At 36.1% G+C, this 125,930-nt stretch overlaps 1 protein-coding gene across 2 annotated transcripts; it reads right to left on the reverse strand.

The window, feature by feature from the left end:
• Positions 1 to 26,190: 26,190 nt before the first annotated feature.
• jag2a (jagged canonical Notch ligand 2a) lies at positions 26,191 to 114,503 on the reverse strand. 2 transcript variants are annotated; one of them, XM_056470259.1, is made up of 26 exons: positions 114,270 to 114,503; positions 113,474 to 113,785; positions 99,683 to 99,743; positions 64,468 to 64,722; positions 62,640 to 62,700; positions 61,277 to 61,407; positions 59,394 to 59,513; positions 59,128 to 59,241; positions 56,822 to 56,935; positions 54,323 to 54,436; positions 53,096 to 53,142; positions 50,547 to 50,720; positions 50,312 to 50,462; positions 50,053 to 50,217; positions 49,642 to 49,755; positions 47,868 to 47,981; positions 47,678 to 47,791; positions 44,597 to 44,713; positions 44,381 to 44,408; positions 44,081 to 44,166; positions 42,355 to 42,468; positions 40,472 to 40,587; positions 39,658 to 39,909; positions 39,417 to 39,548; positions 34,086 to 34,239; positions 26,191 to 31,573 (listed from the first exon to the last, which is right to left on the reverse strand). In XM_056470259.1, the coding sequence occupies exons 1-26, from the start codon at positions 114,330 to 114,332 to the stop codon at positions 31,107 to 31,109; spliced, it is 3,690 nt and encodes a 1,229-aa protein (XP_056326234.1). In that variant the 5' UTR covers positions 114,333 to 114,503; the 3' UTR covers positions 26,191 to 31,106. The 2 variants fall into 2 exon arrangements, with proteins under 2 accessions (XP_056326234.1, XP_056326235.1); XM_056470260.1 differs by lacking the exon at positions 54,323 to 54,436.
• Between the last annotated feature and the right edge of the window lie 11,427 nt (positions 114,504 to 125,930).

The raw sequence follows: 125,930 nt of genomic DNA on the forward strand, positions 1-125,930 counted from the left end.
AAGCTCTTCAGACTCCTGCTAGACCCTCTGTATTAAAGCCCATAAAGGGAAAATTACCAAAGCTTTCTAGTGGCTCTGGAGATTTTGTTCTTCCAGCCGCTCGCTTTCAGCCCCTGCTGCCAGTGAAAAGACCACAAAAGTGTCCCGTGGAACAACCTGAGCAATTTGTCCTGCCAGGGAGTCCTCTTTATGTGGACCATCCCAAACTGCTGAGCTGTTCTCCCACCAATTCTCCACAGTTTGTCCTCTGAGCCCCATTCTTTTCGAAGACACTCAGGGAGAGTTTGTCTTGCCAGGTTGTCCTCTTAATGTGGACCAGCACAAACTTCTGGCTGTTCCTCCATCTCCTCTTCCTGCACCAGATAAGCTGTTCTCCCACAAATTCTCCTCAGTGCCTCCTCTAAGCCTCATTCCTGTGGAGAAAACGGAGCTTGAGTTTCCCCTTTCTGGGTGTCCTCTTCCAGTGCATCCTCCTAAACTGCTGACTGTTCCTCCATGTCCTGTTCTTGCATCAGACAAGCTGTTCTCCTGCCGATTCTCCATAGTGTGTCCCATTCCTCCTTATGCAGGCGCTTCTCTGAGATCAGTGTAGTCTCTCAGTTCAGTTCAGTCTTCAGATTCTGTCCAATCTGCATCTGCTCCAGACCTCATGCTTGTTGATATAGAGGATGAGGAAAGCGAGTTCGCGGAGAACATCCAGACTTTCCTCAAGCCTGTAAGATCCCGACTGATTAGACAGAGTCTTGCCTGGAAGGAGGAGGATGAAGACTAGGAGGAGGTGCTGGATGATGAATTGTGGACAAGTGAAGTATTTGAGTTCCAGGACCTCATTGAAGCTGAAGACTCTGAAGCTGAACATGATATCGCCCCTCTGTTCTGTGTGTCCCCTATTAATGATGCAGAGAACAAGCTCAGTGTGAACATCCTGGAGAAGCCAAAGAACAGAAGAAAAGTACCGTTCATTCTGTTCAACTGGGCAGAGGAGAAAGTAAGGGAAAAGGTGGAGAGGAAACTCAAGAAGGAGAGGGGTAAAAGAGAAAGAGAGCTGCTGCATCACGTTACAGAAATGATTCTAAACTGAAGCACCTGTGGATCAACAAACACAACCACAACTACAGATGGTCCTGATGCTGATCGTCATCCCTCCCCAAAATATCCCACTCACCTTTACCCACTGCACACTCGTGCCTGTAAATCAACACTGTGCAAAGTCCAAAATATCTCTGACTCTTGTCTATTATAAAGCATGGTTCAAAAACCTGTTAAACACAAACATTAATAATTGTATCATTCATTTATTATTTTTCTAGCAGCAGGATGTAAATGATTGATCAGAGTTCACATCAGTAAAACATTTTCACTGATTTTGACATTTACTGTCACCTATTGGCAGTAAAAACTTTTATAGAGAGGAAAATTTCGGTTTAAAAATTACTTTCATATTTTCATATTTATAAATAAACTAATCAATTAATTTAAGTGGTAATATGTGTTGGGTACATTACTTCAAAAGTGTAATTGAGTATTAATTGCCTCATTAAAATGGTATTTATTTTCTAGTGACTATGTTTGAAAAGTATTTTAATTACTCAAATTTAATTTCTCAGTACTACTTTAAATCCCTAGAAATATCTACACAGAAATGAAATTTCTTTATATTTGAGTCAAATATGAATATTTAATTATGTAAGCATTTTAATATCAAACATATTTTTTAGTCAACAAACAAAATTACTTAAAAAAAAATGAAAATTGAAACATGATAGCCTATGCATCAACACATGAAATTTTTGAAGAATGACACCGTGTTTCAAAAGGTATTCTGAATTGTCACTGAATACCTAATTTTCTTCTTTAGTTGAAAAATAGGATTATTCAGTAAAATATATTTATGCAACAACAACAAAACACAACAATTACTCTGCTTCTCTGAGCTGTTTATTTATTTACAGTAGGCCAGTACAATAGCCCCTTTCACACAGCGATACCGAAAAATTACCGGAATGACTTTATCAGGTAAATTCAAAAAAGCACTGTTTGTATTGTGAACAACCTCGATGAAAACATATGGAGGAACACTTTCGTATGTCGAGATGTACATAATCGTGTATGTGCTGGTGCTCACCGGCTGCTTCACGTGCACAATCGTCAAGCAACTGAAGCAGAGCTTGAAGGTAAACAAACAGCGGTTAATGATAAGCATTTTATCGATATTTCTGTACACAGTTGACATTAAGAAGGAAACCAGAAACGTTATCTGACTAACATCTAGCAGCTAAACATGTCTGGAAAAGGTTTTTATTTTCATTAACAGCATGGATGTGAATGCTTCTGAATGTTCTGATGGACTGGAGTAGACGTCTCACGTGATCATAAACGCGCTCTTTCTGGCAATTGCCCTTCTGCGTTCACACAGGGCAGCATTCCGGCAAATTACCAGTAATGTTATAACTTCTCTTCCCGGAAAATTGCCAGAACAAATTTACCGGTATTTTCAAAAAGGGCCCATTGACACATGATACCTCCCGGAAAATTACCGGGAATGTTGTATGTGTGAAAGGGGCTATTGTTGTTACCTAAAAAAGACAAGTATTGCAGTGACACTGAACTTTGTAACAAGTGTTGGGTTAAACATTAGAAAAGTAATGCATACAGTAACTAATTACTTTTTTCTGTAATGCAGTAGCATTACTGATACATTTTAAGTAATATTGTTACCTGGTACATGTTTTGGTACAATTTTTGTCTAAAATTGAATTGTCCTCAGTAAAAAAGAATGCAAGCTATTGGAGGCATAATATTAAGGTTTTGCTATTGGAAGATGCTTATTAAAAAACAAAAAAGGCATACTTTGATGACGCTGTAAAAAGTATCATGGGAGTTATTGGATTATTCAATAAAATTATTCTGTAAAATTATTCCATAAAACATATACAAGTTTTCCAGTGATGGGTTGCAACTGGAAGGGCATCTGCTGCGTAAAACATATGCTGGATAAGTTTTCAGTTCATTCCACTGTGGCGACCCCTGATTAATAAAGGGACTAAGCCAAAAAGAAAATGAATGAATATAGAGTAAAATCACATAACATAGCATTAAAAATGTGTTTTATGTTATGTTGCTTAATTATGAATTAACGTACATAGAAATCTAAAAACTGTCAGCCTATACTCAACTAATGTCCTTGAATGTATACACTAATTTTAAATCGAGATGTGTTTTGGTTGGATTAAGCCAGAATTCAGAGTTAAAGTCTTCAGAAAACCCACCAAAAACACACAAGATATTGTATGAATTGTTATTTTGAAAAACAACTGAGAGATGGATGTATATCTCTCATTCTCGATCTTTTAGAGCCTTTTCCCGTAGAGCTGCATCGTCAACCTTGAGCACAGTGAAGCCATGGCTGAAAAATAAAACTGATCTTTCTATGGACAGAGATGATCATGCAGACATGACATATGCAACCCCAAACTGCAAAAGGTCTGTGTGTTTGTGTCACAGTCTTTTAGTGATGTCCCACCGTCACCTGCCTTTCTAGATTTATCCAGGAGAGTGTTGAATGAAGCATCATCACAGCTGCATTGCAGATGTGCCCTAGATATATATATATATATATATATATATATATATATATATATATATATATATATATATATATATATATATATATATATATATATATATATATATATATATATATTGAGGGCACGAAAGAAGCCTTTTATCATACTGAATGAATTTGAGATGAGAATGCATAGCACTTTAAAAGACTCCAGGTGTTTGTGCTTGGTTCAATCTCAAAGAAAATGATCTAGCAACTGCCAATGTAAAAAAGCTTTATGCTGCCGGTAAGACTTACAGTGGGTGGGAAATGCCAGGAAAGTTGCAACAATACATGGATTATCACAAACATTACATTACACAATTAATTTTTATGTGATTCGATTTGTCAAGATTTGTGATAATGCAGACGTGAGTCATAGAAAAATATAGGTAACACTTACGGAACACATATATAGTCAATGTATGCATAAACACATGATTAAGGATACATTTAATACAGTATTAATTGATCTTTGATTGTGTTTGTTAATGAAAATACAGTTGTTCATTGTTAGTTCAAGTTAACTCAGTGCATTAAATAATGTTAACAAGGACTGTGTTGGATTTTATTAATGCATTAGTACTGTAAATGTAGATCTATGGTTAATAAATTCTGTACACACATTGTTATTCATTAGTTTATGTTAGGAAATACATTAGTCATATTGTAAAGTGTTAGCAAATTTTTTTCTCATACTTTACAAAGCAAATTAGTAGTTCTCTCTGTTGTTAATTGAGAAAAATTCTGTTATCGAAAACATTAGAGAATGCACAATGCAAGACTTCCAGGCCACTAATAATTTCCAATACAATTGCACATAAACCACTGGTTTCCAACCGCCATGGTCTCAAATAGCATACTCAAAGGTGCCCAAGAATGAAAGCATCAGTGCATTTTTAGGATATCAAGTGCTGATTTGAAAACCCCAGATATAAAATTCTCAGAGACATCAATGTCATGTTTTAGAGAGGTTTTAATTTTCGGCTCATTGCCAAACAGTGCATTAGTTTGAAGGAATGATCGCTGCCATGCCTCTTGGCTAAAAGAAGCAAATCAGAAAGCAAAATATTGTTAGCTCCAGATTCATGTTACTCAGCCCACTTGAGTATAATGTTATATATTTGATTGTAAATGATTAGTAAATTACAGATGAGATGGCCAATTGTTGATTGCTAACCAATAAATGCATTATTATATTTGTGTTTACATGAAAAAACAAATTAAAATGCAATGTTTTTTTAAAGTTCACATACAGATAGCATTTTAAAAGCATAGACATTCACACGGAGTACTTTTTACTGGTTGTAAAGTAATTATGTATTCAATATAAATACCTACTTTTTCTGGATGCTATTAGTCAGTGTTTAATTTCTAAATGTATTAGCCATTTTGAACAAATCATGTGAATTAAAGAACGAATCAACCAATGATTCATTCATTAAGACAGGGACTTGCTTTCACTTACATTTACATCTTGTCATTTAGCAGACACTTTTGTCCAAAGGGACTCACAATTGGGTGTTAATGTTGTATTTAATTAACCATCATAGCAAAGGTTTCAGCTCAAAACACATGTAACAAAATATTGATAATTGATAAGATATGATATTGCTATTGGTAATGAAAGAATTGTTTTATTGTTTTTTGTCAGAATTGCACACCACAAATGTGTACTCCAATGTAGGTAGAAACTGTCTGTCTTTTTGTCTGTCCGTTTCTCTTTCCCTTCATCCATATATGGTTTCTGTCATGAGTGGAATCTTGTAACTTTCACTGTAATCAGTTAAATCTTTAATGATACATTTTTTTCAACTCAGCAACGTTCTCCTCCAAATCTCCAACTCCTTGCTCCACTTCATTGACCTTTTCTGTCGTTGCATTTAGGTCTGTGATAAGACCATCCAGTTTTTGATTGACTTCTTGTTTAAAGTTGCTTAGTTCCATTTTCACATCTTCTGCAAGAGAATCTTGGAAGGCGATTAAATCGGTTTTAATATCTATCCGGAAAGCCCTGATGTCCATATATATTGGTGTAATGCTAGCTGACAGGCTATCCCGTCTGTCTCTGATTTTTCATAGTGCTGATTTCTCGTTTTTTTTCAGGTTTCAATAGTTTTTTTTTTCCTAGCATTTTTGTTTTGTACCCCTCCATGTTATGTATGGTTTAGGTTATCATATATGATGTAAAATGGAGGATTAATACCAGTGTGTATAGGAGCGCTCTTTCTATGCTGCTACACATGTCGACGCCATACCGAAAACCCAATGATACTGTACATAATTTTAATAATTTCTTATAAAAAAATGTACTGACTGTTGTAAAGGAGTCATTTAAAAGTATTTCAAGAGTTCCCACTTAGATATGCTTGGCGTATAAAGCATGTTTGGCATGCTGTCCCGGGAGAGAACCCTGAGCTCGGAGATATTTGAGCCCAGGGCTCCCGCCCGGTCGAAAAGCATATCAGGAGATCCGAGATCAGGTAGGTCTCAAGAGCTCCCCCTTTAGAAAAGGGAGGAAAAGGAGGAGATGGGGTGGAAGGGGGGATTCTTCCAAACGAAGATAGAAACAGTAGGGAGAAAATGATCCATTTATAGTAAACGAGGATCACTCTGATTGGATTATTACTGATTACAGATGAGTGGCCAGACGTGCTCAATCATATCACGTGCTCCTCTCGAAATTAGTTTATGAAACTTCACTTAAATCTATCACTCCAGTAAATAATTTCAAGCAAATAAAAATCTTTTAAATGAAATTGAAATCGGTTTGATATTTCTTAGGTTAAAGTACAATAATTGATAAATATATTTACCCAATCATGATCCTTATTTTTCTACTTTCATCATAAATACGTTTTTGATGAAACATTACACTTTGTGTACCAGCGTCTTAAGGTAAAGTTCCTCTTACAGTGCTTTATAAACAAAAACACACTTGTTTTTTTCCTCATACACTGTCTGCTTGTATGGAAACTATTTATAAAATCGTTTTTTTGTTTTGATTGTGTCAGAATATACGGAGTCACTTTTCAAATTACACGCATTGGTGTAAAATATTTGCCTAATTTGTGTGTTTGTGTGCGTGTGTGTGTGTGTTATAGTACTATGTTGATCTATTATGTTGATTGCGCTCAGTTTCTTGCTGAGTAACTGGACCTACCAACTCTCTTTGCACCCTCTGGGGACAATGAGTAGTTTGGGTTTTAGTGGGGTTAGTTTATGACCTTGACAGTGGCCAAAGATGTTCTCACCTCCAATCTGTGCTGTAAATAAATTGTCAACAACCCCCAAAATATCAAAAACTTTTAATAGCATCCTCATCTTCTCAGTAAGTGCACATATTGCATGCAATGTTTACGTGATCCTTTTTTTTAAGCTAGCTTAATGTTGATTGGATGACAAAATGTACCGTAACACGTAAGAGACACAAATGAGGAGTGGCAACTTTCAGATGCAACCAGTATTGTGTCACTACATTAATGTCACTAGTGATGACTTTAATGGGTCAGTTCCCTTTGAACTGATCTGTGTCCTCTAAGGGTCCAGTCTCAGGTGACACATTCTGCAGTTACAAGTAATAATGCATGCAGCAGTGTGTGTTTATCTGTGCGTCGGATGGTTTATTTTAGGACTGGCTCCATTACCAAGGCTGGGAAAAGTCTGCGTCTCATTGAGGGAGACAGTAGTCTGCCACACCCATTAAAAGACACACACATGCTTACACACATACACACACACAATCCCAGGCTACACCCCACAGCCTAGGGCCAGTTCCCAGACTCTTCCAGTGTATTTCCATCATACAGAAGCTGGTTAATGACAGACCCTAATAAAGACATGACTGACTGAAGACTCACAATAAATCAATAAACCACTATAATGCTCTCATCTGAGATACACAATCACACGCATCACACACACTTTCATGACTCCTGGAGAAAACTTTTGGATATGTGATGACATTGTTGAAGGGGATCCAGTATCGGTGGACTGTCTGTGTGTGGGTGCTTTTGTGTTACTTCACACTGAAAAAAAAATATATTAGACTTACAAAATTGTTATAATTTTTAATAACAAACAAATAAAATTTAGTAATATTTAACTGATTTGTTTGTTTAAATTCAGCCCATATAAATTGTTTACAACCAGTTACCTCAAAAATGTTTATTTTATTTTAAGGAACAATTCTTCCTGTCAATAAATCATTAACTATGACTTGTAGCTAAATAAACTCATAATTTGCTGTTTATTGATAGTTTTAAGGTAGTTAAAACTAGTTTAAACTGGGTTTACTAGGTAGTAGATTAGGTAGTAGATTTACTAGGTTACTAGGTAGTAGATTAGGGATGTAGAATAAGATAATGTAGAATATGTACTATATAAGTACTAATAATACTAATAGCCATGCCCATTTGCTAAAATATACGTAATCTGACAATTTAACTGGTGCATTTTCAGATTTCAATTAAATAATACATGGGCAAACTATTTTTTTTCTTAATGACATGCACAGATGAATTGGTCACCACAAAACTAGCAATGCGAGCAAACAAAATCATATGGCAAGTTCTTATTATATATATATATATATATATATATATATATATATATATATATATGTATAAATATATGTGTATATATATAAGATTTTTTTCAACACATTTCTAAACATAATAGTTTTAATAAGTCATTTCTAATAACTGATTTATTTTATCTTTGGCATGATGACAGTAAATAATATTTGACTAGATATTTTTCAAGACACTTTTATACAGCTTAAAGTGACATTTAAAGGCTTAACTAGTTTTATTAGGTTAACTAGGCAGGTTAGGGTAATTAGGCAAATTATTGTATAATGATGGTTTGTTTTGTAGACTACCAAAACAAAAATAAGTTAAAGGGGCTAATAATTTTGACTTTAAAATGGTGTTTAAAAAAAATTAAAACTGCTTTTATTCTAGCTGAAATAAAAACAAATAAGACTTTCTCCAGAAGAAAAAATATTATCAGACATACTGTGAAAATTTCCTTGCTCTGTTAAACATCATTTGGGAAATATTTTAAAAAGAAGAAAAAAATCAAAGGGGGGCTAATAATTGTGACTTCAACTGTATATATATTTTTATTGTTTTAGCATGAGAGAATAAACAATAACATAAACAGAACAAAAAAGTACAAAGGCCATTTCACAATACACAGACAGTCAGACACAATACAGTATCATTCAGAAAGCATAAGAGACAAAAAAAATTTAATTAAACATAGAAAATAAATAATTTACTGAGAAATGTACACAACACGTCATATGCCAAACCAAATCCCACCTATACTGAGTTACAAGTCAGCATTACTGATATAAAACATAATTGGATTCCAGATTTAAAAAAATATGTTTAGGTTGTTTGCCATCCCTTATCACAATTCTTCCATGGGCAGCACATAACTTAAGCTCCTAATCCAGGGTTCAAAGACAGGCACGTAATCTGACTTCCAATTTTGTAAAATAATTTTCTTTGCCAATATCATACACAAAGTTACTGCCGTGATATATATGTATCTCCTGTTTCTGAGATGTCTCCAAAAATGCCCAATTTTGGCTCTGGTGACAGATCAATCCTGTATACTTCAGATATAAAATTAAAAACGTTCTGCCAAAATGAACTAATTTTATGGCATGAGCAGAATGAGTGAGTCAATGTACTTTCAGAGTTTTTACATTTATTGCACAATAAGGAACAGCCAATCTCTTAATAATTTTCAGATAATAAGCCACTAGTTAATAGTGAGAATTGGTACTTAAACTTAAATGTTACCAATATGCGTAATTAGCTTGTATTTGACATGTTTATTAGCTTTCATTACAATTCATGTTATTTCTAACTTATTTTTTTATTGCAATATTAATTTTAATAATTTCTTATATTTCTAATCTTTTAATTTATAAAAAACATTACCTATTCTATGATGAAAATAGCGATGTGCAGTTATTTACTATAACAAAACCAAATGGGAAATTTGATGGGATGAGAAAATGTGGGGAATTTCATATGCAGGCTTTTCTAATCACGATGGCTAACATGTACAGACACATACAATCACACATACTCTTTATTCTGAGAACAATATTTCACATTTTGTTGCCAAATAGTTATTGGGCACCTCTTTGATTTGTTTCCCATGTAAAATTTCTACAGTTTCTCCCAAAGGTGTTTAGGCAAAGTGAGTGGGAGGAGCACTTCACATCTGGAGAACCAAGCTGTCAGTGAAACTTTAGTCACTTAAATGTGAAATTGATAGTACTCGATGCATGTTTTGCAAGATTTCTCTTTCAGTTTTGTTGGATTGTACAGCTTTTAATGTTTGTAGAAAACTATTTCATAAAGTGAACTTGCTTGAAGGGTTATTCAGTAAAGTTTTGCCAGAAAAAGTCCATGAATTTTTACAATTTGTTAATGTAAAAAAATCTTGTGTACTATAACTCGTCTTAGTTTGTCTCCTTGTTTTTATTGCATTTGTTGTACTTGTATTTTGTTAATTTTCTGCCATGGAAATAGTCAAATTTATGGAATCTTTGTAAGTTTCATACATAATGTTTAATGCAGAAGTTTATTTTTCTATAATGGCAGGTATTGTAAGTTTCCACCATCATTTCAGTGATTTAGTGAGGTTAGTGAGTTTCCTTTGAAGAAACACACACATGCACATGTTCAGTGATCAGGAGCAGAACAGCTGAGGAATGACGGGACTCATCTGAGAGCAACAGCTGCAACATAACTATTGCCAGAGACATGAGAGAACAGATACAGTATATAGCCAGATACGCTCTACACTTGCAGATCACACTGTAAGGTTATAGATCTGCAATGTGCATTGAGCGGACACTTATTTCCTAATTCCTTTTCTTCATTTCACATATCGAAGGAGTGCAATATTTCAAGGATTGATGATGAGGTTACTCTGCACATACTATCTTGTTTCAGTTTTACACGCTGAAAAGTAAAGGTGCTTTTTGGCATTAATGGTTTCCATTAAATATTCCAGAAAATATTCTATAGTAGAATAAAATGAAAATAAAAAAGGGTTCAAGATGTTAGTACCCAAGTCCCCAATAAAATCCCCAAGAAATCAGAACTTGCCATATGATTTTGTTTGGTTGCATTGCTAGTTTTGTGGTGACCAATTCATCTGTGCATGTCATTAAGAAAAAAAATAGTTTGCCCATGTATTATTTAATTGAAATCTGAAAATGCACCAGTTAAATTGTCAGAATACGTATATTTTAGCAAATGGGCATGGCTAACATAATTAATCATGCTGCTCCAATGGTCAGTTTTGACAGAATCACAAATGGCAAGAAAGAGGAGTTATACATGAAATAGGGTCATATTTTGGTTGTAAGGGTCTCCAACAACAGTCTAATATGCATGCAAGTTCAAAAAACATTTTCATGGTCTTATAATCTGCATTTATTTTTACCTAATAATCCCAGCGACTCCCATATGAATCGTTCAGCGATTCATTTGTTTCCAAACCCCTCCTTAGCGCGAAGCTAATCTGCGCTGATTGGACCAAAGACAACCAGTTGCGATTGGCCGACTGCGCAAGACCGAGTGAAATGCCCAGCGCGGCTTATCCACAATATCGAAGTAGTCAGAGTGCAGAGTGTATGTTTGAGCATATCAGCCAAGACTCCTGTTTTTCCGGGAGTCTCCTGTATTTCAGACCCATCTCCAGCCACCCACCCATTTGTTATTTATCCCGGAAAACTCCTGTGATTTCAACCACCCCCCGGTCCTCAGCATTTTGGTGAGGTCGATGGAACCCAACTGGGGTCGCCAACATTGGTATAGGATCCGATCACAGCGGCCGCCCGAAACAGGCTTCATAGTAGTTACTAACACCATAGTACACAGTACCCGGTTCTCACCAGTGTTATCAGGGCCAGCGCGTTCATAGAGGCGACCTAGCTGGTGAGGGCGGTGTTAGCGAACCCCCCGGTCCTCACTTTCATCCATGACACCCACCCGTTCCCTCCCGGTCCTCACTTTCATCCGCGAACCGGTCACTTTCTTTTTCACTTTCGGGTTGATGGCGGCGTGATCGCCGTTCGCCTAGAGCGCCAGTTCAGCTTGCTTCAGCCCTGAGTGTTATTCAGACACCTCACCCCGAACCTAACCCCCCTGGTCTCCTGGATTTTCAGGGACAGATGTTGGCAGGTATGTGTGTGGAGTTAAACACCAGCATATTGCTCTATTCTTAACCATGACACATATTCAGTATTAATCCACACAGTGGCAAACGCTGAACTATTTTGAAACTTGACCGCCGCACGTGTGTAAGAAAAGCTGACGATGGCCATAGCAACAACAAACGGCAGTGGAACGCGAGCTCACAAACGCATTTAAATCCGTAAACAACGTGGCATGCGTCACGTTTTCAACGTGGCATTAGACGCAATATGAGAATATAAAGAGTTAACCTGATACAGTACAAGCGGTTACAAGTAACAAAACACAATTAAATACTTGTACACTTTTACATAATTTGGCAACCATTTTAATCGCACTTACTTACACTTGTGAAATGGAGGAAGAAATCGATCCACTGATCCCCTGATCCATGTACTGTCAGTCCCTTACATCAAGTCATTTCTGATCCTTCCTTTAACAAACGGCCGATAAATTCTCCGTTGTAAGCGTGTAGATTCCAGAAGCACTCAAACAGCTCAAGGCTGGGTTATAATGCAGGGACCGCATGTTTAAATTTTCCCGGGTTTGCACGTGCAACAACTGGGCGAGGCTTAAGTTTCATATCCACGTCAAGCCAACGTGGACCTTATTATCAAGACGATTAATTTGAAGTATTGGAGTCGACTCTTTTATAAATTGATCAATAGTTTTAAACACTGTCCACTTTCAGATTTAAGCCTTAGCTGGATATTTCACTTCACTTAGAGCTGTGTTACACACTACATAGAAGGTCATTCTCAAAAACCCATAATAGGGGCTCTTTAATATTAATTTTCTCTACAAACTGCGTCACAATACAAAAAAAATAACGGGGACTTCAACACTTTTTAATTTAAAGACCAATGACTGGTCTTTATTCACTGGTTTTTCACTGTTCACTGGCATATGAGAGTACCTGCATGTTATTAGGATACTGGCTGTTTATTAGTACTTATATAGGCTGCACGGTGGCGCAGTGGGTAGCACGAACAGTAGAAGGTCGCTGGTTTGAGCCTCGGCTGGGTCAGTTGATGTTTCTGTGTGGAGTTTGCATGTTCTCCCCGTGTCAGACCCTTAGACCCTTAGGACAAATTGAATGTACAGAATTCTTAGACCAGACATGCGCTATAGGTGAATTGAGTAAGCTAAGTTGTCCATAGTGTATGTGAGTAAATGAGTGTGCATGGATGTTTCCCAAAGGTGGGTTATAGCTGGAAGGGCATCCGCTGCGTAAAACATATGCTGGATTAGTTGGCAGTTCATTCCGCTGTAGCGACCCCAGATTAATAAAGGGACTAAGCTGAAAAGAAATTTAATTAATTAATTAATTAGTACTTGTTTATAACATACATATTCAGCATAGTCTTACTTTACATAATATTTTGCTAAATTAATTAATGAAAATTTTGACCTTTATTTTGCTTATCAAAATGTTGCACAAATTTCCCAAGAAGTTTTTTTAAGTCTTCATTTGAGTAACAATGTAAGCATTGTCAAAAGATCCCCATCAGTAATATGCATGTGCATAAATTTTTAAAAGTTCTTTTGAAACAACACCAAAACATCTTTTTTCCCCACCTTTTGGAATCTTAATTATTAAAAGTGTGCCATGGATGCTTTGTGTGCATTATGATGTAGGTGCGTATGTCAGTATGAAGCCACACTTAAAGTGACCAGGCTTTCAGTTTCGATTATGAATCAATCATTTGTTACATCTCTTTTGGCAAATTCAGCTTACATGTGAAAAGCTCATATCTGAGAATCCCTCACCAATGCATTTTCAATGATTCACACATCACATTAAAGGACAGTAGCCTGAAGCATTCACTAGTTCAATGCTTCTCACAAAGGCAGCTGAGATGCAATAGAGTTTCTCAAACTATAGTTTCTGATGCTGAACTTGCAGCCCACACAAAGATACAGTACAAGGAGACGTTACAATGCATCCATCATTATCCATAAATATGTCTAACTTGCTTATAGACACAAAGACCAAAGGAAGGAGAACACGCAATCTTAACATTTGCTGTAACACAATACTTGTATTTGAAAAAGTGCACACACTCATGGTTTGTTTATGTAAAGGAGTAATGATTCATTGATAGGTTGACGGTGGCAGCTGCCTGTATGACGACTGACAGCTGCGTTGAAGAAGACAGCTGAATGATCGCTCAGACACATGCATGTGCTCAAGTCACACACACACACACGCACACACTGCTTTTTACTGTGTTTGGATTACAAAAACAATAAACATGCACCTTATCATACATAGTAGGCTATTTGACACACAGGGCTATTTGTCACATGTTTTTTTCTTGCAGTGGTTTTACATGTTGATTTAAAAAAAATCTTAGATGAATTGATATTTATTAATACATTAAAACAGTTTAGTCTTGGTTCTAAACTTAGTTTTAGTTCAAATGTGCTAAATGATTATTATAAATAATAATTAATTTATTAAATAAAATGCATATAGAACAAAACCATTGGTAACACTTTAGTTTAGGTCCCAGTTCACGGTATAAACAAACTATTACTACTAGTTTAATAAACAACTGATTAGCTGTTTATTAATAGTTAGTAAGGTAGAAGTTGGGTTTAGATTTTGGGTAGGATTAGGGATGCAGAATGAGATCTTAATTTATAACTACTAATGAACAGTTAATATCCCAATAATAGGCAGGTAATAAACCAGTAGTTAATAGTGTGAATTGTGGCCTAAACCAAAGTGTTACCAAACCCTTTTTTTAACAACCAATGGTATTTTAAAGAAGATACTGTTCTAGAAATAAAAAAAAAATCAGTCTGGTTATCTGTAAACACAATAAAACTATAATACGTGTTTAGGCATGGAATGACTTTTGGTATTATTATATGAAATGTTAAAATTACTGCAAGTGTTTGTGTTTATGAAATACTTTAGTAAACACTTGTAAGTGCTTAATTTGCAGTTATGCTGAAGTAGAATGTGGTTACATTGTGTGAAGGTGTGCAGACAGTGGTGTATGGTTTTTAATTTACTAAACAATATATATATATATATATATATATATATATATATATATATATATATATATATATATATATATATAGAAGCCAGTCTCTACATGCATATCTTGTGCATTGTATCTGTTAAAATTAATAGAACATAACATGAATTGATTTTTGTCACTGATGTCTTGCTGTGCAGACCTAAATTGTTTACTTTGTAAAGTGTATTCTGAAGGTAGACTCTAGCTTAAAGGCTGTATTGTGTTCTCAGGACAAGGGCATGTTCCAAAAATATGACCAACCTTGAGCTTTAACCAGCACATCATCATCATCTGTGAGTAACTTCTACACCTGGTCTTGAATCAAACCGATTCAGACACAGCCATCTGATAGAGTGTAGATAGAGCGGTATGCTTAACAATCCGTTATGAGCCGAGCTTCAATTAAGAGCTGTTCTTGGATCAGTTTTTCCCATTATGTAGCTAATCTTCTCCATTACATATAGCAACTGTGCAGACCTCATTTAAGAAGTGACCTTTGATGGAAATGACCTGTGTTTGCACTAGAGTGAGAGATAAGCGGAGATAAGCAGGCCAGAGATTTTTTTGGGATATTTCAACACAACCTCACGGCAATTCGTAACTTTTTGATTTAGTGGCTAATTCGTACAATTTAGTACGATTTGCTCATCCCCCAATGACGGTTGGGTTTAGGGGTGGGGTTAGGTGCCACGCCTCCTTTTTAAAATCGTACAGTTTCGTATGACTGAACTCGTACGAATTCGTACGAATTAGCCACTAAACTGACAAAACGCAAAATACTTACGTTTTCTCATAAGATCAGGCTGGAAATTTGTTTCTTTCGTCTCTGTGCAATCCACTCAAATATGCCATTAACGTATATTAAGTGTTTGTAGTTGTTGTTCAGTTCTCTCGGTTTCCAGTTCAGCTGGTATGAAAGAAAATACTAGTCCTGGTTTGCTTAAATGTGACCATGGACCACATTTTTTGAAAATTTGAGATTTATACCTCAGCTTCATCTCACTTACAAAAATTATTACTACTGCTTGTATTACTACTGCTACCTACAGTTTTTAAAATGAGCTGAAACAACACAATTCTTGTCATTTCTCTTGCTAATTTATTTGTTTTATGTTAAGTGCACTTAAATTGGTAAACTATTGAGTTAACTTAAGCATTTTGTGTTGGGACAACATGAAGGAATTGTGTTGTATTAAGAGAGGGAAATGTTTACAATAAAAGTTATCTTAGATGTTTAAAGTTAATAGAAAGACTTGTTAGAGTTTAATCTTCACTTTAGTTTGAAGAGTTTCATGTAATGCTTTGAGTTTTCAGATTACCACCTTGCAGAAGTGAGCAATAACTGTCCTAAAATTAGTTCTGAGATCAGTCTCAATCAACTGTACTTATGTAAATATGCTTAAACTCATGAAATATGCTTAACTGTAAATGATTCTAACTGTAACTCATGAAATCAGCTTAAAATGGCTAATTTAGTTTATTTAGGATAATTTCAAATAAAACTAAGAGACTTTGAAATGTACGACACATAATAGACATACATGATATTATCAGACCTTTAAATTTAAGTTAAATAAAAATACAAATGTATTTAAACTTTTTTATTTGATAACATCATGTTGGACCAACTCAATTGCATTTAGTTGTGTAAATAGTTTTTTTTAGTTGGTGATAAACTAGTTTATTGGATGGAAATCCTGCCCTCAATTAAATTGAGTTCATCTGCGTTATTTTTTGAGTGCTGGATGCTGAATAAATGAGCTTCCTATTGATGTATACTTCATCAGGAGATTTGACAGAACTATCTGAATATGGAGTCTGAGGGTCCCAAAAAAAGTTAAATAGTGAGAAAATTCCCTTTAAATTTAAATGAAGTGCTCAGCAGTATACACCTTACTAATCAGGTTTTTGTCATATGTTCAGGAAAATTACAAAAAATCTTCATGGAACATTATTGTACTGAACATTCGATTAATGTTTTTTTCCCATAAACAAATATGTATTATTTTGACCCATACTATGTATTTTTGACTATTGCCAACATAAGACATAAGGTTTGTGGTCCAGTGTCACAAATATTAATAAATTACTGCACACTGACGAGGGAAAACCTTGACATTTACAGAGTTTGTGATGAATGGTGATGAGGTTGTTTCTTCATGCAAAACACATTTGAGAATTGAAGTGAAGTTTTCTGGCTGGTCTCTCATCCGCAATCAGTAATAATCCAATCAGATTGATCCAAGCCTACTATAAATAGACCGATTTCACTCTACTGCCTTATCTTCATTTTGGAAGAATCCCCCCTTTCACCCTATCTCCTCCCTTTCCTCCCTTACCAGGGGGAGCTCTCGAGGCCTACCTGATCTCTGACCCTCTTACATGCTAAAAGATCCGGCTCTCTCCCGGGACAGCATGCCAAACCTGCTAATAGCGTCAAGCAATTCTAAGTGTAAACTCTTGATTCATCTGCTTTATTTTAGAGGTTTAGTGAAGTCGGTCACTTTAGACCCTTAGGACAAACTGAATATACAGAATTCTTAGACATGACAAGGGTTGTAAGACCAAACCTAAACATACAAAACAAAGCTGTGTTTTAAGATGAATGTGCAAATTGTATGCGTGTACTGAGGTCTTGTGAGGAACTTTTGAAATGTGAAAGAGTCAAAACAGCATCAGGAATTCCTCTATCACACCGAAACAAAGATATGCTATAAAGCAGTGGTCTCAAATTCAATTCCTAGGGCCCAGGCTCTGCATAGTTTAGCTCCAACCACCTCCAACTTACATCTGGTTAATAGTCTCAGGTGACACCTTGGTTAGTTGGATTAGCTGCGTTTGATTAGGGTTGAAGCAAAACTGTGCAGCGCTGCAGTCTTCCAGGAATTGAGTTTGAGACCTATGGGATAAAGAGATGCTTTTCTGATGCATGTATAGTACAATGATGGGAAACATCACAAAGCAGAAAAAAGTATGCATGACATCTTGTGACAGTTTGTTTGTTTAGATGCTTTTGGTTTGTGTTGCATACACATTTCAGTTTTTTACAGTGGTCTTAGTCCTGTTGTTTGGTGCACACCTGTGTGTGGATGGCAGGGCTTACACTTCAACTAAATCCCACTAGAAGAGCAATGCCAGAGTTTAGGATAATCAAGTGCGAACACACCTTTAATCTGTTTGTGTTGGAACTACTTTAATAACATTTTTGCCATTAGCTGAAACTAGGCTGGGGATTTCTAGTTTCTATTTGCTTTGCATGGGATTTAATAGGAAGTGTAAATGCTTATCTTGTGTTATTTTGAGCAAGACTGCTGTTTAATATCCAATTATGATGGGATTTAGTTTCCTTTCTGTTATTTCTACTTAAGCCAGTGTAATTTGATGTTTAAATGATGAGTAATTATTTGGCATAAACTGAATTTGGGGTATAAAATAAAGAATCTGACACCAGATTTAGTTTAACTTACAGTTTGATTATTTATATATGCAAATATTCCACATATGTCAAAAATATGCATATATTTGCACATTATTGTCAGTTTTAGTTCCTTCACTTGTAAAGCAGAAACCTGAGAATAGGAATTGTCTCAAAATTGTGCTACAATAGTGTTTTACTATGGAGCATTCAGCATAAAGATTGAGACATGATGCCACATGAATGCCTGTATTGCCATTCTCCTAGAAAGAGAGATGGGACTAGCCAGGTATGTGTGTGCGCATGAGTGTCGAATAGCTGTTTGTTTACCTTGCTTTTCTTTTCTGCATTACGCTAAAATGGATCCACCCTAAAATGGAGGAAAAAGAAAGTATAGAAAGGAAAGAATAGTTTAGCTTGTATTTATTATCTGGGATAACACTGGACATGAGATCGTAATCTCATCAGAGGAGCAGTGAACGTAACACCCTCTGTGTCAGGGCCTGGAATAACACAGGTCCTTTCTTGTCCCAACATCAAATGAAAATCACTCCAGCAGCTTTTTCTCCCAAATGGAGATTTAATTCTGGGTGTGGCGTGGGTTGTATGTGTGTGCATGTTCAAAATGTGATCCGTGCTGCTACATGATTTTTGTAGGCATAGATCAACTGAACACACACATGCTCAGATGCGTTTGTAGGATTTTAACTTATGACTCAAACAGTGTTTTGTGTGATTTGATTTACATTTGTTGTTAAGTTTGAACAGAATTTAACATATCTCTATATTTGGAGGATTAAATCTCCATATTTAAAGAAACTCTCCATTTTAGATATAAACCAGCCACTTCATTTGGTACACCTTACTAGTACCAGGTTAGACCCTCTTTTGCCTTGAGTACTGACTTTACCTTCTTGAATCTATGCCATGAAGGATTCTGAAAATATACCTAAGAGATTTTGGTCCATATTGACATGATAGCATCACGCAGTTGTGCAGATTTGTCAGCTGCACATCCATGATGCGAATCTCCCATTCCACCACATCCCAAAGTTGCTCTATTGGATTGAGATCTGATGACTGTGGAGGCCATTTGAGTACAGTGAATTCATTGTTATGTTCAAGAAACCAGTCTGAGATGATTCACAGTTTATGACATGGTGTGTTATCCTGCTGGAAGTAGCCATCAGAAGATAGGAACACTGTGGTCATAAAGAGATGGACATTATCAGTAACAATACTCGGGTAGGCTGAAGCGTTGCTCAATGTTCAATTGCTACTAATGGGCCCAAAGTGTGCCAAGAAAATATCTCCCACACCATTAAACCACCACCAGCAGCCTGAACCATTGATACAAGGGAGGATGGATCCATGCTTTCATGTTGTTGATGCCAAATTCTGACCCTACAAACAAAAATGGAGACTCATCAGAACAGGCAACGTTTTTCCAATCTTCTATTGTCCAATTTTGGTGAGCCTGTGCAAATTGTATCTTCAGTTTCCTGTTCTTAGCTTACAGGAGTGGCATCCGATTTGGTCTTCTGCTGCTGTAGCCCATTCGCCTCAAGGTTAGACATGTTGTGCGTTCAGAGATGCTCTTCTGCATACCTTGGTTTTAACGAGTTGTTATTTAAGTTACTGTTGTCTTTCTATCAGCTGGAACCAGTCTGGCCATTCTCCTCTAAACTCTGGCATCAAAAAGTCATTTGTGCCCACAGAACTACCACTTACTGGATATCTTCTCTTTTTCGGACCATTCTGTGTAGATCAGCAGTTTCTTAAATACTTAGACCAGCCCATCTGGCACTAACAACCATGCTACGTTCATAGTCACCTAAATCACCTTTCTTCCCCATTCTGATGCTCAGTTTGAACTACAGTAGATCGTCTTGACCATGTCTATATGCCTAAAGGCATTAAATTGCTGCCATGTGATTGGCTGATTAGAAATTTGCATTAACAAGCAGTTGGACAGGTGTATCTAATACAGTGGCCGGTCAGTGTAAATTTTAAAGTTAAACTTCGATGTTTACCATACACTTTTAGCTTAGCATGAATCATTGAATGGAATTAGACCATTACCATCTCACAAAAAAAATCAGAAGAGTTTCAATAATTTATTGATTAAAGATTGACTCTTCTGTAGTCACATTTTGGACAGACTGCAAATGAAAAGTTGCAGTTTTCTAGGCTGATATGGCTAGGAACTATATTCTTGATCAAATTGAATTTCTGAGCCAGATGCTAATGGTCTAATCCAATTCATTGATTTATGCTAAACTAAGCTAAAAGTGCTCCCACAGACCACTGATCGACTGTATGGGTTAAAATGGTAAAACTCAACTGTTTAACTAAAGGGCACTTATAAAATTTCCAAAAAAGAGGAGTGTTACTGTAAGTATATACAGTATTCGAGTCTGTGACTTTGAAACATGATGAACTGCTGATATATGCTCAAAACGTCAGTAGTGCCTTCTAATAGTGGAGAAGTTTTGATCTAGACCTGCACACCTCTTCATTTATGGCACAAGTGGCGGGCAGATCAAAACATGTCCAAGAATGCAGAGCAGGAATTTAATGATTAATCAGGGTAATAATGCGATCACTGTCCATTCATTTACTCACACCTTAAATGGCCAAAAGCTTGTGCTTGTTGTTGTTGTTGCTGTTTTTGCTTGAGGTGTGCTATTTAATACATATGAAGTAATTCATTATGTAGTTTTAAACCACAGTAAGTAGTAGTGAAAGTTTGAGGATGAGAGGAGTTTCGATTGGCAGCTGCTGTAGTTTTCTGCCAGCACTAGCTGAATGAAGTTCAGTTCAGTCGAGAGTAAGAGGAATTCTGGGATGTGTTCAATGCCAGCATGTCGTCCTAAGCCTGCAGTGGGTCTGCTGCAGCTGTTACCACAAACAATTAAGGTATTGAAGCAAGCAAAATACAGGCTCATCCTCAGTCTTCTGCCATGCATGTTTTTCATTTCATTATTCCATACACTAGTCTGCCTTTAAAAGAAGTTGAAATTTTCAACAATCTAAAAGGGATAGTTCATCCAAAAATGAAAATATACTCATTATTTATGGTGACTATTTATCTTTTACTTCTTATAAGCCTGTTCCAGTTTCTTTATTCAGCTGAAAAGGAAAGATATTTTGAAGAAAGCTGAAACCCTGTAGCCATTTACTTTGATATTGATATTGAAAAACAAATACCATGGAAGTCAATGCTTACAGATTTTCTGTATCTCTCAAAATATATTTTATGTTTAACCAGCATGATAGCACGAGGAAACGTAACTATTTTACAATTTATCAGTTTAGTGGCTTTCAGTCGTTTAGTGGGGTTCAGTCGTACGAAAATTATAAAAAGGAGGTGTGGCATTCAACCCCTCCCCTAAACCCAACCATCATTGGAGGATGAGGAAATTGAATGAGATTGTACGAATTCATACGAATTAGTAACTGAATTAAAAAGTTATGAATTGCCGTGAGATTTTGTTGGCTTAACAGAAGAAATAATCTCAAACAGGTTTGGAACAAGTGAAGTGAGAGTGAACAATGAAAATATTTTTGAAAACAGCTATCATTTTAGCACAAATACTGATAAAAGTACACTGCCTGATTGGTTGCTTTAATTTCCAAAGATTTGCATTGAATTTATGTGAAATCTTACACTAAAAAAATCAAAACATTTTTCACTTGTTCAAATTACTTATTTAAAATGAGCTGAAACAACATTGTTCTTGTGGATTTTTTTGGGACAACTTAATTGTTTTGTGTTCAGTCCACTTAATTTAGCTAAAATATTTACGTTAACTGAATCGATTTGAGTTGGGACAACAATCAAGGGATTGTGTGGAACCCAGCACTTAGGCCAAACAAGTATGCTTGTTGATTTTTTAACATATCAAGTGTTTAAATTTTTATTTCATTTGTTGTCCGCTATAAAAATTAAATAAGATATATTTTCTCATTTTTTCGGGGCTTTGATTCTAAGTATTTACAACCCATATTAGATCTACAGAATCTTATCAAATGTTGTCCAAACCACAAAGAATTTTATATTGAACTGAACATTGCTGCAATGTTAAGGGCTCCCAACTTGCACTGCAGCATAAATACACAATGTGGTTTGTATTGGAATATGCTGTTTTATGACTTAAATAGTTTTTCTTATTGTGAGTTATTTGTTGTGACGTGAATAAAAATCTCTAGTATAGCGAGATTTTGAGCAATGTATAAACTAGACATATTTAGGACAATTATTAAGACCAGAGTTCTGAGATCAACAAAAAAATCCTTAATATGTACTTTCAACTAGAGTGCACAGAACTTATAAGCAAGGTAATATTTACAGCTTTGTTTCCTCTTTAGATATTTTCTCTGTTCATCATTCTCGATCTGCTTAAAAAACAGGAATGTGAGGTGTACTTCAGGTTTCAGGTACTGAGGTCTGAGCTGCCAGATGCCTGTTGGCTGCTTCCTCTGTTGGCAGAACAAATGTGTTCGCTAAATTCTTTTCTTTATGTCTGTGCATGCAGCTTGAATTGTGAACCTGATACAACTGCTGACTCAGCAATAAGAAATACAGCTTATCACAGCTAAAAAAGCTTGAACACTCCAACACGCATTAAAAAACATCCAGGTAAACCTACTTGTCTTGACATCAAAGTTCAGATACACTAACTGTATGTCCCTTTGTACAGTAAACCTACCAGCACCTGCTCTCTCAATGAAGTATATGTTACAGTACGCTGAGAAAAACACAGTCCTAAAATAGACACCTTTCCACTACCACAGACGTGCCAGAGAGAGAGAGAGAGACACAGGACAAAGTCATTTAAGCTCAGAGTTCAGACCAAGGGCATCAGGCCACCTAACAGGACCTGAGGGTGTAAAACCACAGACAGTGTTTGTCACAGGATGATCTCTTTGTTAAGCAAATCCTTTCTTTTCTACACAGGAAATAGAATAGGAAAATGATTAGAGCTACATTTTGTTTTGTTCTGATTGGCTGTTGAATGGATTGATTGTATCTGTTTGTGGTGTGTAATATGTTATCACTCAATTGAATGGGTGTTATCAGTGGTTATCAGCTGATAGATATGGGCCAGTAAGGGCCTATTAGTAGGCTCAGAAAGCTGTAATCATCCATCCACATGGTTAATCAGCTATAGATCATATACGACTGCGGCTGGAAGTTAAGGAAAATTATACATATTTTTTATTAAATTTCCCATATATTGTATTTTATTAATGTCTACCCCAACCCTAAACCCAACCATCACAGTAATGCAAAAACAGATCTGAATCTGGAGTCTTCTCTATTAGTATAGCTTATTAACCTTGTGGATGGATGATTGCAGCCTTATGAGCCTACTAGTAGGCACAGAAGACACCTACTGGCCCATATCTATTAGCTGATATACACTGATAATGCTCATTCAATCGAATGATAACATAACAATCATCTTGTGTTGTAAAGTTCAGACTTTAGTACCTATACCAGTTTAAGTGATGTGTCTTTAATGTTAAAGCAATTCTTCCATGTGTCTGAGCTAAATGTATGTGAGCTAAGTGGTATGTCTGAACTATAATATTCATAAAGTAATAAGCATAAAATAACCTTGTAATAACCACTGCAACAGGCATAATATGTTTAAAGCAAATGTAATACACATACTGTGCTTGATAAAATTATTCGGTTTTATATGGTTGGGGTTAAAGCTAAATTCAGAGAGATCCTCCAAGAGTGGGGTGGAAGAGCCTTGATGTAGATGACTATGTAAATTGCTCAAAGTGTGTTGGTGTCACAACAAATTGGGTGCCCCTCACTGAAAAATTATTGGATTTACAATAATAAAAAAAAAGTAGTAGTTGCAAATGGGCTGAATTTAAACAAACAAATTGAAATTGGTAATGTTCAACTTTTAAACAGCTTATTTGTTTACATTCAGCCCATTTAAATGGTTTGCATCCACTTACCTTTAAAAAAAATCTGAAATTCAATTAATAATTTTTTAGCGCTAATTAATTAAGTCTACAATAGGACCCCGGGTAATCCTATTGATTCACTGAAGTTTTAATAGGTATGTGTTGCGCCTGATTACAGTTGATGTGAGATCACGTTCTTATTCATAGAATTTAAAAAGCATTATAATGACCATAATTCTACTGTGGATCACACAAGTCATCAGTTTTAAGCTAAAAATAATCAATAGTTAAATATGTTTACTACTCTGAAGCAAACATACAGTAAAGGCTATATAACATTTAAATAAACTAAACAAATAGCTGAAAAATGTATTATTTCACTGTCACTTTAATACTAATGTGTTTTAGAACATCTTTGTTAGATATCTGTCTGAAAAAATATTTAAAATAAATGGATTAAATATCTGTGTGTACACATATACAGTGAAGCCCGAAATTATTCCTACCCCTGGCAAATTCGGACTTTTTCTGAATATTCAACCAGCAAGTGTTTTTCCTGGAAATGTCACAGGCTTCTCCCAAAAGATAATAAGACAATGTACAAGTGGCAACATTGAGGAAAAAATAATTTCTTTAAGTAAAAATATTTCTTTGTCAAAATAACTTTCAGAATTTGCCAGGGATATGAATAATTTCAGGCTTGACTGTATGTGTCTAAGGTTATTAATGAAGAAATAAAATGGTTGGAGAAAGTGAACTAGATTAATAATGATCAATTAAAAAGGGTTTATGCATAAATGACGGGGTGCTATAACATTTAACGTTTTTTAAATTTGTTTTTACAGAGGATTTAGCTTGCTATAACCACAAACTAATACAGCTTTGATTAGCCACACAACAAGACAACACAATAATACCTATTTATCAGTCATTTAATAGCTTCTTGGAAACAAAGGTGCGCAAGCTGTCACTAGGGTGGTACCTTTTCAAAAGGGAGACATTTTTATTTAAAGGGTTCATTTGTACCTCAAACATATATATTAGTATCTAAAAAAATTAAGAGGAACACTTTTGTACTTTTAAGGTAGTAATATGTACCCTTGAGGTATTAATATTAACCTTTTAGGTACAAATTTGTACCTTTTGAAAAGGTACCACCCGGTGACAGCTCACATACCTTTATTTCTGAGAGTATGATCACTCAGCAGGGTTGCATGGCTTGATTTGTTATCACACCAGCATCATTACAAAGTAGCAGGACTTCTACTATATATTCTACTTTTTTCCCCATTACTATCTCAACATTTTCTGACGGCTATTCCAACACATCTCAAGCATTTTTGATTGAAATTTAAAATGCGATGACAAACATCTTAACTCTCCCTGAAGGTCCAGGGGTCTCCTGCATACTGATAACAGCTCTGTGGACTCATGCACACAAAATTGTAAAAACATAAATTTTCCCTTCTGACAATGTAAATGTCTTGCTTTCACTTTTGATTAACAGTAATTTAACATATCCTTGTATACTCTAGACCTCTGAACAGAAGTGTCCTGTTTACTGGTTGTCTGAATCATGACTCATAATGCTACACCTTTGCTTTACCAAAATCTTTGAAGCCTTCTTTACACCCTCATCTGCCAAAGACATCCGGTAATCCGAAGTGAATGTTCCTGAAAAGAAATGGAGGAATTTTTGATGTGGGAGTGTCTTTTTGTCTTGAGAGCGAGGATGAGTTGGAGCAGGTTAATCTTTAAGAGAGATGATACACATCGTTACTCTGACTGAGTCAAAACAAAACTCTTGTTATCGGCCTCTTCAAATTAGAGGATTCTTCTTTTGACTCTGTGGGATTTCACCGTCACGCATGATGTGAGCAGCCGACAGATGCTGAGCTGTATTTTCAGTGTTAAACAAAGTGTTAAACAGTGTTAAACAAAGACACCACATAGGAAATAAATGTGTAAACTTCATAGGTACAAAAAAAGTCTTTAATAAATACTTGTTGGGAAAATCAAATAGATAACAAATGAGATGCCAGATTCAGTATGAGCATCAGTGCATGTAGGATGAATCACAGACAGTAATTTGATGGACTTTTCAGGTTGAGGGGAGTGTTTCTGTTCATTTATATTGCAACTTTATTTAAGGAGTGGCCTTTTTCAGAATGTCACGTTTTTCCATATTTTCCATATCAATTATTTCTATATTGAGCAGTAATATTTTCTGTCCTCTAAAAGACACCAAATAATAAACAACAGTGATATTCAAAAAACAATATATTGTTCCCTTCATTCAGCCACAGCAACATGCACTGATACATTTTCCTGACTTTCCAAAATAAAACTAATTTGACCCCAAATATATTTGACAGAACTGCTCATGAATCAAGAAACAAACAAACAAAAAAATAGTGTTCTTATAGTGTTCTTTTGTAAAATAGCATCATACTAGGGCTGGGCGAAAAATGCTATCTCAATAATTATTTTCCATATTGAACGATAACAATATATTTTTCAATATGAGTTGTTAATGCTTACAGTTTTAAAACAGTACCCTAACAATGACTGAAGCCACAAAATTGAGAGGGTCCATTAAATGGCATAACATATTTTCGGTCAATAAATTTTCAGTGGCTGAAATTTTGTATGAACACACTATTAGATTCCCATTGTTGCACATTTCTGTAATTGGCTCGAAGATCAATATAGAGTAAAAAAAATCCAGAGCTTATCAAGGTTATTGACACAAATTTTATTACGATAATCGATATAATATCGTTTATCGGCCCAACCCCACTAATATAATACCATTTTAAAACATCAAATCCAATAACTCAATACTCCTATAGAACTTGAGTGCTTTCATGAAAAGACTCTGGTCTGTTTTGGTTGATTTTGAATTTATAGAATAATACCAAGCGGTGATGTTATGAAAACATTAAAAATAAAACATTTTCTGAATGTCTGACTGTCTATTAATTACACTGTAAAAATGCTGGGCTCCACACAATGGATTTGTGTTGGGACAACGTGAAGATATATTTTTTACATGTTTAAGTGGATTTAACTTAAATCAATTAAGTTGTCCCCCAAAAAACCTTAGTAATTGTGTTGTTTCAGCTCATTTTAAATAAGTAGTTTGAACAAACGGCAAACATATTTGTTTGAGTGTAGATCATGATTGACATTGGCTTGAAAATGCAGGTGTTAAACTTTAAACACACAACATATATTCTGTCATAATCTTTCAGCCTTTCTCCATTGTAATGTAGACCTTCAGAGGAAGGCACCGTTTGATCAGTGGCAAAACATTTGTTGTTTGTCTTTTACCTTCAGCATGGTCAACCCCTAGTCAACATTCATTAGTAAAGTCAACAGCACAGATCATCTATTTTATCATGAAGTCAGATCATCTAATGTTTGAGCATTTCTTACAGAGTCCCCACAAATAGACTACCTGTGGCCATTTTACATATTTATATATAAAACATTTTCTGAACATAAATAAAAGGAATGACACTGTTTAAAAAAAGAGCGACTGAAAGAGAGAATAAGCAGTGATTCTAAGAATGACAATGGTAAAATGCTGTCACATAACTTACTAAACTCAAATATACACAGCTATGTCTTTTCATTATTTACATATGTACATATGCATATTTTTTATCATTTTAAAGAATTATCTGTCAGTGATCGAAGAAGTATTATCATTGTCCTCTATTGTGTGGCCAAAAACAACACAATGATGCATTTAGTGATTCTTTACATTATAACTGTTGTATTTATATGGCTGTCACAGAAAAGAAAAGTAAAGTCTGACTTCTAAAGAGCTTTTTGAGTTAGTGAATCAGTCAGAATACTCTTGCTGTTTGGACTATGAGTACCAATTCCCAAAGAAGGTGAAAGTGAAAGTAAACCTTGTATCCTAACAGTCTAAAGAAGAGAGTTCACCCAAAAATAACAATTCTTTCATAATTTACTCAACGTCATTGCAGCTATCAGTTGGCTGCTAAGAGCTTGTGCCAGTTCAAACCTTTTTTTTTTTGTTCAAAACTAGTCAGTATTCACTGAAGGCTGAAAAATGACCAATGAACATACATATGGAACCTGATGCAGTTACTTTCGGAGTTGTTATTGCATTTGCATTTGTAGAAGTTTATCTTTCAGATATTAAATAGTTAAATGAATCATGTGGTGTGGTTTTGCTACTGTTTGAGATCGATAATTTACTGTTATTTGCAAAAATATGTACAAATATATATATATTTTTTTACTCCAGATGACAGTATGCTCAAACACTGTTGAATCATCCTTGTCTTTTGTCTGCATTTTTTCTCTCCAAAAGTTCTGTGCAATAAGAGTAACTTTATACTCATTTAAAACAAGAGTATGCACATCTACTGAAATCAGGTAGCCGTGTACAGTACGCACATGCTATCCTGGTGATGAATTTTGAGTGAAACTATATGAAGCCCGTATGTATGCGTAAAGCAAAGTATTTGTGCTTTTGTTGCCCATTTTAGTTACCATTTAGTAAGTCTTTGGAGTTAAACAAATTGTTTGGACCAATTTTATGTAACTCTTTCAATGTGGTGCTTTTAGAAGCTTGAACAAGAGTGACTATCCACACTCATAAAACTTTTGTGTCACACAGATGGAATAAAGTCATGTAGGTTTGGAATGACATGAGGTTGAGTAAATGCTGACAGAATTTTTTCTCTAAGTAGATGAACCAGCCCTCTAATACCCCTTTTCCATCAACATGAACCAGGTGCTAGTTTGGAGCCAGTGCCATTGCTGGTTCATCTGGCAAGCCGACTAAGAACTGCTTTGCTTTTCCACAGGCTAGAGAGCCACCGTAGATCCAAGTCTGACATCAGTGCATATGTTCGTCCATCTTTTCCAGCAACACAAATGTGGAAGTGCCAAATACAATCGCAGCTTCAGTGTTTCGTTGCTATTAATTGGTGTTGGTGAGATGAAGTCTTCTGAAGCATTGAAGTTCACAAAAGAGTTCATTTCTTGAGGATTTTGTTTGCTTACAATACCACCTGATGGCCAAATAGACTAAAACAAGCCATTACTGAAGACCTGATGTGATACACTGTAGTTTGCGCCAGTTAAGTCTTAAATAACAATACAGAAATATCTATTTCCACATAGATAAATCTATTTATATGTATATAATGTATGTTGTCTTGTGCTACAAAACTATTCTATAACATTACTGTATAATAAATTTATTGGCTTGAAATAAGCGAGACCTATTTCTGTAAATAAAGTGCATCTGGGGAGGGGTGGTGGGTGTTGGCAATAGTATTATTCTAAAACTGGTGAACAGCTGGGTGTAACTCATGGGATGTGCTTGAGTAACTCAGTAGAGGATGTCGCACCCAATGGTCGCATCGATATTTGAACAGATTTCGGAATCGGTCGAGCAAAAACGCTGCTTCAGACATCATCAATGACGTCATTGTTCTAAACTGGTACAAGCCTCGATATACAATTCACTGAAAGCTTTCAAGATTCCTCGACACACACTCCAAAGCTTCGGCAAAAAGAATAATATCGCTACTATTAATTTAAAATACTTTGCGAATCTGTGGCATCCATTTCATACAGAGTAATCCAACATGTTCATGTAGCATGTCGTAGTTCGTATAGACAGTGATTACGAGCTCTAATAACATGTTCATGCAGCCTTCCGTAATTTGAATAGGCAGAGATTAGAAGTAATAACGTGTTCAGCATTACGTTTAATAGCTATTTTAAATAAGGCGCTCAAAACATTGTTCATCTCATTGGTCACGGGAAGGGCGTAGATTCGCTCTTGACACTAGTGGGGACATACATCCCTGGAGTGCATGCATTGAACAGTACAAATTCTGTTTTGCGCTTTTAAAAACATGATTAAAGTACTTAATAATATAAAATAAACACTTAATAATACAAATAACAATCACGTCCCATGCTACAAATGTCCATTTACATGATTTTACTGCAGTCTGGCTTTGAAGGGGTATGAATGTAGAGAAATTTAGACACAATTTACTGTTTTATCCCGATTATTGTTTTTCATAATGGAGGCCAAAATCAAAACTGAATTTTAATTAATTGCACCGCCTTGATTAATAGTATTACGGTGAACTAGTAGCGAACTTGTCTTCGTACACGCGTAGGTTAAGAGTTGACGGAGCATTACTTTATTTTGAAGTCGATTAAACTATTGGTAGGGACATTTCAGTAATTGGTGGGGACACGCCCCCTCTGTCCATGCCAATTCTACACCCTTGGGTCATGGTAACCCCACCCTTCTTTCCTCTATCCCAGCATTGTTTAATGCTACTTTTCCTGGTCCAGAGCTGAAGCTTTGAGTGTTGATTTGGAGCTACAGGCTCTGGCTATGAACCACCACTGGGCCTGCATCGGTGGAAAAGGGGTATCTATAGCATTATGCCAACAACAATAAAACCCAACATCATCATGAGAAATGTATATAAAATGTTTAAGCGCTGCTGCAAATGTTCAGTGAGGCACTTGTGTATATTATACCTCTGGAAGATTGAACAGCACCTAACACTTGATTTTGGGCAGGTCTGGACATAATCAAAAACACTTTAAAGCTGCCTATCGCTGATTCCTCCTCAGCCCCCAAGGGTCAAAGGCCTCGCCACAGTTCACAGACATAATCTCTAAGTTCAGCCTTGAGTTACCTTCTTTTTAAGGAAAGTGAGTGCAAGTGTAAACAAAAGAAAATGATTTTAAAAACAGTTCTTTGTGAGACGAATCCATTTTGGTGATGGAAAAAAAACAGTCGCACAAGCCCAGGCCATTCGGATTAGACAGCAAAAAAATACTTGTACAATTCTCCAGTTTTTCTGGCTCTTTCATACGTAATGATCTTTTGTGTGCTCGCTCAAGCTCTCATTCACATTGTTCTTGCAGCGGTTGTCTTTATCGCTGTAGTGTGTCCTGTGTTGCTGATTTTGGGCTGAAGTGTGAATCACGTACACTGCGTCCCCTTTAGAGTATGCGAGGGATGAGCACTTATGCAGAACCAGCCCTCTGTTGCTCTCCTCTTCTCCCTCTTCCTCCTCTTCCTCTCGCTCGGCTCCATCTCCAACCCGATCCAGAGGGTAAAGCAGGTTCTTGTTCTCCTGCAGCGGGTCTGTGTTGTCTTTGTGAGCCGTGCGAGCACTCAGTAGTGTCCCGCGCTGGTTGTTAATGCTCTCCTCCATCTGAGTGTCCTCTCTTTGTCTGGCTTCCCTCCGTCTCCGGAACCACCACACGCACACGATGATACACGAGATCCACAATACCACAAACAGCACACACAGCAATGGGATTAGGTAACCTGTCAGACAAACAACAACAAGTTAAATAGATTTGATTATTTTAATGTAGAAATAATGCATAAATTATAATTATACTATTATTCTAAGGTGTGCAGTTATTTTCAGCTAAAGTAGTTCCGAGCAGGTTTTGACCGCATTACCGCTCCATATGACTACGCTCAATGATTTCAATGATGACCTTCAAAAGTCAAAAATCGAATTAAAAACAAACAGACAAAAGGCTCTAGATGAGCTCTGTAAGAAACAAGTACACAAATACAAAAAAATGCCTTTCTTACCTTGTGTTTTTTCTTGTTTCTAGTCCAAATTTCAAAAATATCTTAAATCAAGAAGGATTTTATAGACAAGCAAAAATTATTGTCTTGTTTTCAGAAATAATCAGACAAAATTAAGTGAGTTTGTCCTTAAAACAAGCAAAAGAATCCACTAATGGGGTAGGAATAAACTGTAAAAAGTAATTTGTTAGGTTTACTTAATTGAATTAAGTAATCATAACTTTATCGCATTAAGTATTATTTACTTATGTAGAAAAAGTAATTCCTATACTGACTCATATTTACTTAGGTCAATTAATTCATCTTAACTTTATATCAAGTCTTATTTACTAATGTTCATTCATTCATTCATTTTCTTTTCGGCTTAGTCCCTTTATTCACCAGGGGTCGCCACTGCAGAATGAACCACCAACTTATACAGCATATGTTTTTTTTTACGCAACGGATGCCCTTCCAGCTGCAACCCAACACTGGAAAACACTCATACACTCTTGCATTCACACTACGGCCAATTTAGCTTATTCATATTCTATACTGCATGTCTTTGGACTTGTGGGGGAAACATGAGCACCCAGAGAAAATCCACGTGAACACGAGGAGAACATGCAAACTCTACACAGAAATGCCAACTGACCCAGCCAGGGCTCGAACCAGCAACCTTCTTGCTGTGAGGCGATTGTGCTACCCACTGCCACCGTGGTGCCATGTAGTGAACTCATCAAAGGTTAATGAGCAGCCACAGATTGAACTGCAAAGGCAGCGATCACGTCTGGTGTTAAAAATTATATTGTTTGTAGAGTTTGATAACCTAGCCTACTGTTAATTCATGTTCATTTGTTATAAACAGCATAGGCTGTATCCAGTCAAAACTCAAAGTGAAACTGAAACGTTGCCTACATATTGACATATTGAAGGATTTTGTCCTTTGCAACAAAAAAAAGTTTAAAAAGAGCATTAATCTTGTTGCATTTGGTTTTGTTAATGTATTAACTATTTATGTGAAATATAGCTATTTCATGTGGGCCTATGTATTCTATTCTTTTTAAATATGTAATTTTATGCATATTCGCTGGTTCGAGCCTTGGCTGGCTCAGTTGGCATTTCTGTATGGAGTTTGCATGTTCTCCCCGTGTTCGCGTGGGTTTCCACCGGGTGCTCCATTTTCCCCCACAGTCCCCCACTAGGCATGCGCTAGGTGAATTGGGTAAGCCAAATTATCCGTAATGTATGTGTGTGAATGAGTGTGTATGGATGTTTCCCAGTGATGGGTTGCAGCTGGAAGGGCATCTGCTGCATAAAACATATGCTGGATAAGTTGGCAGTTCATTCGGCTATGGCGATCCCTGATTAAGGGACTAAGCCAAAAAGAAAATTAATGAATGAATTAATAAAATATCTCAGACAAAAATGAACACAACTGAGGGAAATCAGCTTTGTGAAAATCCATATGCTTGTGAAATGCCATGACAATGCATACAGTAATTAAGGCTAGACATTCTCTTAATCTGCCCTGTAGTAGAATCACTTTGTTGAGCCTAATAAATCTCAGCAATATCACCCTAGAATGTGGCCATGGGATATTTTATCAGTCATTCCTGTGTTGGCAACGTGGAATTTTCAGCAATTATTTCTTCACTCTTCAGTGTCACATCCTTCAGAATGAATTCTGCTGAATTGGTGCTCAAGAAACAACATCAATGTTGAAAAATGCTGGGCTGATTAATTGTTTTTTGTTAAAACCATAATATTTAATAGTTTTTTTTTCAGTGTTCTTCAGTGAAAAGAATGCTTCAACAGCATTCAATTAGAATAGAAATCCTTTGTAACCTTGTAAAAGATTTTTGTCAATTTTAATTAATTTAATGCTTGCTTGCTTGTTTGCTTGCGTACACTAAAAAATCTATTGGATTTACTAAATATTTTTAAGGTAAGTGGTTGCAAACAATTTATTTGGGTTGAATTTAAACAAACAAATTAAGTTGAACATTACTACATTTAATTTGTTTGTTTAAAGTCAGCCCATATAAATTGTTTGCAACCACTTACCTTAAAAAATGTTTTTGGTAAATCCAATGAATATGTTTTTTTGTGTATTTAAAGAAAACAAACTATACTGACCCCGATATGTTAAACTCTAACATTAGAAAATGCATTAGTATTGAGAAATGATATTGGACAGTTATTTGTATTATTATCTGTGGGTTGTTTAAAAGAGAGATACACAGATCTCACTCACCGACTTGGGGGTGTGGGTCCTGGGTGTCCACTCTGACCTCTCTTACAGCCAACAGTAACGTGCTATTGTGAGGTTTAGACAGGACATCAATGATGGAGCGGACAACATCATGAATCTGAGTGCGTCCATCAACAAAGTTGTTTTGCTCAAAAGACTGAAAGCAAAAGAGAAAATAAAAACAAACTAAAAATGTGCAGACTCAACTCTCTCTGCTTTTAGTCCTGATGTTTTACTTAGATGGACTAATTCTAAACACAATGAATACAAGACAACAATGGACTAAAACAAAAACATATTTTGCTCAGGGTTTAAAAAAAATGTTGGTAACACTTTATTTTGATGGTCCACTTGAGTATCAGTAGACTGTTTACTTAATATATTGATACTGCTCCTTCAACAGACATTTAACTGACTACAAGAAAATTTGCAAGTACATGTTAACTTACACTAACCCTAACCCTAACTCCAGCTTCCTGGCTCAATAAAAGATTGTCTCTTTAACTGGTGTTTTCCCATGATTTATTTGAGTGCAACATTCACACAAGTCTCTGAAAAACTTGAATCCACCGACACCGTACGAGCATTGTATACAAAAGAAAAACAAAACCAACTGTAAGCAAACCGTGAAACAAACATGAACGGCGTATACAAATAAACAGACATCACTTCAATTCAGTATACAAAACAAACTCAATATAAGAAACACATTAAACATAGTACCTTGTTCTCCAATCAAACCTGAACCTTTAGGCTGTTTCAGACCGCTCAGCTGGGATGCCATGATCATGTGCGAGATCATGTAGATACAATGTAACTTAAATTCAACAAACAGACCATCCAAATAAAGTGTGTCCAAAGTTTTTTAAAGTGTGCGCCAAAAGCTAGTGTTGTATTAATGTATTTCCAAAATGCTTGAAAACCCCCCATCAACCATGGCTTCCATAGAAAATCCGATTGTGACATGCAGGAAAAGTTTAACCACAAATAAAACACATTTGATTTAATAGCATGCAGTGAAAAAGTCCCTGTTCTGTTGACAAAAAAGCAAAAGCAAAAAGGGAAAATCTAATTTGACCCTTGAATTAAAGTTTATGAGGGAGTAATATTATTTATTCCCCCAATTTCATAAGAAAGCAAACTAAAATTGAAACTGAAGAAAAAGTACGCACGTCCTGATTTGCCAAGTATGACGCAATCCTGGATTAACATCTATCATTTTTGTTAAAAAATGTAATTCATACCTATTCCCTACCCCTAAACCCAACCATAACTGAATAAAAGTTGGATAGCAATCATGTAGAAGTGCATAAACCTAACTGTAAGCCTAAACTTAACATAAACGATAAACGTATCTCTTAATTCTGATTGGCTGATTGGAATGTTGCTCCAGGATCAAGATCAATTTTAATCCAGGAACATGTCCTACTTGGTGAAATCAGGTTAGGGAAAAAATTACAGTCAGAGAAACGAGAAAGAGGAATGACGAATGGTGGAGAAATTTGAATGACACTAGATGAAAGATGCCATAAAATAGTGGAAAGGAATTTAAAGTGAGGAAGGAAGCAAAAAAAAGAAGAAAATGAAAGAAATGAAAGAAGTGAGACCTGACTGGGCAAGCTGTTCACCTTTCCCTTAAATTTCATGACTAGGCACATGTAATTTGCATGTGGTAATAGTCAGAGTATAACCATGCTAGATTCCACAGGGGATGTCCCAATGCTGAGCTTATAACATCAGCACAAAGCCTTAAGAGAGCTCGCCCCATAAAAGGTTACCGCAGCTTTTCCGGAAAACACTCAAAGTTACAACATAAATCTTGACAGCATTACAACATCACAGAAATGGTGGAGCTAAGATTGTGGCCATTAAGGGCTTAAAGTTTCCTTTCCCCAAGAGTCTGCATTACTGAGAGAGAAAGATGAGATAGGTATGTTAAAGGTGAAAAACTTGATTCTGGATCTGTTAAAACATTGGAAGGGAGAAAAGAAATGAGGGAATCACATTTAACAAGCACCCTTTGGAAGCCGGATTACTGATATAAAGTGTCTTTTTTTGAAGGAGTGTAAACTGGAAAAAAAAAAAAACAACCAAACGTGTTAAAGCAGAGACGAGACAACAAGAAAGAAATAAACCCTCCACAGTGAAGGAAAACAGATGTGACGGTTTCAGGAAAAGCGTGTTGTTGGATGAAAAATTGCGTATTTTGATACACTGTTTTTATTCATGCCTTCAAGTCATGTCAGAGCGACTGCTTTTACAAGATGCGTGCACATAAATGTCACCACAGTTGTGTTTTGCAGCAAGAGACTTGGGGTTTACTTTGAGGCCATTTTGAAGGCATGTCCATTAATCACAGATGTTTGATCATAAAAGCTTCCGCTGTAAATTTATACTACTGTTAAATGCATTTTGTGTACTTCTAACTACTTAGCACTGCAGTCAAGCTTGCATCGTGCCATTAATTTAGACACGTCCTATTCTGTAGTAAAACATTAGTGAAGTGCGACAACATAGTGCATGTTTGCCCCCAATTGTATTAGGGCTGTATGTTAAATGGTTATGGATGCTAATTCAAACAGTAATGCAATTTCATGTCTATTTATCATTTGAGAAGTATGATCATAAGTGCACTGTAAAAAAAAAAAGTTGACTCCTTTCAAAATGTTAAGCCAACTTGCTGCAGAGCTTTTTTGAGTTGACTCAACCCAGCAAGCTTTTTTGTTTTTAAAAGATGTCTAATAGATGTCTAATAGACATCTAAACAAAGTCGTCTTGGCTAAAACAAGGCTAAATTTGGGCTGTCAGTGAAAATGTAATAGACGTCTAAGAATTGGCCAAATGAATGACTACACATATAAAGTCTGTCTAATCTGTTTATTGAGTAAACTCAAAAATGTTCTGAAGTTGGTTTCCTTAAAGTTTTTAAGTTGAGTCAACTTTTTTATTTACAGTGTGGTGTGCTGCCACTGACAGAGATAGTAGCTGTCATTTATAGAGATAAAACAGCTTCAAGTCCACATGAACTGGAAGCTGCAACTGTTTTTATTTTTCGTATTGTGATGCAGTTCCTAGAGAAACGGAATATTAAACAACAGTGTGCGGGGCTTGTTTTTTCAGCTGCGAGCTGAATGGATGTAGTAAAGTTAGCATTTCATTCAGAAAGATCGGGAAAAGGGTTTTAGAAGAGTTATTACAACCTAACAGACAACTTCTCCTCACCATATTTGTTTGGGTGTCAAAACTGACAGTTGGGGGGCATGGTTAAGTGTGTTAGCACCTAAAATTAGCACCTCAAAATCACATAATCTGAGAATTTAACTGAAAAAGAAGTGCATTTTCAGATTTTAATTTTAGATTTCAAGAGCAAACTATTTTTGTTCTTAATGACAGATGATGTTCACCACAAAACTGGCAATGTGAGCTAACAAAATCATATGGTTAGTTCTGATTTCATTTGTACTTTAAGGTAGTTTTTCAGCCACACAGTGTCCTTATTTTTAGTGTTATAATTAGTCAAATTTTCATAGAAATACTATGATTACAGTATGTAATTAGAATATAAACACTCATGTCTGTATTTATATCTAAAAAGTGTATGGCCCTTTAAAAGTAACTTTGCTCTTTAAATAAAGATTGTATCAGTTACATCTATACACCAATAGGTGGCGACAATTAAATTCAAATGTATTTGTTATTGAATTGTTCATGACGTTTGTGTTTGTCAAAAAAAATGCTTGGTTTATTTATTAAAGGTGCAGTAGATGATCTGCCTCAATGCCAACTGGTAAGCATAATAACTTTCAAATACAATCCCTCCCCTGTCGTCCAAAGCAACGCCTCCTGAAATTGTGAGCGTGCACATTAAAGATGACAAAGACCCACTAGATCATGTCATTCGCCAGTTAGAAAACTTAACAGTACTTTATAATACTACAGTTCTAAATGAAAAACTGTATTATATCTAGCACGTTTTCAGTTGTGTAGCAAGCAAAACTTGTCATAATGTCTCACTGTCTCACGCTTTTTGTCCTAAAGGGACTACTGTATGCTTAGTGGTTGGCCGGTGGGGTGCAGGAATTACATTTATTACTAAGCCATACTTGCATGCTATTTCAGACCGAATATTCAAAGTAGCATGGTAAACAAAATAGGGAGCGTGTCAAAAATGAACCAATGTGAATATAAAAACAACTTCACCTCAGTAAAGCAGGCTAGGCGGAATAACGCTATTCACTGATGTTTTGTTGTTAAACTAAATAAAAATCTACATTGTCAATGCTGTAAAAGGTCCCTTATGAAACTGAAAATAGTCACATCAATCATTCGCCGGAAGATTTCAGTGGCTGAACAACACTTCTGTCCATACAACACATTCGTAACAACAAAATCTACATAAGCTTTGCGTGACTAAAATTGTTTTAGAACATTACCTGTCCAAATGAAATACTTCAGCCATGGTGTCGTCCTTCCTCCAGCGTGCAAAACTAACTCAAAATAAAACTAACTGATTCAGGATTTTAAAAAGTTTTGATAGACCATTTGTTTTTATAGCTGTTACTTTGGTCCATGTGACCGCGGCCCGCGTGAACGCACATCGGCGGATCTGCGTGAAAGAGTGCGCCATTGTACAAATGTAACATTAACAGACAGTTTGAGCTACTTATCAGAATTATGGGAGATGTCAGCCAGACAATATTTAATTGGATGAACATTTTTTAGTTTTATGCCTTACCCAGAATATAAAAATACAAATAAATAAATTTAGATCATTTACTTTAACCATCACTATTGGAATGTAAAGAGACTTTTAACCAGCACAACAAAAAATGTTTCTGAAGATAATCACCTACTGCATCTTTAATGAAAGAAGTGTTTGTAATTCTTTATAGTTCAATTAATCGTTCTTCCAGATCGATTTATTTCAATAATTCATTCAAATGAATAAAATCACATTTAAAAGAATGCAGCAATTATTGTTTTTTTTTTTTTATACATCTTGTAAAACCTCTTGACCTCAGAACCTCTAGTAAATTTTATCGATTTGTTTAGCTGTCTAAGAGTATAAAAAATATATACTGTTCTACAGTATATTTAGGGAAAAAAACTCCAACTCTATAATGAATCTCGAAAAAGTTAGTATTTGTTTACACATGGAAAAAAAGGATACTAAAAATAAAAAATAAAGTGAAAATTTTTTTCAAAATACTTCAATTGTTTCATGTAAAGATGTATTGCTTTTTTCATAGCAGCTTCAAGATTAACCATGAGCACCAGACACATATTTTGTTACCAAATATTGCGGCAATTTCATATGGTTAATGAAGAAATTACCATAGCAACCTCCACAGCATTGTGGCCTGAAGGTGATTGGTCACAAAGAAGGAAAAGGGCGTGGTCTTTGGCCAGGGTTCGCGTGATTGGCAGATAAGTCAGCTCTGCGCAGACTCCTTCAGCAGTAGTGCCCTGTCAAACAAATCCAGTGTTTTGATCGGATATCAGGTGGATCTGAGATAAAAGCAATGTGTTTTATCTCTTTTAAATGCATAAAACAAATGAAATGAAAACCTCTTACCTGTGGTACACTCTCAGAGTCAAATACAAGTGTGACACGGGCACAGTTGACATCTAGGTAGCCGTTGTTGGGCAGACAGCGAGTGCTGATAGGTTGTAGACGCGTTGTGGAGCACATTCCCAGCTGATCACAGGGTGGACGAAGACAAGAGAGGAAATGATGCTCGATGCACTCCTGACCTGGTGGACACAGGGGGCGCTGTGGCACACCAGAATCTGACTGCAACAAGCAGGACTGATGGCCACAATGGACCTGCGGTCACATTAAATAAAAAATTCATAAAGACGTTTTTTTACCTTTAAATATTTGCCACTAAACTGTAAAAATATCCATTAGTTAACAGTTTATGTATTTTTTTTCTATTTAAATATGATTATTAATCACAATATGGGACATTAATCTCTGCTTTGCACTTTAGATTTTAAAAATTCGACTTTTTAAATTGAAATTGTGGTAGTTTAAAACAATATATTGTATAAGAAATACAATTGAAACAGTATGTATAGAAATAAGTCTTTTAAATAACATTAAAGGTACTGGCAGTTTATTACCAGGTTTTTGTACTGTAATTTACAACAGACCCACACAATATATTACTTTAAACTATTAAAATGTAGATAAAAGTCACTATTTTCAGCATCAAAAGCTGCTGGAGAAAAGATAAAGGCCCATAATGCAATTCAAAAGCATAATTTAACCAAAAATAAATCACAAAATACAGAAAACCTTTAATTTACATATGTTTTTTACAGAGTACTTGTGACTGCAGGTGCTCAGTTGGTAGAGTATTCGAATCTGAGATTGCATGACTCACTTTAGTGCACTTGATGTTTCCATTCATGCACTGACAGCTGTTGCATCCATCCTCCCAGCGTCCACCATGATGAACCTGCAATCCTGAGCGATCACATGCCTTTCCAACACCGATAACTTAAAGGAGAAGAACAGAGATCAGATTATGAAAGTTAACCTACCATTTAAAGGCATGTGGTACGATTTTGATGAATCCTTTATTCAACAATTAAAGTAAGTTTCTCCCTTTTCCTCACTATTCTATAGTATTTTTCCTAACAATGGCCGAAATGTTCTAATAGACTCTTTTCACAAGACAGTGATGACGCATTTCAGTGGTCATAACCATCTTAAATCCTTGAAAGGTTTTTAAATTTTTATTTGCAAAAAAAGTATGTACAATTATAAAGCTATACTTTGTATTATATCATCTTCGCATCGAAATACAAAAAACTATTTAACACTTATATGAGATGTTTCTAATGCAGCACCTATGGGTGGGACAGTAAATGTGACATTGCCCTTTCAATCAGTTTCACTCAATTTGTTTTCTGTTTTTGAAAGTCGTAAATTCGCTTGTTAAGTGGTGACGTATGAAACACTGTTTCCGGGTCCAAGCCGCTACTCATTTGAATTGAGAAAATATTAATTTATGAACTTTTTAGTCATATTACACATTAAAGTGAATTTTATATAAAATCATGGTGTACACATCAATCTCTGGACTTGCTGCATCACAGACATCAATATTTTAACAACGTATAATAAATGAATACATTTCTGGAAAAGTACTAAACAGTTTCAAGACACCTCTCATATGGAGAATAAAGTCATGCATTGCTCAGGTGTGAGTTTTTTCACAGACTTCAACAGAGTGTAAAAATCTTGATGGTTCGGAGGGTTTTGTCTATCAAATCTGATTTTTATTTTGTATTTTCCATTGGATTTAAGTCAGGTGATTGGCTGGGCCATTCTACAGCTTGATTTCAGCTGCTGTTTGGGTTTTCACTGCCTTTCTACAGCTCCCTTTCTTCATGTGGTCAATACTTTTTCCCTGTGTCATTTTATTTTATAGCTTCATTTGTAATCTAATTACATTTGTTTTCTTGTTTTCTTTGCATATATGGATTTCTTTGGTTGTAACCAACATCTGGTGAAAATTTCAAGTCAACAGCACCTTTAAAAGTGTTATGTTTTCTGTAAAAAATGGTGACGTGTTGAATACTTATTTCCCCCACTTTATATATATAATTTCTGAATTATGTAAAAAAGTTTTTTTTAAAAACTTCCATAATTGAAGAAATATTTCACAAAATTACTATTTTAAAATGCAAATGTAAAAATTGCTTAGAAAAAATGCATCACAACAATATGCCATTATTTCAGTAAAAAAAACCTTTACATATTATTTATACATATTATTGCTAAAACCAATTTTCTTTTGTTGAGCATAAAAGAAGAAAATAAATGCTGATAGCTGGCACCCATTGACTTCAATAGTAATAGTTTTTCCAACTATGTAAGTTGATTGGTGCCAGCAATCAGCATTCTTCAGAATTGCTTGTTTTGTGTTCAACACGGTTTAAAACCACATGAGGGAGAGTAAATTACCCAAAAAAATAGGTATTTTGGGTGAACTTTCCCTTTCATCTGCATTTTAATGTGGGAGGAACAATGAAATATTAAGCTGAATGTATTAATCCGCATTCAAGTTTAACACATATTTTTCTGTTTGGAGTCCCTGCATTACAAAACCCTGCTGATTGCTTCTGAAAAGGCAATTTAGTCCGGTTTAGTTTGGTTTTGATAAGGTGTGTTCACACAACATGAGTAGACTGCAAAGACATTCAACACTTCATTTCTCATAATGCAAACTAAAAGGGGGGTCTGTCAGTGGGAACTCACAGTCCTGGCAGCGAGGTCCAGCTCGTCCCATGGGGCACAGACAGCGATATCCATTAATCTCATCTACACATGTGGCTCCATAAGAACAAGGAGACGACTGACATTCATCTATGTCTGAGATTGAGGAGGAAGACACAACAGAGTGAGTGTGTGTGTGTGAGCAAGAGACAGTTAAAACAGCAATAGATCTTTCCTTCTACTGTACATTGCGACATGGCATGCATCGTATGAGTGAAAAATATCACCAAAAAAGGAGAAAAAATGTATAGGGCAGGGACTTTTAGTTTATCATTGATCTATTGGTTTGGATTCTTATCTGTATGTAAGTCTGCAGTTGATTTTTTTTTTTTAAGAAAAAGGATTTACGTCAACTTGTAGAAGTCCAGCGTATGTAAAACAGACATGAAAATCATATTAAAATCTGTATTTTACTTTTAAAGAAGTTTCAATTAAAAAATTAATCAAAAACCTACATTTATTATGTCACCTATCCAAGTATTAGGTTTTAGGAACAACAGATAATAACTTGACTTCTAGTTGATCATTTGGTATCAGAAGTGGCTTATATGAAAGGCAAAGTCCTCTAGATTACGCTTATTTTACCCAAATAAAAATATGATCATGCCTTGATTTTTAGATCCTAGTGGACTGCATCCATACATCTCTGTAATGACTCAAATAACTTTTTTGATTCATCTTCAATGCCTCCTCCTCCATCTTACCCCAGACATGCTCAATAATGTTCATGTCTGGTAACTGGGCTGGCCAATCCTGGAGCACCTTGACCTTCTTTGCTTTCAGGAACTTTGAAGTGGAGGCTGAAGTATGAGAAGGAGCGCTATCCTGCTGAAGAATTTGCCCTCTCCTGTGGTCTTAAATGTAATGGGCAGCACAAATGTCTTGATACCTCATTCTGTCGATGTTGCCATCCACTCTGCAGATCTCTCGCATGCCCCCATACTGAATGTAACTCCAAACCATAATTGTTCCTTTATCAAACTTGACTGATTTCTTTGAGAATCTTGGGTCCATGCGGGTTCCAATAGGTCTTCTGCAGTATTTGTGATGATTGGGATGCAGTTAAACAGATGATTCATCAGAAAAATCTACTTTCTGACACTTTTTTTTTCCAAATGATCAACTAGAAGTTTTTATTTTTTGCTCTTACAAGATAAGACACGACTTTTGTCAGGGAGTGTATCAGATTTATCATTTCATTCTTTGTCCCTCTTGTTGTGCAAAATCGAATTACAAAAGCAATGTCTGTGTTCAAAAAAGTTTTTGAAGATTCCATCTATATATTAATTAAAACAAATATTTTATGTTAAAGTTCATGTAAGATAAAAAATGGCAATGTTTACTTTGCTAGCGCACATTTTTGTTTATTAGGTGAACAATTGATCAGTGCTAATCAAGTAAATGTTTTGTAATTTTCAAAGTCTAACCATGTGCTTCAGCGTTTGGATTGGCGGTACTTCTCTGTTGATGTCAGTTTGACACTTCAGCTGCAATTTTCTTAACCACACCCCTTTTACCATTAGTTTGCTATGAGGGAATGATGCGCAAAAAGAAAGCTCCACCCCTACTAAATATTCCATTTCATTTGAAAGTACATTAACATACTGAAATGAAAAGCAACTTCCGGTCCACACATACACATACTTCCACACATACTTCCTGTATCATTAAGTCATGTTTACAGACATGTGGAAATTAATTTACTTACTGATGCGACAGTCAGGACCTGCAAACCCAGGCGCGCATTCACAGCGAAACCAGTTGACCCCATCCACACACTGTCCTCCGTTATAACTACAGAGAGAGAGAGAGAGGGACAGAGAGATGGTCTCTAAATAATACACACTCCATCTCAACTGCTACACTCACATTTACTAGATGTAAACATTTAAATTCAGATTCTTCCAACTTTTATGAGTGACAAGTCCAATTGTTGTAGTGTTTGATGTTTTGTTTGATTCTCTATTCTGTGCTTTTCTTCACTTATTTTATCTTTTGCATCACTCACCATGGATGAGGGTTGCAGTCGTCAACATCTGAAAACAGAATCAAAACAGATCTCATGAAGGCAGAACTACCAGAGGATATATCAGAACTAGACCTGTCAGGGCAAATCACAGCCTGCCAGCACACCTGAAGCCCTATCGCATGCATACATACACGTGGGAGTAATGCACATTCGCACATTTTTGAGAGGAAAACAGAAAAGTGGGCGTGGTCTTACTTTGAGCACAAGTAGGCCCCTCCCATCCATCCTTACAGATGCATTTGAAGACGCTGCCTGAGCCGATACAAGTGCCCCCATTTAGACACGGGCCAGACTCACATGAGCTGTTCATGGCTAGACAGAGGGAGACGGAGGTAGTGAGTAAGATGCGTAGTAAACAGACTGGCAGTTTTTATTGTTTATTAGCTGAAAAAAGTTCTGAAAGTAATTCAAACAATGTCATTCATCTGAACCAATTTCATTGTAGATGTGGTGTGGATTTAAATTTAGAGCTGTATCCTCATTGGTGTGCTTCAAGTGTTCAATTAGCTCTAAATGGAGCTTTTTTTTTTGTTTATTTTCCACTTGGTCTAACATGAACAAATACTAGGGTAATTTATAGTAAATACTACAGTATATCTGAACCATATCATAATAAAGTGGACTATACTGTGTATATTATAATATCTGTGTATAGTATACTTTAGTACTAACTGGTGAACTGATAAATTGTTATAAATACTGTAGTATAATTACATTTTTTACTGTTTATTGTACAGGCCTGTAGCCAAGGGGTTCAAAAAACCCCACCCCTCACTTACGAAGGAAATTGTTCTATTCTTAATCTCGTGCCAACACAAATTGTAAAAATAAGCTATCGCATCCTCTGTTGGCTTTCGTGACTTCAGCTAATTAGTTTTGATCAATGCAAACAATTATTTTTCATGAGTCCAACATTCAGCTGTGCAAGAAAACACACAATCTGACGTACAGTAAGAGAAGTCATCTTTCACTATTGACCTACTGTATTGTTTTTAAATAGAGAAAACATTTATTAAACAAAGTAACTTTTATTCTAAATTTTGGACCTCATTCATTCATTCATTTTCTTTTTGGCTTAGTCCCCTTATTAATCTGGGGTCGCCACAGCAGAATGAACCGCTAACTTATCCAGCACATGTTTTACACAGCGGATGCCCTTCCAGCCACAACCCATCTCTGGGAAACATCCATTCACACTCACTCACATACTATGGACAATTTAGCCTTCCCAATTCACTTGTACCACATGTCTTTGGACTGTGGGGGAAACCGGAGCACCTGGAGGAAACCCACGCGAAGGCAGGGAGAACATGCAAACTCTACACAGAAACACCTCGAACCAGCGACCCTCTTGCTGTGAGGCGACAGCACTACCTACTGTGCCACTGCCTATTTTAGACCTTATTCGTGAAATAAAAAAAAAACGATCAATAAAAAGGTAAGAAGCTCTAAAACAGCCTGAATTAAAATAATATTTATTACAAATTTGGCTAATGTTGTCATCGATAAATATTCAAATGTACTGATTTCTTCACAGAAATATCGTGAAGCTCTACAGTATTATTATTGTTTTAATTTTTTATTACTCAAATAAACTCTGACTGAAAATTCTGACTGAGGAACATTGAATGTGCTGGCCAGTTTGTTATTTGCCTAATAAAATGGCTACAGTTTTTAATTAAAAACTTTAACAGGTTCCTATTTATTTCTCATGATGTAATATGATGTAATAAATTTGTATTTTAAAAATAAGCATTTATTCATATTTCTTTTTTCTAAATATTTAGGAAATGTTTTTGGTACATCACAAAGTGTGGTTATGTTGACCACCCGGCAAGCGAATCCAGCTAAAAGTAGTGCTTAAATTGTCACTAAAATGCAGGATTAAAATTTTATAATTAAATAGAAAATAAGGCAAATAACTCCAAAAAGCAGGCTGGCTATGGGCCTGTTGTAGTATAATTTACTCTATAGTTGTAGAAAACTACAGTACTGGGTAGGTTGTTTATATCACTATAGATGTTGTGTTACCATAACCACTATAGAATTACCACAACAGATTCATTCAAGTACTTTAGTATGGTTCAAAACCCCTTAGTATTTACTACAAATTATGGTAACACTTTAGTTTAGGTCACAATTCATGCTAAACTACTGGTTTATTACCTGCCTATTATTAAGATATTAACTGTTCATTAGTAGTTATAAAGTATAATCGTATTCTGCATGCCTAATCCTACCCGAAACCTAAAACCAACTTCTACCTTACTAACTGTTAATAATTAGTAGTTTTATAAGCTTGTAGTGGTGTGTTAATGGTTACTTAATACTGTGAATTTTGACCTAAAGTGTTACCCAAATGACTATATTTTTTTTATATGGGGTATTATCATATGTCTTCAGTGATTCAACCACATGTTGTCAGCCGAGATGCATTACGGTTTCAGCCTAATGCTAGAATGCAACTTTTAAAAACACCTGCTTTTGACGTTCATTGAAACTCTTCCTAATGATGTCATAAAACTCCACATCCCTTTTGTAGAAGAGCTCAGTGTAACATACAGAATGAGAACTACTGAATAAACAAACCAACGTGACTTATACGCAGGAATGTCAGCTACAGTTTTGATTGTTATCTGCATTCTGCTATGTATATCTTGTTTTGGTGCACTTTCTGACAGCGTGTCCCTTAAATGATTACATAACACACAGAGTCTTTTGTAGCTGTTGGAACGCATTTAACGTCAAGCAAGTTTACACTGAAAGCAATCTGATCCAATGCATTTTTAACTACATTCTGTAAGTGTTTGAAAGACATTGTTTGTTGACTAAGACTGTTTGTAGACAGCAATCAAACCTTCTAGACCCTGTTTACGTTGAATTTAAGATCATCCATTATAGACTGAGGTTTTAAAACTTCAGTACCATCCCCACGGTGTTTAACTAGCACCATGAACTGAAGATTAGGAGGACACCCAAGTGTATTACTCTTACAGAGATTGTGATGTTGTTTGAAATTGCTTTTAATTGTTTAAAATAAACTTGCTGAATGATATTAAAGTGATGTTTACACCATTTCTGCATTTTGAAATGATGGCAACAGCTGGAGGTGTGTAGTCCACAGCATGTTACTGCAATGTTTATAGTGCTGGTCCTATACTTCCGGGTTTCTTCCCACCGCAGCCTCGCTTTGGTTCTTTAAAATGGCGGCCGTGTGAAATAAGCTTATTGGACTAATGAAAACACATATAAGCAGGGCCTTCATTTCCATCTCACCTGTGTTGCAGGTACTGCCACCCCAACCAGAGGGACACAAACATCGGAACGATTCTCCACGATCGTGGCACGTTCCTCCATTAGCACACGTACTGGAATCACACTGATTTTCCCCTGTAACAACAAATCCATGTTGATTGCATGCAGCCATAGTACAGCTAAATGCATGAACATGAAAACATTCACTTACGTGAGTTACAGGTCTTTCCTTTCCAATTATCAGTGCAGCGGCAGTAGAAATCATTCAGCAGGTCAATACAGTGACCTCCATTTAGACACGGATCACTGCTACATTCATTCACCTCTGAAGAGAACATTATAGTCACAATTGTAAAAGATTATTCATCACCATTAGTGGTTTATTGCTCTAAATTAGGCTGGAGTAAGTTTAGAAAGGTTGGCAAATTTAAAATTTAAAAACTAGTCAAATTCATCACATATACAGTACTTTACTGTGGTTGATCCAATTTTTTTTTTATTTTTTGGAAATCTATGCCAAACTCTATTTATTTGATCAAGAATAAAATTAATAATAATAATATAGATTTAAAATTCTAAGCTGAATTAGTTACCAATATTCCAGTTTTCAGTGTCATGTGATCTCAAAAATCATTTTAATGTATGAAAATTCAGAGAAGTCCTATTGACTTAACATTGGACCAAACTTTATGACCTCATAACTTTGTTAAGTTTGGGATCATTTAACTCAGACTCAATCTGCCAATCACTGATGACCTTTCAACTTACTAGCCACACCCTAGCAACCACTTACGGCACCTTAGCAACTGTCTCATAGACTTCCATTGTAAAAAAAACTGCCGTTGATTTTATACTGGACATACTAATAATAAACTATACTACAATTCATACTAGCAATAAACTAATCCATACTAGAAGCATACTAACGACATACTAACATACTGATCATACTAGAAACATACTAGCAACATGCTAATTCATAACAAATTCATGCTATCAACATGCTAATTTATACTAGAAACATGCTAGCGACATGCTAATTCATACTAGAACCATGTTAATTTGTGTTAGCAACTGCCTAGCAACCACTCAGAACACCTTAGCAACGGCCTAGCAATGCCTTAGCAACCACCTAGAACACCCTAGCAATAGCCTAGCAACACCTTAGTGACAACTCAGAACACCCTCGCAACACCTTAGCAACTGCCTAGCAACACCTTAACATCCACCTAGCAACCAATCAGAACACCTTAGCAACCACTCAGAGCCCCATAGCAACCACTTAGCAACACCTTAGCAACCACTCAGAACACCTTAGCAACGGCCTAGCAACATCTTAGCAACCACCTAGCAATGCCTTAGCAACCACTCAGAACACCCTAGCAACCGCCAAGCAACACCTTATCAACCACTTAGAACATCTAAGCAATGCCTTAGCAACCACTCAGAATAACCTAGCAATGTCTTAGCAACCGCTCAGTGGTTGACCTAGCAGCCACTCAAAATACCATAGCAACCATCTAGCAACACCTTAGCAACTACCTGGAACACCCTAGCAGCCGCCAAGCAACTACTCAGAACACCTTAGCAACTGCCTAGCAACGCCTTAACATACAGTCAAAACGCCCTAGTAACCACTCAGAACACTCTAGCAACTGCCTAGCAACACCTTAGCTATGCCTCAACACCCTAGCACCCTTCAAACTTCTTAAAAACTACTTCAATTCTTTAAACTTTTAAATCTACTTCAAACGTTCAGACTAGACTTTCTCAAGCCATCATAAAGTTTGTCTAGAAACTTTACTTTTCTAGTTATTTATTATAATAATTACAATCATTTTTAATGAATCCAAACTTTTGAACAACAGTAAACAAATGCTCATCTAAATCAATAAATACATTCCTCTCTCTCATGAAGCTAAAGGGTTTAGAACTCCACAACTGTAATAAACCAACAGTTAATAGTTTAGAGCTGAATATTTTACCCAGCTCACAGAGTTGCCCATCAAATCCATCAGGACAGACACAGCGGAAAGAGTCAATGTCATCAATGCACGTTCCTCCACTGTGACAAGGAGACGATTCGCAGTCGTTTATATCTGAGAGAGAAAGCAGAAAACAAGTGTGTATTAACTGATATGTGTGTGTACAAAATGCTTGTGTTTCAACTTAACCTGTCAAGTCTGCCTGAAATCAAAATTTACAATGTTTATTTTCCAACTCACACTGTTATTCTTAAGGCGAATAATTAAACAGTGCAAGTTAATCCACTGAAAAAAAATAAATAAATTGGTCATCTTCAATCAAAGCCTGACCGTTTGCTGAAATTTCTCAGAAACTTCCAGTTCACACAGACTTTATCAATGCTGTATGCGAATGTGTACAATATCACTCACTCTCATGACAGTACGTCCCAGAGAATCCGGGTTGGCAGGCGCAGGTGAAGTTTCCTCCAGACTGGCTGATGCAGCGGCCGTGAGGACCACACACATTTGATAAGATGTACCTCACCGCCATCTCTGTGCCATTGGTTGTAATAGCAGTAGTACAGCTGTCGATCACTAACGAGGAAAAGAGAACACCACCGAAAATAATTGATGTTATTTTTGGGTGCAAAATGTTACATGCAAAGGGCATATATAGGAAGTAGCCTACCATGGCACGTGCTGGTCTTGCAGTGGTCTCGTAGCTGACTACATGTCTTCCCCTCGTATTCATCAGCACAGGCGCAGTAAAAGTCTCCCTGTAAAGAGTGGCACTGCGCTTTTTTTTGACATGGGTTTGGTTTGCACAGATCCACCTGCACCTACAGGGAATGTCAGAGAATGATTGTAAATGAGGGGTTGAAAAGAAAAAGTTCATTATGTACCTGTGTAATTACTGACTTTACCTCACAGTTGTTTCCGGTGTATCCATACAGGCACTCGCACTCATAGCCTGTGGCTAGCGAATGGCACCGTCCACCATTTTGGCATGGGGAGCTGGCACACCTGCTCTGCTGCACTTCACAGTGTCTTCCCATGAAGCCCGGCTGGCACTGGCACACATAACCATGACGACCATCCTAATAACAACACACAAAGGTGGAGATGATTCGCAGGTGTGCAGGGCAGAGGTAAACTTGTAAAGTATATAAAGAAAAAGTTATGATCTACTCTGATAATAAATGATATTTTATGGCATTTCCTTAAAGGGTTAGTTCACCCAAAAATGAAAATTAATTTATTCTCCCTCACGTGGCTTTAAACCTTTTTTTAAAAACTCCAAAGAGTTTTTTCCTTTGGTTTTGAGGAATTTGGGTTGCTGGTACACATCAACCTCCATAGTAAGCATGGGCTGGTATAAGATTCTGACGGTATGATAACCCTGGATAAAAATATTAAAGTTTCACGGTATTGTGATTTACTGCTCTAAAATATATATATTTTAAATGTCTTTTAAATATCCCTTTGAACACAATATATTTTATTTTAAGAAACGTTTAAAATATTTTGTAACATTAAACATGCCAGGCTAAATAATTAAATAATTCAAATAATCAATAAATCATTGACTTCTGCTGTATTCATTTGGTTCAAAAACACCAATTTCTTTACAAACGGCATTTTTTTTTAATATCTTTTCAGCTGGAGATACTGTTGTCCTAAAAAACAGAAGAAAATCGTACATATACTGTACCTTAATGGCCCATTCACACAGAGCATCAACACCAATGCCTCCCATTCACTTTGAATGGGTGACGTCAAGCGTTGCCAAACTGAATTGTGGATCCGTCCACGCTGCTTCAGTGGCTTTGCTCGCTGCAGAAGTTGGGAAAAATTCCCCAGCTCAGACAGTAGCGGACTTGTTTTATTGCCTGACGCTGCTATGATAATCACGTCAGCCCCAACTTCAGACACGCCCTCTGTCAAGCGTTGACACTGAAGCCCTATGTGAATGGGGCGTAAGAACCGCATAAAAGAAAAATGTTGGCGGTTTTAAAACCTTGACTTTTCCAAACTTTGTTTTTATACCTTAAAAACAGTTATCGTCCCATGCCTACTCCATAGTATGGAAAAAAAATCAGCATTTTAGAAAATACCTTTTACATTCAACAGAGAAAAGACATTCAAATATGTTTGAATAAGTGAATGGCTAGTAAATGATGACAGCGTTTTTCTTTTTTTTTTTTTTCTTCTATTTGCTTTAAAGGATAGTTCCAACAAGAGAGTATATATTTCTATATATACACTAAGGGTCTCACCAAACATTATTTTAAAAAATTATCTGAAAATTCAGGTTATATTTGGATTAAGGCTATAATTTAGTAAAACTTATGGGAATGTTACTTTTTATGTTTTCTGAAAGTTCTGAAACTAGTGGTAACACATCGGTGGATTTGCCCTTCAGTGTTTGGACTTTCAGCAGTGAAAATTAACCCACACTGAACTGAACTGAACTATGAAAACTGGACTGGCACAGTTTCAATTTACTAGAACTTCTGTTAAGCTGCTTTGACACAAACTACATTGTAAAGCGCTATAGAAATGAAGATGAATTGAATTAAATTAAAAATGTTATGAACATTCAACAGAAACATAGAAATTTCTTTAGGAAATGGAGTCTAAATAACATTTTAGGCTTAGCATTAATAAACACGAGGCAAGTTTGGACAAATATTAATGTTGCAGAAAGTATATTTGACAGAACTAAGCTACCCTTAATCCCTTTAAGAAGTGCTACACCTGATTGAAGTACTCTGTCACTGCCATCCTAAAAATAAAGTAGAATTTTTTATAGTAGTACAGGATGTAAACATGAACATAAAATCTTTGTAAATGATTCAAACCAGGCCCTGTTTCCACCTGATGTTAACATGAATTCCCAGTGATTCAATCAAAAGTGGTCAAGTGAGTTGCATTACCATTTCCACCTGATTTTTTAACATGCATCCCACGAGCAATGGTGTTCACATTATTCCAAGCTCTACATTACATATGCAGAAGTACTCACTGTGTCTATAGGATGAATGAACCCATGTTACACAGCTTATGAACGAGTGTGAAAGCTAACAATTAAAAAAAAAAATTATCAGTTTGTTTTGAGCACAAAAAATACACACATACTTTTGGGTTTTGCAGTACTCAGTTGGTTTGTGTTCTTTTCATTTATCGGGTTTTACTGTGCTCAAATTGCTCAAATGGATAAAGTTCACAGTACTCATTAGGATTAGTTTTTGAACTGTATTGGTTTCTTGCAATCAGTTTCCTCAAATGGTTTGATTTACCTTAACTTATTGAGTTTTACAGTGTAGAAGTAGTTGAAAATAGACTAACTCAAGGTTTACACCTGTATTTAGTGTCATCTAGTTATAATTGGATTAACACCAAGATAAATAAATACAAGGTTTAAACAGGGCTTCAGTGTCAAAAAGACAATTCAAATAAAACACATGCCCACCTGACAGGTTCCTCCATTCTGACACTGACCATAACAGCTGTTGATATCTGTAAAATAAACATCAGTGCAATCAACATTGCGGATCCAGTACATAAAAGAAAAGAAGAAACCAAAGAGATCAAAATGACTCAAGGCTGTTAGACATGAAAGTACAAGCATAATAACAGAAGACATGCACAGTTTTGAAAAAACTTGTTATTAGAGACAAAGCAATACAGAATAACTGACAATTGTTAATATACCGTCACTCCTTTTAGCGTTTTAAAGGACATAGTTTTATTTTCTGTTGAAGACTGTGTTAGTAGCCTTTTCCATAAAATGATAATTATTTGAAGTCATACAACAACTCTGTTTGATGAACAAACCAAAATCTAATATGCTATTTACTGAAATCTGGCCATCTGCTTGGTGCATTGGTGTGTTTCAAAGAAAAATGTCTAATTTGTGAACAAATAATCTCATGTCCAATTTTTTTCAATTAATTGTTTCCCTGCAGGCACAGGACGTCAACACAACGTCATATTGATGTTGTACCCCAATGTACCCCAACATTGTGGGGACATTGGATTTTGTTTGAAAATGAAAATCGGGTTGACGTCAGAACGCAACGTCTGGCCGACATCAATGTCCAACGTCCAACTTAAAATCAACCAAATATCAACATCTAATCAAGTTACACCTGGACGTTGTGTGGACATTACCACTATGACATCTATCAGACATAGAATTTTGGTCACTTTCCAACACAACCTATAACCAACCGAATATCAACGTAATTTGACGTTGTTATTGGACGTCAAAAATAACGTTGTCCTTAGACGCTGGCTAAACATTGAATTTTGGTCAACTGACGTCATGACGTAAATCTAACCAAATATTAACGTCTTATGATGTTGTGTGCCTGCTGGGTTGATCCAATTCACCAATTTATTCACAAACCTTACTGACAGACAACATTATAGGTGAAGATCAGCAAATACTGTATTGGTCACACAAAGCTATTGTTTGGTGAATCAGAAAGCTTCTTAGACGGCTTTGAACCAACATTAGGATAAGCAAATGATGGCAGAATTGTAATTTTTGAAGCTCTGATTCATGTAAAAAAAAAGCAAAGCAGCTTTGATCAGCATTAGAGCAGAAGAAGAAGAAGAACAAAAGTCTGCTGCTTTGCAGGGAAAGAAGGGAGAATTATAAGCGATATAAACTTGACAGAGTTTGTATACTGACTGATATTACAGTTCGGTCCCGCCCAGCCCGGGTAGCAGTTGCAATGATATCCACCAATTAGATTTTTACAAGCATAAGCGTTTAGACAAGCCCTCCTCGTACACTCATTCACATCTGTGTGAAAGAGAACAGGAGCATGAGGGGAGCTAAAGACAGCATTATAGAAGATTAAGCCCCGTCACCAAGTGCAAAATCACACCAAGCCACATAATGTAAACAAACTCAGATTCCCATGATGCACAGTGGGATATAAGTTTCAGCAATTTCACACATCTGAAATATGAGCAGATGCTCATGAAAAATTAATTATTTAATTTTTTTTACTTATTATTTAAGATTTTTTTCTTTAAAAAAAATAATAAAAACCAATATTTAAAAAAAAATTTAGTCCTGGAAAAGAAATTAAATATTTTTTTGCAATAAAGTTCAATTTGCTAAGTCATGACTAGTTATGGGCTGGTATAAGATTCTGACGATATGATAATCTTGGTTACAAATATCACGGTTTCACAGTTTCACGGTATTGTGATTTACTACTCTAAAATATATGCTCTTTTTAAATGTTGGGGTAAAAAATAAAAACATTTTCCCCTTTGATCACAATATATTTTATTTTAAGAACCATTAATAATATTTTGGAGCAGTAAACATGTCAGGCTAAATAATTTAAATGAATCATTGACTTCTGCTGTCTTCATTTGGTTTCTTTACAATTTAAAATGGCATCTTTGAATATATTTTCTGCTAGAGATACTATTGTCCTAAAGAATAAACAAACAAAAAACGTAAATAAAAATTCGTACATATACCTTAGGATCGATATAGCAGAATATTTTGGTGGTTTTAATACCTTGAATTTTCCAAACCGCGATATATACCTTGAAAACAGTTTTCGTCCCATACCTAGTCATGACAAGCTCTAAGATATTTTATTTGAGAAGAAACAGTGAATAAATAATTGGTAAAATCCTTAATCTTTATTCAGAACATTCCAAACAACTGTATAAGTCATGCGGTCTATGAATACTCTTTGTGGGAATTTGGCCTTTGAGCCAAAAATATTGAGAAACACTTCTCTTAAACAAGGGTTCACGAAAAAAAAAATTTCTGAAACCTTTAACATTAGCTGAAACCTTTATTCCTAAAATATTTACTTTACACATACAATTTTATAAAGTTAAAATTCATTTAATGACACATAATTGAATGACATTCACAAATTCACTGACACTGAATATAACAATTGATTATTTTTTCAGTTTTAGATGTGATTATAAAAAAATGAATGTAAAATATGCTGTGTTAACTTGTTCTTTTAGAGAAGGATTTCTCAGAATGGGTTTTGTAAGGGAGGTGCTGGGGGTTTATGAGTTTATTAAAAGCTTATATTTAAGTTGAATGTAATATTGGAATAAATAAACGGAGATACACAATAGTTGGGTGTCACGGTGGCGCAATGCACTGCTTGTTCACACGAACACGGGGAGAACATGCAAACGCCACACAGAAATGCCAACTGACCCAGCCGAGGCTCAAACCAGTGACCTTCTTGCTGTGAGGCGGATGTGCTACCCACTGCGCCACCGTGACGCCCAACTATTGTGTATCTCCGTTTATTTTTCCAATATTACATTCAACTTAAATATAAGCTTTTAATAAACTCATAAACCCCCAGCTCCTCCCTTACAAACCCCATTCTGAGAAATCCTGCTCTAAAAGAACAAGTTAACACAGGCAAAAACATGTAAAAAACTAGTCTATAAAGTAAACAAAAAAGTATTGCATGGCGCTGTGGCTATGCAGGACTAATGCTGTTCCCTGGATGAAATCAAACTCCCTCTTTAATCCAGCACAGGTAACCCTGCCGCTCCACACCTGAGACTAAAAAGCTACCTGAGAAACTCAAGCGGCCTCCTATAACCAGACACCATGTCTACAATAACACACTGTGCTTGTTTACAGGTTATAAAGCATTTCCTGCTGTGTCCTTCCACCACACCCCTCTTCAGCTTCATTCTCTACCCCACGATCAGTCTAATGTAGTCCCGCAAAAAGATAAATTTAGTCCCTGTCTTGGTGGTTGCCAGGCCTGTCGATATATTTAGCTTCACTTAAATCACCTAGGTCCAGTTACAGATAATATTCAGCATGGCCTCTAACAAAATTCCATATCACACACATACAGTACATACCCGCAAACTCAGGTTAAATAAACATACAAGCGCACACTGCCAACATATATACATAGTTACAGGCATTTCACACACTCATGCACCTGCAAAAAAACAGACAGAGGTACACGCTCGCATTGTAACAAACACTCAACTGAGAGTCATTCATGGTGTAAAATCGACATTCATTTACATTAAGCAAGCACTATGGAGTGAACTGCTGATGAGCCATGTGGCCCCATATTTAAACATGGTACGTTCGGTTTTCAGTCGATTTGACAATTAAATCAATCATATGAACATGGTAAACAAAAACAACAGGACTCACCTATCTGACAAGTCTTGCCAGTCCACTGTGGGAGGCATAAACATTCAAAGCCATTCTCCAGATCAATGCACGTCCCTCCATAAGAGCACGGGTTTGACGCACACTCATCTTTGTCTGAAAAATGTGCACCAAAAAAAAAAGAACATAAATATGGATAATAAGTGTGTAAAAGTTTAGATTGCAGACGTTGTGATGTTGAAACCTGGAAGATTAAATGGGGCTGATTTATTTTTACCTTATCATGTTCTCAGACATGTTAGACTCATTTGTTCTTTTATAAATGTTAAATAAAATTTCTTGGATGTTTTGCTCTTCAAAGGGATAGATCCAACCCAGACTCATTCTGATTACGTACTCCTATATACATTTCTGGAGAGAGCAAAATACGTCCCAGGAGCTACGTTTTTTGCAGTTTTTGTTTTTGCAAATCCACCAGAGGCCTCTGTGTATGCTTTTTCAGATCTCAAATTTCTGTTGTGAGTGCCATTTGCACCTGCCCATCTCATATAAATCCACCAGAGGCTGCTGTCAACTGATTAATTGACTGACTGACTGACCGATCAACTGACCCACCCTCCTCTTTCCCTAAACCCAACCAACCCGCCCACCCTTCTCTAAATCCAAGCGACAGTTTTAAAAAGCAATCCAGAAAAAGCCCTCGCGGCAACCTGATTTTTACCATGTTTTTAGATTTTACCACATTCTCACCCTGTTTTTTACTTGTTTATTTAATTTTTTAGCTTCTGTTTTCATCATACCTGCTTTCTGGAACCGTTATTCACTGGACTCGAACCTCGTTGTCGCGGTCAACTCCGCTCTGCATCTAGAGTCCGCTGACGTACATGTCGAGCTACTGGACAAACTGGTAACAGTGGAAAAGCCATCCATACAGAGGTAAGCAATCTGCTGTTAAGCTGGAAAGGAACGGCGTCATACCGTCCCTTAGCGTTCATTTTAAAGATGAAATGCAGCTATACATAGCTCTGGCTACATAATTCACAATCTCCAGAAATGTATATAGGACTACGTTTTCAGAATGAGCCCATGTTGGATAGATCACCTAATAAAAAAAGAAAATTGCCATAATTTACTCACTCTTCACTTGTCCCAAACTGTTTGAGTTTCTTCTTCTGTTGAACACAAAATAAGATATTTTGACAGAATCTGAAAACTTGTAACTTGACTTCTATGTATTGTTTTCCTACAATGAAAGCCACTGGGTACAGGTTTTCTTCAAAAAATATCTGCTTTTGTGTTGAAGAGAAAAAAGGAAACTCATAAACGTTTGGAACCACTTGAGATTGAGTACTAGTGTTCTAGTGAGTGAATTAAAAATTTGGGCGAACTATCCCTTGAACATGATTTAAAAACACCTATACAGAAAACACACATTTTGGAGTTAGTTGTGTATAATTAAAAAAACAAACAAGTTGCTAATAAATAGCAAGTAAAGTATATGTATAAAAAAAGCATCCTAAGGATTATTACGTTTGTTTGTTCACATACTTTATTTCAATGGTTTCCAGACTGGATGTTGCGAGACAATAAGGGTGATTTCCAAAAATATCATAAATGTTTATTAAAGTATTACAATTATCATAATTGATCCATAACCTGCAGAAGATAAAAATAGTTTGTAATAGTTACATAAAAACAACATGCAAATAAAAAGCCATCAGCCTTTGTATTTTTTTTTCCATTGGATTGTGACCCCTGGGGGTATTACGCTAGATTAATGACACAGCAATGGTGTTAGTTGCAGTAGATTGATTTTATGGCTCAATGTTAAGTTTGACACCTTTATGGCACTCATGTACATTAAAATGAAGGGCACGACTGAACATAGAGGACCATCTCCAAGTCTCCAAAGATCGTCTCCAAAATTAAACCAAGAATAGTCTTGTGATGTAAACATTACCCACCATTCACATTAAGTGAGGTTAATATTATATTAAACAAATATAAGGTTGTTAGACTGTTGCACTATTTTTGTGTTGTCAATAAGCTTGTTTATATAGTTCCTACTGGTGTGTGTGCACTGTTGTGTGCAATGTTTGTATGTTTATAACCACCTCCGAGGATAGTGGGGGTCGCAAGTCACTGGCATTGTTATTTTGGGTGTCGCAAGATGAAAAGTTTGGGAACCCCTGCTTTATTTTACTCTTAGAAAAACACTACTACTCCAAAAAATATACAGTATAGGAACATCCAAGAACTAGGATTATGAATTAATCTTCCAGGTTAAATGTCAATGCTGTAACACTCTACAGTCTGCTTCGTGAAGAGTAATGTGAGTGACTTCTGACCTTTAGCACAAGTTGGGCCGTCCCACCCTGGGGGACACTGGCATTCAAATCCTGATGCCAGCTCATGACACGTCCCACCATTTGCACAAGGGTTTGACATGCACGCATGCTTGGCTGTACGATACAAACACACACATATTTGGTATACAGTAAAAACAAATATGCTGTAAATGTGCAAGTAAAAAAAAATCCAAGTTGGAATATAAATTCATTTAAAATCATTTATAAAAGATTTATATAACAACAGTATCAGAAAACTTTCTTACGGATATGACAGTTTTCACCAGAATAGCCCTCAGGGCACAAGCAGAAATATTCATCCGGCTCTGTATTCAAACACGTGCCTCCATTTACACATGGACTGTGTGTGCCACAGTAATTCAGATCTGTGGAGAAACAAAACATGATCTTTCTTTTGCAGCAGGAAAGAATATAGCAGAACAAGTCCATTCAGAGCAGAAAAATGTGCGTGGATGTCAGTGAATGTCTGAAGTGAGAGGGAACAGACCTCAGCTGCATTCATTTACTATCTTAGCTAAACATTTTTTTAGTTAAGTGAGACGTTTCAGGTCACCAGCAATCTCACATACAAGTTTTTTATTTATTTATTTTTTTGTGAAATGTGGCATATGGTTATTTTAAAATACCATTCAAAAGTTTAGGGTCTAGTCAAATAGTAATATTGTCGTCCCAATTGTAATATTTGTTGGGGTCTAGTAAAATAGTAACAATGCTGTCACACTGTCTAACTGACTAACTGTCTGAGCTGGACCCAAATTGAAATATTCAATTCAATTCACCTTTATCTGTATAGCGCTTTTACAATGTAGATTGTGTCGAAGCAGCTTCACAGAGAAGATCAAAGTAAATTAAAACTGTGTCAGTCCAGTTTTCAGTAATTAAGTTCAGTTCAGTTTAGCTCAGTTCAGTGTGGTTTAATAAAATGTAACACTTAAATACACAAGAAGCAAAAACTGAACTGAATTCAGCATACTAAACAAGTCATTTAAGAAAAAGCCAAGACAAAGAACAAAGAAAACACTGGCACATACTGTCTTTACTAAGTACGCTACTAAATTCTAATCTGAACCTCACAAACACTATAAACATATGTTCTATCTACTGTATATAGTATTAATTTATAGAGTAACATGAATGGAATTTAGATGTACTACATCCACCATGTTGTCATTATCACATGACCTTCCTCCAATCACTTCACTTCCATTCATAAATCTTTTCCCTTGGCCTCCCTAAGGGACAGTAAATTGTCCATTAGATGTTTACTTTAGGATTTCTGTGGAAGTAGTAGGTCATCCAGGTACATCTCCCCTACAGTTTTCAAATACTATCAGTTTTTGTGTACTATTTAACTCACAAAATTTATTTCATATACTACAGTATATAGTATAGGGAAATATGTGATTTAGGACACTCTGCATGAAAGAAGACCTCGGACACACTATCCAAATCAGGATGATTAATCAACAAGAAAACCTCAAACGGACTACAAAACAGACAGGAGACTGGAAAAACAAAACTCAATTGTCAATGTCACAATGCTTTTTTCTTATAATCAATGTTGAAAATAGAGCTTCTTCATATTTTTGTGAAATTATCTATTTTTCAGGATTATTTAATAAATATAAAGGTCAAACTATTTGAGATAGAAATCCTCTCTAACATTATAAATATATTAAACTTCAATTTTAGTTAGTTTATTTCATCCTTGCTGTATAAATCTATCAATCTACAGAAACACTTTATTTTGATGGTCCAATTGATTATTAGTAGACTGTCTGCTTAATATCTGTTGACACTGCTCCTTCAACAGACTTTTAACTGACTACAAGAAACTTTGCAAGTACATGTCAACCTTCACTAACCCTAACCCAAACTCTAACCCTAACCCCATGATCTAATGAGAATTAGTTGGCATGTAGATGCAACGTAACTTTAATTCAACGAACGTACCATCAAAATAAAGTGTGGCCTAATCTACTTATCATCCCCCAGTCTTTTGAATGGCAATGCCTTTTATTTTATTCATAAGTGCAGATTCTATATAGATTTTTAATATTTGTTTGTATTTTTTTATTTACATTAAGCCACTTAATTACCTCTGGAGTTGCTTAAAAATATTACCTACCTTTGTCACACAGAAGTCCACCCCAATTTTTCTCACAGGTGCATGTCCAGGGTTTCACACAGGTCCCATGTTTACAACCTGGATACGGCAAACACTCATCACATAATGGGCCCTGCCATCCGTACTTACACCTGTAATACAAACAGAGCATAAGCAAGTGTGTGAGTGTTTATACAAAAGCTTCCATGAGCTAAATCTATCCCTATGTACAGTTGAAGTCAGAATTATTAGCCCCCCTTTGATTTTTTTCTTCTTTTTAAAATATTTGCCAAATGATGTTTAACAGAGCAAGGAAAATTTCACAGTATGTCTGATAATATTTTTTCTTCTGGAGAAAGTCTTATTTGTTTTATTTCGGCTAACATTTTGAATTTTTTAAAAAGCATTTTAAGGTCAAAATTATTAGCCCCTTAAGGAATACTTTTTTCCATAGTCTACAGAACAAACCATCATTATACAATAACTTGCCTAATTACCCTAACCTGCCTAGTTAACCTAATTAACCTAGTTAAGCCTTTAAATGTCACTTTAAGCTGTATAGAAGTGTCTTGAACACTATCTAATAAAATATTATGTACTGTCATCATGGCAAAGATAAAATAAATCAGTTATTAGAAATGAGTTATTAAAACTATATGTTTAGAACTGTGTTGAAAAAATCTGCTCTCCGTTTAACAGAAATTTGGGTAAAAAGTAAACAGCTAATAATTCATGGGGGCTAATATTTCTGACTTCAACTGTATCTATATATGTATCTGTCTGTCCATCTATCAACACAAACTGCTTTTCTGTGCTTCTGGTAGTGTCTCACATTGCACGTGTTCCCTACACCGGTAACTCTAATGGATACAAGAGTGTAAACTTATTTCCAGTAGCAGACACAGGTCGTGACCTCTGTCTGTTTCCTAATCTTTAACTGCAAAGAATTCCAGTCAGACAGCTGGTCAAAGGTCATTTCCACCTCGCATAATTTAAAAGATGGCTGAATTACAGCAAAGGAAAAGAATCATCACTCAACAAAACTAGACAGCTTATTGAACTTGCTAACGCGAAAAAGATAACAGTAGCCTGGATTCTTTGAAATCTTTAATGCATTGATTTTCTCTGTAGTATGTAATAAACCTTGAATTGTATTCTGAATATATAGCCAACCATTCATGAGAGCAGTGAAGCTAATATTATTATATTATCCTTCAGTTGTTTGCTCAGCTCATTCAGGACTATTTAAAGCTGATGTGCATGCCGTCAAATGTGTGTGATGTGTGTGTGGAACAATTTTACTCCAACGAACAGACTCATTCATCTCTTCAGGATGCATAACCTGAGATTAAAGAGAGAGAGAGAGAGATCAGCTAACACTTACACACAGTCTCCTGGTGTTTCACAGCTTCCATGAAGCTCACTGCAGCCTTGCTTACAGATAGCTGAAAGACATGAATGAAATATGAATGAGCTTTATTACATTCTGATGCTCTCATTCATTTAGACCTGGTGATTTAGACGGTGATCATTGTATTGACATGACAGAGCTGTTGTGTTGTAGGTTACACTGGACATTTAGCTATCAAAAATGTATTAAAAATTGAATGTACTAATTGTAAAAGGAAAACAATTTTCATATTAGTATTTTTGCTAGTATCAATGAGTTCCTATTGTAGTTTTCATTATAGTTTTAATTAATTTTATTGTTGTTTTCTGTTTCATTTGAACTACTTTTGGGTGTCTTTGTCATTTGTATTCTAGTTATATTAGCTAAACTTATTATATATTGTTCAATTAACTTTTCTCAATTAAATTTTTATTTTATTTCGATGACTATAGTTTCAGTTTACTATAATAACCCTGCCAACCTGGTTTCACCAAGTAGGACATGTTCCTGGATTAACATCTATGTTGATCCTGGAACAACATTCCAATCAGCCAATCAGAATTAGGAGATATGTTTACTGTGGCTTACAGTTTATGCACTTCTACATGATTGTTATGCAACTATTTTTCCACTCTGATTTTGGGAATAATTTACAATTATGGTTAGGTTTAGGGGTGGGTAATAGATATGAATTACATTTTCAAAGAACAAATATGTTCCAGGATCAACATAGATGTTAACCCAGGATCATGTCCTACTTGGCAAAATCATGATGTGCAGAACAAACTGGTGCATTCTAATGAATCAGTTGTTGGCTTCTCAAAATGAACTTTTGTCCATAAATTGCAACAACACACCTTTGTTCACCATCCCTCCCCACAGTGACAACAACACTCGTTGCATTTATTTGCATAACATAAATTTTAAAGTCAGGAATGAAACAGAAACTGCATTCTAATTCAAAGATCCAATCCAAATGAACAACAAGAACGGAAATAAAATGTAGAACGAGACCTGATTTTGTCCATCAGGAATTGATTGAATTGTGACGGATCTTGCTGAAAAATCTCATATAAAATCAAAATAAATACAAAGAGTTTATACTAAAAAACCCCCCACCAAAATATTAGCTACTAGCATCTGCCCAGTTTAATGACTGAATAATCTTGATTGATTTATGAGCCAAGCCTAAACAACAAGCCTAAAGACGTTTATAATAAGAGGGCTTGGCAACACTTGAAGAGCGCACTCTAAGATGCAAACCAAACACGACGCCTCTGTCATTCATGATTTACTTTATATTGCAAAGCATAACATACGCTTTGTGTGGTAATACTAAATTGGTAAAGAATTGTGGAGCCCAAATGTTACTACAGTTAAAACACAGTCAATTGTGTACTTTTGAGTGTGAGCTGTGTTCCATATACATCCTGGCCAATGATTGAGTAGATACACTTGTATTTTAAAAACATTTGCCACTCCTAAAATTTGCAGTGTACATGGCCAAGATGTCATTGTGAATGGGAAGTTTGTATCACCGCATTAAGATTACGAGGTTACTTGTATAATGATGTACACAGATGTCTAGCTGAATACATCAAACAACCAACCATTTCTGTCACTGCTTTCAAAAGAATTAAAAAGGTGCTTGATTACTAAATATTTTTATTTTTAATTACTTTCAGACTTTTTATGGACGGCCTAACCGTGTTGCCTTCAATATTATAGTGAGATGTTAGTTTAAATGATTATTCACAATATATTGTATATAGATACATGTACTAGTGTTAATATGCATGAGCTCATGGACACACTCACACACCTTGCTTGCAGTCTTGCCCTGTCCATCCCTCCATGCACTGCTGATTGCCAGACTGATCACACGTGTAATGACCAAAGTAATCGTCTCGGGGCCGACACTGTTTGTTGCATTTGTTGCCGTAATAATGCCGGTCGCAGCGCACACGAACACTGTACTGGATGCTGGCTGTTCGGCCTTTGTGCTGAATGACCTGTCGCTTTTCACCAGGGTTTATCTCTCCACGATTCACACTCCTCTCGATCAACTGATCATCACCTGTGAAAAACACAAATGCATTGGTTATTATATTATTGTATGTGCATTAGTTGTTCACAAGCTGTCTTCCTGCTTCAGATGAGACACTATAGGCTTAAAACAGCCTTTTTGTGCAGCTGTCAGTTTTTGACATTTGGGCATTTTTGCAGTCCATGCACACTGAAAAAGGTGCCTCAGCTGATATTTTTGCGAACCATTAAATGCGTTGCTCCAGATACATTTCATTGCATGTTTCAGGGTGTACTCACACTAAGTACAGTTGCCTTGAACCGTGCCGAAGCACACTTTTCCCTCCTCCACTCTCCCCATATAGCCTGCATTCACACTGCATTTTCTGCGTTTGGAGCCCGAGCATGCTTAAGTCATCGATTATGCGACTGTTCAGTTTAACAGGAAGAAAAGCGTTCTCGCTCAGCACAGTGAACATTCCTTTAGTTTTATCATTTTGTTTTATTGTTAGTAGTTTGGGATGCAGTGACACGCAGTTAAATATTTTGTTGAACAGATCCACAACTTTTGACACTCATAAATTATCATAAAAGTCCTCGTGCTGCAGGTATTCTGAGGTTTGCTGCATCTTTAATAAACTATGAGAGTTCACGTTCATTGAAAAGTAAGAATAGTTAACAATCCACATGAAACAGTTCCTTAAAAGTGACGTCGCGTCTTCAGTTTCGGGCTAAGCCGCGCTTTGCAATGACACTACAAGCATACCGCTCCAAAGGCCAGCCGAACCGTGCTCTGGCACATCACTTCCAACCGGGCCAGGGCCAGCAAACTGAACCATGGCCCTATTTGGAGCACTCACACTTGTCAAATGAACCAGGAAAAGCGCCCGGGCATGGTCAAATCAAATCAAATCACTTGTATTGTCACATCATCAGCAGCACATGTGCTGTGATGAGTGAAAAGCTTAGGTGCTGGCTCCAGACAGTGCAAAATACAGACAGGGCAAATACGTTTGGATAGTCTAGTGTGAGTGCACCCTCAGATGACAAATACACTAGAGGGTGACGTCTAGATTTTTGCACATCTGGAATTCATTATTCAGGGTTAATTGTTTTATACGGTTACATACAGTATATGGTTTATTTGTTTACTTGCCACGTCACTTCAGTTTTTGCTCTTGTGCTCTGATTTGTTGCTGAATAACCAGTCAGTCAGAGTGTTCTCTTTAACAATGCTGAATCAGGCCAACAAACTCTGATGTAAACCTGACAAGAGGCGACATGTGGGACACACAAAACCAACTTGCCAGACAGATGCTGATTGCAGACTTGGCGTGCCCGGTCTTAAACACAACCAATAGTGTTTTTAAAGGCAAACACAAGAGAAAACATAATTTAACAAAAGATTGTTTTAGTGAAGGTTTGATTTTTGCATTATACAAGATGCTGGTGTCAGGATCAAAGGAATCTTCAAATTGTAAATTGGAAGCTTGGAGATTAGATCTTAAGGAGGATATTTCTACAGAGGACTGGATGAAGACATGCGAAGAAGCTCAATCACTAACAATGAACACTCGTCTGAAACTGTTATAATAGAAGTGGTTGATGAGGATTTACATAACTCCAGTTTTATTGCATTCATATAATGAGAATATTCCAGATACTTGCTTGAAATGCAGGCACCTTAAGGGAACGCTGTATCACTGTATATGGGAATGTAAAGGAATACAGAACTTCTGGAAAGGTGTGAAAGAAATGATAGAAAAGATTCTTGAGGTTAATATACCAATGTCTCTTTTCATTTTTTATTTCATTTATATCCCATGGAGATCAAGTTAAAAAAGATGGAGCATATATTTATGAATATATGTATTCTAGAAGTGAAACAGCTTATTCCGTTAAATTGGAAAAGTATATGTGCACCAAATATAGACCGTTGGATGAAAGAGATGGTAACAAACATGTCAATGGAAAAAAAACGTATATATTAAGAAAGTTTGGGGACCTTTTATGTTGTTTTTAAAAGGTGGTGGAGTTGGAAATGTTTTATTAGAAGATTAGTAAAAGAGGTGATATTGTATTCTGATGTAAAATACAGAGAAGCCTTTTGTTTTGTTTGTTCATTTGTTTGCTTGTTGGTTTATGTTATATCTGGCACACGGAAATGTGTATGTACATGTTAAAATATAATAAAAAGGAATTGGGAATAAAAATGAAAACATAAGTTTGCCATGTGAAACTGTACTTCACCTTAGTTAAACCATAGAGCTCTGCATCACAAGTACAACACTATGCAAAGTGAGCTACTGAGCAAAATGACCACGACAGAAAATTCGTCAACAGTCTGAAGCAGGTTTTCAGTCAGGATGTCTCTGTACATTGCTGCAGTCATCTTTCCCTCTATCCTGACTATTCCTCCAGTTCCTGCTGCTGAAAAACATGGTATTATCCTGGTGATAAGCGGTGCCTGGTTTTCTCTAAACGTAACGCCTGGCATTCACTCCAAACAGATCAATTTTAGTCTCATCAGACCAGAGAATTTAGTTTCTTAAGGTCTGAGAGTGCTTCAGATGCCTTTTGGCAAATTCCAGGCGGAGAGTGGCTTCTGTCTGGCCACTCTACCATACAGGCCTGATTGGTGGATTGCTGCACAGATGGTTGCCCTTCTGTAAGGTTCTCCTCTCTCCACAGAAGAATGCTGAAGTTCAGACAGAGTGACCATCTAATGATCACCTCCCTGACTAAGGCCCTTCTCCCCCGATGACTCAGCTTAGATGGCCAGCCAGCTTTAGGAAGAGTTCTCGTGGTTCCAAACATCTTCCACTTATGGCTGATGGAGGCCACTGTGCTCAGTGGAACTTTTAGAGCAGCAGAATTTTTTCTGTAACCTTGTCCAGTTTTGTGCCACGACACAATCCTGTCTCGGTGGTCTACAGACAATTCCTTTGTCTTCATGCTTGGTTTGTGCTTTAACATGCACTGTCAACCCTCAGACCATATATAGAGAGGTGTATGCCTTTTTAAATCATGTCCAATAAACTGAACTTACCACAGGTGAACTCCAATTAAGCTGCTGGAACATCTCAAGAACGATCAGTGGAAACAGAATGTACCTGAGCTCAATTTAGAGCTTCACGGCAAAAGCTGTGAATACTTATGTACATGTGATTTTTCAGGTTTTTTATCTTTATTTAAAAATCTTTTTTTTCACATTGTCATTATGGGGTATTATGTGTAGAATTTTGAGGAAATTAATTAATTTAATCCATTTTGGAATAAGGCTGTAACATAAAAAGTGAAGCGCTATGAATACTTTCCGGATGCACTGTATGGTGTTGTACAAAGAATGAAAATAATCATTTATTTGTCAATTATATATCCCTGTAAAATCCCTGTGTTCGCGTGGGTTTCCTCCGGGAGCTCCGGTTTTCCCCAAAAGTCCAAAGATATGCGCTATAGATGAATTGGGTAGGCTAAATTGTCCGTAGTGTACTGTATGTGTGTAAACAAGAGTCTATGGGTGTTTCCCAGTGATGGGTTGCAGCTGTAAGGGCTTCCACTGGGTACATTCCACTGTGGTGACCCCTGATTAATAAAGGGACTAACTCAAAAAGAAAATGAATGAATGAATATCACTCTAAATATCATTAGTATGAAAAGGAAGAGAAGTCATTTTTGTCATACTGCCTCATAGTGTTCATTTACCCAAGAAACTGCAGTCAAACATATGTTGAAGTATATTTCACAAAAATGAAGGCTGAAGCACATATTTCCAATGAGCCTGTTGTGCCTTTTTTATGCTTTTTCAGTCTAAAGAAAACATCCCAAATACACTTTTATGTGTTTCTTTTGTCGCACTGTATTCAATTTGTGTCTGTATATTTAATTTAAAATAGTGTTTTTTAACTATTATATCAAAATTAGATTTTCTCCTGCACTGAGCCTTAAATCTCAATGTCAGCAGCACATGCTTACACCAAACTTCACAATTTTAATCATATCTGTATTCTGAGGGGCTTTGCCAAGGGGTAGTTCCATCTATAATTTCCCTGATTTCATAATCAGTTGCATATTTAAACATTAAAACTTAAGAATGTAATACAAAGAAAGTCGCAAATCTTAATGTAATCAGTCAACTATAGTGACAAGTATTTGTTTTTTATTTGTTTACTCTATATTCACCGGCTTGGACTACTGGTGACTTGGAACACACAAACACACACACACACACACACACACACACACACACACACACACACACACACATACACACACACACACACACACACACACACACACACACACACACACACACACACACACACACACACACACACACACACACACACACACACACACGTCTCAGACTGCTTGGGAGCCAGTGAGGAAATAATACAATCAGGAACAGACCAGGAAGTTTCCCCAAGAAAACACACACACACCCAAAGTCCCTCTCGAGAAGCATAGAGAAACACTGTGACCTTGTGAACAAGCACGGTCACAATGTAGGGGAGAGGGAAAGTCTGTACTGTATGTGTGAGTGTGAGAGAAAACAGCATCTTTAAGAGCGAGAACACAACATCAACAATGATTCCAATCTAATCTGCAGCGCTCATGACGGTGGGTGTTGGCTTGAGATTCTCACATTGCAGCACTTTCCATTCCAAGCCAGAAATTCACACCTGATTAAATTAGCAAAATCATCATCTGGGGATTTGATGGAGATCCAGATAAAACCAAATTAGGGATCCCATGACCATCACACATCCAATCTCTTACCTGAGACTCATTTGCATATTACGTTACATAGTATGGCAGATCAGTTTTCGTAAACATTTGTTTATTTAGACTCTTTTATCCGCTTCTAAGTGTGACGTCACGCGAAGAGGCTTCTGGGTCCAAGCACTATTTTAAACTGATCTAATCCCAAACAAAGCAAAGGACATTCATTTTAAAATTCTACACAAAATATACCTGGCCAATACTGTTATGAAGCGGACAGGAGACAGAGGTAAGGAAACGTTAGGGTGTTTATTAAATGACAACAAGGAGCACATGAAGGATAGCCAGGAGGATCAGGAATGATGTTGGGGTCTTTTCCTCCGTGGCTGGGTAACAGGAATACACGAGGATGGACAGCACACACCAGATACAGCTGACAGAGGATGACACAGACTTGGAAGGACTGGAAGACAGGACGATTCGGGAGGACCAGGAAGACTAGGAGGAATACAAAGAGAACAGGTAAGTAAATCGTTTGTTTTAGCTGAGGATGACTACGCTGAGTGGTCGCTCAGTTGTCCGCTTTCGTCGAGACGAGCCCGGACAATGAGCGACTGGAGTGCTGTGCTTTTATCTGGTGCTCGTGAATGTGATGCAGCTGTGTGCTCATTAGAAGTCAGGTGATGGTGATCTTCGTGAGTGGGGATCGTGAGAGCCTGACCAATCCGTGACAGTACCCCCCTCCCCAGGGCCCGCTCCTGAGGGCCGACACCTCCGACGCCGTGGTGGTCTCCCTCTGCCTCTAGGCGCTGGGAACTCAGGGTGGCTCTCATGAAACTCCACCATGAGACTAGGATCGAGAATATCAGCTCTGGGAACCCATGTCCTTTCTTCGGGGCCGTACCCTTCCCAGTCCACCAGGTACTCCAACTGGCCACCACGACGTCGGGAACGCAAGATCTCCTTCACTGCGTAGACGGCTCCTTCTTCTAGGAGCAGTGGAGGAGGGGGTTCCTCTTCGTGGTCAGGCTCTGTGGAGGGAAGAACAGGATCGTGATAGGGTTTCAGGAGTGATACGTGGAATGTAGGGTGAATACGGTAGTGAGAGGGTAATTGTAGTTTGTAGGTGACGGGGTTAACCTGTTCCACGATGGTGAAGGGACCAACAAATCGGGGACTTAACTTGCGAGAGGGCAGTCGCATGCGTATGTCCCGGGTGGATAGCCACACCTTTTGTCCGGGTGTGTATCTGGGTTCTTCAGACCTTCTTCTATCGGCGGTTACCTTGCTTCGACGGACTGCCCTCTGCAGATGTTGATGAGCCTCGTCCCAGACTCTCTCGCTCTCCCGGAACCAGTGATCCACTGCGGGGACATCAGATGGTTCGCCATCCCAGGGAAAGAGCGGTGGTTGGAAGCCCAGGACGCACTGGAATGGCGTGAGTCCGGTGGAGGGTTGCCGCAGTGAATTTTGGGCATATTCTGCCCAGCCCAAATACTGGCTCCAGGAGCTCTGGTGACCACTGCAGAAGGTCCTCAGGAACCGTCCCACCTCCTGAATCTTCCTCTCTGTCTGCCCGTTGGTTTGGGGATGATATCCAGAAGAGAGGCTGACGGCCACACCTAGGAGCTTGAAGAAGGCTTTCCATAGACGTGAGATGAACTGTGGACCTCTGTCCGACACAATATCTTCTGGAATACCAAATGACCTGAAGACTTGATTAAAGATATTGTCGGCTGTTTCAAAGGCTGTGGGAAGACCTTTCAGAGGGATTAGTTTGACAAACTTTGAGAATCTATCTACGATGACTAGAATACAGGTATTACCTTCTGACGAAGGGAGGTCAGTGATAAAGTCCACTCCTAGGTGTGACCAGGGACGGTTCGGAATCGGCAAGGGATGGAGCTTTCCAGCGGGTAGATGACGTGGGCTCTTGGATTGGGCACAGTCCTTACAGCCCTGAACATATTGCCTCACATCCCTTGCCATGTTTGGCCACCAGAATCGTTGGGATACTAGCGAGAGAGTATTGTTGATCCCTGGATGTCCAGTGCCTAGCGAGGTATGTAAGGAGTGGATCAGATCTACCCGGTGTTCAGGTGGTATGAACTGCCGATGAGGAGGGCATCCCGGCGGAGCAGGGGCTTCCGGAGTGGCAACGACTGGAGGAGCGTTCCAGGTGATCGGACAAATGGAGATGTGTTCGGGAAGAATCTTCGTTGGGAGTTCTTCATGATCGTGATGCTCGTGTAAACGAGAGAGAGCGTCTGCTCTTAGATTCTTGGGTCCTGGACGATAGGAAATGGAGAAATCAAAACGTGAGAAGAAAAGTGACCATCTGGCTTGACGTGGACATAGTCTCTTGGCCTCTTTGATATATTGGAGGTTTTTGTGATCTGTGATCACCTGGAACGGATGTTTGGCTCCCTCCAACCAGTGACGCCACTCCTCCAAGGCTAGCTTGATTGCTAGAAGCTCCCTGTCTCCTATGCTGTAATTCTGCTCCGCCGGGCTCAACTTCCGAGAGAAATAGGCACAGGGATGCAGTCGGGGCGGTGTATCATGATGTTGGGATAATACTGCCCCGACGCCGGTGGTGGATGCGTCCACTTCCACCACGAAAGGAAGATTTGGGTCAGGATGAGTCAGGAGTGGGGCCCTTGTGAACTCCTTCTTAAGAAGGCGGAAGGCTGCGGCTGCTTCTTTGGTCCACTCCAGTCCTTTGGGTTTACCCTTGAGGAGATTAGTGAGAGGTGATGTAATCCTGCTGTAGTCCTTGATAAACCGTCTATAAAAGTTAGCAAACCCAAGAAACCTCTGGAGCTCCTTAATGGAAGTGGGTTCTGACCAGGATAGAACAGCCTCAATTTTCTTCCCATCCATACGTATACCGGTTTGGTCAATGATGTATCCCAAGAAATGAATCGACTTCTGGTGGAATGAGCATTTCTCCGCTTTGAGGTAGAGGTGATGTTCTCTCAATGTGTGTAGGACCTCCGCAACGTGTTGGCGATGTTCGGCCTCACTCCGGGAGTAAATGAGGATGTCATCTATGTACACTATTACAAAGTGGTGAAGAAACTCCCGGAGGACTTCATGAATGAAGTTTTGGAATACGGAGGGGGCGTTGACCAGACCGTAAGGCATGACCTCATATTCATAGTGGCCAGTAGGGGTCACGAATGCTGTCTTCCATTGGTCCCCCTCACGTATTCTTATCAGATTATACGCGCTGCGGAGGTCCAATTTAGTGAAGACTTTAGCTTCTCGGAGCTGTTCCAAAGCGGCTGGTACCAGAGGAAGGGGATATCGGTATTTTACTGTACCGTTATTTAGGACCCTGTAGTCGATGCATGGACGCAGCCCTCCGTCCTTCTTGGCCACAAAGAAGAAGCTTGAGGCGGCTGGTGATTTTGAGTGACGTATGTACCCCTGACTCAGAGCCTCCCTTATGTAATCTTCCATTGCCTGATTCTCTGGAAGCGAGAGCGGGTAGATCCTACCTCTTGGCAACTGGGCATCTGGAACTAGGTCGATCGCGCAGTCCCATGGCCGATGCGGCGGTAGCTGGGAAGCTCTCTTGGGGCAGAAGACATCATGAAAGGAGCTGTACTCCTTAGGAATGTGGATAGACTGCTTCTCAGGAGGACTCTCGACCGATGTTGTAAACAAAGAAATGGGGTTCCGACCTTGAAGAGGGAGATTTGGAAAACAGGTAGGTGTACATCCAGATCCCCATTTCTTTATCTCTCCTGTGCCCCAAGAGATGATGGGATCGTGCTTCACCAGCCACGGGCGCCCTAGAATGATGTCCATATTTGCACCCTCCAGAACCAGAAATTGAATCCTCTCTTGATGTAACAACCCCACTTGAAGAAGGATGTCTTCGCATTGTCGATGGATACGGGTCGAAGATCGAGTGCACTGGGTTATCGGTTGTATCTGGTATATATGCGAGGACGCCTCAGTACGTAGGTGGAGTTGACGACAGAGGGATTGGGAGATGAAGTTCCCTGCTGACCCGGAGTCGATGAGGGCTGTGACAAGGAGAGAAATAGAGGCAGTAGTTATTTGTACGGTGGTAGTAAGTGGTTTACATTGTTCAATATTCGTACTGAATACACTCACTGAAGTCCGAATGGGACGAAGGGGACACTCCATACGGGTGTGTCCACTGACACCGCAGTATAGACACAGACCCCGGGTCAGCCTCCTCTGTCGTTCCGCTGATGTCAGTCTTCCAGACTCTATTATCATGGGTTCTGGTTCTGGAGAGGCTGTTGACTCAGGCGATTGGAGGAGTGCAGACGAGGGGGTGATGGTGTCCTGTTGATAGGAACGGAGACGATCGGAACATCGGAGAGAATGTTGGATGAATCTCTCCAGACCCATAGTATCATCTAATGTGGCCAGCTGGATTCGGAGAGTGGGTTCCAAGCCGAGCCGGTACGTGGTCAACAACGATCTCTCATTCCATCCACTTGCAGCTGCTAGAGTGCGAAACCGGAGAGCATATTCCTGTGTAGATAGAGTACCTTGCTTTAGATGATACAGCTGCTCTCCAGCGGCTACTTCCCCATCAGAACGTCCAAACACCTCTTTGAAATACTCCGTGAAGGTAGTGATGGAATTCATGACCGGCCCGGCTTGGTTCCAGATCGTCTCAGCCCATTTAAGTGCAGGTCCAGAGAGTAGTGATACGATGTAGGCGATCTTTGACTTATCTGTGGGATATAGAGAAGGTTGCATTTCGAATATGAGGGAACATTGTAACAGAAAACCATTGCACTCCCCCGCTCCGCCTGAGTAGGGCGCTGGTCGGGCCATGGGACTGGAAGGAAGGGCCGAAGAAGAAACTGTGGAGGCGGAAGTGCTCGGTGCTGGTGGTGCGTTGGAAAGTGGAGCTGGTGGCTGTAGAATCCGCTTCAACTGGTCCACCAGCTCTTGAAAGTGATCGGGGGTGCTCATGTTGTCGTCGTTATAGGTCCGGGCTTCTGTTATGAAGCGGACAGGAGACAGAGGTAAGGAAACGTTAGGGTGTTTATTAAATGACAACAAGGAGCACATGAAGGATAGCCAGGAGGATCAGGAATGATGTTGGGGTCTTTTCCTCCGTGGCTGGGTAACAGGAATACACGAGGATGGACAGCACACACCAGATACAGCTGACAGAGGATGACACAGACTCGGAAGGACTGGAAGACAGGACGATTCGGGAGGACCAGGAAGACTAGGAGGAATACAAAGAGAACAGGTAAGTAAATCGTTTGTTTTAGCTGAGGATGACTACGCTGAGTGGTCGCTCAGTTGTCCGCTTTCGTCGAGACGAGCCCGGACAATGAGCGACTGGAGTGCTGTGCTTTTATCTGGTGCTCGTGAATGTGATGCAGCTGTGTGCTCATTAGAAGTCAGGTGATGGTGATCTTCGTGAGTGGGGATCGTGAGAGCCTGACCAATCCGTGACAAATACATTTATCTCAAAACTTTTTTTTTTTAAATGTAAAATCTAACAAATGTTTTGGTTGGATTTACAGAATTACTGAAATAAATCTCAATCAATGAAACAACTCTTCAACTTGGAAGATATTATTTGTTATTATTGTAACCACAAAAATAAGAATGAAGAATTTATATATATATATATTATATTATATGCTAAATTCTTTATCCATAAACAAAAATTTCTTAAATCCTCTCCATCATTTGCTCATTTCTTAATTGAAATTAATTCCTTACTTAAAGCTATTTGTTTATCTAACAACAAAAATTTCTGAACGTTAATAGAAACTTATGAAAATATTATGCTTCCAGTAAGTCTTGGTGGAATCCAGTAAATCTTTGATGCTTTCTGTGTTTTTTTTTATTTAATTTTGTACTTCTCCTTTTTTCATTTTTTTCTTTCTATTTCTCATTTATTGTTCTTATCACTTTATAATTGTATGTACTTGTATTACAGTCTCTTACAGATTACTTCCTGTAATCTGGCTAATAATTCTGCCTTCAACTATATATATATATATATATATATATATATATATATATATATATATATATATATATATATATGTATATATATGTATGGATATGTATATCCATGCCTAATATCCATAAATGAATAATTGTATAAAAATTGCTAAAATATTGGTATCTGTGATGTCCAGAGGCTGTTGTGTACACCATGATTTTATATAAAACTGGAGGGAAGAGGGAAAAAAAGATGATAAACATATAAACAACGGTTAAACTGCAAATATTAAGTTTGGATCTGTTTGCTCTATATATGTCAGCACTGGGGGCCAAATAAGATCAAATTTTTGACAGCAACCTTTGGTGGAGTACCAAATCTTCTCCATTGTAAAATGATTGATGTTTCTTTGTTTAGCATAATAATAATACTTTTTTATTTTTAATTAATGTATTATTATTATTATTATTATTATTATTATTATTATTATTATTATTATTATTATTATTATTATTATTATTATTATTATTATTATTATTTTTGTTATCATATACAGATGCTAATGGTAATGTTAATGTTAAACCACAGAGCTTTTATTTTGCACACCCTCTGGGAAACTTTTTAAAATGTGTTTGAATTTTTTTTAATTCTCATTAATCGTTACAAAAACTATAAAAGTGTTTGCTTCATTATGAAATACGCATCAGATAAACAGATTGCTTATTTATATGTATAATTATAATGCAGTCTTTAGAATTGAATAATCACACTAAACTCTATACATTCCCAGAAAATATTTGAAATAGCCAGATAAACCTGTTGGATATCAAATCTGAGGAAGTCTGAGAGATCCAGCAATGTCATTCCTGACAGGTCGTTGTGTTTGACCGCTGGCCAAGGTGCTCCATAAATCGTCCTTCCCCACAGCCCACATCACCCCTCGCCCCATCTCAGTCCACTTGCTCTCTTCCTTAAATGGACACACCATTCCAGAAGTGGAACAAAAGCTTTGACATACTTTCCTACTTTCTGACTAAAAAAAGGAATTTGACGCCTTCTTTTTCATATCAAATGTGCCATCCCCCCTTTTTGCTCTCGTCTCTTCCCCCTCTCTCACTCTCCCTCCTCCCCATGCACTTATGAATATAAAAAAACCAAGTACTCATCTCCTAATTCATCTACAGCAATTAGTTATAAAAATACACACCAATCACTCCCTCTCTATAAGCTGAGGCAGACACTTAGAGGGTGTTACTGGGTAGAGTCACTGTGTGTGTGTGTGTGTGTGTAAGAGAGAGAGATTCTGGCTTATCTTCATCTCAAGAACACACTCACACATGAATAACAGCTCTAACTATCATACAGGTAAAAAGATGAACTGAACTGCGATCAGTCATGTTAATCCTCAAACATCACTAGGACTTCAGTTCTCTTTAACTCATAACCAGGGGTGTGAAATACTTGTGTAATTCTACTTGATTACTGTACTTAAGTATTATTTTGGGGGATGTGTACTTTACACAATTACAGTTCAAACTGACTACTTGTGCATTAACTTGAGTGCATTTCTGAAGAAGAAAATCTACTTTTTGTTGCTCCTTACAATTTTAACCTAAAAAAAATACTATTTACACTTACAAATTTTATCTTACGCACATTAAATATGGTAAACAAGTAATCAGTTGTCTCACTATTGTTTCAGATTATTATACAGCTATTGAAAAAAAATCAAAGAGATGACTTTTCAGTTTTTTTTTCCTACTTTGTTTTTCTGGATTCATATTCGTGTTTGAGTAAAATGTAGATGGTGCGACGGTACGGTGTGATCCTGGATTAACATCTATGTTGATCCTAGAACATCATTTCGGTTTTGAAAATATACTCCATACCTATTCCCTACTCCTAAACCCAACCATAACTGTACACAATTCCCAAAGTCAGATGGGAATAATAGTTGGATAACAATCATGTAGTGCATAAAGCTAACCATAAGCCTAAACTTAACATAAACAGTAAACGTATCCCTTAATTCTGATTGGCTGATTGGAATGTTGTTACAGGATCAATAGATGTTTATCCAGGATCATGTCCTACCTAGTGAAATCAGGTTGGCGACACAATACCAATGTTTTAAATTTAGAAGAGTTTAAAAAAAATCAATATTTAGTCTAATAACCAACTTTCAATTCCATAAAACTTTGCCTTAAACTTTTGTGTTTTCTCCACTTTCGATTGTTGGTGTTGTTTAAACTATCAGGTTTTGTAAACTTAAAGTTTTAAATTATTAGGACTAGTCAACTGAACATACCAACATCATTCTGAAAACGTAGCCCTATATACGTGTTTGGAGATTGCGAATTATATAGCCAGAGCTATGTATGGCTGCATTTTATCTTTAAAACTTCCTTTTCCTGCTTACCAGCTGACCACTTACCTCCATGTGGACGGATTTTCCACTGTGACTAGTTTGTCCGGTAGCTCGACATGTATGTCGGCAGACTTGAGACGCAGAGGGCAGTTGACCGCGACAACGGGGTTCGAGTCTGGTAAAGAACGGTTCCAGAAAGCGGGTGAGACAAGAACAGAAGCCAAAAAATTAAATAAACAATTAAATAACGGTGAGAATGTGGTAAAATCTGAAAACGTGGTAAAAATCAGGCTGCCATAAGGGCTTTTTTTTCTGGATTGCTTTTGAAAGTACTGCGGTTGGGTATAGGGAAAGGGGTGGGTGGGGGGATTCCTTGGTTCGTCAGTGGGTAAGTCAATGATTCGACAGCGGCCTTTGGTGGATTCACGTGAGAACAGCAGGCACGAATGGAACTCGCGAGATATATTTGAGATCTGAAAAAGCGTACACAGTGGCCTGAGGCAGATTCGCAAAAACAAAAACTGCAAAAAAATCCTCCTGGGACGTATTTGGTGATCTCCAGAAATGTATATAGGGGTACATAATCAGAATGAGCCTGGGTTGGAACATACAATTGGAAGTTTAACTAAAAATTTGTTCAACTTACTATATTATGTTGATTAACATGCACACAAATTAGTACAACTAACTGACCTTTAAGTTGAGTGAACTCAAAAATGTCCTGAAGCTGGCTGCCTTAACATTTTAAGTTTTACAGTGTGCTCATAACAGCAGCTTTAGATAAAGAAAGGCAGATGATGGCTGCTGTTAGGTTTAAAAACAAAAGCATTATCTTACTTAGTTTCTGTTTCTTTCCTATTATTTTCTTTCTGTCCTATTCACATCTCTCCATCAGTCTGTCTCCAGTTTGCTCTGTTTCACTGCCTCCATTACAATGGGTGCGATTCGACCCCCATCGCCGCAATGATAACAGATCACAAACAATAGACCAAAGAGTCGAACAAGGCCAGATTTTCCTTCTCTCTCTCCAACCTTTTCTTAATGTACCCCACCTTTCTTAACGTCCACTTCCCTTTTGCATTTTTTCCACTTTATTACCAGCTAACGATCTGCCAGCCAGCGCTACAGTACAAGCGAAACACAATAATGTCGCTTTCTCTGCCCCTCGACGATACATGAACAATGCAGCTGACCTGCTGGCCAGAACGACTGTTTAGAGTCCAAACGCAGAGCCGGACTTCCTGAAAGGGAAACAACCTCGCGGGACCCTTTACTCCAAAAGCCCCTGCCGCTACCTGATGCCCTAAATACTGCAAAAGCGGCTTCTTTACATCTAAAGCCAAATTTTTTTATTATTACTTTAAGACCTGATTTATACCTGTGAGCTAATTCTGGAAGACACCCTTGAAGATAACGCCTGTAAAAGATGAAGGCAGATCTGACACCATGATGATGAATTGATCTCCTGCTGACAGGAGATAAGTGTATGGGTGTCAAGGATACACTCATGGACAGATATAAACAGAAACCAGCTGCTTTGATGAGGATTTCTATTTTTTTTTAAATATGTAAATGAAGAGTTCAGGTGCAAAAGCTTTAAATAGCATATGAGAGATTCACCTAAAAAAACCTTGCAGTCTCCCATGTCTGTGTTTAGTTATTTCACTTTAAATACAGCAAAAATAAAAAATGATTAGTGTATCATCTACACTAATACGTTTTGGTTTTAAAATGGCGCTTTAGAATGAAAACGATCTGTGTCCACACTGGCGTTTCACCCAGCATTTCTAAACAACTCTCCATCCACACTATACCACTGAAAACGTAGATCATGTGACCAAACACACACTCTGGCATGCAATGCAGAGATGAGAGCTGTGCTCATCGCATGATTCATTAAGGATCTACTCCTGCATTTAATCTCACTATATTTGTTAAATGTGTTATTATATTCATCTTGTCTCTATCTAACGACATATTCCCCGACTTTGGTCTGTTGAATCTATTACTTGTTCTCAGGTAACGCGTTTTGGCTGAGCGCAAAGATAAGTTAATATATTAATGTAACCACGTACACTGATTCTGCACATTGGACTGATTGCTTGCCTTTATTTCCTATAATGAATAAACTTGTTGTACATTATACTTTTATAATGGCCATCATTGATTATTAAAACTGATACTTAGCAAAAGAGAGGATATGTTTCGTATTTTCAATGAAAATGAAAGGAGGCAGTTATCTTATAGGCTCCGTTTTGTTATAAATATGCATACAGTGAAGATGATGCTCATACAAATAAGTAGCTACACGACGCCTCAACATTTTTGTTGTCTGTTAAGTTGTTAATTTCAAAATGAAAATATGTAGTTTCTCATGTCATGTTTTCATTTTATTGTTCTGAAAGTGAAACAACGTAGCCAGGGTGAAGTGAATGAGGTTATACAGTACACTGATCCCTTTGAAGATTTATCTGACTTGTCCTCATGAGTTTGTTTTCCATATCAAACTTGCTGTCTGAACTTCTGAACAAGGAAAGAATGCAAAACTTTGTTTAGGCTACTTAATATTGAGGAAAAAGCCCCGAAAGTCTGCAGCCATGCCTCCGTTTTCAGATGTCGCCATCGAAAAATGAAAACGGCCTCTTCAGTATTTTCAAAAAGCTCCATTTTCGGCGCTCAAACATGTCCATTTAAGAAGAAAATTTCAAACAGCACACACAGGCTTTTGTATCTAATAACAATATTAGCATGCATTTTGTGTATTTAATAACTGAAAATATTACAAATATATGAAAAATGATTCATATATTATACAGTGTTATTGCATACACGGTAAAAAATATTTGTAGTTTCAATTTTAAAACACTAATGTTAAATGCAAAAAAAAATGTTAAATGATTATTGGAAATTTGGCAGTAAAATTATCTTAAAAGCATTGATTTTAGAAGTGAAAAGTACAAGTAATCTTATAATTTACAGTGAAAACCTGAGAACTGAACCTGCAAACTGAATACCCATCCTTTTTGCTCAAACAGATTTGCTTCTTACTACATTTATCACTTATGTACATTCGTGTTTTATCATCTATTGTTTAATGAATATTTAAGCAAAAAATTTTAAAACTACACATACACTGAAAAAACGTGATTAGTGGATTTGACTTTAAATAAGTGAGCAAACACACTGCCTTAAAATGAATTGGTATTGAAATATGTGCATAAATATGAAAAATTATGTAATTAAAAATGTCAACTTAATTATTCCAAGTTATAACAGGTTTACTCACTTTTTAAGGAAAAGTCAACATGTCAGATTTAAGGCAATGGGTTAAACCCCTTTTTTCAAGTAAAGTAACTAACTGCTTTTTGCAATATAGTAAAAATGCTAATCCACTTGCAAATAGTAAAACAAACCCCTTCAAGGAATAACAACCCAGTAAACATTATTTCAACTCATCTGCTAGCAAACAGTAATTCACTGGCTCAAAACCTCCTGCCTTTTTATCAGTTGACACGTCAGCATCTTCTCATCTGAGTGATCATTTATAATAAAAAAGCATGCAAACTTGCTCATGGTCCATCTGTATAAGATTTGTCTTCATTTGAAACAAATGAACACCTTGCACAGAGTCAAATGACAACTGCCGGACAGAGTTGCCTATCGCACCATATCATGGTCTTGTTAGTGCTGTGTGTATTTGTGAGAGAGCATACATCCCTTTGCGTTAAGATTAACTGGCAGTGGTGTATTTGTTTGTTTGTTTTCTTTTACATGTGTGTGTGAAGAATAGTAGCATTGCAGAAGCTCAGACAATAATTAGCTCACAGACATGTGTGGAAAATTACGAGCAGCTCCAGTAATTAATGTCTTAACAAGGCAATGACCTCATGCTCTTTGTTTAGACCCAAACTCTCTCAAGGGACTTTAAACAAGACACGCTAAGTATAAACAGCCTTCATTTGCATGCTAAAACAACCTTGATGTCCCATTAAGGGCACTAGCACACTAACAAACAGCCACTGATATTCATGCACAAATAAACATAAACTACAACTCCCTGACATTTTGCATCAGATCTGCACATTTGAAAAGGTTAAAGCGGTGCTTGGAAAAATAGGACGTAAGAAACATGTGCACACGTTTGTTTCTACTACTTATGAGTATAATTCATGTTTAAAAATAAAAATAGACTGAATGATAATTAATGGAGGGTTTAATGGAGTAGGATTTGGTCTGTATGATGACATTTGCTCTTTTTAGCATTTCTCTGTACTGCTTTGGACACTGTAAAAGGTGATTTGACCCATTGCGCTAAAAGTGACACGTTGACTTTATTTTTTTAAAACGGAGTAAACATATTATCACTTAACGCCTCATAGCAAGAACGTCGCTGGTTCGAGTCCCGGCTGGACCAGTTGGCATTTCTGTGTGGAGTTTGCATGTTCTCCCCGTGGGTTTCCTCCTGATTTCCCCCACAGTCCAAATACGTATGCTAGGTGAATTGGATGAACCAAATTGGTCATGTGTGTGTGAATGTGAGAGTGTATGGGTGTCTCCTAGTTCTGGGTTGCAGCTTGAAGTGCATCAGCTGTGTAAAACATATGCCGGAATAGTTGGTGGTTCATTCTGCTGTGATGAACTCTGATAAAAAGGAACTAAGCTGAAGGAAAATGAAATGTATTATTTTAACTTAGTACTGATAATCTAACTTAAATGTTACTTTTTAAACTTACTCACTCAAGCTTACTCACTTTTTTAAAGTAAAGTCAATTAATTGCTTTTTAGTGAAGTTTATTTATAAACTAATTTCGAGAGGATCACGTGCTTATGATTGCTAGCGGCTGGATCCGCATTATCCAATTCTCAATGCACCAATCAGAAGACTCCTAAGCTACTACAAATACCCTGGGTTACGTACCACTGCTATCTTCGTTTTGAAGAATCCCCCCATCCACCCCTACTCCTCCTTCTTCCTAGATGGGTGACACGGTGGCCCAGTGCTTAGCACTGTTGCCTCACAGCAAGAATGTCTCTGGTTCCAGGCTTTACCAAACCAGCATACATTTCTGTGTGGAGTTTGCATTTCTCCCTGAGCTCATGTGGGTTTTCCCCCGGGTTCCCCGGTTTCCTCCCACCGTCCAAAAAACATGCAACACAATTGACTAATCCAAACCGGCACTATAGACATGCTCCTAGTAAATGGTTATCTCTCAAGAGCAATCACTGGCTGTTTACTAGTTATTACAGCACAGGAGTTCTCGAGATCTACCTGAGCTCAAACTCGTCGCCTTGCAACGGGAGGAAGCCCCGAGCTTGAGGATCTTATGAGCTCAGGGCTCTCTCCCGGGACAGCATCCAAAACAAGCTTATAATTAATCATCAGCTAAGTGTGATCTCTTGAAAACCTGTTGAACTCTTGAAATTTCCTTAAACTGATTTCCACCTCACCAGTTTTTACTCAAAAGCACATAAAATAGGTTTACTTTCAAACACTTTGTTTGTGTAAGCCTTATATTGTGTTTCTTTCCTGTGTTTAGTTTCAGTTTCCTGTTTCTATGGTAACTCACTGGTTAACTGATTATGTTCAACTGTGCCTGGTTTGGTTTTTCATTTATGGCAAAGAGCTTGAAATGACCAAGAGGCGACACTCAATAGAACATTTTATTGCAACAGCAGTGCCAAGCAACAGCCCTGCGATTCCACCACTTTGGAGTGAAAGCGATCGGCCATCCATTGGATCTCATTGCTGTCACGATGGCAAGCAGCTGCTTTGTTTTTTATTTATTTATTTAAAAAGCACCTTAAAGCTGAGATGCAACCTGAAAGACGACAATACAACACTTACTATGACAATCATCAGCACTTTTAATAGTTTATTTTACAGACTTTTAATATGCTGTTGTTCTATTGGAATTTTTTATTCCAAAATGGCTGCTACGTGAGACTAGTGGCATCTAGTGGCTGTTTCCCAAACAACAACAGAGTGTTGCCTCTTGGTGATTCTATGCTCTTTGTTTATGGTTTTAAATCCTTAGTTTGTTGTTCTGTTGGTTCTGAGTTGTGTAAAGCTATTGTGTGATTCTCGTTTTCTGAATAACAATTTGGAAATTAAGGCAATCTTCTACAGTTAATCTCTTTGTTTGAGTGCATTGTGGCACTCACTGTGTTTCGACAAGTAAAAAAAATTCATACGCCCTTAACTAATTAATTCCTTTAAAATAATCATGCTGACCACAAACATTTGAATGCTATATATTTGTTTCTTTAAGTAATTATTTTTCAAATGCATTAAGCATGTTATAGGGTTTATAGTGTTCATTGCTTCTAAATCATCAGCCAACACGAAGAACATGAATTCCTTCATTAATGGTACATCCTGACAGATTCATGCTGTTTTTTTGGAGCAATGGACAACCACAGGAGTAGAGGAGGAAAACAGGACACATCTGTGTTAGTCAATACACACACATCAACATTTGCACCATGTGTTATATGTCCAGCACACTGTGTTTCCATACACGTGTGTGGAACTACACTACATTCTGAACAAGAAAGTACAAACAATGAGTCACAGATTTGCTCCTACAACTGTACAATCAGCAAATCCCAAAAGAAATCTGATTTTATTCACCAATTCACCAAAGATTGGTTGCATTAAAAAAAATTGGCCTTGTCAAAATGCAAAAGTTACTGATACCATAACATACACTGCACTTTTGAGAGATTTTCTATATATGAAAATAATCACACAGTCTACCTTTAGACACCATACAACCTTTAAACAAGTATTGTACTCATTTTGTTTTAATAACATAAGTCAAACTAACCTGAATACTTAAACTTCAGCAGATCAGGGAGGATCTGTAAAGAATATGATGAATGATCGTTTCTGCAGAATTGTTTCTGCTGAAATCTGTGAGAGAGGAATATGGGGCGGCTTATGTCAAGAAATTTGATTGATGACAGCCACGCCCCTTTTAGGCGGGACTTCCGGTTTAAGCCCCGCCCCTTTTTAATATACATTTAATAATTCCGGTAATTAGATTCTTATCAGTTTAATTAAAATAATAATTCCGGTAAATAGATTCTTATCAGTTTAATTAAATTAATAATTCCGGTAATTAAATTATAATTCCGGTAATTAAATTATAATTCCGGTAATTAAACAATAATTCCGGTAATTATATTCTTATCAGTTTAATTAAATTATTATTAATTCCTGTAATTAAATCTTAATTGTAATATTAATTATAAAAATAGATATTATAATATTATTAATTAGATTGTAATCAAATGAAATAAAATATATCAACCGTTATTAAAACCATATTTTAATTATTGTACTACATTATATTATATTTTAAATATTGTACTACATTATATTATATTTTAATTATTGTACTACATTATATTATATTTTAATTATTGTAATACATTATATTTTAATTATTGCAATAAAGTATTATAATTATATACTATTATACACTATTATATTATACTAATATATTTTATTATATTTTAATATAATTAATAAACTATTAGTATCTCCCACCTGGTCTTGCCTGCGCTCTGGTACGGGTGTGGGCCTGGCTCTGACTGTGTGTCTGTCTTGGTAATTTGAAGACAGTTGAAGACTGCTTGTGAAAGATAGAAGACATATCTGATGACTGTTACAATGCAATCGCTATATGCTACTATGTGATAAGAGAACGTAATGGTTGCGCTTGTTTAATAAACGCGAACATCCGCTTACATGGCTATCAGTCAGTGTGGCTCTAACCGGCTGTTTAGGCATGGGTGTGTCTGTGTGTGTGTGTGAGCGATGATAAGGTAAACTTATCCTTTAGACAGCATCCCGTCAACTATTTGTGAAAGATATATATATCAGAAATGGAACATGTATCTGATTGATATGTTGATAGGTGATTAGAAAGTGTGCTGATATTGCATATCTATATATTCACATGCAGCCAACTGTGTGCATGTGTGTGTGTGTGTGTGTGTGTGTGTGTGTGTATGCCTGGGTCTGGTTGTGTCTGCTTGAATTCACGACACAGTATTTAATGAATCAGCCTTTATTATTGCTCATTAATAGGTTATGTTGTTTTCACATTATTACTACATTAAACTAATACATATTTTAAGACAGACAAAAGACTATCAGTCATATCGTTTTAATGTATCTTTTATCGAAACTATCTAATTAAAATATATTTACAATATTAATCCAGCAAATAACAAATCTTAATATGTATTGACGACAAAAAGACCTTGTAAAACTATTTATCTAAAAATGTAATGTTATAAACTGCTGGTTGAAAAACACTGATGTAAATTCCAGTTGTCTTTGTGATTAATGAAAAGTTTTATTATGAAAAACATTTTAAGCTGATTTTTTTTCTTTTGACTAACACATTTCCAATATATTTACATGCATGTTCTGTATTTTATGGCACACATTGTTGTATAATTAATCTAAAAACGTAATGTTTTGCACACTGGTCATCACTGGTGTAGATTTGAAAATAAATGATTTAAAATAAAAGATTTACTAAAAGGTCTTATCAGTCTTTAGACAGTATTGTTATTTCAGTTTCAAAAGGTAAATAACATGTATTACTCATAGTAATTGTACTGCTCACAATTGAAGCCAGGCAACTTAGTTACGGAATTTTAGATTCAAACTGATTTGAATTCCTTGAAAATACTTGATAATATAAAGAGAAATATAGTGATTATTCCGAATATAAAACAAAAATGTAAACAAAAATGATTTCCAGTTTATCTAAAACAGTACAGCTCTATCCCTTAGTTAACTTTACTTAATGTTATACAGTAAAATGTATTAGTTTATCTACTGGATCCACCATTTATGTTCACATAACAGTGTTAAATCAAGTAAGCCTACACATTTGTCAAAATAAGTCAAGTTTAAAGGTAGTTCTTATAAGTAGACAGAGCAAATGATGCTTTTCTTTTACCATTAGATTTAGATGAATCAAGATTATTGATACTACACACATTTTGTAGTGAGTCTATATGTTTCTTTAAATTGAAGGTTTTTTCATTGACATACACATTGTCAAATTAACAATCTAAAATCAAACAATGTTTTTTCACTCTGAATATAAAACGTTATCACACATAAAAGTGATGTTTAAAATACTATTCATTAAACTTAACGCATGACTAGAGTTTTGTTTTTACAAGCCAGAAACATTGAACTAAATCAAGCTTTTGATTTTGCACTCTGTTGCACTTTTTCAACACAAAAGGTAAGCTTTTTATGCATCTGCTAAAAATCTGTAATTTTGAGCCACTGTTAGAGTTTGTATGTTACAAAGCATACATGTTTTTAAAACTGTCAGTTCTCAAAAGTTACTTATTGTTGTTCCCTTTCTTCTGGAGTTTTTAAGAACAACATTGCAGGGGCTTCGTCAAACATAAAGATACATTTCATGCATTAGATTTATACTGACACACAAGACTTTGTAAAATTTAAGAGAGAAAATCACTAAGAAAAAGATTAAAACAAGAATAGTTTCATTTGGGGGGAAAAAAGTGATAATATGAAATACATTGGTTACACCAATATGGTCTAATGGTTAGAATTTCTGGGTTTTATGATATGGGAATATTTTTAAACTCTAATTTGTCCCAAGTAACATTAATAACAACACTTAGCCACAGTTATTTGTATCGTAGTTGAATGCTACACGCTATACTGTCAACAAAGCACATTAATATCAAAGAGTAAATACATTTTATTTTAAGAATACTTTGCAGTAAACTTTAATGAATGAATACGTTTATTTTATCGACCTTCTGATGCATAATGTTTTTGAAACATTTAATTATGTTTTACGACCAATGTCATCTGACCAAATTATTTGACCTAATTCAATCTTCTGTTGCACTTTTTAACACAAAATGTCTTTGCAAACTTTTTGCATATGTGATAAAACTCTCAAAGCATCTGTTATGATGCATACAGTAAAAGACACAATAACCATTTCTACTGTCAATGATATTTTGTTGTCTAATTCTTCACAATATGTTTTCCCAAGAACTATGAATCTACAAAACTAAATTGAATACTTGCCAGTAAATCTGCATTAATATCTTTTTGCGACAGTGTCTAAGGTACAGTGTATTAGAACTGTATTCTTTTCAACTGTCGTAAAAGTTTGAGTTGTAAATGTTTTGGTTATAAACCAGAGACAACCAACAATATTATGTATACCTTTTGTTCATACAGTTTTTCAAATGAATGAGAAATTATGAAATTGTACGTCAGTACTTCTAGATTTAAAACTAAATTGGGTGACAGTTTTTAGTTTGTCTTTCTAAACTGACTACAAAACCGTTACACGTTAGAACTGTGTGTTATTAGGGGTGTCTTAAACATCAACCAACTTTAATAAATGATCTACAGTTTATACCTTTATGCTTTAAACAAGTAACCACTCTTTGACACACTATGCAACTTTTTAATTTCCTAGATATTTAAATTTGGCATAAATACAGGTCTTAAATCAATTTCGACAATGTTTCTATGATTTGTTTCATGCCATCATGTTTTGCATCTTAGCTCATTTTCTAACTTTTTTACAGTAAAGGCATAGACACTTTTCAGAACAAGCAATAGGTAATTTAAACCGCTAGACTTTGAATGCACCAAATAACACATGGCCACTCTTGCAAGTTTACTTTAAGTTATAATTTTTGTATGTAAACCTGATCCTGTGTATGTAAACCACCTATGACTAGGTGGGGTAATAAAATGCCAAGCAGGTTATTCTTTTCTTTATAAATGCTTGTAGAATTTAAAATCTACTTAGTTACATTAAAACATTTTACTTGTTTAACACAAAATCATAAGTTTACTTAAGCTGATAAACTTTTTATTTCGAGCAAATATACACTGAAATAGAGTAGTGCATAATGAACAAACATGGATTGCATAATCATAAAGACAAATCAACTAAAAAATATATATATATGTTTATACAGTCATACATTGAAGAAAAACAGGGAACACCAGAACACTGTAACGACATTACTGAATATCTAACCAGCAAAGAAATTCTACTAAAAGCATTCTGTCGTGTTCAAGAATGTGGTTGGTCAAAACTTCTACAATCTCAGCAATATTGGCTATTTTGTTTTGTGAAAGCAGTGACACACAAATATCTGTTATATATGTAGACATGCATAGAACCTGCGTTACTCCCATCTCATCACTCCATCCAGTCAGCACCTCAAGAATTTTTGTAATGGTTGCACAGACAGCATCATTGCTACGAACACACAGGTGAGTCAATTGATTTATCGTATCGGCCCATGAGTTTAAGGCACCTCTCACAACGTCCATTTCTCTCTTGAGATTTTTCACACGTTTGCCATCTCCTGTACAATCATGATTAGAATCACACGCATCATTGATGATCCTCTCCAGAAGAAAGACCATACGGTCCCTATAATGCTGTTTAAACATGTCGTCCACAATAGACCTCATTTGACAATCAAAAGCAGGGTCGCACTTGCACTCAGGCCTTTCATGCGCATCAGGGTCAGCATTTTGAGAACAATAGCAATCCGCCATCTTTGCAAGGGGCTGTCAGAAGAAATCAGAAAATAATTTTTTAGAAAACTTTTTTGTTTAATCACAATACAAAGTTTGTACCATAATCTGTGTAGAACATATGCAGTAGTACCTTAAGGATGCTGCTGGTGTCCTTAAGCAGCAATAGTTCAGTCCTAATAGCTTAGTGCAAACAAGACCAAAGGTAGTCCTCAAAGTTAGTACATTTTTATGTCTTTAATCTTCTTTTTACTCCTGATCAATGGGTTCTTGTAGAAAGTTCTGGGGTCGGTGACTGTGCCCAAAAGCATTACTCCTTGGTAGCTAGAAGTAATAATGGGCGGTTTATCTACACATTCAATCAGGTCCGCCTTCACTCACTAGGGCGGTACTATGAACATCTGCCATGGTGTCATAAAAGTCATGAATAAACATTTAGTTAACATATTTTATTTAAGACGTAGGCGTGATGATGTAGGGATACCTATTTTGATTAAACAAAATAAAAAAATACAGGGTCATACCGTAAATATATTCACAATGAAATATTTTAGAGAACTAATATTATAGAATTTTATATTTCATGGAGGTTTTAGGCTGACAAAATATAATGCTTAGCTGAAGACATTTCAAAACTGGTTGCCATACAAATGGACAATCAAATAAATTTGAATGTTTTTACGCAAATATGTACACGCTTTTCAACATTATTCTGCAGTCTGAATTGTTCATTATAGTTGTTTATTTGGTTTCCTATTAGGGCTCAAAGCAGTCACATATTTAATTGAAAATTTGCTTATTTCATGATAGTGTTCTTTTTTTAAAGAATTAAGAATTGAGAAGAAATACGCTTACATCTACACATACATATTCATTTTGGAATTAAAATGTAACGATACAAGACACGCTATTTATTTTAAGGGAAATATACTTGTAAGAAAATACAATAACATTTATGAAATGACCCATATTACATAACTTATTGCAATGCCTTTGAGGTAAAGACAGAGAGAGTTTAAGAGCCGTTATCCATAATTGGTTATTAGATTAAAGTTTTTTTAAAAAGTCGAGTTTGGTTAAAAATCTACGCCTACTTAAATTGGATCTGTTAAAACATAAAGAAGTTAAAGTTATGCAGTATACGTTCTGGTGACATATAAACATTCACTTTAGCATCACTATAGTATAGATAATCTACGAGTACCAACATTCACCAATTTGATACAAACTGTACCAAAACTGTTTCATATGTTTGTTGCTGAGTAGCAATAAGTATTTTTGTTTTATTTCTATGTTATGTGATTCTAAATCTATTTTCAGACCTATCATTTTAGTGATATACTTATAATAAAGTTGAAAAAACAAGATAATAAATTTAGTTAGACATCATGTGCTTGACATTTTAGTAAATAGTTAAAGCTACTGATTGTGCTAATTGAATATTTAGCATTTTGAAAGGTAAATATGTGTCAGGGTATGTAAAGTTGTCGCCTCTGGCTTGTTTGGTTGTGATTGGTGGAATGTTTCCACAAACTGAAATATTAAAGTGTTTTTATTCACTATTCTGCAACTTTGATGCAATCTACACTGTAAAAGAAATATACTAAAGTACATATCATGCTGTTTTGTAAAAGCACACAGACATGTCGCCAAAAAACTGCACCTCATGGGACAAACCTTTTGTATTGCTGAAAATCTGTAATATTTTAATGTGTTGGTCAGGATGTAAGCATACAGCTTACAAATAACTGACTATTTGTACTATGTACAGTGATGTGACACACGTTTCAAGTGTAATAGATGAGTATATAGCAGAAAACAACTAGTCTCATATGTCATGTTGGTGTTCAGAGGTTTAAAAAGTACTCAAAAATGCTACTCAAGTGAAAGATTAAACATGGTGGTGAAAATTGTACACATATAAGGGTATAATCGTTTGGACAATACATATTTGAATAAAAAAATTGTGCTAGATTTAAATAGTACTTGTGTAATAGTAAAAGTAACAGCAATAATGAATTTATAGATTATTGTTTAAACTTTAAAATCTCTCACCACACAGCATGAATGGATGACATACAATGCTTTATCATGCTTTAGAACCGTCTATGATTAATTGTATTTAACTATCAAACTACAGGCACTAAATATAAATTATTCATCATGCTTAAAGTTTTAAAACCTTTGAATTAACTTGTGCAGATGTTGAATTGTTAGAGGCAAGCCTTTTGTGGGATCAAAAGCAAAAAAGTCAATATGTCCATGTTTACTACTGTCACACTTGAAAATATACTTTTACAATATACTCTATGCTTAAAAGAACACAGTAAACATGGACATATTGACTTTTTTGCTTTTGATCCCACAAAAGGCTTGCCTCTAACAATTCAACATCTGCACAAGTTAATTCAAAGGTTTTAAAACTTTAAGCATGATGAATAATTTATATTTAGTGCCTGTAGTTTGATAGTTAAATACAATTAATCATAGACGGTTCTAAAGCATGATAAAGCATTGTATGTCATCCATTCATGCTGTGTGGTGAGAGATTTTAAAGTTTAAACAATAATCTATAAATTCATTATTGCTGTTACTTTTACTATTACACAAGTACTATTTAAATCTAGCACAATTTTTTTATTCAAATATGTATTGTCCAAACGATTATACCCTTATATGTGTACAATTTTCACCACCATGTTTAATCTTTCACTTGAGTAGCATTTTTGAGTACTTTTTAAACCTCTGAACACCAACATGACATATGAGACTAGTTGTTTTCTGCTATATACTCATCTATTACACTTGAAACGTGTGTCACATCACTGTACATAGTACAAATAGTCAGTTATTTGTAAGCTGTATGCTTACATCCTGACCAACACATTAAAATATTACAGATTTTCAGCAATACAAAAGGTTTGTCCCATGAGGTGCAGTTTTTTGGCGACATGTCTGTGTGCTTTTACAAAACAGCATGATATGTACTTTAGTATATTTCTTTTACAGTGTAGATTGCATCAAAGTTGCAGAATAGTGAATAAAAACACTTTAATATTTCAGTTTGTGGAAACATTCCACCAATCACAACCAAACAAGCCAGAGGCGACAACTTTACATACCCTGACACATATTTACCTTTCAAAATGCTAAATATTCAATTAGCACAATCAGTAGCTTTAACTATTTACTAAAATGTCAAGCACATGATGTCTAACTAAATTTATTATCTTGTTTTTTCAACTTTATTATAAGTATATCACTAAAATGATAGGTCTGAAAATAGATTTAGAATCACATAACATAGAAATAAAACAAAAATACTTATTGCTACTCAGCAACAAACATATGAAACAGTTTTGGTACAGTTTGTATCAAATTGGTGAATGTTGGTACTCGTAGATTATCTATACTATAGTGATGCTAAAGTGAATGTTTATATGTCACCAGAACGTATACTGCATAACTTTAACTTCTTTATGTTTTAACAGATCCAATTTAAGTAGGCGTAGATTTTTAACCAAACTCGACTTTTTAAAAAAACTTTAATCTAATAACCAATTATGGATAACGGCTCTTAAACTCTCTCTGTCTTTACCTCAAAGGCATTGCAATAAGTTATGTAATATGGGTCATTTCATAAATGTTATTGTATTTTCTTACAAGTATATTTCCCTTAAAATAAATAGCGTGTCTTGTATCGTTACATTTTTAATTCCAAAATGAATATGTATGTGTAGATGTAAGCGTATTTCTTCTCAATTCTTAATTCTTTAAAAAAAGAACACTATCATGAAATAAGCAAATTTTCAATTAAATATGTGACTGCTTTGAGCCCTAATAGGAAACCAAATAAACAACTATAATGAACAATTCAGACTGCAGAATAATGTTGAAAAGCGTGTACATATTTGCGTAAAAACATTCAAATTTATTTGATTGTCCATTTGTATGGCAACCAGTTTTGAAATGTCTTCAGCTAAGCATTATATTTTGTCAGCCTAAAACCTCCATGAAATATAAAATTCTATAATATTAGTTCTCTAAAATATTTCATTGTGAATATATTTACGGTATGACCCTGTATTTTTTTATTTTGTTTAATCAAAATAGGTATCCCTACATCATCACGCCTACGTCTTAAATAAAATATGTTAACTAAATGTTTATTCATGACTTTTATGACACCATGGCAGATGTTCATAGTACCGCCCTAGTGAGTGAAGGCGGACCTGATTGAATGTGTAGATAAACCGCCCATTATTACTTCTAGCTACCAAGGAGTAATGCTTTTGGGCACAGTCACCGACCCCAGAACTTTCTACAAGAACCCATTGATCAGGAGTAAAAAGAAGATTAAAGACATAAAAATGTACTAACTTTGAGGACTACCTTTGGTCTTGTTTGCACTAAGCTATTAGGACTGAACTATTGCTGCTTAAGGACACCAGCAGCATCCTTAAGGTACTACTGCATATGTTCTACACAGATTATGGTACAAACTTTGTATTGTGATTAAACAAAAAAGTTTTCTAAAAAATTATTTTCTGATTTCTTCTGACAGCCCCTTGCAAAGATGGCGGATTGCTATTGTTCTCAAAATGCTGACCCTGATGCGCATGAAAGGCCTGAGTGCAAGTGCGACCCTGCTTTTGATTGTCAAATGAGGTCTATTGTGGACGACATGTTTAAACAGCATTATAGGGACCGTATGGTCTTTCTTCTGGAGAGGATCATCAATGATGCGTGTGATTCTAATCATGATTGTACAGGAGATGGCAAACGTGTGAAAAATCTCAAGAGAGAAATGGACGTTGTGAGAGGTGCCTTAAACTCATGGGCCGATACGATAAATCAATTGACTCACCTGTGTGTTCGTAGCAATGATGCTGTCTGTGCAACCATTACAAAAATTCTTGAGGTGCTGACTGGATGGAGTGATGAGATGGGAGTAACGCAGGTTCTATGCATGTCTACATATATAACAGATATTTGTGTGTCACTGCTTTCACAAAACAAAATAGCCAATATTGCTGAGATTGTAGAAGTTTTGACCAACCACATTCTTGAACACGACAGAATGCTTTTAGTAGAATTTCTTTGCTGGTTAGATATTCAGTAATGTCGTTACAGTGTTCTGGTGTTCCCTGTTTTTCTTCAATGTATGACTGTATAAACATATATATATATTTTTTAGTTGATTTGTCTTTATGATTATGCAATCCATGTTTGTTCATTATGCACTACTCTATTTCAGTGTATATTTGCTCGAAATAAAAAGTTTATCAGCTTAAGTAAACTTATGATTTTGTGTTAAACAAGTAAAATGTTTTAATGTAACTAAGTAGATTTTAAATTCTACAAGCATTTATAAAGAAAAGAATAACCTGCTTGGCATTTTATTACCCCACCTAGTCATAGGTGGTTTACATACACAGGATCAGGTTTACATACAAAAATTATAACTTAAAGTAAACTTGCAAGAGTGGCCATGTGTTATTTGGTGCATTCAAAGTCTAGCGGTTTAAATTACCTATTGCTTGTTCTGAAAAGTGTCTATGCCTTTACTGTAAAAAAGTTAGAAAATGAGCTAAGATGCAAAACATGATGGCATGAAACAAATCATAGAAACATTGTCGAAATTGATTTAAGACCTGTATTTATGCCAAATTTAAATATCTAGGAAATTAAAAAGTTGCATAGTGTGTCAAAGAGTGGTTACTTGTTTAAAGCATAAAGGTATAAACTGTAGATCATTTATTAAAGTTGGTTGATGTTTAAGACACCCCTAATAACACACAGTTCTAACGTGTAACGGTTTTGTAGTCAGTTTAGAAAGACAAACTAAAAACTGTCACCCAATTTAGTTTTAAATCTAGAAGTACTGACGTACAATTTCATAATTTCTCATTCATTTGAAAAACTGTATGAACAAAAGGTATACATAATATTGTTGGTTGTCTCTGGTTTATAACCAAAACATTTACAACTCAAACTTTTACGACAGTTGAAAAGAATACAGTTCTAATACACTGTACCTTAGACACTGTCGCAAAAAGATATTAATGCAGATTTACTGGCAAGTATTCAATTTAGTTTTGTAGATTCATAGTTCTTGGGAAAACATATTGTGAAGAATTAGACAACAAAATATCATTGACAGTAGAAATGGTTATTGTGTCTTTTACTGTATGCATCATAACAGATGCTTTGAGAGTTTTATCACATATGCAAAAAGTTTGCAAAGACATTTTGTGTTAAAAAGTGCAACAGAAGATTGAATTAGGTCAAATAATTTGGTCAGATGACATTGGTCGTAAAACATAATTAAATGTTTCAAAAACATTATGCATCAGAAGGTCGATAAAATAAACGTATTCATTCATTAAAGTTTACTGCAAAGTATTCTTAAAATAAAATGTATTTACTCTTTGATATTAATGTGCTTTGTTGACAGTATAGCGTGTAGCATTCAACTACGATACAAATAACTGTGGCTAAGTGTTGTTATTAATGTTACTTGGGACAAATTAGAGTTTAAAAATATTCCCATATCATAAAACCCAGAAATTCTAACCATTAGACCATATTGGTGTAACCAATGTATTTCATATTATCACTTTTTTCCCCCCAAATGAAACTATTCTTGTTTTAATCTTTTTCTTAGTGATTTTCTCTCTTAAATTTTACAAAGTCTTGTGTGTCAGTATAAATCTAATGCATGAAATGTATCTTTATGTTTGACGAAGCCCCTGCAATGTTGTTCTTAAAAACTCCAGAAGAAAGGGAACAACAATAAGTAACTTTTGAGAACTGACAGTTTTAAAAACATGTATGCTTTGTAACATACAAACTCTAACAGTGGCTCAAAATTACAGATTTTTAGCAGATGCATAAAAAGCTTACCTTTTGTGTTGAAAAAGTGCAACAGAGTGCAAAATCAAAAGCTTGATTTAGTTCAATGTTTCTGGCTTGTAAAAACAAAACTCTAGTCATGCGTTAAGTTTAATGAATAGTATTTTAAACATCACTTTTATGTGTGATAACGTTTTATATTCAGAGTGAAAAAACATTGTTTGATTTTAGATTGTTAATTTGACAATGTGTATGTCAATGAAAAAACCTTCAATTTAAAGAAACATATAGACTCACTACAAAATGTGTGTAGTATCAATAATCTTGATTCATCTAAATCTAATGGTAAAAGAAAAGCATCATTTGCTCTGTCTACTTATAAGAACTACCTTTAAACTTGACTTATTTTGACAAATGTGTAGGCTTACTTGATTTAACACTGTTATGTGAACATAAATGGTGGATCCAGTAGATAAACTAATACATTTTACTGTATAACATTAAGTAAAGTTAACTAAGGGATAGAGCTGTACTGTTTTAGATAAACTGGAAATCATTTTTGTTTACATTTTTGTTTTATATTCGGAATAATCACTATATTTCTCTTTATATTATCAAGTATTTTCAAGGAATTCAAATCAGTTTGAATCTAAAATTCCGTAACTAAGTTGCCTGGCTTCAATTGTGAGCAGTACAATTACTATGAGTAATACATGTTATTTACCTTTTGAAACTGAAATAACAATACTGTCTAAAGACTGATAAGACCTTTTAGTAAATCTTTTATTTTAAATCATTTATTTTCAAATCTACACCAGTGATGACCAGTGTGCAAAACATTACGTTTTTAGATTAATTATACAACAATGTGTGCCATAAAATACAGAACATGCATGTAAATATATTGGAAATGTGTTAGTCAAAAGAAAAAAAATCAGCTTAAAATGTTTTTCATAATAAAACTTTTCATTAATCACAAAGACAACTGGAATTTACATCAGTGTTTTTCAACCAGCAGTTTATAACATTACATTTTTAGATAAATAGTTTTACAAGGTCTTTTTGTCGTCAATACATATTAAGATTTGTTATTTGCTGGATTAATATTGTAAATATATTTTAATTAGATAGTTTCGATAAAAGATACATTAAAACGATATGACTGATAGTCTTTTGTCTGTCTTAAAATATGTATTAGTTTAATGTAGTAATAATGTGAAAACAACATAACCTATTAATGAGCAATAATAAAGGCTGATTCATTAAATACTGTGTCGTGAATTCAAGCAGACACAACCAGACCCAGGCATACACACACACACACACACACACACACACACACACATGCACACAGTTGGCTGCATGTGAATATATAGATATGCAATATCAGCACACTTTCTAATCACCTATCAACATATCAATCAGATACATGTTCCATTTCTGATATATATATCTTTCACAAATAGTTGACGGGATGCTGTCTAAAGGATAAGTTTACCTTATCATCGCTCACACACACACACAGACACACCCATGCCTAAACAGCCGGTTAGAGCCACACTGACTGATAGCCATGTAAGCGGATGTTCGCGTTTATTAAACAAGCGCAACCATTACGTTCTCTTATCACATAGTAGCATATAGCGATTGCATTGTAACAGTCATCAGATATGTCTTCTATCTTTCACAAGCAGTCTTCAACTGTCTTCAAATTACCAAGACAGACACACAGTCAGAGCCAGGCCCACACCCGTACCAGAGCGCAGGCAAGACCAGGTGGGAGATACTAATAGTTTATTAATTATATTAAAATATAATAAAATATATTAGTATAATATAATAGTGTATAATAGTATATAATTATAATACTTTATTGCAATAATTAAAATATAATGTATTACAATAATTAAAATATAATATAATGTAGTACAATATTTAAAATATAATATAATGTAGTACAATAATTAAAATATGGTTTTAATAACGGTTGATATATTTTATTTCATTTGATTACAATCTAATTAATAATATTATAATATCTATTTTTATAATTAATATTACAATTAAGATTTAATTACAGGAATTAATAATAATTTAATTAAACTGATAAGAATATAATTACCGGAATTATTGTTTAATTACCGGAATTATAATTTAATTACCGGAATTATAATTTAATTACCGGAATTATTAATTTAATTAAACTGATAAGAATCTATTTACCGGAATTATTATTTTAATTAAACTGATAAGAATCTAATTACCGGAATTATTAAATGTATATTAAAAAGGGGCGGGGCTTAAACCGGAAGTCCCGCCTAAAAGGGGCGTGGCTGTCATCAATCAAATTTCTTGACATAAGCCGCCCCATATTCCTCTCTCTTCTGTGCATGCAAAATCTTCAACCCTGTGTGGTTGAAAGACATGTCAGATCACAGACATCCACCTCTGATCAACTGTTCTGTCAATCTGTTTGGTTTATACTTAAAAAACAGCAACTGTCTGTGTAAAAATCTATGTAAAAATCTGTCTGACTTACAAAGAATTTTAAGGGCATGTTCACCCAAAAAATGTACATTTGCTGTTATATTCCTTACAGTCTGATCATTTAAGATGTAGATGTTGGTTGTTGGTGCTTTGTAAAATTTGCTTTGTAAAATTGCTACTGCCTCTTTGAGATACAAAAAACAACAGGAGAGGCAAACAACTATTAAATTTTTTTTGGCTTGTATGTTTTATATCTGGAAATATTGATCTTAACCATCCAAAATAGTTGTATAAAGCACTTCAGAGTGAAACAGACTACAAAACAGGCTACATTAGTGCATCAACACTGTCTTGAGTAAATATATGAAGAGTTCAGATGCAAAAACCTGTAAATGCCGTGTGAAATATTCATCTAAAATTTATCAGGCTCCTGTGTGTGTGTTCAGTAATATCACTTTTATGCCAAAGAATAAGTCCTTTTCCTGGCCTTTAAAGTGAAATATTTCAACATAAATAAAGGAGGCTGAAAAAAAAATTCATTTTCGATGGAAATTTCAGACGTCATTTAGAAGTTTTTGCATTTGAATTCTTCACATCTATATGATACAAATATCCAAATACAGAGTAAGCCAGCATAAATCGAACTACTGTATCTGTAAACAGATGTGAAATTGCACAAGAGATCTTACAGAAATCTACAGGCCAATGCATCTGTTTGTGTGTGTGCGCTCATTCTTTCACCAAATTTCCCAACAAGTATAGCAATAACAGTCATTCTGATCTTGTGTGTACATTTTGGTCCCTTTAAGAAAAATAAATCATAAAGAATGAAGCATTTTGAAAATGTAAAACTGATGAATAATTTATGTGAAGGTTGGGTTTTTTTAGGCAAAGGGTTGGTTTAGGGTTAAGAGGAAAGAACAGACACGATGTACAGTATAAAAATCCACGGGAAGTCCCTGTAAAACATGAAAACCCAACATGTGTGTGTAGATGAATGTATGTCAAGATGTTGGGAAGTCATTACTTACTACTCTCTGTAATTGTTTGGTTGTCCCAGTCCCAAGCCTCCACGATGAGAGTATACGCTCTCTAGGACAAAGAGAGATAGATGTTGTTAAATAATATACAGACATTTGCAGTACATCTCCTCAGTTGACAATATGAACAATCTCTGCTGCTTATAAAAGTTACAAATTTAAAATCCCTTTAAAAGTGCATGTCCTTAAAGAACAAAATAAATCATGATATAAATAACATGAAGTTTAATTTCCCAGTTTTGATGTCCTCATCGAGATAGTGTGTGATGTGTGTCTTTTTAACAGGATGCAAGTCATAACAGCAATGTGAATAACCTGGTTCCCACGGTCTGGTGACTGATTAGCTCAGTTATAAACCAGATGAAAGATGAGATGGGGCAAGGATGTTTGTATGAGCATGTATCAGGTCACTGCCGCAGTCAACAATTCATAAATGATTGTGTGATGTTTATGCATGCGCGCTTTTATTTTCTGAAACACATGCTTCAATGGTGTTCTTTAGTTCATTCAATTCGTGGGAAAATATTCAGCGGACTTAAGTCAATGGCAGAATGACTTCAAAAGGTCCCTGAAGCAGCAGCTTTTTTAACTGAGGTGAGCTCATCAGATGGGAGGGTCGTGTTCTTTCTCAAATGAGGGGTAAAGAGTTCTTCCCTTTAATCTGAACCTGAGTGCTTTTAGGATTACAGGAATTGAACATTTTTGGAAATATCTGAAACATTAGAAGACTGAATAGAGTGTAATAAGCTTCTGTGTAGTTTAAAGTTTTTTTCTTTAGTTCAAAAGTGTAGTTGAAGGGTAGTTCATTTACTCACTCTAAAGTTGTTCCAAACCTTAAATTTAGCCTTTTGTCGAACACAGAGAACTAAGCTTTTTTATATATGTGGTTAAACAAAGCAATTTATCAAGCATAAAGCAAAAATTCCTACAGGTTTACAACTTCATGAGAGTAAGGGTGCTTTCACATTTGTGGTTCGGTTCAATTGGTCGGACCAATGCAACAAATGATACATTGTAGCATTTTTCTACTGTTTTTGAGTCCTTTTCACACCACACCGATTGCTTTGGTCCAAACCAGTTGAAGAGAACCAAAATGCAGTCCTGTGAAAAAATCCACCACTCATTGGCCAGATGTTATTGTACATATTTACTAAACTGCCTTTCGACTGGTCAGAATTAACGTGCGGGAAAATGCCAATAGAACTCCCGCAGGTAAACAAACCAGAAGACACAAAATGTTGCTTTTACTGATTGTATCCCTTGTTATAGTATACTATATAGTTTGTATACATCACTTTAGACAAATTAAACATTTCAAGAATGTATAGTTCCTCTTCTCAAGGAGGTCTCGGTACACGTTTTTGGTCCGCTTTTGGTGCACACTCGAGTGTGATTGATTGATTGAAGAGGGAAAACTAACTTTAGTGCGATTCAACCGAACTAAATAAGGCTGGTGTGAAAACACTCTTAATGACAAGATTTTCAATTTGGGATAGTTCACCCAACAATAAAAATGAACTCAATATTTACCCACTGACAAGTTGTTCCAATACTGTAAGAATTTCTTTCTAATGTTGATCATAGTAGCAGATATTTGGAAAAACGCTGGTAGGCAAAGAGTTGATGGTCTCCAATGACTCTTATACAATGGAAACAAATGGAGACCATCATCAACATTTCCCAAAGTTAATTCCTTTTGTGTTTAGCAGAAGAAAGAAACACTTACAGGTTTGGATCAAGTGGGATATTAGAAACCAATGAAATTTTTTAAATGCTTTATAATCTGAACAACATTCACTTCCAGTGCTGACACAACAAATGCAAGGAAAAAGCTTGTTATTAAGCTTCACAAAGAGCCACTGTGCATAAAGGTGGATGTTTTTGGAGAGGTGTTTTAGCAGGTTTCAGTTTTTATTTTTTGGTTTGGGCAGAGATCAGGTTTACTGCAGCAGCACGGCATGAGAAACATGCCCATGGATCTGTGTGCTGACACTCACGCATCTTTTCTCTGGAAGCATGAATCAGCACGCTAACATCAGTGAAGCCAAACCGCTCAAACTTGTAGATGCTTGCTGTAAATGGTAGGAAAGAAAGACTCTTGATGAGGCATGGCTTCAAACCTTTCACTAAACCTCAAGCAAATTTCAAATATCTCAACAATAAAAAGGGGGAATTATTTATTGGCATTACATTGACATTTATTTTTTTATATTAAGCAAGTTGGCCTCAAAATACACAGTCTTTAAAATAAAGTTTCCAAAATGGGGTTTTCACATTTTGGTTTCCTTAAAAAACCTTTTAGAGAATTGCTTTTAGGATAAAATAACAAACATTTTTTGTAGTGTAAAAACATTTGAACAATCTAAAGAACTTTTTTAAAGGACACTTTGTGCAATGTAAAGGATCTGTGTAGGTTAAAGGTTCTTCATGAAACCACTTATCCCAATAATGAAACTTTATTTTTAATAGTGCAAATTTTGCTCTGTTCTGCTGATCCACGCCTGTGTGCATTTGTATGAATGGGCCATGAGACAATATACGACAACATCAGAACATTTTGAATGGTGCACAAGTTATTCTTGAAAACTGTGAAAAACAAACAGAAACTACTGAGCCAGATCTTCTGCGTCATTTGCTGAAAATAAAGAGTGATATTTGTTTTACCAAAATATTCCAAAGTTAGCCTGGAGCATCTTTGCAATCATCACATTCTGCTGAAAACTTCAAACAGACGCCAATCTCCAAGACAGTATTGATTAATTGATCATAGCTTTTAATAATTCATTCTCATCTGTCAGGAATAAGTGAAATAAAATGCTAACGTTCAAAGGTCTGTGGTTTGTAGAACTTGTTTTTGTTTTGAAGTAACATTTATTAACTTGAAATTACATTATAACTTTCTTTTGAGGTTTAAGTGTCATTGCTGATCAGCTTGTTGATGTTGAAATGTTACAAAGTTAAATAAAGTGTGTACAGTACAGGCCTGTAGTCAGCCTGGTGAAAGCGGTGGTTCTTTCTTTCTCAAAAGAGGCATTATTGCAGTTATAATTTTCTATTTAATTATGAGGATTGAATACTGCATTTAATGACATTTTAAGCACTTTTTTAGCTGGATTAGCTTGTTGGATGGTCAATTTTTGATGTACCAAAAATATTTACTAAAGATTTATAATAAAGAAGTATGAAAAAAGCAACAACTTATTTTTAAAATACAAAAGTAAAGTTATTACATCATAAATCATTAGAAAATATGTCACCTGTTGTCATTTATTAGACAAATAACAAACTGGCCAGCACATCCAGTTTCCTCAGTCACAATTTGGCCGTTTGAATATAAAAACCAACTAAAACATAATAATAATAATGTTGAGCTTCACAATTTTTTTCTAACCTCTTCACTTCATGAACAACATCAACCACCTAACTACTATTAAAATGAACTTTAATATGGGCCGCTTTTGGTGCTTCAGACCTTTTCAATGGTCAATTTTTTCTTTCATAAATAAGGTCCAAGATTTAGAATAACAGCTGTATTTAACAACAGTAAGTCAGTAGCAAAAGTTGACTTCATTCACGTCATATTCTGCGTGGTCTTAGAACTTTTGATAGATTATTTGCACAATTTATGATGACATAGCAGTCAAAACAGGACAGTGTCAATTCTTGACCAATGGCAAATTCTGTACCTTCGTCAGTAGGGGGTAGGTCTTTCAAACTACCTGAACCCCTCCCTGGCTACAGGCCTGCAGTATTATCATTTATTAATTCTCTCCCCATCCATGACAGATTTTCAGTTATTAATGACATATCACTTAACTACCATTAACTGTTCAAGGCATAGTTTAAATCTTATATATTATAATTTTCTATTACACATCTTTAGCAATTGTACAGATTATCCAGATCCAAAATCATGCAAAGAAAAAACAAGCCATAAAAGCAGTGGTAGTGTAAGCTTGTATAAGCTGTGTGGGTAAATATCATTCCCCTGATCACAAAAGTAGCTTCAAAGCATGGTTTTTAAGCACACACTGTAAAATAAATACATGGTTGCTTTACATTTTTAAAATGAATCAAATAAACTGACTTAAAACTTTCAAACAGCTTGTATACTTTAATAAATAAAGTTAGACGCGTGATTAACTTATAATTGACAAAGGTTGTCATACCATATTTTTTTTGCTATCCTTGCATTTTCTGATATTCACACAGCAAATTAACAAACAATTTTTTAAATGTATTGCAAATGATCAACTATTTTAGTGCTGGCTTGCAACTTAACACTATATATATATAAATACTGTTGCAATGTTTATATTACAAAGCCAATAAAATGTGTCATTACTTTGAGAATGATAACAAAATTAGATATTTAACATGTTTTTTTGGTTCAAGTTAACATAATAATGCAATTTTGTTTACAACATTTCTTCACAAACATTTTGTTGGACATGAAACAATAATTGGCAGATCTCCTGTAGTTCTGCTACGGAACCCCTAAGGGAAACTTGTGCTTTATAACATCCAGAATAAACCCCATTAAAAGTGTCACAATGCTGAGAACTCACTAATGAAAGGTTTTTGCAGCGTTAGTCTGCAGCACGAACATATTGATGTAAACACCTGGTCAGTGGCGTAAGACACAGTTACTAATCTCCAAAGACAGCCATCAGACACCAACCAGCGGTCCAGGGAGGAGCAGAAGCGGGGAAGATTTTATCTTTCCTTAGTTAGAGAGAAATAAGACACCTGCATGCAAATACACATGCCAGCAGATACACAAGAACACACACACATGAATAAGTTACACCTCCTAAGTGACACAGAGCACCAGCACCACAGTTTTTACACCTTTAAGACCAGTGAAAATAATGTATTTTATCATATATTATCCATCTATGGGGGTCTTGAAGGATTCAGGTCAAATCTAAATCAATGCACAGTACGACAAACACACGCAGGAACTGTTTCACCTAAAAGCTGAGTGTGATATGTGCAGACTGGTAACACACCTGTGTTCTGAAGTCACTTCATTCCTCGTGTGCTTGGATTTCCGTGGCACAGAACTAACAACGCATTACCATTGTGTGCAATTTTTCAACAAAAGATGTGGCGTTTTGAATGTGTGTGTTTTGTTATGCTAAAAAACAACTAGCTTAATTGGCTGCTTGAGGGTTATAGCTTTAGACTGATGTATAGTTTGTAAAGATTACTCGTGTTCTATTTGGTGTTACCTATTCATAAACACTGACTTGTGGAAAAAACGTGCCCCATTGCGTCTACGTCTTGCATGGCGCTGGCTAAGAAAAGCAAACTATGAGATCCTGTGCATTTGATTTTATCACATTTAAGGTGGTTTTTTTACTGTAAATGCTCTGTAATTAATATTTAAGGAGGAAAAACATACTAATTCTTTTTGTCAAGTGCCTACATGATCAGAAATTAAGATTTCATTGAGGCTAATATATATGAGAGACAACTCCAGAACAACAACAACAACCTATTACTCTCTTACTATAAAACTTTTAGAAAGTAATATAAATTATTGTAAAATAATAATTGGTACATTGGATACATAATCTGATGCAGTCTTTTCAAATAGAAAAGATTAGGTATACAGTTTGCTGTAATACTGAAAAATGTGACACTACTTGGCAACCCTTCCTCACCATTTTATTTAATTTAAAAAATAATAATAATAATAATAAATAATAATAATAATAAAAAAACTATAGCTGACATATTTTGCCTACCCCTGGCTTAGTTATAAATGGAGAGCACTGAGAAAATATGCATGTTTATGTTTTTTTTCTTTCATTTTTAATAAAAAAAATTATTATTAATTTTTAATATTATTTTGTACTTATATATTTTTCTATTTTTTCTGTATGGCCTATATCAGTTACTTTTATCTATGATGTTATTTTATTTATCCTTTTATTATGATTATTATATATGTTTTTATTTGTGTTTTTCCCTAAGTATTGTTTTTGATGCACGAATATAGAATTGTATTGCTTAATTCAGAGTGAAACAAAAGTGAACTAATGGTTTTGTGCTGATAGATTGGAACAGTTGACGTCTTGTGATTATTTGTATTTAATACTAATATGCTTTTATGACTAATATGCATTAATAAAAGAGAGTTAAACTAAAATAATAATTAGTAACACTTTACAATAAGGTTCCATTAGTTAATGATAGTTAATCTTTTTACTAACATAAACAAATAACGAACAATACATTACAGTATTTATTAATCTTAATGTTCTTTAATGAAAGTAAAGTATTGTTTAATGAATTGTAAAGCGTTACCTAATAAATTTTAGTCATATTATAAAAACTAATACATAAACTGACTGGCACCACACCTGTGAAGTTGGGTTCTGTCATTCTGTCCCTTTATAAACATGGTCTCTCTCTCGCTGCTTGATCAGCGTTAAATGAGTCAAATCTACCTGTAGGCACCAATGTTTTGTTGTATTGTGAATGAAGACCTCAATACACTTAAAGTGAAATCAAAGAAGGACCGCTGTGACATCATTTCAAACAAAATCAGGCCAAAATGCAGTTCATTTAAAGTTCGTTGCTTGCCAAGGTGAACTTTGCGTAAAAGTTTGCTTCAGCTGGTCAATGTTGTTTACATAATAGGTAGGTGCACTCTGGGGCTTTGCCTTCTCTGACTTGTATATGTAATGATTTTATAATGGGGTTTATGTCATTTGGGGCTTTACAGTGTGTAAGAAAGAAAATTAGTTGGAATGACATTAAAGGTATTGCTCACAAAAAAATTATCACATCATTTATTCTCCCTTAAGTGGTTAAAAAGTTTACTTCTTCTGTTGAATGCAAAAGAAGATCTTTTGCAGAATGCTGTTTGCTGTGAACATTTTTTTACAATGAAAGTCAATGTGTCCAAGTATTTTTAAATCATCTTTTGTGTTTAACAGACTAAAGAAATTCAAATAGGTTTTGACCAAGCGAAGGGTGAGTAAATGATGAAAGAATTTTTATTTTAGGGTGAAACATCTTAATCTGTTTAAATAACAAAACCAACAATGTCTATTCTTATAGTGTTTTATAAAGTTACTTGCATGAAAAAAGAGACATAAACTGTAGTAAGATAAGGCAAACTGGAACATGTTTGCATTAACAGGTGTGACAGTCAAATATCTGCCATTATCAGTTCTGTAACCAGCTGACATTATCAACCAGATGAGGAACATAAAGCAGGTTTGCATCAAACACCTGTGATCTAACGCTCAGCCAACCGCTCACTAAAAACACCAGAGAGAAGCACTCGTGAAACAAGAGACCTCATCCAAGATTTAAAGTAAGCAGGAAAGGGTGAAAGGAGGACAAGAAGGATCTGAAAATAAATAAAGAAATAAATAGAAAAAGTAGTGGAGATCAAAAAATTTAACTAGCTTGTAACCAATGGTTAGGCAGTGGGACCACGCCCCATTTTACCTCCTTAACCAATCAGCTACTCCCTTAAACTTATTTAAGGCAGACCAGTCTCTGGGCATCATCATAGGACGGCAGATTAACCTACCTACAGTACCTGTTCACTATTTATCCTTTTACATCCCACTGTTCCCTTACCACCCCATTTCATCCCTACAATAAAGTCTAGCTCAAAGTGTGGCGTGGTCCATGCTGGTGAAAGTTTGCTGTTTAGTCATGAATTCCCTCTTAAGTGCTTAAGCTGTAAGGAATAAAAAAAAAATCTGATTTGTTTGTCATTTGCATCCCTTTCATATTCTAGAAAAATGCATCTTGGCAGGTCCTCATTTAAATGATTTAATATAGAAACAAAAATGACAGAGGAAAGATATAGTGATTTCAATGGATAGTTCACTCAAAAATGGCAATCTGTCATGCTTTACTTGTTTCAAACTTTTAGGAGTTGAATAAAGAAGAAGATATTATGAAGAAAGCTGTAAACATTTAACTTTTGGCTTCCAAAGTATTTGTTTTTCCTACTATGGAAGTAAATGGTTGCATATTATCAGCTCTCTTCAAAATAACTTCTTTTGTGTTCAACAAATTAGTGAGTTAATGTTTGTTTTTGGGTGAACTATCCCTTTAAGTAGCAGTAACCCGAATCTAAAAAATCACTCACTGATTTTTATAGAATGTATAAAAATATATTTTCTTGTCTGTATATTCAGGGTTTACATAATTCCTTATCGTGAAACAAAACATGAACTTGTGGAGCTTTTCCTTGGAAGACTTTTGTGTGTGTCACTGTGTGTGTGTGTGTGTGTGTGTGTGTGTGTGTGTGTGTGTGTGTGTGTGTGTGTGTGTGTGTGTGTGTGTGTGTGCGTGTGCGTGTGCGTGTGCGTGTGTGTGTGTGTGTGTGTGTGTGCTCAGTGGGATGACATTTTTTTATCCAAAAACAAAGGATGGTATGCTGGAAGAGAATCAAAGATCTCACAGCTGTAAGACGTCAGACACAGCAGGACTTATAAGGCTCATAAACATCACCTTCCGTAAACTGCGTCCCTCCCCTGGCACACTCAGTTTGATAAGAAACTATGCACAATGCCAAATACACAATAAGTGCCTTGGCAGATTTCTGATCAGCTAATGTTGATTCAAATTATACTGCTGCAACTGTATGAAATAATCTACCATCAATCTAGTCCTTTTGCTGAAATATTTGTGAAGAATTAGAGGTAGACATGCTGCAGAGAACATTTTGGGAGGATCATTCCCATTAGCAAATGTTTGTTTTTTGCGGTTTGCCAGTTCCAAAAATAACTATTAAACATCACAGCAGGAGGATTTCCTTCCTACTATGGGCTGTCTTCACCAGTATTAACACGAGACTGCAAATCTTTCTTCTTCAGACTTCAACAGTGAGATGGGAGACAACAGTCTTCAGATGTTCACCAGATGAAAGCAAATATACTTGTTCAGAGACTTGAATGCCAAACTGAGAAAATAGCACTTATGAATCTGTATGCAAGATAGCGGTTGTGATGGATCGATCCCTCAGAAATGAACATTTGCTGTAAAGTTACTCACCCACGCATCCAGGGTGTATATGACTTTTTTTTTCTGTAGAGCATTGAAGAAGATTTTTAGCTCAAATGGTAGCTCAAAAGTCAATGGATGAGCCTGTAAGCTGATAATATAAATAATGTTCAGTTTCCTGCACAGACCAAACATTTTGTTTCACAAGACCTCAATCTATTGCCAGAAGCCATGGGTATTGGTATTGATTTGCTTATACTGTATGTGGGAGGGGTTTTAGGGTAACCGTTGACTTTTATGATTTGAATTACCAAGGACCACCGTTTCAGCTAAAAATCTTTTTTTATTTATTTACCACTGAAGAAAAAAAGTCACCTTCACCTTGAATGGCCTGAGGTTGAGTAAATTATCAGCAAATTTTCATTTTTGAGTGAACTATTAATTTAGCTAGACTAAAAAGGTAGAGTCTGTCACTTGCGAGACAGTCTTAATCTATTAGAATTAACTAATTTATGAGGTAGAGATTTCATATTTAATTTAGATAATTTAAATCATGCACAACATTTTTAGAGAAAAAAGTATCAAAGCTTACCCCCAACCCCATGCAGTCTTAAATAAGTCACCAATTTGCTGATTTTACTGATTTTCTTAGCATAAAAAGAGAGCATATCAATGAAACTATTGTAGGATAAATGATAGACACAATGAGATTTAATTGAAAAGAGAATACGAATTAGAATGAGAATCGTGGATAGGACAAGACAGAACTAGAAAAAGATAGATAGATAGATAGATAGATAGATAGATAGATAGATAGATAGATAGATAGATAGATAGATAGATAGATAGATAGATAGATAGATAGATAGATAGATAGATAGATAGATAGATAGATAGATAGATAGATAGGCAGGCAGGCAGGCAGGCAGGCAGGCAGACAGACAGACAGTTGCAAGTGGTTGCAGAGCCCTGTAAAATAATATTGACGTTGATTCTGATCTTGGTTTAAGCCCTGGAAAGTGGAAATCAAACCTGCCAAAGAAAAACACTCAAGATCCTCACCACATTCATTTTCCTTCCGCTTTGTCTCTTTATTCATCAGGGGTCAACACAGCGGAATGAACCACCAAATTTTTCAGCATTTGTTTTACAGATGCCTTTCCAACTGTAACCCAGTACTGCAAAATATCCATACAAACTCATCACACAGATACACTACGGCCAATTTATTTGATTCAGTCCACCTTTACCGCATGTCTTTAGACTGTGGGGGAAACCGGGGCACCCCGCAAGAAAATTGGAGAACCACACAGGGGAGAACCACACAGAAATGCCTCCTGGCCCAGCTGGGACTCGAACCAGCGACCTTCTTGCTGTGGGGCGACAGTTGTAACCACTGAGCCACCATGTCACCCCCTCCTCAACACATATATAATGATATTCATATAGAGTCCCAGAATGTCTGTGTACACAATTTAATCTTCAATTGAGCAATTACTGTGTGCTTAAAACAAAGCCACTTTCAAAGGCATGTGTACATAACAGAAGAACCCAGGCAGATCTCACCACAGCGCTACTGTTTTCACTACGGCTGAAAAGCAAACAAGACCCAAATGCGGTGATTCAGCATTTTTCCCTACTTACAAAACAGATTTACCAGGTTTAAGAAAACAACAACAGACTGATGTAAGCGCAGTGTGGTTTAAATGTTTTACCCATAGTAATGTGCCTTGCGTTATCGTACAAACTATCTGTTCTGGTCTATTTAGCGACAATGCTGCTATCAGAAACATGATCGTGAAGACAACTCCCACTGCCTCTCTCTTTCTCTTCTCTATCTCATGGATTGTGATATCACTTCGTGAGCATGCCAGCTCTAGTCAAGAACTCTGTCTTGTGTAAATCGTCCTCTTGTTTTTAAACATTTTTGGCCAAAACAGCATTCTTGTGAGCTCACGCAACTGTCACCCTTCACTGATGAGCATATCTTATGATTTCTCACTAAGAAAATGAAATAAGCCAATATGCCCCAAGACACTCTTTTACCAAGAAGATGGCAGATGCATTAATGCATACAGCAACATAAACAATATACACTGTAAATGATGCAGGGTTCTACACAATTCCTTCATGTTGCCCCAACGCAAATTAAGTAAACTTGATAAATTTTACAAATTTTAGTGGATTGAACATAAAACATAAAACATTTAAGTTGTCCCAAAAACACCTTTAAAATTGTGTTGTTTCAACTAATTTTCAATAAGTAGTTTGAACAAGCAGCAATTTTCTTTGAGTGCAACTGTTTTGTTGTAAATGCTGTAGTATTAAAAAAATAATGATTTTAAATGGATTTGGACCATTTTTGCTTCAGATAGCATCACCCCAACGATCAGGCAAGTTTTTGGGGGTTTGTCGTCATCAAATTGCAGTGACATTAGAAATCTGGGTGTCCTCTTTGATAGAGCTCTGTGTTTTAATGGCCATGTTAAGTCTGTCGTTCCTACTTGCTTTTTACATCTGAGGAACATCTCAAAAATCAGAAATATTGTTTCTAAGGAAGAGATGGAGATGCTTGTCCATGCCTTTTTCTCTTCACGGTTGGATTATTGTAATGTTCTGTTCACTTGTCTGAACAAATCTTTCATGGATCGATTGCAAGTTGTGCAGAATGCAGCAGCCAGGCTTTTAACCAGCACCAATAGGAGGTCACACATTACTCCTGTTCTTAAGGCACTTCACTGGCTTCCTATTCTTTTTAGAGTAAATTTTAAGATTCTGGTCATTACAAATGAAGCTCTGCGTGGTCAAGCACCAATATATATTCAAGATCGTAGTCACTCATGTAGCCAGTCTCTGAGGTCTTCTGGCAAAGACCTTTCAGCTATTCCCAGAACTCTTCTTAAGACTAAAGGTGACTGTCCCTTCTGTGTTGTGGCCCCAAGGCTCTGGAACTCTCTCCCTATAGCACTGAGGGATCTGGAATTAGTTGAACTTTTTAAAAAGCATTTAAAGACACATCTTTTTGCACAAGCTTTCTGGTTTTCTCTTACTGTAAAGCACTTTGTGACTTAATGTCTGGGAAAGGTGCTATATAAATAAACCTTTACTGACTTACTTTCTAGACAATCTTCAGACAGACTGACCGACCAACAGATAGATAGATAGATAGATAGATAGATAGATCGATAGATAGATAGATAGATAGATAGATAGATAGATAGATAGATAGATAGATGGATAGATGGATGGATGGATGGATGGATGGATGGATGGATAGATAGATAGATAGATAGATAGATAGATAGATAGATAGATAGATAGATAGATAGATAGATAGATAGATAGATAGATAGATAGATAGATAGTCTATTGCTTGCAGTTAAATAAAGGGTCATGTTCGTAAGAAACAATTCTGGTAACACTTTACAATAACAGTACATGTATAATGATGTATTAATATGTAAACTAAACATCACTTTATTTTGAGTTAATGATGAGTTGAGGTGCACACTAATCATGAACTAACTATAACTACAACTTGAGTAACATGAGTTCATGTGTGAACAATGGCTACCGTAATTACTTGTTAGTTCATATTGTTAATTAATGCACTAATTAACATCAAAGTTTAAGATAAGTGTAACCAACATGAACTCATGAGCTGTTAATGTATAATTATGCCATGACTTTACTTAAAGGAGCACATCATAATTAACCCATCCTTAACTACTCATGAACTCTTGTTTAAACTCTTCATGTTAACGTCGACTGAACACTTTTCTATTGTTATTCTGTGTAAACGCACTTGACAGACGTGCATAAAGAATTCAGGAGTAGTTAGAGTGGGTTAATAAAGATGTGCAACAATCATGTACCAACAAGTAATTAAGGTAGCCGTTATTTACACATGAACTCATGTGACTCATGTTGTAGTTAAAGTTAGTTTATAATTAGTCCACGCGTTAATTCATTATTGGTTCATAATAAAGTAATGTTACTTTACATATAAGCACATCATTATTTATGTAGGGTACTGTTATTGTAAAATGTTACCCATTTATGAATGTCAGTTGTGTTCGTTCTGTACTCTGCAAAGCATGTTCGTGCAGCCCCCCGGACCCGAGCCCCCTCCGTATGAAGTAAAAACACTACGTCCTATAAATACGACACCATCAGTTAAGCGTGTAACTGGAGACTGAGCGCGCGCGAGACACGCACCAGCCGCCGCTCGCGCAGCCAAACGCGCGCCGTAACCGGAGATGCTCTACTCATCATCTCTACGATTAACGCCAGTGACCACCGTGACACCGAGCTCTCCTCTTTCCACAGAGTCAAACATTTGCTTTGCAATGGGTGTTTAAAGCGAAGGCTACCAGTTGGTGTTGTTAAGATCAACTATGCGTGTTTCACTCGTGCGTTCTGGCCATCTGTTGGAAACAACAGCTTTGGTTTCTAGCTGATCTAAACTGGTACCATCAGACCAACTATAAGGTGATCAAGTTAAACATTATCTACAATGGACTACATATCTAATAATCAGCTTATAACTGATGTTGTGAAAGCAACGTTTGACATGAAATATAATCAATACGGAAGCAGTAATGTTAAATAAAAAACGAATTGCACTTTCCAACACCTTTGGATTTATTTAATAACGCTTCTGAAAAAAAACTTTGAAGACTCACGATATCGTGCAATAAAGGAACATACCCATAGATAGCTACATTTAATCATATAGCAAGAAAATATATACAAAAAAGGGTCTGTTTGTGTTGAAAGAGCGTATCGGTGAACACCTACCGGCCAGGCGAATTGAAACGGGATGATAACGGTCCCGAGGTCATTGACCTTGTTTGGGTTTCCATTGAATCCTTTCAACTGAAACGTATTCCCCCCGATCACGCTCGAGCTTCCAGTGCCGTACGTACAAAAGCCAGATGTGGTGACCTCCACCTGGTATTCCTTTAGACACACTTTCAAGTAGGTGTCGCATTGGTCCTGGTCGCACAGTCCGTCTCGTGCGCCGTCACAGCAGTTTCCATTCGCGAGCTCAGCCCTGTCATTCTCCACGCTGATCAACTGAAGCTCCAAATAACCCGACGACTGGCATACCTAAAAATAACATAAACAGCAGTTAAAATATGAGATGCAAACAGAATGTGGCTTTGTAAGATTGCACAGAATAAAATTCCGTTTCCTATTGAAACGCATTTAAAGTTAGGTTATACCGGACAAGCGTAGTGTTTAAGAAGTGTTTTATGGACATAACGGTATTGCAGACAAATGTTAATAAACAGGCTCGTGCCATAATGTAATATTAACTTAAAAGCATGTACTGTATTAGCAATTTATGCAATGCTTTACGTTTCAAAGTAGATCTATTAAGACGCACGGGGATTGGTTTTAAACGCCTTTAAACTTTAAGGATCACATGATTCCACTGACCTCAGGATAATTCTATTAGGACAAGAATCCCAAAATCCAATTTGACCAAAATGAATGAGTTTCAGTTGAATGTGAAGCGGTTGTTTAGTCTGTGGACTTTAAAGCCAGTAAAGTAAAAAAGTGGATTTTAATAAAAGGAAGTTTAACTCACCTCAGTCCAAAACGTTAAAATTAGGAACACTATAGAGAAACAAGCTCCAAAATAGTTATGCATGACTCCTATGAAGTTAATACGGCATGGTTAAAAAAAGAAAACACACGTATGCAATATTATCCACAAAAATCCAGCCATTCAAAGGGGTTCGTTTCTCCGCAAGACCTCTAGAAGATGAGATGAAAGTCACACTCATACATCCACTCACTCCTCCAGCGCGCTGCTCTCACTATATCAGTCAACTACTCGCAGTAAGAACGGTTTTGATTGACAGCTCAATACGCCATTGGCAAGGCATCAGCTGTAGTAGAACGTCTGCCTCAGCCAATCGCTGGAAAGGGCGGGGCCTCCTTATAAATTATAGATCTGACAGGGTTATTGACTTAGTTTGTAGAGTAAAAGATAAAAGAGTTTAAAGCGTCAGACAAGCACTGCTATCATTTAAGAATTTTAATCTTTCACATAAGGAATCATTTTGCATTCTTGAATATTTCATATTTGAATTGTTGTAGCTATAATTAGGCTACACATACGCCTACATGTTGACATTTTGCAAACGAATAGGCTGCACGATAAGGTTCTTATTTATTTGTTTGTTTGTTTAGGTAGCTTTTTGCTCTGCTCGTTTCCTCACAATCCAAATTTGCACTCATATCAAGGCACTGGTGAATGTTTGTGAGTAACAGATACAGAGCGCCCTCTGGTGATTGATTATTGACGTTTATGAGTTAAAATGTCTTGAAAACTTACCAAAAAATTACCTATTGGGTTTATATAACCCAAATTTCAATTGTATTATACTTTTTGGAGTTCAGTTTAATCCAGTCAGATTTATTTTCAGTCAATATGTTCAGACAATATGTTGACTTGTGAGGATTTACATCTTTGTATGTAAGATGGATAATCTCTTTGAGGGGGAACCTTACTAACTTATTAAACTATTGTTTCAAAATTTGCCAAGCCAACATTTCTTCAGATTCGGCATATTAGAGATTACCTATTCAAGAACACTTCTCTTACCTCTAAATACTCGTTTACAGTAATTGAGATACTTCTATCAAATCCTCCTAACAAAAGCTGATCTCTTTTTTTCTACAAGGCTCTGAGTCTGTGCTCTTATAACACTGTCTGTAACTCACATCTCAGGTCAATTTGGGGAAAAGAGGGATATTTTGGAAGAAGAATGGGAGATGGTTTGGTCTCTAGCCAATAAACTTTCAGTTTTCAATAGGGCCAGAGCCGTTCAACTCAGAATGCTTCATAGAATTCATCTCATACCTCATTTAAGATATAAATGCAATGCAACCCACTCCCCTCTATATGCCTTAAATGCAAATCAAATATAGAGGATTATATTCATTGCATATGGGATATATGTCAGGTGATTCAGGTCAACTGGCGCAGAATTGTAGCTCAAATGAACAACATTTTTGGTCTGGACATAGATATACTGTAGACCCTCTGTCCTTTCTCCTGGGTTTCTCTTCGAACTGATTAGGAACAAGTATGAACAACGATTGTCCTGCCTGTTAACTTTTGCTGCCAGGAAGAACATTTTGACGTGGATCAATGATAAACCCCCTTCCATGAAAGGATGACATTTAATCATTCATGAGACGATTCCCCCTGGATTATTTTACAAGTCACTCCACAACTAATACATTTATTCGCACTTGGTCGCCATATTTGGACAATATAAACTTGCCGCATGTGACTTTTTGAATGGCATAATGTCCTTATAGCTTCACTAACACTACTTCCGGCAGCAACCTGGCTTTCCTATGTGGTTTCTTATCCAGGTATTGACGGGGCGCTTCCCTGGTTAGCTTCAGTGGGCTACCATGTGATAGTTGCTGAGACCTAGCTGCAGAAAAAATAAAAACATGTTAAAAAAACTGTATGTTTGGGTTTAATGTGTTTTTTTGTGTGTGTGACTCACTGTCGTCACTATTATAGTGCAAGTTTATTTATTATATGACTCATTATTATGACTGATAAAACAGTGTGGGAATATTTTGGGTTTTTTTTGGTCAAAGGCCCACACCTCAGCAATGATGCCAGACCTAAACCTTTGCACTTTCCAAAATTTGCAGAAACAACTCTGTTAGTAATAGACTAAACTACATGATATCATGGACTTACTCTATGGCTGTGTCACATCCTTCTATTTGTTAATCAATGTCTTTCTCTGTCTGCCTCTACACTCTCTCTCTCTTAAGGAAATGGGTGACGCTATAGTCCTAATCTTGCCGTCAGACTCCATCCTGCGTTCCTCTAGTGCCGGTCCATAGCCAGAATAAAGAGAGGAAGTCAGTCAGAAAGCTGCATGCAGAGGAATTGGATGTGAACAATACTCGCTGCACTCTGAGGATGTGACACACTGCGGCTCTGATAGAAAGAAAGGCACCTGCGTTCTGTTACAAACCGGGGAGAGGTTGAGAAACTGTGATGTTTTGCATTGATTGCACAAAATATCTTCACCACAGATGCACACATTATTTGGTTCTGAGGGTATGACTAATTCAAAGCGTTGTTGCTGTCATCATCATCATTGTTGGTGTGTTATAACAGCTGAGGTTTGCCCCGCAGGCAAAAATAAAATTGTAGTTTTGATAAGTGTTGATGAATGATTTGGTTGGTTGCAGGTTAAGATAAAGGATTAAAGGATTGTCTGTTCAGAGATAAATATTTCTCGCATGCAAAATCACAATCATACATGCAGGTTCCTGAAGAGTATTTTAACCCTTAAGTATATAGTTCAAATTTAATATATGAAATAGTAAGTATAATAATTTATTAACAAAACGAAAATATCGCACGAGCAACTTTCTGGTTGTTTAGTTTTGTTCAATTTTATTCTAAAATGATCACCTCCTAGCTTCTGAAATGATATTTATAAACATAAGAATAACCTCAATATTGTAAGTACTTCAAAACGAACAGAAGCAAATACACACATATATATACATGCCACTTTTTCTCTCCTTCCTCTTGAAGTGCAGAAGAGTTAGTGAGCAGGTGTGTCATTGGGAGGTGTGAAATTCTGTCTCAGGTTTATAAATGTCAGTGATGAAGTGTAAGAGTGCTTAACCTCTGGCCTCAAGACAGACTTCTGTTACAACTAATGCAGATTCCCTTAATGTGTGTCCTCTACACCTTTTTTAGGGTCACTGAAGGGCTGCGACATGTCAATGGGCTGACCTGAGAATGTCTTCTTCAGAAGGGGCAGCTAACAGCTTACCTCAGCCTGCCCTCTTCTGATTGAGCTATGGTAAATTATTTTAGCTCCACTGCAGTGAATCTGTTGGTATTGGTATTGGTATGTTAGTCTTGTATGTTTTACATTACTTTTAAATAAAAAAGTGGCTACATTTGCATGGACATCAATAATCAAATTATTTGCATTAATCTGAATAACACAATAATATGATTAAGGTGTTTACATGAGTTGCTTTTTGAATGTTCCTTTCATGATCTCGTTTTACATGTGATAGCACATAATTCCATTAACGAAATTGCGTCACCGCGCTATCCGCATTTCCTTCGGACTTTCATGTTTAATTTGTCAAATTTAACTGCAGTTTGGTAATTTCACTTTCATTCGGAAACATTTCATTCATGCCTCCTGTGACAAAAGAGAGATTGAATGCGAGTATAAACTGCTGGAAGAGTGTTGTTTTAATTGAATTTGATACCGCACTCCATATGGGGAAAAAAAAACCTCTGCATTTCGCGATGCTGGTGTCTGTGGTCCTTTACTGACTCGGTAGGTGCAGAGAATAGTGTCAAACAGCCATGTTTGTATAGACTATCCTGTCGCAAAATGGGGCAAAAAGTCCTTCATGCTGGTAATAGTTTGATTAAGGTGTTTACATGTCTGTACTGCACTTCAATAATGCGACTAAAATCGGCACACTCCACATTTCTCAATCAGATTTCTGTTTAGTTCGATTATGACCTTAATCAGACTAAATTAATAATGAATTGCTGCTCACATGGTAGACTCTTAATCAGAGTATTGTCTTAATCAAATTAAAATTGGATTATTGGTGTCCATGTAAACGTAGTATGAGATAGCTATGTGACATTGAAAAATGCAGGACTTACCTTTATATTTCTGTGCAATCATGTCATTCACAACAATAATGGTTGTTTACAAGTACTGCATTTTTGGGTTTCACTTTGCTGCTGGGTTTATGAAGGCATGCGCTAATGAATGCTTGATTGTTGCATTGTTTAGTTTTTTTCTGCTTTGCAACTGGACGTGGTGTTAAATATGAAGCAGCAGACCAATCAGAGGACAACGAAGGCAGGACAATCATTTGTAGCTCATGTATAAAATCTATAATATCTTTCTTCTAATATCTATAATATCTTTCTAATATCAATTTCTTGAAAATCCTGTAGAAAAAAAAGGAAATTAATTGACTTAGAAGGTTGAAGCTCCTCTTATCTTTTAAATTTTGTTAAGATTTAAAAAAATAAATAAATAAAGCAATAAACATTATTACATGGCTTCAATAGGGGATAGTTGCACTACTTTAAGAAGAAAATGGTATTTTTATTTTGATGTGTGAATGTTTGTTCCAGATTTTGTGTTTTAGAGATGAAACGCAAATTATTATTGTGGGAATGAAAGGGATCATTGTATAAGCATTACTGTAATAGAATTTCAAAACAAGATAGAGACTGCACTGGCCAACAATCCACCACTGCACACTGACACACTGCAAAATAAAGAAAGAGAGAGAGAAATTACTAAAATTCCAAATATATCTAGAAAGACATAATGGGCAGTGGAGCAAAGAGTACTGACAAATCATACTCTAGTAAAAGTACCAGTACTTGGCCAAAAATGGAGCACAAGTACAGTAAAAGTGTAAGCTGTAAATATTACTCAAACTATGAGTAAAAAGTAACCATTTAAAAAATACTCAAGAATAGTGAGTACTATGCTGTGAACAGCTGATGCGTTTACATGCAATTTGTGCATGTGTGAAAACGTAACATTCTGTAGTGCATTTAGTTGTTGTTTCAGGCCATTTGGGCAGTCTAAACAGTCTCTGGGGCATTGCACATCAAGATTTTGAACATCTTCTTGGACACTTTCAATGCTTTAATACAGTTTGCTGCCTTTATAAAGCACACAAGTCACGAGATTGTTCAAAAAGATGTGATTTAGTTTCTATGTGTGATTTGATTGGACATGAATTACAGGACTGATTTTTCTTCTCAGCCAATCCCAATACACAAGAAAAAATAGTGATGCGGTTTTAACAAAAATAGTAGGAGTAAAAATACCGATACTGCACTAAAAATGTCCAAAAGGGAAAGTAAAAGTACACATTTTTAAAACTACTTAGTAAACTAAAATTCCTGAGACAATCTACTCAATTACAGTAATTTGAGTATTTGTAATTTGTTTTCTTTACACCACTGATAGGCTACAAGAAAAGTTCAAAGTATTAATTACAAAAAGTAAACTCATTTTCATATAAATATACACTTGTATTATTTGCAACTAGTTGCACCAATGTAAAGTGCTAACAAATAAATTGAAACAAACAGGTAGTGCCACCCCAGTTTACTCCAGGAGATGAGCCAGTTCCATCAAGTGCCTTCTGTTTCCACAGAAATTACACACTTCACCTTCAATTATAAAAATCTAAATATTGTCTGAATGCTGATCTGAGCATTTTTTCAAAAGATTCACCCCGAGACTGCAAACCGCTGGTAATTAGACAGTTATGTGACCCCATCACATATGCCAGTTTTTGAAGCCCAGCTGTGGTTTTGATCCAGGCTTCTGGGAAGAGATGCCAGGCAGCGTTTCGGTCTGCGGTCCACGAGGGTTAACCTCAGGCGGGTATGTGCGTGCCTAGCTGAGGGTGGGTATGTAGAGGATGGAGCTGTTATCAGCTCAGTCAGCTGTGCCAATCATTCATTGCATTAGTGTGCTGCAAGAGAGGGAGGAGTACACACACACTCACACACATGCACAATGAGACATTGTGTTTGTTATATACAGTGCTGAATAGAAGGAGATAGGCAGGGCTGGTTAGAGTGGATTATGTGTTTCTCAGAGAAATCCCTGGGGACCCCTTGTGTGTGACTGTGACCTTCTACACATGAGATTATTCTTTAGATTGTGTGTTTTTCAGGGGTGGTGGCATATAATATATTATACATACTGTACAGTCCTTGAAATTAACTGGGACTTTTTAATACACCACCTGTTTGTGCATTTAAGAAAGATTGTCTATTCATGGACCTTTTACAGCAGTGGTTCTCACTTTAACTTAAAATATATATCAATTCACTCATTCATTTTCTTTCGGCTTAGCCCCTTTATTCATCAAGGGTCGCCACAGTGGAATGAACCGCCAACTATTCTGGCATATGTTTTACACAGGGGATGCCCTTCCAGCTGCAACCCTGTACTGAGAAACATCCATAAACACTAATTTACACACATATACTGCCAATTAAGTTTATTCAATTCACCTATAGTGCATTTTTAGACTGTGGGGGAAACTGGAGCACCGAGAGGAAACCCACGCCAACACAGGGAGAACATGCAAACTCCACACAGAAATGCCAGCTGACCCAGCCGTAACTCAAACCAGCGACCTTATTGCTGTGAGGCGACAGTGCTAACAACTGAGTGACCATGACACCTATGTCTAACAATGTAAATTAATTAATTAATCCATTTTCTTTTCGGCTCAGTCCCCCTATTAATCTGGGGTCGCCACAGTGGAATGAACCGCCAAATTATCCAGGATATTTTTTACGCAGCGGATGCCCTTACAGCTGCAACCCATCACTGGGGAACACCCATACACTCTCAAGCCTTTGGGCTTGTGGGGGAAACCAGAGCACCCGGAGGAAACCCAAGCAAACGCTAGGAGAACATGCAAACTCCACACAGAAATGCCAACTGACCAAGCCGAGGCTCAAACCAGCGACCTTCTTGCTGTGAGGCGACAGCGCTACTTACTGCACCACCGCGTCACCCAATGTAAATTAATATTGTAAATATTTGAAAATAATATTATTCACTCATTCTCCTTAGGCTCAGTCTCTGATTTATCCGTGGAATGAACCACCAATTATTCTGGCATATGTGGTGGACGCTTTTCCAGCCGCAACCATGCAAATACTTTTCTCTAAAGTAAAAATGTGCTAAAATAGATTGTATGTTGTTTCTCCTCTCAAAAAAAGTATTGAGACTTGAGAAATCTCACAATTAATCAAGGCTTACTTATATAGAGTTTAGTGTGCACAGACAAAAAGCCTTATTAAAGCAGAAATGACCAAAACATTCAAATGGTCTGTGAATAATTTATTAGACAACAGACAGTGGAGATTAAAGGGATAGTTCACTTAAAACTGAAAAAATGTCATCATTTACTCACCCTTCACTTGTCACAAACCTGTGTTAAACCCTAAAGTAGATTGTTTGAAAAAAGCTAGACACCTGTAACCATTGTCTTCCATAGTATCTGTTTTTCCTATTATTGATGGCAATAGTGGTGGCAGCAAGGAGGCGACAGTTGGCATTTCTGTGTGGAGTTTGCATGTTCTCCCTGTGTTTGCGTGTGTTTCCTCCGGGTGCTCCATTTTCCACCACAGTCCAAAGACATTCGCTATATGTAAATTGAACAAACTAAATTGGCTGTAGTGTGAGATTGTATGGATGTTTCCCAGTACTCTGCAGCTGGAAAGACATTCGATGTGTAAAAACATTTGCTGGTTAATGGCCGTTAATTTCGCTGTATCGACCCCTGATGAATAAAGGGACTTAGCTGAAGGAAAATGAATGAATGAAGATTTAGAACTCATAAAGATTTAGCACCACTTAAGGAATGAGTAAATAGTGAATACATTTCACTTTTTCATGCAAAGCTACAAGTGAGATTGTATAAACTAATTCAAATTAGTCAACAATTTGCCAAAGGGTAAAATAGTCGTATTTATATTTGTTATGTAATATTGATATCTACAAAACCTTATACTGAATTTCCCATCAGCATTTTAAAAAGCTATGTAATTTCACTCTTTTTGAGGAATCACAAAATTAATCAAGTCCTATTTACTGTATATACGGTTTTAGTGTGCATTGAAAAATAAAAATAAAGCAGAAATGATCATAACATTCAAATTTCAAAACATTCAAATGGATATTAAAGGTAGAGTTCAAACTATATATAAATATAAAACTATATATATATATATATAAGCCTGATTTAAATAAAACATATAAAATAAAACATAAAAATGTATATGAAACCAATAAATGTCATCATGTATTCACCCTTCACTTGTCACAAACCTGTATTGAACCCTAAAGAAGATATTTTGAAAAAAGCTGGACACCTGTAACCACTGACTTCTATAGTATCAGTTTTTTTTTCTATTAATAATGTCAATAGTTCCCATATATCAGCTTTTGGTTTCAACAAAAGAAAGAAACTCATAAAGATTTAGGAAGGAATAAATAGTAAATACATTTCACTATTGTGTGCTACAAGAGTAGTTTGTATAAACTAATATAAAGTAGTCACCAATTTTCCAAAGTGTAAAATAGTCGTGTTTATATTTGTTTTGTAATGTTGATATCTTTAAAACCTGAATTTCCTCTTAAATCTTGCAAGTTTTTTTTTTTTTACAGCTATGTACTTTCACTTTTTACCTGTTTTTTAAATATGTTATTCCCTCTTGTTAGGACTTGTTACATTTTTTTAATGACTTCCAGTGCACTCCTCCATGTTCTCAAGTTTTTTGAGCAGGAACATGGGAACTGTTGGAAATGTTCTTCTTGGGCAGGGAAAGATCCTGTCCAATTGTGTTTCACCAGCTCAGAGGTATTTTTCTGTATGAGGTAACATTTCCTGCGATAGTCAGAGAACGATAGAAAACCTGAGCAGAACAGGGTTGAGAGACTTCACTGAAATCTGTCAAAGCGACGGCATGATGCGGGGAATTGGAGGGGAATTCCAGAGACATTCCAGTGTGCTCCAAACACTTCACAGCTCAGTTTAGCAGCACAGGAAAAACACGCACATCAGGAGTCAAGGTCATATCGCTCTCCCTCTTTCACGGTAAATCTCAGCCTGTACAGTCCTGTGCCAAATCACATTCCTAGTTTTTGCATGAATGATACTAATTCCTGAACCATGACACGATGATGGAGGGCAAACCTTTATACGTGAGGCAATAATCCTTTCATGTGCAAGGCACTGGTATTAATTTCCCAAGAAAACGGAGAAGAGTCTGGCCTCTACATGTCAGGGAGACTACAAAGTGCACACTCACATTTGTCCTAACGCTAAAAGTAATGCCTAGGCAGATCTTATCAATCAAAGCAGAACAAAAAAAGAGGAAAACCCCAGTCAAACAGGAGAACGGCTCTTATCTTTGTTTACTGTAAGCACTCCGGAGTTCTCTGAGGACTCTTTGTGACATCACAGCTCCACGTTCTGGATTCGGTTCGAAACGGAGGCAACATTGTTGACAGTTAAGAGTTTAAAGAGCATGATGTGTTTGTCTTTGACGCCTCAGATCTTTAGCACTGCTGATTCACGGTGGCTTGTATTTCAGAAGCTTCAGGAGCAAATTGTCACTCAGAAGATAAGCACGTCGGCCTGTGATTGATCATTTTCTAATTGTTGTCTAAATGTGTCAGCTTAGTGGCTTCTTGCCAAAAGATCGCAGTTATGTCATGACTGAAAGAACTTAAGGGAATAGTTCACCCAAAATGTTTTAAAGAGTTTTATTAACTATTGACTTCCATTAAATACTATGAAAGTCAATGGTTACAGGTTTCCAGCTTTCTTCAAAATAACTTCATTTGTGGTTAACAGAATAAAAAAAACTCATAAAGGTTTAAACAAGTAAATGGTGAGTAAATTATGACAGAATTACAATTTTTGGGTGAACTTTCCCTTTAAAAGATTCCATATTATAAACGAATCTGTGCATCCAGCTGAATATTGGTTAACTTTGTTTGCATGTAAAGAATTCATGTATCCAATGTAGAGGAGTTTTTAGACCTAGTGAAAAGTTTATAAGCAGGCCTCACATGGTAACATCACCGCCTAATCTCTCTGATGCTCTTGTGCCTAAATGGTAGCAAACCCACAGCTGTGTTCTGACATGCAGTGAAAAGCCTTCCCAGAAGGAAGTGGCAAAAAGATGGTTACTAGATGATGATTTTGAAATAAAATATTCAGCGAGCTCATACTCTGTGGGTGTGGTGTCTAAAGTCTACATACTTTCATTTAGTGTATACTGGAAAACACGTCGATGTTTTGATGTAAATACCGTAAGTGCATCATTAAATCGAAATATTTAACTTGATGTGCCTTGCTTTCATCACAGTTTTGTGCAATAAGAACACTTTGTGACTTCAGATAGGCCAGTTGTTGCTATATTTATTGCTTTATGATTCAAATCTATTGTAAAATAAACTGTGTGGTTTTCAACTAGTTTTGACTCCGTTTTTCCTTGGGCTTTAAAATGTAATTAAATAAATTTAAAATGCCATCATATGTTTGAGTCCCAATTTGTATGTCATTTATTATTACATAAACAATGTAAAAACTGATGTAAGGTATACTTTGAAATCAATTTCAATCAGATATTGCTATTATTCATTCATTCATTTTCTTTTAGGCTTAGTCCCTTTATTAATCTGGGGTCGCCACAGCGGAATGAACCGCCAACTTATCCAGCACATGTTTCAGGCAGCGGAGGCCCTTCCAGCCGCAACCTATCTCTGATACCTTAGGCTGATTTATGTTGCCATCCACTCTGGTGATCTCTCGCATGCCCCCATACTGAATATAACCTCAAACCATGATTTTTCCTTCACCAAACTTGACTGATTTCTATGAGAATCTTGGATCCATATGGGTTCCAATAGGTCTTCTGCAGTATTTGTGATGATTAGGATGGAGTTCAACAGAAGATTCATTGAGAAAAATCGCCTTCTGCCGTTTTGTCCAAATGATCAACTAGAAGTCAAGTTATTATTTGTTGCTCTTACAACTGGATGACAAGACTTTTGTCAGGTAGTGTACAATTAAAGTTGAAAAATAATTTGTTTGCAATCTACACCAAAAATTATAAGAAGAATAACTACATATGCTGAATTGTCTTTCAGTGCTTTCAAAAATGCTATAGGGTAATTACCAAGCTACAAGCTGAATATTGTCTATTCAATACTGAAACTAAATATAATATTTGAATGTTGTCAATTCATCCCTCAATTATCTTACAGTTAAAATCACAAAATACGTTTTAAGCATACACTGGCCAAAAATAAGCACAATTATTAACAAGGCATGGGATATGTATGATTATTTCAATGTTAAATATTGTATGTATTGTTTTGTATGTTTTGTAATAGGCAAAATGATTAACAAGACATGGCATATATATTGTTATTTCAATGTTAAATATTGAATAATTCTTAATATGTATTGAATATTATACATACCTATGTTTATATATAATAACTTTAACTGATAAGGATATTAGTAGTTAGTTAAATAGCTGATTAATGATATTAGTAACTAATTAGAAACTAATACAATTATAGAAACTAATAATAACCTTAACTTTTTAGATTTTGATTGAAATGCAATAATGTGC

Source organism: Danio aesculapii, chromosome 13 (genome assembly GCF_903798145.1).
Source record: "Danio aesculapii chromosome 13, fDanAes4.1, whole genome shotgun sequence".
Classification (NCBI taxonomy): Eukaryota; Metazoa; Chordata; class Actinopteri; order Cypriniformes; family Danionidae; genus Danio; species Danio aesculapii.

Coding starts and splice junctions, on each gene's coding strand:
- jag2a (XM_056470259.1), bottom strand. CDS start 114,332: ATGCATAACTATTTTGGAGCTTGTTTCTCTATAGTGTTCCTAATTTTA. Junction 50,721..53,095: donor AGAATGGAGGAACCTGTCAG/GTGGGCATGTGT, acceptor TGTTGTTATTAG/GATGGTCGTCATGGTTATGT. Junction 49,756..50,052: donor TGGGACGTACTGTCATGAGA/GTGAGTGATATT, acceptor TTTCTCTCTCAG/ATATAAACGACTGCGAATCG.